Source organism: Trematomus bernacchii, unplaced genomic scaffold, assembly GCF_902827165.1.
Source record: "Trematomus bernacchii unplaced genomic scaffold, fTreBer1.1, whole genome shotgun sequence".
In the NCBI taxonomy this organism is placed as follows: domain Eukaryota; kingdom Metazoa; phylum Chordata; class Actinopteri; order Perciformes; family Nototheniidae; genus Trematomus; species Trematomus bernacchii.
Genome location: NW_022987720.1, coordinates 13,500,157 through 13,621,186, shown reverse-complemented (window position 1 = coordinate 13,621,186; position 121,030 = coordinate 13,500,157). Strand labels below are relative to the sequence as shown.

The following is a 121,030-nucleotide window of genomic DNA, read 5'->3' as shown; positions in this document are numbered from 1 at the left end:
CCAGGGTGATATCATGTACTATCCACCAGGCAAGTGCAGAGGATGGTGGTGGAGCAGAGGCCTAAATATATAAAAGGGCAAGTTGGCAATTTTTGTTACTTTCAAATAAATATATGCCTGTAATAACTACTTTTGTGACAGCTTTAATGGATAATAAAATGTGTGTTTTTCAAACAAAAATGGGGTTGGTTCAAACACTGCTACATCCCAGTTAATGAATGATACATGCGAAGAAATGAAGTATATTTCGGTAAATTCTTCTCGCATGTCCTCCATATTTCTCAGGCGTCAGGCACAATGCTCCTGTAATGACAGGCAATAAGAAGATGTTGATATTGTACGGCTAAGATACTGCTACTATGTGCCAAATAATTTGTTTAATATAATTCACATATCGATAATTGATTTGTTAAAAAAAAGGGCACTTTCCTAACAGGAGGGCAAAAGGGCAGGTGCTGATGTCTATCTGTGCACGTGCCTGGATCTGACCAATCACCAGAACCCAGTTTCAGGAGGAGCAGTGCAGTCTGCCCTGGTCGTGCAGCAGTGGAGGATTGGTAGGGCGTCAGTAGTGCTTCGGTAGGAGGGAGCTGAGTCTGAAAGCAAGGCTTTGATTTCCTAGTCAATCTATTTTTGAACTTTATCCATGATCTTGAGCTTTGCATAGGGACTGAACGAATAAGATTGTAAGCAGCTGTAACTATTCACCCTTTGAGATAAAGCCATGAGCTCAGATATCCAGAGGGAGCTCAAATAAGAACCGGTGCTCCTCTGGGTCATTAGGAGACAGGTCTCAGTGAGGTGAGTGAGCGTGTGCATTCTATTGAAAGATTTGTGGGCAGGACTGGTAGAAGAGCTCATGGTACACCCAGAACACGCTGAATGTATGGTATATCTTATCTGGATTAGGAACACATCAGGATCCCTCGGGAGGAGCTGGAACAGGTTGCGATGAAAGAACATGGAAGAGTATGTCAAGAAACAAAGCAACTTAGCCTCCATACATAAAATCAATATTTGGTGTTTCTCCCAGAGAATTCAGGCACAAATTACATTCAATTTGAGGCCATTGGTTCTAAATTGAAATATTGCAACTCATTGGACTTAGGGTTGAACCAAAATGCAATCCTGCTCCACCATCTGGTCCAAAACACAGCTGTTCGTATTTTAGAAATGGGACAGGTCACAAAATCCACCCCGTTTTAGCCTCTCTTTACTGGTTAGAATTATTTTTCTGATCAACCTTAAAGCCTTTCATGGTTCGGGCCTATGTTAAGTCTAAAGGTAAGTGTTTTTTGTGGGCCCCTCAGCTCTGGAACATCCTGCTTGAGGGCCAGAGGCTTGCAAAATCCGTGACATCTTTCAAATTCCTTCTCTTATCCTTTGGCTACAGCCTCTGATTATTTAAGCTGTTATATTTTCAACATTGCTAGTTATTTGCCTATGTTCTGAATAGTTTTAGAGCAATTTGTTATTAATGTGGCATTAAAGTCCAAGTTTACAGTCAATTTGAATTGTTTCATCCATGTAGTCACTAATGACTAGAGCTGCTTCATTATGGAAGAAATTCCAATTCCAATTATTTTGGTTTGAACAGAGATCACAAATTATTTTATATAATTACCCTTACTCATTGACGTTGGAAACTATACATTATGTACATTATAAAGTTAAATACATCGCTCTAGTGCACTTTAAGAGCAAAATTAAGAGGCTAAAGATCTATGAAGAACTTTGTGCTCTATGGAACAATTTAATTTGAAACACATTGTATACTGTAGATATGAATGGTGATGACACGGGAGAAATGTCACCCCCACAAAGCATGGAAAACAAGGCAGGGTCCGTGTTGCGCCTCAGACCACCATCTGCCCCACTAGACAGTTGTGCCGGGGGCAGGAGACCCAATCCATCCTAAACAGGGAGGGCAAAGTTAGTACCAAGTCCTCCAAGGCTCCCAGGAGGAGACATCAGGCGAGGAGTGGTGCACCTCAGCAGAGCGTTTCCGCAAAACAGATCATTTGAAGCCAAAGTTGTAATTGAAAATTAAATTCAAATAACCGAACAGTGCTAATAAAAATATATTTAGTTTATACTCTGAAAAGTCAAAAACAAAATATGAGTACAGACATAATAAGCTAATATGAATTTAGCTGTGTAAATAGTAGGTATTCCTTGAAAGAAAGTGGTGAGGGTCAAGGAAGTCAGAAGCCCAGAACAACAAACCCATTTTAACCAATAGTATTTAATGGTTTATGCAATTCTCTGCTAAGGCCCAATCTCCCCCAAAAGAATTATTAGGTAAACCAGTCCCTTGCATTTTATTGGCCAAAAATAAATTCAAACATACCTAAATAAATATGTGTGTTTATGATAGGGGGTCAGTCAAAAACAATAACAGTTCTAATTAAAAGGCAACTTGAAAAACACAACAGTTTTATCCATAAAACTGCTTAAATTGAAAAGTCCTTTTAAAAAAAATGCAAAAGGGGTCACTTTTGAACAGCTTCCACTTCATATCAAGTAACACAACTCTAAAACCATTCATTATAAAAACGGAGGTGGAACACTGCCACCAGCTGGAAGTTATAAGCTTTGGTCACAGGCGTTTGACGAGGAGAGGGGAGAGGGGACGGGGAATCGTAGCGTCTGCCCATCCTCGTCACAACATTTCTGGGTCTGGAATTTAAGCGGGGCAGGGGGTCCCAGAACAGCAGGTTGGGTGACATTGTGCCATAGATATTTAGGGTTCAATACAATAAACAGGCCAGGCTGGTTCTCTCAGTTCAGGGAGATGAGAACAAACCAAATGTTTGAGCGGGGGGGATGTAAGACTACCGCGGAGCAGCATGGCTCATGCATGGGTGTATGTGTGAGTGCCTCCCACAGTCCTTTCCATCTGGACAAGCTGAAGCAGTTCTATACTTCTTTTTACTTTCTTATTTTTTAAAGCAGAAAAGAAAATTCCCAAACACTGAACCCCATTTTTTACCAACACAGTGCCAAACCTCACCCCTTACTGCGCAAGTGGTCCAGGGCTTTGACCCCCAGAACAATGCCACCCTTTAATGAAAGGAGGACAGGCAGGCTGATGGGTGGGTGAGAGGGGTGAAGGGTGACGGAGGTCTGCCTTCCCAACCCTGAACATAACTTCTCACCCACCCCTCGCCTGGTCTGACCTGTTTCTCTTTCTCTTCATGGCAAGGTGGTTTGCTGTCCGGAAGGGGGACACAATATGGCGTCGCCCCTACCCTACCCCACTCTTTTAAATGGTTCAGTCAATCAGTTAAGGGGGGCGGTCTCAGTTTGAGGCGCTGCTGTTGGAGGAGCTGGATGTGGAGGCCACGGCCATGCCCGAGGTGCCCGAGGAGGCCACTGACTTGCGGATGTGGGGCATGAGGAAGGGGTCGCTGGACAGCTGGTGCACATCGATGCGGTCCTCCTTACGGTAGATTAGACATCGCCTTATAAAGGCCTGGAGGAAGAAAGAATGAGATTGGAATTCTTAAGTACATATATCAGACTTTGTGATATTTTGGTAAGGATAGGAAATTCTTAAATGTAAAGATCCAGATACATACGAAATAATATAAAGAGAGAAAGAGGGTAGGAGGATGTTTTGGGATTTGAAGATGCATAGATGTGAGGTAAACATTAGATAGTGAGGCGAGAGAGTGTAGTACCTTAGCTTCAGGTGTGACTACTGGTTTAGGGGGAAACTGCACATCTGTTGCCTTCAATATGGTATTCTCCTGTAGGATGTCCTGCTGGGACTGGTTGTGGCCAAAGGGCTTAAGAAAAAGAAGACATTTACATACGATTAAAATAAAATGAATGTAACCAAGGGAAATGAACCCCATTGCATTTTATTTAACCGACTTCATAGTTTAAACTCTTGAACTGTACTTTCTTCAGTGTGTGTCTCTTACCTTGCGGCCATACAAACACTGGTAGAAAATGACTCCCACAGACCAGACATCCACCTTGTTAGAGATTTTTGGTGGTTCCTTCCCAACTACAAAGCACTCTGGGGGCAGGTACCTAAAGAAGGGCAAGGGGAAGACATGTCAATGAAGCATTTTCAACAGATAAAAGCATCGCGTCTAGTTTCAAGATGCATTTTGAAGTCAGGACATAAAGACTTAATCTAAGTAATAATCTTTATTTTGAAATTAAATGAACTCTCTTCTATTCCCACTTCTGCAGTGAGATCCCTCATGTGGGAGACATGAAACTATTTAGCCTGGAGTGCTGCTTCAGGCAAACTAGTCAATCCTGTGTGCTGTCAGACCGAGTAACCATAAACTGCTCTGTGGGCCTAATGTAAAACCCACTGCTGCAGCAACATCCACAGAAAGGTAACTCCTCAACATGTGCTAACAGATATATCAGATATGGCCTATATAAGTGTGGCAGAGTTTAGCTAAGGTCCAAATCCTTCAATAAAGAAGGTGTTAAACCACTTATAAGAAGTTAGATCATTCAACATAATGCGTCTGATTTCTTCTTAAAACACTCATACTGTGCACTTCAGATTCTTTTATTTTATCCTTATATGAAATAAAATACCAACAAAGAGACAACTTTTTGCAGCAATTTCCTAGCATAAAATAAATATTTCAGCTCTTTTCCTCCGTACCCAAATCTCTAAAAACGGGGGTACAACAGAGCTGATCCAGATTTGCGTCCGATATGACGTAATATCGGAAATGTGGACCCACGGCCGTATCAGAAAGTTGCTATCAGAAACAATGCCCGACTGTTTTGGACGTAATATTGTCGGTGTTTACATTAGCATCGCTAACACTCAGAGCTAACCTGTACTGGAGAGCATGTGTGTGAAGAAGCTGGATATAAAAAGGAACTCACCTTGTGGTATAACCGGCAAGAGAGAAAGCCTTTGAGCTCCATACTGGTTCAGAAATAATCCTTGATAATCCATGATATGGCGTTTCATCACGGCAGTATTTAGATTAGACAGTAGCTGCCGGGTCCCGCATGAGCTCAGCCCCCTCCTTTTTTTTTTTAAAGCTTTATACCCAAAATCAGCACTTTTGAAACAGGAAGTGAAATAGAGGGATATGAGGCATGGCTAGAATGGGTGATCTGTTTGGTATTTTGAGCAAAACACTTAATAGACATGTTTTTTTATATATTTTTATATATCTGAGACCCATGCTATTGCCTAAAAATAGCATGATAGGTGACCTTTAAGCACAGATGGTGGCAACCCTGCGGCCGAGTGGCATATTCCGGAGTAACTCTTACCAGTATGTCCCCGCTCCCTGCGATGTCAACTCCATGCCGTCCACCGAGTTGTAGCTGTCATCATCCATGATCTTTGACAGGCCAAAGTCTGTGATCTTGATCTCCCCGCATGCAGTGCCGTTCACCAGAAGGATATTACCTGGGGAGGTTGAGAGAAGGATTAACTGGCATGAAATAAAGTGTCTTTATATTCACATTTTAAGTCAAAAATGACTAAAATCTCCCTATTATCCCTGCTGTAGCTGCTGAGGTTAACATTTAACTGATGGTTTCATTCTAAGCAAAACTGTGCCAAGTAAACTGAAACAAGATTATGCAATGTTTCAGAGTTGAGGAGCAGTGTGAAGACCCACCAGGTTTAAGGTCGTAGTGGATAATGGGCGGTCTGATCTCGTTGAGGTACTTCAGGGCGTTGACGATCTGCATGATGATAGAGCGGCCCTCTTTCTCCGACATGAGCTTGTGCTGCTTCAGGTAGAAGTCCAAGTCATTGCCTTCGCAGTATTCCAACACTGTGCAGAACCTGCTCCAAAGTAAGGGAAAAGTTTTGTATAAGCCTTTGGCACATAAAATCAAAACAACATATTGAAAACCATAAAGTACTCAAGTAAGTAAGTACATAAGTATATATTTATACATGTGTTTAAAAGGAAATTACTTACGAGTCAGTGTCGAGCGAAAAGTAGTCGTAGAGTTTGACTATTCGTGGGTGATCAAGCTCTTTATGGATTCTATATTCTCTGCACGCGTGTCTAAAACAAAGAACATGAAAAACATTTATTTTTAAATACGGATATCACACAAAGTGAATTTTGAACCCAACATAATTCAGAATTGTCGTAAATATAGTATTGCTTGAAAAATTGCACAGGACTTACTTGTGATAATTTTCCTTCTTCTCATCCCTCCAGTTCTTGTTTAACTGGTGGATTTTGACAGCAACATACCTTTGCTCTGTTAAGTCAAAGGCCTGAAAAATGAACGTCTCATATTAGTAAGGAATGCATGTGGCATATCTTCGTTTTAACCGCAGTGAGGCTCTTGCTTCAGACTAAATGGCTGTGGCTATTCATCATTTTTACAGCTAAAACAGCAGATTCTTGGAACAACTCTCACATTCTGGCACAATCATTTATTTTGAAATGTTGATGGTTTTAACTTGCTGTATGTAATGAAACACCCAAATATTTTTGAAATTATGCACAGCATAGCCACTCCAGCTAATTTAATGATCCCAGCATGTTCGTTTTTATCAGTGTGACTCCCAAATCCCTGACCTCATAAATGACCACAGACTTGAATCAACTCACAAAATTAGTCTCTTTTAAGCAGCAGAAAATATATCAAAATATTTCAATTGTGCATGTTTGTTGATCAACTGTAGTGACAGTACTATGCTGCCTTTTCTCTGTAAACTGGATGTTTTAGCAAAGGTCTTCACTATATTTATTTAAAAATATAAACTGGAATGTCTGTGAGAGCATAAACTATTATTAGGAGTCGTTCAGATCAAGTTTCTCTCACCTTGTAAACTTCACTAAAACCTCCGCGGCCGAGTAAATATAGCAGCAGGTATCGGTCATTTAGCGTAGGGTGATCTTTGAATCTGAACAGGGTGAGAACAAATTAAAGTTATTCAATTGTGTATCATCAATACAGATTAATTAGGAAACGGCCATATAGGAAGGAGTCGTACTGAGAATTATCCTCGTTGTGGATCCTTTTCAGCTCTCGGATATGCAGGTTCCGCACTCGCTCCAACCTCTCCAGCTCCGCCTGGATTTCTGCCTCCTCCTGCAAATGACAACAAAATGATATAAAAAAAACTGTCCAGACAAAACTAAACAAACCTTAAACATGTCAAACATAACAGACATTACCTTCTTAAGATGGCCCAGTCTTAGCTTAAAGATTTCCTCTTGCTCGTGATACTCTGCCTGTGATAACCTATAAAAAGACACAGGACAAACGTCAACGCAACTTTGGAAATGCCTGCAAGGGAAAAACAGCTTGTAGTAAAAAATTAAGAAAAGAAGTTAAAAACCACAAAAAAATCATCGTACGCTTCACTCTCTGTTCCATTGGTTTTGCTTTTGCGTTTGTTTTGCTCCAGGCTTGGAGGCGGAGTCTGGACCATGGAGGGCGGCTTGCGTTTGTTCAGCAGCTTCCTCTGTCGTTCAATGTCCTCTCGCTGGGAGTTTATTCGTTCTTGTTGTCTGGAAAACAGATGATACATTTGTTGAGATACTGCCTTTACCTCTTCTATGGGAATGAGCTTGAGGTAAATCATTGGCAAACCCAAGGGCACTCTGCATTGACACATATAATGCAAATTATACATGTTATATGTGTTGTCTTACATTTATGTAACACTTTACATGTATACAAGTGCTGCTAATATATGTGAATATGAATTTTTTGAGTTGCAAAAGTGCTTTCTTTGCAAAAAACATTTTCTACATCACTTGCATGAGACAAAACCAAGCCAGCTAGGCCATTCAACTTAAATTAATATCACAACTACAGGGGTGTGTTAGTGTGACGTTGCCTCTTTGATTAGCTGCAAACTAGTTAAAATGATAATGGGTAAGAAAAGTGAACGAAAGATCGTCAAAGTTAAAACATTAAAGTACTCACTTGATAAGGTTTTGAAAGGCGTATCCATCCGTCCACTGCTCAGTGAAAGACGCTCCATGTCTCACTGTGGTGAAGTGACCCAGTCGAAGTCGGTCCTGCATGCTTTTGTCCCGGCACGCCATCTTCTCCTGTTTGGACTGGAGGAGAGACAAACAGAAGTCAATCTGATTCTGTGGATTCCACATGGTTTAAATGAGGGCTTCTAAACAAGATCTTGTCAAAAACACACAATGACCCTCTCACTTTGGAAACTAATAGCTGGACATAAGGCACAGTGCTATGAGATCATCATACCTTTTCAATCAGCAGCTTCTTCGACATGGTCACACACTTATTTAAGCGTTCCTTGTATCGTTCTAGCATCCTCTGCTGTTCGTCAATCTGTCTCCTCAGATCACAGTTTGCCTGGAGCAGAACATAGAAACGCGCAGGAAAAAGGTCAGGTAAAAAGAATTAAGAAAATGTTAACTTGCTTAAACATGTCAAGACAGAAGGAATGTGTCCACTCTAACATGCCTTGAGTAAAACATTAAGACAGAGAATGTGATATTCTTAAAACAATAAAAAAAAATGGCAAGCAGAGTAGCAGGGATTAAATGAAATGTGATTAGTACCCGCAGCAAATCGTCTATCCGGCCCTCCTTCTTCTCCAGATCAGAGTTCTTGTTGTTCTCCATAGCTGTTAGTTTCTCTATAGTAAGGTCAGACTACAGGATACAGTGAGCACAAAAACAGTGTTCATGTTAACGGTGGATCATTCTGTTTCATAAAACAAATGTAGTACAAGTCCAAAAAAACTCTACAAGTTGCTCATTTATTTTCAGTAACAAATGTATTGGTTTGTAAATCAACTGCTTTTTAATTTAAAAAAAAAAGTTAAAATAATTGCCAGCCCTGATGGCATGTCAAGTACCTGTGTGGCTTTGTGGAGCATGTGAAGAGGAGCAAGCTTCAGTGAACACGTCGAGTGCTCCGTGTTGGCCGAGCCTATGGAGGAGGGGCTTCCCTGCTGCACCTGTGAGGGGAAAACATTCATTTAATAAAAAAAGTCTGTGATGCTTGAACTTTAATCCATTAAAGAATATATTGAGACCCACAGCTGGGAGTCATGATAAATAATGAGGCCAATATGGTGGAAGACATTTGCATTAAAATAATGACCGGGAGTTATCAAATGAACAATCAGGCATATATGAGACCAAAATGAAAACACTTAAGGGCTCACAAAACCCTTTTAAAGCTTTAGAGTGATTTGTTTACTTGAAACATGCAAGGCCTCCAGTTCACAAATAAATAATCAATGTGTGGAACACAGGTTTATCTAAACTTTTTTTGTGTGTCCATTTTCCAATATAGCAATTGGCAATATAGTATTTCTGCAATACGTTCTATTATTGCTTTCCTTGGTTGTAGCTTGTGTATGAACTTTGTACACAAGTGTGGTTGAATCTGTCTAATTATTGGCAACAGTGTTTACAGAGCACATCAGTTTCTTCCCATTTGTAAACAAAGCTGACCTATTGATGCTAAAACAAGCGCAAGAGAGAGCATGGCAGGAAAGAGAGTACAAATATATATTGTTTAAAAGCATAAGAGAGATCAAGGTGCAAACATGCTCACCGTGACAGGGGGGTTTGAGAGGGAGTGTTGTGGGGAAGAGCGGACCACGGGTGGGATTCCCCTGGCAGGGCTGGTACCAGGACCGCTACCGCCAGCAAACTGACAGAAGAGCAGAGAAAGAAAGCAGTTCAATGGAAGGATCAAGATGGCAAAAACAAATAAGGGTTTAGAGAGTGTGTATGAAAAGTTAATGCTGAAGAATTATTCAGGCCATGAGTTTTACGCCGTACAATAAAGAAAACAAAAAGCCACTCACCTCAAAATAATCACTAATTTTATGTCCTCTTGTACCTGCTTTGCCTAAAAGAGAAACACAGGAATTCAGAAAAAGAGGCTGATATTTGGGATTCGTGAAAGATTATTGCAGTGGAACAATCTTACCTTGGCTGCCGTCAAAATGGTCTGCTTTCCGTTTTCTGACTCTCTGGTCATTAGCTTTTTTCTCAGGAGTCTGTAAGGAAAGGTGTGTGAATCAACAGAATATATATATTAGGTCAACAAACAGAGATGGTTGGCATATAAATTACTGTTCATTTGTAACAGAGACTAACCTCTAACTCTTTGTCACTCAGCGAGCCTACACTGCATAGACTCTGATTGGATGACTCATTTTGGTTCTGACCCGAGCCCTGTTAAAATGAAGTAAAGAAAATTACATTATCAAAACAAAAAAATCACAAAGAGCAAATAAATACAAATATGCATAAAAAAATGAAAGAAATGTATTTGTAGAAGTTTGTGTTCAAACTGTGTGCACATTTGAGTATGCATGCACTTGTATGAGGAGTTGGAAAAGTGAGTAAAATGGGTGGGAAACTGAGAGGAAGGATGCGGGGGTTTGGCAATATACTGTCACCGTAACTTCCCACTGAATCTAGACCTGCAGCAGCCATAATGGCGGTTCCCTAGGTGATGCCTGTCAGTCAAATGAAGTCACATCAAAATTCTGCAGGCACTGTCCAATCAGGGAGAGATACTTAGTCATTCAGAGCACACGAGAGCTCTCTCACTGAACCCTCCTAAAATGGCTGAACATTAGGCATGCTGCTGGGGATGTATTCTTCCCTCTGTCTGTCACCTTTAGATAATGTCATCCATTTTTCTCGTATTCACCATGGATAAGTGTTTTTCTTCACCTCCCTCTGGAAAAAGCCAGCGAAATATGCTTTGCTTGATTTAAGGACGACAGCTTGTTTTTACCCCTCGTTTGGTCAGACTTTTTAAAATCCAAATGTACTTTCAACTACAATGTAGGCCTCCTCTGTTCCTTTAACCAGAATGTATCCTAGTTATTTGTCCTCTAAAGATAACACTATCCCTTTCCTTAAAACCAACTCAGTGATAACACAGGGAGCAGCAGAGCTTTTACAGGGCTTTTCAAGGTCAAGAAAATAAAAACTCTATGGTGCTCTGTGACATTAAAGGGCTTTTAGACCACCAACCAATATATATTCATAGCTATTTGTTGACACACTTTTCTCTCACTTCCCCCCTACACACATTGCATCTCTTGTCATCCAGGGTGGCGGTGGCATGATGCCTTAGCAAGAGTCGCCATTTTCTCTGCGGCAGCAGCCATGCCATGCTCTGGGCTCAGTTCTGCCTATGGCTGGCACAGGGCCCACTCCTGGCGCTGACTCTCGCTCCCTGACTGTTCCAAGATCACCTTCCACAAAGACGGCTCCATCCATGTAGCAAGCAAGAGGGTGGAAGGCTGAAAGCTGCCTCCCCTCACACCTGGTCAAGAACTATTTCTGCATTCCTGCTCTGTCTTTATTCCTCCTCCCCCTACCACCCTTGTCCTGTCTATGGCCTTTTTGGCAGGCATCACTACTTGCATATACAGCCTCGAAATCATGAGCCAGGGAGAGATGCCATATCACACCAGCCAAAAAACACAGACACAGCTCAACCTTCTCCAGAGACGGACAAAGAAAAGGAGTGGGGCCAAGCTCTTCCAGGCCAAACAGCAGAGTGATACTGAAGCGGAGTGGGACAAAGAAAGGGAGCATTTCACAAAAATGTGTAATCAAGAAAAATCAGTGGTTTTAAGCACTTTGACAAAAGAGGGTTCTCATGCTCCATCTCAGCGGCATCTGCTGTGATACAAACCTTAGCAACGCCGGTGAAGCGAGCCTCCAACAGTTCCTGCCGTCGGGGGTCCAGGCTATGCAGTTCTTCCATCATGGCTGCAGAGACAAGAAAACAGATTAAGGAAGGCATTGTGGATCCTGGTATATTCAACTAGGAGTGACTGATCACTGTTTCAAAAGGCATTAGTTGTGATGAGTCACAGCTGTTTTTAGCTATATGGATGTGGAAAATTCCTGTTCTGAGTCATCAATAAGCCTGACAATGTTTTCAACTATCATATGTGTTGGGCAAGAACCAGCCATGCAAGTTGACCACTTACATCACTAAAAAAGCACACATATAAAACAGCTAGAGGGATACTAAATATGAATCTTTGACCAGATGTGTAGAGTCATTGGCTGCAATAATATAGCATCATGTGATAACACCCTGGCATTATAGGCACAAGTTACATTGCGCTGGAGTTGTAAAAGGTCACTAATTGGGGGGATTGCCAAGTGAACTCACAGGAATGGAAAAGGCCACAATAGACAATAAATGTCCATTTTGTTAGCCTGTGCAAAGGTTAACGTTTAAGTTACACGCCCAACATAGGCTGACATGTCTGACTTATCTATAACATTAAATACAGAATGAAACCTACAACACTCTATCCCTTTAGAGCACATACTAGTACTTGTTCTCGTGTAACTTTGCTATAGTAAAAGGTTTACTGGCTCAGCTAACATAACGATTTGAAACATCAGTTATCAGCTAGGTAGCAGGCTAACATTGGATAAATGTGCTAACAAGCATACCAATGTTGGCCATAATTTAGCTAGCATTACAATATTAGAGCTTACGGTTAACGTTAGCTAGTAAAAGCAGATATGATTTTATTGACTAACGTACCCAAACAAAACAAATGGTAATGGACGTTGGTACAGTAACATTCGTCTGTTTAGATGATGACTCGGGAAATAAAACACCACAACTCCTGTCCGCAACGACTACACTGTTTTATAAGCACACGTTAGATAGCTAGCGTCAGGTAGCCTACTGGCTAGCGTTCACTCTGTCAAAAAGAAGCATCCTCTCGGTTCTGTGCTGTCAGGTGCTGGTGGCACGACGCCTGGACTCAGTCTAAAAAAGAGACCCACCCTTAGTCAATATGTTGTTCGACAAGCCGAGAGATACTTACTGCAATTCAATATTTTCACGGTCCTCCGGAGGGCCTGTTGTTAACCCTGCAATCGTCCCCGTTGTTTCCCCAGTGCTAGGCAGACCCTCCCAGGCTAGGCCGCATCCACAGCAGCGTCCCTCGCGTGCTGACTGTAAACGACCGAGACACCGGAGTGCGGGGTGTTGCTCAATCTAGACTACGGTGGATTCCCTCGGAGGCCTCGACAACTCCGGGTATCCCAAACCCGCCTAGCTGTGCTCCTTAAGCGGGGATCCCCATCACATCCCTCCCACCGAGGTCCATACCGTGTCTATGTTGGGTATATCTCGTTCCAACACAATGGCGATCCTCGAGATTCTATGTTATTCCACCAAGTATAAATGATGTCTTTAAACAAGCCCTAGTTACCCCTATCTTTTTCTCCCCCGGTGGTGAGATCAATTTCGGGTCCTGGCTTTCAGCTCGATCAAAACAAAGTTCGGCTCCAGTCGCCTTCCTCGCCGCAGGGAAGAAACCATCTGTTTCGGAAGTTGTGATGTTGCAGGCGTTTCAGCTGAATCCGGATCAATTCGGTTCGGATCTCATGTTTTTACAATGTAAACAATAATCAGTAAAATCTCATATTTTCTCGTGAGATTGTTGAAGTATTTTCACCTTCGTTCAGTCCACGCGAGCCCAAATCTCTTGCCTGGACCAATGGCAAATCCCTCTGTACACAATACAATTTAACAGCGCCCAAACAGTCGACCCCCAAAATGATTACTTACCAGAAAGTTGCCATTCCCATAATGTTCACACCCACACTTTGGATTTATATAATACCAGTACAATGCAAAATGATTGTTGCCCCCCCTCCAATTCAACAGAATAATGGAATATTGTACAAACCAAGTAAATTATTAATTTGTTAATCAAAACACGTTTGAAACCATCATTAAAAAAGAATAACAGATAGGAAGTTTAGATTTTCATTTATTTTGCATGTACAAAAATGTCATAAAGTCATTCTAAAAATCATGCCATGTATTCCAAAACATCAGCTCATTAAAAGCATCTGTTCAACAGGTGTAACCAGACTTTCTCAGATTACTGAACTCATCAGCACAAATGAGAAATCGGCTCTATTGAAGGTTGAATTGCAGCACCATCAGGAACACTTTCTACAGTATAAAACAAGTCCATCACCATTATGACAGCTGAGATAGTGTAATGGGTCTTTACAGCATGTAACTATCAAGTAGCCTCCTCTTTATCACTTCACAAAAGAGCTTCTCAATTCCAAACATCCTCAACAAGAGGCAAGCACCGCCTTGATTTGAGCCCTTCATTTCAGCTGTGGTTCAGGTGGAGGTCAACCCAGGCAGGGTCCCTCCTCTGTCTCAGCCCTGCGTCTCGAGTGGATCAGCGACAGCCTTGCGGTACTTGCACTGGATCCACACCCTGTACATGGTGATCTGTTTGCCTCTATTCACCTGGAGCCTTCTGTCCACAAGGTTCTGCACTTTATCAAGTCCTGCCTGAGTGAACATCTCATGGAGCTCATCTGCAATAGAAAGACAGGATTTTATATACATAATCAAAGAACAGTTCTGCAAAATAATACTGATAAATATTAGTTAATATGGCTCTTTTTACCTTGAGTAAAGAAATACACTCTTGTTCCATCACCTCTGACATAAAAGTTTTCTGACAGACACCGTCCTAAAATAGAAGAGAGACAACATTAGTCTTCAACAGATTGCAGACGTTTAATGAAAATGCATTTATTAATGCAGTGCCGGGTTTTTTTTGCAGTGTACAATTGGAAGTACTGCATTTGTACAGGTCTTGTGACTCACTATTACTATCAACATTTTGATATTTTTGTATAATATTATATTGTTCAACATTTTTAGGGGCAGCAAACTGTGACAGTCATTCAATATGGTGAAACACAAAAGATGACTTTGGTATGATCTTATGCCACAGTCAATTCTAAAAATGGTAAATCAGTGTAACACATTTTTAAGGGCATATACTAGTGATAAGCAATAAATAATAAAAAACCTTTCTGCATGTCAAAGTACTGTACAGTTTTTTAGACTGTAGCCTCGCTGGACTTTAGCCTGACTAACCTTTCTTGAAGCGAAGCTGTGCCATATCGTAGCGTCCGTAGTCTCTGAGCAGTATCACTCCTCCAGGTTTCAGCAGCCGCGCTAACCTACTGATGGATGCCTGCATCCTGAGACAGGGTGAAACTTTAACACAACCAGTGATATAGTCAATGGTGTAACTACCAAAGAGAAGAACAACAATAGAGAAAGAAGTTCATACTTGTCAGGATGCAACGCTGAAAACACAAAGATTAGCACTATAACATCAAGGGTTCCATCGGGGACGGGGTAATTGGCTTCCACGTCACTCAGGTCATGAACAAAGGCGAAGCAGCGCTCAGGGTCGTACTCTGGATTAGACTGAAGACAAGGAAAGCAATGTTAATTCATCAGTTAGCCCTGAACCCCAGAGATGAACACAACTATCAACCCACAATCCTTTCATTAATCCCATCTCACCTTGACTAGCTCCACAGCTGTGCTGGAGAAATCACAGCAGTACACAAAGAGTCCCGGGTCACTGCAAAGAGCAAAGCTGCAGTTATGCCTTTCAATGCACATCAAAAGACAAGAGCGGAAGACAGCACAACATTGCAATGCCTTGACTTACTTGTTGGTCTTCAGTATTGGAAAAACAGTGTTGCCTACACCACAGCCAACCTGTCCAATACAAATAGATAAATATAGCATTTATTTTGTTTACTTCAATTTACCTTCAATTTGACCACCAACACATATAGTGTCATTGTTTGTTTAAAGAGAGTGAATTCTGAAAAGAATATTAATAAAACTACTAGAAAATGCATTTTTCCACCAAGGTTGCACAAATCAATTTCAGCTAAATGTGTTTGTAAAAATATTTGTGATATTTAAGTAGACAAATATAAAAAAAGGCAGTAATCCATTTCATCCATTCCAAGAACTATGACAAATACAAGACAAATGAGAGGAAAATATGTTTGTCTTTCCATTCTTTATAAGTGTTATGAAAAATCCTGTATTGTTAAAATGATCTTTACGTTTTGCTCTTAAAACCGATGAAATCCTATATCAAGTGAGAACCTTCACTTTTCTTCTACAAATGCTTTATCTGCTATGTCAAATAAGTACCGTAGTTAATTTTTGTTTTGATTAATATTTGGCAACTGTTTATAAAATTCACCAAAATGTTAACTGTGACATTAAATGTGTACGGTTCAAGTTTAGCTGACATGCTTTCAAACGAATCTCTCACCTCCATAATGCGATATTTGGCAGAGGAGCCAGGGATGTCACCATCAGTGTGAGCAAAAGCTGCAACTTCACTTCTCTGTTCTTGATCCAGGCAACTCTGCTGACTGTAATCTGTGCCAGAGACCTCGAGACGGGACTCATGGTTAAGGCTAGTCTGTGGGGCCAACTCTGGGAACTCTGTGAAGAGCCAGTGACGGTCCTTGAAGAAACGATTTTCATGGATTGTGTAAAAATTATTCCAAAACTCATTTGCTCGGTTGTCGTATTCCTCTGAAAAAAAGGTAATGCAGTAACAAAGTTATGTCATTGCAATGTAAAAGGTTTACAGCCAATTATCAAAGTCAATTGCCAAAAATGAATTACAGCACCAATTATTTTTGCACACTATAAATAAAGCATTATTTGACAACGACAAGATAAATTGCTGTGTATTTTGACTCATTGATCACATGCATATACAACATTACATTACATGTCACTTGTTAGATGCTTTTATCCAAAGCGACTTTGCAATTTGGGGTGAAGTGTCTTGCCCAGGGACACAACAACATGCTGACTGCAGTGGGATTCAAACTTGCTACCCTCTGATTCGAAGATCAGCGCACTAATCCACTGAGCCACAGCCTCCCTTACCCATACAACATGTGTGTAAGGCAATATGTCAGAGCAACAATGCTACCTTGTTTCTCAAGAGGTAGTGGCTGATTGTTTTCTAAGACTTTCCTCTTAGCAGATGCCTCTTGTTCCTCCGTCCACTCCACATTGTCCCTGTAACCAACAACCCAATATTACAGTGTGGCCAAAGTGATGTAGTGAATAACAGCACAGAAAAATCTTGACAATCCTGAGATACTTCTTATTAAAGGTTTTAATGTGATAAACAGATTGGACTGGAAAATAGGGCAATATTGTAATATCACATCCTATACATTAACATCTGCAAACATGTAGGCCTACAAGCTAATTCATTGATGTTCATTACATAAACTGACTGAAAATATTACGTTTTTAAACAACTTGAGACCCATCAGTTGACATATGGAAACAGACATCAAGCCTTTGTTATTTATGGAGCCTCAAATTAAACTGTAGAATACAATACCTGATATATTGGGACTGTCAATATGCATAAATAATACTGGATATCATAATTTTGTTATGCTATATTTTTACATGATATTATCAACTAATAACAAGTTATCAGATTGGTAAAGACCCTATCAACGCAACGCAACACACATTCCGAAAGAATGTTCAGTTTAGATACAATCAATTCAGCAAAAATATCATAATGTAATACTTTTAAGTTATGATACAACATCAGCCAGGGGATACCGGCTCTGTCTCTGACAGAGAGATGCAGACCGAACATCTGTCTTCTTGAGGGTTTCTGTAAAGAATGACCCACCATGCGTTGTGCTGGAAGACCTGCCGCGGGTCTGTGAGGAAACGTGTTCCGAACTGAGGTCTCTTCTCATCCCCGGTGGTCGAATCTGACAGGATAGGTGCTGTTTCACTGCTGCCTCCCTCCACACCGACCACGCCATGGGGCGCCGCCATGTTTGAACTGACGCGACGGAAGAGGAGCAGTGCATTTAACCGTGGTGCGTTCAGGGACTATCGTTCATATTGCAATTAAGACCAATATCATTATTATTATTAAGTACAAAAGCATATTTGGACATTTCATTAGATGTATGCAATGCATGGAGGTTAAAGTGGTTCAATAATTGACTTGTTTTTTGGCTCTGAATATTTGTTATTGGCAAAACTACTAAAACACAACTCAAGGCTCACATTACCACACACCTTTCCAAACTGATTTGTATATCTAAATTACAATAAACTGCTCTTCTTTCAAATGGAGTACAAGAAAACTGTTGGTTATAACAACTGAAAGGCTAAGATATGCAACTCCACAGGTGAGCTACATGTATATGAACAGTGCACCGTGTATACACCAGAGGGAGACATGCGCCAAGATGAACTTGCTATGGGCCACTGTTGCCTGACACATGGATGAGGAGAATATCGGGACTGAAGGTGCACAGGTCAACAGTGAACTTATATGAGTAAGTGGACAGTATTCACCAGTCCTAACAAAGAAAAAACAAGCAAAAAGAAAACTACAATGTCCCATGTCCCGCCACATTTGTGTAGGGTATAAACTAAACAGTTGATTGAAACGAATTTTTGTGACAACCTTCATGTAACAGTTTTCTGTTTCAGGAACAGACAGGTTCTACCCTTGTATATTAGCCATTATTTTTATTTTTATCTTTGGCCTAGCTTTTGGCATTATTTGATTGAGAGAAAAGATGTGTTGACCTGGTTGTTGTGCGAAATTTCAAGTCAGGAGGTAGTCATCATCTTGGGTGAGTTATTACATGTCCTAAGCAGGACATCCTGGCAGGGCCGGCCCTGACCAATTTGCTGCCCTAGGCAAGATTTTAGATGGTGCCCCCCCCCCCCCCCCCTCCTCCCAAGATATGGACACAAGATGTGTGCAAATGTATTTAGTATCCTATCCATTTGAACATGATTTAAGTGGGGGATGAACCTCCTCTAGGGGGGTCGGGGGGCATGCTCCCCCGGGAAGATTTTTTTTTAAATATTGAAGTTGAAAGCATCAATCTGGTGCACTTTGAGAGCAACATGAAAAGCTCTATGGATACATCTCTCAACACCCATATGAAACAGTACTGTAAGCAGATTTTCTTTTTATTTATGGATATTTTACTAATCACTCCCCTTTCAAACTCTATTCTTGTTTATTAATAACAACTTTTTTTTACTGTCATATAGTATTTTATACTATAAGAGAATAGATGAAAATCTATTCTCTTATTTTTTTATAACTATAATGATTATATAAAGGTGTGCCTTTACCTCACTGAGCTGAGGTTATCAAAGCCTCTCAGTCTTTCAGGAGAGAGCTCTCTATAAAGCTCTCCCCCCTGCGGCTGCTTACACAGTAAATTCCAATGTTAATAAAAGCTGTATACGTTTTTTGAGAGTTTGATTTATATTAATTTAACACAAATACAAAATTAAAACCTATAATTGCCCACTAAAACCATTATTTCAAAAAAAGAACTATTTCACATAAACCTCTGGTTTTTACTGGGGCTGGGGCAGTTCAACTTGATTTTTGGGGGGGGGGGGGGGGGGGGGGTGCGACATAGTTTATGGGTGCTGTACCCAATATAGGCGTAGTTCTGTTAGTATAAGATAATAAGAAGTACTTTGTTGATCCAAAATCGGGAAATTGTGTTGTTATGAAATAAAAAAAATATATATCTTTTTAATTTCTAACTTTTTTCTTTTTTTTTTCGGCGCCCTCCATAGATTGATGCGCCCTTAGCATTCGCCTATACTGCCTATGCCAAGGGCCGGCCCTGCATCCTGGTATTAGATTGACAGAGACCACCTAGCACTGCAGCTATCACACTCATCATTTAGACTTCTAATGATGTACTGCAGACAGCAGAGATAATACATACAGTACCAATGAGCCAAAATGTTATACAGTGAAACCTTAGTTATCCGTAAGGCAACAGGTAATTTACTATAAACACTTTGATATTGCCTATGAGAATTAATACACATTTACTATACAACTGGCATGGAGCACAGTTAAACAGCCACGCAGATCCAACAACATGTCCTGTCCATTGATTGTACTAAAAGGTTAACGTCAGCTAATAGCTAAATGAAAAAAGACAATTGTGATGTACCGTTTTATTTCCAAGGACGACTGGATCACCAAAAAACTGTATAAAAACAACTTGATGGAGCACACATTAGCTGGACTCATCAGGCCAGTGTGATGAACAGGATGTGGTGACAGAGATATATGTTGATGGATGTGAGGGGAAGTGCTACATTTTGTGACAACAATATCAGATTGAATGTCTGACACTCACAAGAGCAGGAAGGGGAAATAACAGTCTAATCTTAATGATGTGTGCCATGTTACAGGAAATATTCTATGACTAGATTGGATGTTCACAGCTGTGACCACAGGACATTTTGCCTCTGCACTCTGACATTCATGTTATTAATATAACACCCACATTATAGTGAACCTACATCTAGTGAACCTGCATGAATTGAATATAAAAATGTAGCTAACCAATCCTTAATTGTTTCTTGTGTTATTCCTGTGTCAACTGGGAATCAAAAAGACATACTTTGAAAATGTATAAGTATATATCTCTTTCTAATTTATGTTACAATTTTAAATAGCTTTCTGTGTCTTCCTGAAGCTGTTTCTATCTGAAACATAAGTATGTTGTGTTTAAGGATGTTGTACTGTAAGTCAGAACTCAATAAAGGTAATAAGTAGCTTGGACATTTGTTTAAAGAAATCAAAATGTTAGGCATCATACAAAAGTTGTCAAGTTAATCTTTATACCTTCCATCAGTGTAACAAACTAGAGCAATACCCCAGACATTCTTAAAAAGTGCAACAAAAAACACAGACAACTATGCAGCAATCTTGCAGGTCATGTCCCAGGAGAGGATCAGAGCTGTACAACCTAAATACACATCACATTGTACAATCTTCTTCCATATGGAGGATATTGTTGCCATTATATTTTTTGTGTGCAATACAAGTATGCTTATATACACAAATAAACAACATGACATTGCAGTTTAAAATAGTGCTGGTCAGTGGAAAAATGTAAATAGTTTACAATTCAGCAATTAATGAAGAAATAAATGAAAAATAAAAAAGCCCAATATACACAAATAAGAGGATGATGCCGAAACCATTGCTGATACCCATTAAAAAAATATATATACATCACAAACATCACTGTAAACCAAGTCAGCCTAGAGGCCGGGGGAATTGTATCTCTTTTTGCAGTTAATGCAGACTCCAAAGAGTGCTTTACGCTTCTTAAAACCAGTTTGTATAATAAACGCAACGATAGAAAAGCTTTGTAAAAAGACCACAATGCTTAACGACTGCATGTACAGTTCTGCAGAAAACTGCATGACATATGGCAAAAACAGGAAACCTAAAATCAGGCCAGCATCTCTGACATTACCAGTTTTAAGTATTTTTACAATATGTACAATAACACACCATGTTGTTTACAGCATGAACTACTTTTCAGATACAGTATAGGATCTTCCCATTTCTCTGCTACTACATTCCATCTCTGTCGTTGACCCCTGAGTTTTCCTCATTGTATTGAATCGTTAATTGCCTCGGTACGCTACATTGGTGAAGGTGGATGTGGCTCCTTTATACAAGGGATTGTTAGCCTAGGAAATCAAAACAAAGGCATTGCTGTTTAAATCATTCATACACAGATGTCAGTTTAGGCTTTCCCCTTTAGAAGGCAGCCATATTCTGTTACTTTAAACAGTTTTTTCTCACCGTATCCCATTTGGCTTTGGATCTCTCTTCCTCAAACTTGGCATACTCTCCGCGGTCGTGAATGGTGACCAGCAGCTTCCAGATGAGCAGGCCCACGATGCCCAGTAGCAAAATAGCTCCGGCCACCGCCATGAGCACCACCAAGATGTCTGGACCCTGAGGACACTCTGAGAGACGGGAGACGGGAGACAGGAGGGGGAGGCAGAGGGTGAAACGGAGATAATTTCCTCCTGGTTCCCATGATGTTGGTTAAGAAGTGGAGCTCAATTGAGAAGTTAAGCAATCAACTCCAATGTGAAACACTCCATTGCAAAATATAGAGTATATTATTACTAAACGTGTGGATGTCTATGGTGTGGCAGGGTGTACCTGTGGTTAGCAGATCATTAAGTATGTTTTTGAAAAAACAAGATTACTGGTTACACACACTGTTTCCCATTTGCTGCTGCCAGTCAGACACAGGCTGAAATGACATTTACAAACACACTCTTCTACCCTAATAGTGTGTTTAAATGTTTATGCAAAGTTCTCTGACAGTTTAAATGTCTCTCATATGCAAACAACGTATAATTACCTGGCTCTTTTATCACAAACAGAATGGATTTGCCAGTTTCATCTTCGTAATACTGGAAGTGCACAACACAGTCGTCTTCATCTTTGTACGAGCAATTCACTGCTGCTGCATTGCTCTCATGGAAAGCTGCAGCAGAAAGGGGATAAGGAAGATATAAGGTATAACAAATATGTTAAGGCAAATCAAGTGATCTTTAAGAACATAAAATACCTATCAGTGCATTATCATTTTTGACCAAAATTGATGCCTTTTGCTACTTCCAGGGGAATTTTTCTCATGTGATGTGCAGCAGGTAAACAGCAGTGAGAATTAGCACGAGTGATTAATATCCCAGTATGAAGTTAAGAGTTTAGAGATGGAATAGAATAGAAAACTTACCCAGTTCTTCCACTACTTTAATTTCATCTTTGCAGATTCTACTGCAGCTGTTGTCTTCAGTGTACTGTCCTCTCTTGAAGTGCTGACACTCAACACACTTCCTGTAAGCAGAGTCCCATTTAGTAAATGTTGTACAGTACTCAGTGTGTATACTGTTTATGCTCTTTAGTAGCAGTGCGTGCTTCAGTTTGGTATGCAAGGGATGGACAAACTACCAGTAACATCTAAGAATACACTACATTTATATGATAACTAAAGTTACTAGTTTGAGTTTGAGGTCAATATAAGAGTACTTTCTCTAACACTGCATGAAACCACACTTGAATTTGTTAAAAATGTGTGTGGGAGTAGTTTGTTATCATCTTGGAATGTGGGAAAATCATGATGGATTGATGTTGCACTGCAGAGTAAATCCAGCCATGTTAGTCTCAACATTTGTTATGAAGGATCTTTTCTTTGCTAGTGGCAGTGGTTGAGGATAGCAAAGTCAGTAGTTTGCAATATACATTTCAACAGTTACTGGACATTTTTCCATGATAGTTTGTATACTTATTAGGAGTCTTCAGAGGAGGACTTCTAATAATTTAAGTAAAATATGACTAATTATCAACTATTTGTTCTGTCTTTATATACAGAGTTTTTTTAAATGTATACTAACAAGGAGGAACTCTGTGTAATTAAGAATTTGTTTTTCTCTGTTCATTTCTCCCTTCCCTAATGTGTCTTGTTTGTTAAAACATGAAGAAATATAATTACTTTTTTAAAGTACAGGAATCAGGACAGGTGGGGCACTTTTCACAGGTGTCTCCGTAGGCGCCTGGCTGAGTGCATTGACAAACCCCACACCTACAGTAACCCCGGCCACTGCACAGCATGCCAATGCTGGACATGCAGGTGTCTATTTGTGTGGAGCAGTTACAGTTATCTCCTTTCCATCCAGCGTCACACTGACAGATGCCACAGCCACACTTCCCATGATCTGGAAAAAGCAAAAAGATGATTTAGTTGAAGCTATAAGAGTCCTTCAAATATATTCTTTAATATACAATTTGTACAATTTGAACATCTCACATCAACATTGCGTATTAATCAAAAAATGTTTTCCAGGTATATTATCCACATGGGTGGGGACTCGCAAACAAAATACAAAACACACACACACACACACACACACACACACACACACACACACACACACACACACACACACACACACACACACACACACACACACACACACACACACACACACACACACACACACACACACACACACACACACACACACACACACACACACCACACACACACACACACACACACACACACACACACACACACACACACACACACACACACACACACACACACACACACACACACACACACACACACACACACACCACACACACACACACACACACACACACACACACACACACACACACACACACACACACACACACACACACACACACACACACACACCACACACACACACACACCACACACACACACACACACACACACACACACACACATTGTGTGACAGTGATGCAACGATTTGCCGACAGAAAATAGTTTTTCTCCCTGGATTACGGGGAGACAGAGAGATTAAGCTACCGGTACCGGGGGGAAGGCGTGAAACAGGTTAAGAAACGAAGGCAGAGCCCTGCAGACTACAGCGTTCTCTGCAGGAAACCAAACAGGATTTGGCACTGGGTGACTAAGAGCAAACTGAATGAGTCACACCCCAGCTGGATCAGAATGGGGGAGTAACTGGTCACAGAGGGTCCAAGGGTCGGTAATTCCAGAGTCCAAAACAAATCACCACCCTTAAAACTCTAGGAAACAATTCCCCAGTCTCCACCCTGTCAATAATGGCTTCTCTTTTACATTGTGTTTATAGCTGTGATGGCATAAGATGTGTTCACAGTTCATGTTTAACAGTCTTGCATATTGTTAGCAAAACAATCACCTTGTCATCTTTCTTTCTCTGTTAAGAAGATAACCTAAACCTGTTGAAAAACTGTGGAAACTATATTGTCAATGTTACAATTAATATTGTTTGCAGTGTAGAGCACTTAAACCTTACAAGACTGCGTTGTTGTCTTGTTCCTATTAGTTTGAAAGGTGATTCACACACAAAAAAGGGAGTTTTAGGGTTTACATCATACTCTGCCCATTAATCAACTGCCTTGGCTTAAGAGAAGGTAAACATCGGGGCCATGATAAAAGGAAAAAAACAGGAATGAAGACAGAACAGTAAAACAGATCACGATTGGAAGAAGAGAGGGAACATAACAAATGAAGTGGGGCTAGAGACATGCTGGAGAGAAAAGGGGTTGGGCCAATTGTCAGCGGTGGAATGCAAACCTTCCTGTCTTCTCTTCCTCATATTTATGGGCCCTGCGGCTGTGCTTGCTGACTCCTGCTCCTGCACCGGTCCCACAGCCCCTCAGCACAGGAGGAAATACACAGCCAACGGGAATATCCCAGAGCTGGAGCTTTTTCTGAGCCCTGGGTCGCAGTAGCTCCAATTGAGCTGGGGCTGAGGGAGGGACGCTCACTCTTTAAAGACAACACCATCATGAGTCTACTGAGACAGAACAATTTTACGGCCCCAATTGAGCTCTGTGGAGTGACTTACACAAGAAATGGATTTGTTTGTGTAGGTGTGGGAGGGCAAGTTGGGTGAGCGTCTGCGCCCAAACCATGGGCGTCATCATTAAGACTAAATATCTGTTTGTTTTTTTAAAACAACCTCCTTTGAGAAACCCCTTCTTGTTGATAATTATGTCATGCTAAGAAAAATTAAGACACTTCTCCTCAGGTCATGTTGAACCCACAAGGGACCCAGAGTATGTTTAGTTTAGTTGTGAATGTTGAAAGTTAAAATACTACGAGGCTGTGAAAAGTATATTCACACCGTTTGTGATGTTTATACCCATTTCCTTTTTTTTCTAATAGTTTACTAGAAACCGGAATCCATTACTGTAAAACGACTGTATGTAAAAAGCACACTCCATGGATTTAGTATTGCCATTTTCTACATTTGGTGCTGTGCAGAATCAATATAGCAGTGGTTGAGATATCCTGACTTCTAGCTAAAACATCATTGGTTCCTACTCTTCCCGTAATGGAGAGTTAGGGAGAAAATGCAGATTTTAAATAGACCCTCCTTGCTTAATAAATAAAAATTAGATTCCTATTTTGCTTTTCCTCAGCCTCCTCCTTACAATACCCACCCAAACCGCAGTTACATTAAAAAACCCAATTGATGTTTCATCACTGTGATTGAGTAACTGTGGGAGGGAGTGATAGCACATCATGGCGCACTGCTGCAAGTGGTAAGAACATAAATCAAACCAAGTTCACACAAGTTTACAGACCTGACCGAGTATTGTTCAATTTGTAAGCATTACTGTTTATGCTTGGCAGCTAAATTATGCAATTATTTACAAGTCCTTTACAAGCAAAACAGAGACTGTAGTAGTAATTAAACATTAGCACAGAAAAGGCTGTGTTTTTTTGATTTGTCAAACTAAGTATCAGAAAACTAACTAAGGTGTGTTTACAGACTAAAAACGACTTGAAACAACCAGAGTAGGATCCAGAAAGGCCAGATTGGGCCGTATAACAGGGAAAAGGGAAGGGGAAGGGCGATATTATCTTTCCTGGGAAGAGTATCATAATGAGTTTGCTTCCTTAGAAAAACAAAAAGGAAGAAGAAGAAAGAACTTATTTATTTCATGTCCCTTAAAAAATATCTAGCCATGTAGTTTATATTTCATCTGTCAATGTTTTGAGATTTCTGTCACTGCCTTATTTAATGGATATAAATGCTGTTTAGTCTGGGTGCTTACAGTTATGACGAATTCCACCTGAACATGAACAGAAAAACATGTTCAAAACATTAGAGGCTCTAGAACATATCCATTGTGTGAGATTTGCAAGTAAAAACGATTTGGGGTTGAGTTGTGTTATTTAATGAAACATTAAATAGGTGGTCATTATAGACACCTGGCCGCAATCTGAAATCTACTGAGTTCACTTTTCCAGTGTATCGAGTACTAAGTACAGATGTAATGAAGAAGTATGCGATTGTTTGAATCTCACTTGGCGTGCGGTCGGGATGTCATATCTGTCAGAATCAGAAGTGCTTCCTCTTATGATTATGTTTTTTAGCAAGATGTCATATTGGCAAAGATGCAAAAAGTACAAACAATGTTGATGACCTAAAGGAGTGCATCTACTCACCGGAGCACAGTGCCCCTTTGAAGCGCAGGCAGTTAAAGTCGTCACATTCGCAGAATTTGCCCCACACCTGGCCGAACTCATTGTCATGGCAAGAGCACTGTCCACACAAACAGTCGCCTCTCCCGCTGCAGATTGGGCTCCCAGGCTTTGGGTTGCAGTTGGCATCGTCAGACGGACTGTAGTCCTCCACTGAGCACTGGCAGGTTGGGCCCAGACGGCCCTTGTGACACTGACACACGCCACACTCGTAGGTCCCGTTGCCGTCGCTACAGAGGGGGCTGTCGGCTTGGGCCTCCGCCTCACAGTCGCAGCCACAGGAAAAGTCAACGGTTACCTCCAGGGAATCCTTAAAGCCTCGAGGTTTGATAGTAAAAGTGCGGCTCTTCTCCTTCGGGCAGCCACGTAACTGAGCCTCCACATTGAATGACACCTGAGGAGGAAATGTATCTGTGACTGTGTCTATAAATGTGCATGTCAGCATCTCAACAGATACGTACTGTGTCTCCAATGTTGAGGCCGGAGCAGGACTTGAGTCCAAGGATGACCTCTCCATTTAGACAAGTGGCATTGAAGGACAGATTCAACTCATCTGGAACTCCCACTAACTCCAGTTCCACTTTAGAGCGAATTCTCTGCTCAACACAAAGTTATGAGGTTAGACAGAGAAAATGTATACATTTTTTACGGATGAATTATAGTGCATGAGTTTTCAAGAAACACAATTTTGCGGAAATCCTTACCGCATAAGCATCTGAAATGAGCTGAATAACATTCCCAGAGTCATCCGACAGCAATCCCACGGTTGAGCCTGGAATAAGCTTACTGTACTCCTGGAACACAAAAAAAAACAGCAAGATGATGACCAACTATTGTGTTTTAATGCCAATAGCTTAAGGAAATGCGTGTGGCACAAGCAGTGCAGTTTGTTTACCTTGTAAAGTGGCACCACAAAGCTGGTCACGGCAAAAACTAAATTAATGTTGTTTTGAGACATTTTCTCTGTCATCTGTGCCAAGGAGGGATAGTCCTGAAAGACCCATGAAGAAAATAATAAAAGGGAAGTAGGTTCTGTCCAACAACTGTATAAACTATTAAAACCAAAGTGAAATGCTAATGTACTGAATAATCGCTCTTTACCAGCACAGCAGTTTTGTTGTAAACATTGTCCTGATCAAGGTGGCATAGGCCATCATTGGGCTGGACAATTCCTGCTATACGTCCATCCAGAGCGATGTGAGTAACGGCATCAGTGGTGAACACTAAAAGGTGCGAGGCATCTGGGCGCCAGCCAATCCTTTCCTAATGATAATGAACAGAGAAATGATATGACAAGTAAGAGAAAGACTAATATGCGTAATGCAGATTCTCTGTTTTGCACGTCAGCAAGCTTGTGTATGTAACTACATTTTCATACCTTGCACACCACAGCCTGCATGATGGCATCAAATCCACCCTCCGGAGCATCTCTATTTTTAGACACCTGCTGTTTCTCAACCTCCTCAGTGAAGCGAGCCACCTTCTCTGTCAGTGACAGCACATGCTTGAACCCGAATTGAGCCACACAAGTCTGATGATCTCTGTATATATTGAAAAGGTGAATGGGGAATAGGAAATCAGTGAAGGTGAACTGGGCAGACTTTCTCAGAATATTAAAAAATCTTCACCTCAGCTCCTTCTCCTCCTCCTCAAATGTCAAGCCAACAATAAACTGCGCACATACCCATGGCAAGGGTTTGCCAATGCCTCTGGAGGATGGGTGTACATGTAAGGGAAGATGGTCTTGTCCACAAAGGCTCCAAACCCCATGCGCAGGTTGCTGGTGGTGCGGCCCATGGTCACGGCAAGCTCATTGCCCAAGGTGCGAAGGCGAACCAAGTCATTCTTCATTGAATACGAAAGATCCATCAGATAGTAGAGGTCCACTGGGTAATCCTCTACCTGTTTCACTGACACTGTGAAATGCTGGGAGTCTCCTGAGAGGGGAAGAGCAGAGGGCCACAGAGATGGAGGAGGGAATGATAGACTGGATGAGATCAATTGTCTGTCCTTACACCATGTTTTGTTTTTCAAGTAAGAAATACAGTATAATTCGAGTCTCATATATACAGCCATACTCTTATTACATACTACATGGAGGAATGCAAGAACAACAACGTTTTCTAACAAATTCAAGGTAACACAGGATGAGTAATTCATTTACAGATGGACATTCGTAGGTTAACCAGTTCTGAAAATGCAGGCTAATATTGCATCCAGAACAATAGTAATGGTCGTTGGTGTCTACTAGTCACCAATGTGTATATCTGGTCATGAATGATTGTTAGCAACTGGTTGTAGGCAGACGTTGGGTGAAAGTACCTGGTCTTAGTGCAATATGGATTTTCTGAGGCCTTATCTGTGTGACATCATCAGCAGTGCCAGAGGCCTTGTCGCTGAGCGGTGAGTCCTTCTGAATATTCAGGGTGCTGGAGGGAAACTCCAGATCATCTGTACTGCAGCCCCCTTTCAGCAGATTGGCCTTCAGGTCGCAGCGGGACGCACCGGATCCTCCCTTGCCATACTCCTATATAAAGTATCATTGTGTTAAAGAGAATCCATTAAAGAAAAAGCTTTTTAGGTTTGCATTTAGGAGATAATACTGATGTATCCACCTAAAAGCAGGCACAGTTATATCCCGTTTAGAAAAGTCCATAGGATATACACCCATTTCCCTATCGCTACAATGTGTAAGCATGTTGAAGAACAAACATAAGAAAATTACAAAAAGAAGAATGCTGGTGGAAACCAAGTTTCCTGTACTAACTTGCTGCACAGAGCAATAGGAGGGAGGAGCAATTACACAGTTTGTGAAAGTGTGCGTCTGGTGTATTTACCTCCTGAGAGCACCAGGCACACGTAGGATGAACAGCCAAGCAATGTTGACATGTGGTGACTCCTTGTGAGGTGCAGATGTTGGAACCTGTAATAACCAGCACAATAGAAATGTAACACAAACTCAGTTTAATAAAAAGTAGGCTACTCACTGTTATATAAAGTACAAAAGAATAATCCTAACAATAAAATGTACACAATGTGAAAGTATTCATTATGCAGAATGGTATATTTCAGACAATTGTTTATTGGTTATTATTATTGATTCATTAAAGAGTACATTATTTTAACATTGCAGCTTGTGAAGAAACCTTATGTGTATTCATAATCATCATTTATTTGTTGTTTATATTTAAAGTTTGTATCTGCAATGTACCAAGTAAAATAAGGGGTGAAATAAATTCAGTTGAGTTAAAAGTATATACAAAGTGATATAAATGTATTCTTTGTAGTGTTTGGATGTAAGTGAGTACAATTCCTTAACCTAAGTGTCAACCATATGTCACATATGACACATGTCACTTTTCTTCCTCAGTACATGTATGTCATAGATAACACTGCTGACCACACTTAAATCGGCAGTGACAGGCAGCTCTTTTCAACCACAAAGACAGACACTAGATCCTTCAAATTAAGTCTTTCACAAGAAGTGATGGATGTTGAAATCTAATTTTTGAGAGTCATTTGACCATTTCAGCAAATTGCACAAACATTTAAGTCAACAAATATTGCCAAATGCTTTTATATCTGTTATCTAGCATGGCCTTTGGGTGCGGCTCACTGGAGAACAGAGAAGCTCAGTCCCCACTGTTAACCTTCTTTATCTGACAGAATATACTGTATAAGAACAATAAACTTTAATAGACACTTGAATAACTGCCTGAGTCTAGACATATCTATTTCAAATGAACAATGGCTCCTGTAGTTTAATAATTAACCCCAAACATAGGCCTAAGGTTTTTTTCAGATACAGTACTTCATGGTTATGCTATAGTCCTTATAGAACATCTGTCATTGTGTTTTATTTATTGAGGTAGCTTTTGAGTCAATTAAGGACAAGTAAAACCGCATTGGCATATATATATATATATATATATATATATATATATATATATATATATATATATATATATATATATATATATATATATATATATATATATATATATATATATATATATATATATATATATATATATATATATATATATATATAGGGAGACGTATGTGTATTCTCTATTGTTAATAATTAATTATAATAATGATTATTGCTGCGGAGACCAGGCAGCCTGTGGAGGAGCCCTGGTCCTCACATCCCGACTCTTTTCACTCCCTTATAAGGAAAGGTGGCGAAAGCTCCAGCAGAGCAGCGCAATTAAAACCAACAGCGGTGCTGCATTCAAGTCAATTTACAGTCAATTATTCTGTGTTCAGTCTGAGGACATGACATCGAAAACCATCAGCACATAAACAGTTTAAGGTCTAACTGTGGGTGGTACCTTCAAAAGGTGCCCCACTTGTCGGGCAGAAAAAAAACAGGTCGCCTTAGCAGGTGAAAGTTGTAAAAAGTAACTGAAATAATTGAAAACTTACCGAAAACGTTTGATGCCGATAACAAAGAGAGAAACAGTATCAGGAGACTGTCTGAAAAAGCTCCCATGGCTGGAGAGTAACGGAGTCGATTAGACTCGAGTCGTCTCTGTTCCCTGTGGGCTTGTTCACTTCGCAACATGAACGCCTTTCCTCATTCTTGACATGACTAAACTCATGTTGGTGGGTCATACAGTTTCGCCACATCAAACTCCATCCCGTAAATTTAACAGCGAGCAGCTTATTCATGGCCTGTTGAAACTCGTTTTCCAATGGTTTGATAACGTTTGATAAGAAAAACGAACCTAATAAAGCCTACTTTACTTTCCGTGGAGTAAGTTCACTCTGCTTTGTATTTTAATACCCAATATGGGTTTGTTGATGTTTGCAGCTCTTCTCAAGAAACAGATTTCTCTGCAACTATGGGGTGGAGGTTAGGCAAAACAAAAGAATAGACCCACAATTGTCTAATTATTTTTGAACAGATTATCACTTTTATCCTTAAAAAATGCTTGCAGTGTGTTTTACTGATAACACTTAGCCATCTATCATCATGCACACATTATGGTCAGTTTCATTGTGTTTTATGGACAGATAGTTGATGATGTAAGGAAATTGCATCAAGTGTTGCAAAATATTTAAGTCAAATTAATTAAAGGGATACATTGGATTGAAGTGGAGTTGTATGATCCAGTGTACAGTATAACCTACAGTAGATAGTGGCTGAAAGTTTAGAGGAGCAGACAGGAGTAATGTCACAGAAGCAAAACAATGAACTGCTGCTGATACTGTAGGGGCAACAGCAACACATAATTAAGCCACCTGAAACAAAAGCCCACCTAAAAGTTGATATCAGTTTATTCGTGCTATATATTTAAAAATACTTTCCCCACTTCATCTATGTTTTTTTCAAAGCCACCAGAGTCCTCTGGGAAAAACAGCAATTTAATTTACAGAACAAGGAAGTGAGTGTGACAGTAAATACATAAACTGTACAAATTGGTAAACTTTCATGAAACCGAATATCAAGAAACTCAAAATGAATAGCACAAAGTCTTGAAGCAGCAAAAAGGAAGTGTGTAGTTGTATTAGAAGGACCCCTAGTGGGACAATAAAATATACAACAATGGTCATTTAGGTAATTTTCTGATTTTTCAAGATCTAAAAAGGACTGACTTTGCCCCAAGCTATTGCGTAGAAAAAATGCATTACCTAAAAACAGTCTAACCAAGCTCTCCATCCTCACTTATCTGATAAGAGGCCGCCACAGAAAAAACACTTCCTGTTCCACTGAATGATGGAGCATGTGGACATTTAGCGGTTTCTAAAACATGAAGGAAAAATAAATCAAAAGAAAATGAGGCAGAAAATGGGATAAAAGCTCAAATTGCGAATTAACTTTTGGAAGTGTGCGACGTATGTGTGTGTTGGGGCTTGCAGAAGCAGACAATGCTTCTTATCTCTGCACTTGTCCATTTATTGAATCTTTATCCCTGTGCCCTGCTTCTATTCTTCGGCTTGTTGCTAAGTTACTGCCACCCGTGTCCAAGAACTGCCGCGAGAAGGAATGACAAAAATAGAGAAATAAGTAGAAAAGCTATAATAGTCTAATGTTCTGCTGGCATTAGGCTCTTAGTGTGGTTGGATAGTTCAAGTAATACACTGAAGGCAATCAAACCGCCTCTCCAGTATTGACTGCTTTAGATCTATTGGCTCCATATCTGTCTGTGGCGCTTCACCCCCACAGTTGAGTGGCATTTTGGGAAGAGCATAGCGTCAGTTGTCCTGAGTAAAAAGCCAGAGACTGGGTCAGATGGCAGCCAATTAAGACTGAACAAGAAGTGAGGATGGGGGCTGGAGAAGGAAAGGGGGATGGAAGGGTCCTGACCTGCGTTACAGATCTATTTGGAGCCCTTTAAGCCTTTCACTGAGTCTGAGAACACCGTCGCAGAGAGCCGATATTAAAAACGCAATTGCTCTCAGGAAAAATGTGGTGTTTGTTAGCCACAGCCGGCTTACCCTTTCCGGTTTCACTGGGTTTAACTTGCGGGTGGGAGGGTCAAGTGGAGGGATATGAGTTTTTCTCAGGTGAAGGGTTGGCAGGCTTATGAAATGTACCATGGAGTTGCTAGGGTGGGTGGATAATGTGTGTTTGTTATGTGAAGCTTTACCTCCTATTGCCTATCTGGATCTGCATTTTACATTTCCCACTCAGAGGATGTTAAGCTATAGAAAGTACAAACAAATAAATAACTGAGGAAACATGATTGAGAAATGTAAATAGTGCATTTATGCCATTGTGTGTTGTTTTACAGTAAGTGCATCAAGACTTCAGGACTGAGGAAGACAGCTGGAACTAAATAAGTAAAGAGGAAATAAAGGCTGGTTGTAAATATTGAACATGGTATAGCCTGTATTTCTGATGTAGGTCTAAGTGGAAATTAAGTTAATGGGAATGCCTTGAGTAGCTGCACTGCCGAGGCAGAGCAGGCATTTCATCAAATAAAATGAAATCTGTAATCTGTTCTCAAACAAACACATTTTACCAGCCATATAAACAACAGGACAAATGAACACCAAGTCTAATATCCCAATGCAAATCAAAGTAATGAAGTCATTATCTCCTTAAAATAACTATAATGACTGATGGTTGCTTAGTGTGGGGTTGATGTCGGGCAGCACTCGGCAGTGGCACTGTAACCTGCAATCTGTATCAGTGTGTAATTAATGACTGTATTTACTTCTGCGTGATTAAGAGTCCCAAAGGTGGATAAACGCCTTTGGATCAAAACATAACCTCTAACACTTTCCCTGCATCTCTCGATACTTAGTTTATCCATATTTAATATCCAAACCACACTTTGTTAATGCACTCTTTACTTGCCTTGGTGTTTGCATAGGCTTCCTCAAAGTCCTGTCTGTGCTTTGATCAGCTATTAAAAGGGGCATTTTAAAAGAAATGTGTCAATTAAGAAGAGGGAAGTAGTGAGGAAAGTCTTCTCAGGGTATGTCCATTTTGAGTCCTGAGCTATGTCAGCCCTGTGGCAGCACCACGAACAAAAAGGATGTGGGGGTAAGGAGCAACAGGGAGGTGGGTGTGGTCAAACACCACCTCCTTGTTGCTAAGGATGTTTTCACTTAGTGTATGTTGCTAGGCTGCCAATTCCCTGATGTTAAGTGGAAACAACCCCCCCCTTTTCCTCCGTCCAGGCACCTCATCGCTCCCTCCCTCTTCTTCTTCTCTAAACCAAAATAACTTCACCAACCATCTGTCACTGGGCTCACAGGTCTACTGTTGCTTAGGAACAAGTCAGACACTCACATTCATGTCTATATGCATCCACATATGAATAAATATCCGTATACAGTTGTACAGGATAACCGCCATTAAGATATATTTCTGCCAGTGAACGCTGCATCAATGAAATGTGCAGCGTTCACAGCGAATCTTCAACCTGATGCTCAAAAGAGTGTGAGGTAATGATTGAGCAACAGGTTTGTCAGTTTATAAAGCTTTTTTTAAGTGGCAAAACTTCTTGAAAGATATTAAATAATGATGTGATACATTTCTTGAAAGATATTAAATAATGATGTGACACATTTCCAATAGATTTTGGTTATTAGTTCAAAGGAGTGGCATGTTCAATAAAGTTTCCTCCTCCGCACTCGTCAACCAGTTGGTCCTCATTTATAAATTCTTAGTTTTTTAAAGCCTACGCCATTATTAGGTTTTACCTTTAGCAGAGCATTTACATATTGACAGAGAGATAGAGAATAAGTACAAGCTGCTTTCCATAATTACACTGCAATGAATACTAAAAGAGAATCAAATTGCACAGCTTTGATTTACACGCTGCCAATTAATTTGCAGCAACCAAATCCTAAAGCTAATGAGATTACTTAATGTTATGTACACAAAAAGTAGCCTACTACTTGTTGATATGCATACTACTTATTACCAGGCATTACTAAATGATCTCAGAGTAAACCACCTCCAGGCTTATGAAGGTTTTTGTGGATGTAGCTAATCATTGTTTGTACACACGCTTGTCACTTGGTGGCTGAAAGCTGCTTATACCCAGACATCAGGAGCATCCCAAATTGAATTTCATGGCCTTTGCTTTGGACAAACAGCAGATTAATTTGACAGGCTCTGCAGACAAGTCTTTGGGAGTCATTTTAAAATGTTTGAGGCACATTTTCTTTGTAACCTGTTGAGATGAATCAGTGCAACTGTTACATTTCAAGTCATTGTTATGATAAAATAGGAATATGCTGTTTTCTCTTCTGTGCTTTTCAAAGAACATTTGAGAGTGTTCATATAAAATATAGTTACATTATAAAAGCAGTTTGGGGTAGTTACAGCCGCTGTAATTTTTTGCCCATAAAATTAGATAATAAATATTAAATTGGTGCTAGGATAGTTTATAGTGACTTTAAATTCTCTTCCTCCCTACAGCAGTTCCATTTTCATTAAAACCTGCATAGATATTTGTATAAATTTGAAATGTCTTCAATTCACGACTAGCCGTAAATCATATGTCGGATTTTTTTCCTGCAGCACAAACTGACTTTTTCTTACTGGTCAAGAATCCACCCATCCAGTAACAACCTGTGTTGATGTTTCTGCTTATGGTCATCAGAAAAAAGGAAAATCTTGCTAACATGCACGATTTTTAAAACAAGTTTCATGTATGGAAGGCAATCTGATTAAATATTTTAAAGTATTCTAAAAATAAAATCACAGGAGTTATTTAAAATTACATCATGACTAATTAAGTGCTGCCCTTTTTTTTATTAGTTCCCAACTCATTTCACTCTAATAATTTATTAGTTGATAGGTAGAACAACTTTGAGCGATATGCAAAAGTAAATGACACTATATTTTAACATGTTTTTTTTCCACAAATGTAGCCTGTCTACACAAAACAGACCTCATAAATAAAACTCATATTAGTAGCTGACAGATAAAGGAGAAGACATTCTTTGTAAAGACAGATGCACACTTTATTATTGTAATAAGAATCAATGATGATTGAAAATACATTTTCACTTAATTCATATACACCTGCAGTGAGACAAGCTTACCCGGGGGTCATATTTCTTTACAGATCAGGTTACAGGGGGTTCTCCTCCTCTTCAATGAACTGGTGTCTCAGGAAGCTGCAATGGTTACACAAACACCTGAAAGACAAATGTGATATTTGAATAACACATCCAATAAAAACAGAGCTCTGTGCTGTTAAGGGGTTTCATTAGAGCTGCTGCCCGAGAGAAAACAGCAGGCGCAGTGAAAGCACAGGAGCCAATAATTGTAATAAATATTTGCCATGGTTCAATCATAGATTATTCATTACTGATTTAGAACTCACTGTGCCTATATTGGTCTCCATCTCAGGGCCTCCATGTCATGGTGACAGTTTCCTCAGCAACAGCAATAAACTCTATAAATACATCTGAAAGTAGCAGATTACAAATCTGCATCTGATTGTGATTCTCTTTGGACTAAATGCTTTCATGTTTTAAATTATGTTCAACACTCTCAAGAGAAGCCTGTAAAGTTGATGTAAATCTGAATCAATATTGGTGAGGATTTCAGGCAATATTGATGTGCATAAATGAGTGCTACGCATTTCAGAATATAGCATACACTGACTCTAAGCCTTACTCATTCTTTCAAAACGGATTCTCTTTAATTAAGAGAACAGGAAGTAACTGTTTTAAACACATCCACCTGATGGAGGATATCTCTTAGGAAATATATTGCTTCCAGTAGAAAACTACATATAAAATAATTCAAATATGCATATAATGCCATATTAAAATGTTGCATTAAAAATACATAACATTTCACTACAGTAGCATATATAAGAGAAATATGCAAAATAGAATAACTTTAGGGCGGAATGAGACTTCTCCTTTCTGTGCATCAGAAGAGCAGCGCATTATCTGAGGACATCTGACTAACTCCCCTGGTGAGGAGCGATGGTGTGGTCCACGGGGAACTCATCATCACTTTAAAACGCACCAGAGACTTGACACAAAAGAAGCGCTCGCAGGCGAACACCGACACGAGAAGGCTGTCTCTTATTACAACGGAAGAAGCACCGTCTGAGAACTGTCCAAGTCACTTACATTCAGAAAATCGTAGACTTGAGTTGAAGAAACTAACTTTTGGATGCACCTGATGTGACGCTGTTTGACTGCAGCAACGGCCCCGGTGATGTGGACGTGGTCATTACGCATTGAGGCTGTGGCAAAACTCGGAGTTTGCTTGTAGAGCTATACTTTAAAAAGCCTATTATCTTTGAGTTTCACATTTTTGCCTTAACATTTACATGACGCAAAGTTCCACTTGGAGTCCAAGTTTTGTGGTGAGACTTGTGGAGACGCGTGCTTATTTGCTGATTACACGCAAGGGAACATGAACGTCTCCTTTTTCGACGTGACCCAGAGCGCGCTGTTCAACGGGAGTCAGACCCTAGCCGGGACTCTGGCGACATACTCCGGGAACGGCACCGACAACGTGGTGACCGGCGATGGCGGAGGGTCTCTGGTGCTGGTGCAAGACGAGCGCAAACTCTTCGTCATGCGTGTGGTGCAAATCGCAGTGCTCTGCGTGTTGTCGCTCACCGTGGTGTTTGGTATTTTTTTCCTCGGATGCAACCTGATGATCAAATCGGAGAGCATGATTAACTTCCTGGTGAAGGACCGGAGACCCTCCAAAGACGTGGAGACGGTCATGATCGGGCTCAGCTAGAGCATGGAGAGCAAGGACTGTGTAGAACTGGAGCGGAGGCGATCCGGTATGAGGGTCTGGTGCGCGTCTCCTACCGCAGGTCAAAGTCTGCTCCTGTGTCTACTTCTCAAAGACGCTCTCTCTGTGTCTTACCGAGGGAAGATATGCAAAACCTCACGTTTCTGTCCGAAAAACGACTACAGTAAAGTAGTCTAGCGACTCATTTCCGTGCGTAAAGTGTATGCGTAAAACACGGGGAATTGTTTACAAGTGAGCCGATCTGTTGAATCTTTGAAGTAAATGTAATGTTGCCAACTTAACAAAGTGATGAAAATGTTTACAAGCTGTTACCTCATTTTTAGGTTTGGTAAGTTTTCTTTGGTACATTTGAAATGATTGTTACTGAATGTTTTTAAAACTATCAACAAGCACGAGTGGGGATTCTTATAGGTCCACATCTGCATCTGTACTACGTGGACGTTATGAACATGATGTGGGTATTCTCTAAACAAAGTATTTTCATTGGTCTCGTTTGGTAAAAACACTTCTTGCACGTTTTTCAAAAAATAACAGCTTTATGGGGTGGTTCTGGTCCTGTTTGGCATGCTGGCTTATAATCTGTAAAGTGATTTTTGGACCCGTTTTGCACTTTTGAAATCACTGATGCTGCATGAATTATTTTGTACCAAAAAACTTGAAATTGCAGCATGCCATTAAAAGATTAAACTAATCGTTGTCTTCTGATAATTAAATGATGCAATTTAAACGTCACAATTGAATTTGTTTGCAGATATTTTCTTCTTCCAATGTTGAGTTTGGCTTTCAATTTAGAACTCAATCAGTCACTTTCTTTAAATAAACTAGCTATTAATTCTCCCTTCACATGAAATCAGTGTACACAAATACAGGTATGAAAGCATTAAGTGAATACATTACCACACTATAGATGCACTTTAGAATTGAATAGGTAAGGTACGTTTATTTATAAAGCACATTTTCAGACACAGAGGCAATTCAAAGTGCTTTACATCATCATTAACACTTAATAAGACAACAGAGAGGAACACAATAAATAAACATAATGGAATAACAGATTCATAGAAACCATGCATAAAAGAGATGCAGAATAGTTTAAAAACAACATTGTAAAGTAGGTGCTAAAACAAGTTAAAAGGCTTCTGGGTAAACTGTAAAAAGTAGTGTTTTTAGCCTCGACTTAAAATAACTCAGCGTTGGTGAAGACCTCAGGTTTTCTGGAAGTTTATTCCATTTGTGGGGAGCATAAAAACTAAAAGCATCTTTGGCGTGTTTGGTTCTGAGAATAGGGTCATTTTAATGTTTAAGATGTTACACAGAACATCATATTTTAAACAGTTCAACACTTAAACTTAGCTACTCAGTACAATCATTGTCTTATTACAGCTCAATATAGAGAGGCGATTAAAGGCCAGGCTGAATTATCCATCTTGTAAACATCAGGCCGAGCTCATTAGCTTCACAGAATTTAATCTGATCCCTCTGAGAGGCCAGCTGCAATCAAGGATTATCGGGCTCACCCTTAACTTCCCGGCAGGCAACACCGACTGCACCTAAAGAGTTTAAGTATGGCATCCAGGGCTCATGTTCTTCTTTCCATTGTTCAGTCAGAAAGTGTGTCAAGGAGAGCATCAATGTACATAAGTGAGCATTGAGAGAACATATGCATGACAGGAAGTCTTATAAAGGATTTACCAGAAAAAGGGCATATAGGAAACTCCATAAACTTTGTTATGTCTTCAGTGTCGTACATTAGCCAACTTTGCATTTTGGTTCAATCTTACTTCTATTACTTCTGTATTTCTATATGCACACATTCCTTCTCTCTCATGCCCCTCTCAGAGAGCAACCAATGTTCTCATTAACTTTTCATCACTTGTTAGGAGAGCTGGGGTATGAATCCTTACAAACCCATGCATCCACACATGCGCCTATTCAACATGCACACATTGGACACTGGTGTGCAACAGACCAGCACATTCTGAACCTAAGCACAAGTATCTCAGAATGACAGCATGAATAAATAAAACTCATTAGATAATTCGATTTTAACAGGTGAGAACAATCTAACAATCCATTTCAGACAACACATTTAATTTACGCATATGAAAAATACTTAAACATGTGGACATGGTATCCACAGAGAGTAACTAATACGAAAGCATAAATGATGAGTCATGCATACAAAGGTCAACATTTAGATGAATATCATAACTCTTTTTTGAAGCAGGACACTATAGGCATCCTCCAAAAATTACTCAAACATTTGTATATATCAGATTTAATAAGTTAAGTAATCATCCATTGCCATGCATTTGTTGCAAATTTGTTGAAATGTATATTTGTTCTTTCAAGCCTCACCTTTGCTTCTACAGTCTGTAGTTCTCAGGAAAAATACATATAATTGTTATTGTTCCCAATAAATACTCAAAACAAGTCAGCATGCGTGCTATTTTTAGAAAGAAGACAGGGGGGGCTGGATGATTTGGAGGGGACACTGGGGCCCTGGAACATGCCAGAGCTATACGTGTATTGTTTTGCTGTTGTCAGGTAGCTCAAAGGTTTCCAGCAGCACCTCTGTGTGACATTAGCCTGGTTCCAGACCTCTGAGTCGGTAAACACATCTAGTTTTCTTTCACCTATTCAAATACATGTGGTGTTGTGCACATTCACGCCTGTTTACAATGGTGGAAAAACAACTGTCAATCAAATATTTGTATGCATGATGTCAAAATATCAGAACCTCATCATTCTATACCAGAAGAAGAAGATAATATAATGCTTGGAATGATGACAAGTGTAAATAAAAAGGTAATTGTGGGTTGAGTTGCATCATGTCTCTTATGACAATTGTTATAGCGACAGATACCACTGAGTGACCACTAAACAACTGCAACAAGATGGATGTCACTCAGCGACATTTCAGGAAGACTGCAACCATAGGTACATAGCAGCAAGCATTCAGCATGGCAGAACATTGGCTACATCAATGTAAACAAATCAGCTAAGATATATGTCTCCTTTAAAAAGCTGGTATAAGAGACCATTACACCCTTACTTTATAAAGCACAAAACCAATATCACTCAACTATTAGCACTGGCACTGGCGCAGCATTTAAACGCTGGTTATACAAATGCATTCAGGATACCACAGGACCTGAAAAACACACACAATGTAATATTATGATAAAATAAATGTTTACGTTTCTTTATGAGCTCATTTAAGAAAAAGAATGCATTGATTGGTTGGGAACACATTCTTTTCTGCAATTATTCTGTGTTAGTCTTGTCACCTTCATACACAAAAACTATTTTCGCTTAGCTTGGCTGAATATCAATAAAAATTGCCTATGATCCACTTTTTTCTCACTTTGGACGAGTCGCCCACTATCACTGAGCATATGCTAAAGAGTAAGCATGGAGTGCTCATTATGGTACTTTTCTTCAACAACTAATGATCTGCAATCATCTTAGTTTATCTTTCGGGAAATGTCAGGCAGTGTTTTTTGAACGAACCTTAGAATTCTTGAAAAGGTTGGGATGCAGCATAATATTGAAAAGGGAATATTAATGAAATAATGTACCAGTGACAATGCAGAAACAAAACGTTAAAGTGTTAGCACTTCACCTCAATCAACATGTGTTCAGCTGTGCAGGTTTGGTGTATTTCAAGCTGTTTCTCCATAGGATATTGTGCATTTGCTTGTCAGGAAGTGTCACCATTGACCTTTTACAACAGAGTCCTCACAGAAAATAATGAACTGGCCATGAAATCATGATAGAAGTTATGGTGATTAAACTAGCAGTGGCCTTCAGCGATACCAAATATATCATTGCATAGGTCTCTTGTTAATTCTCTTTTCGCCAGTAAAGTAAGGACATGATAAAAGATGTGTGAGCATAGCTAACACTGTGTAAAAGAGACAGTGTTTATTCCCCCAGTATTTTTGTTCAGAGGCTAAGATACACAAAAGATCTGTTTGCAATGCCGACGCAGGTCCCACAGAGATGATGTGGCCTTTCTCTGCCCCATTCAATGTTTCTAATGGGATAGGTTGTATTCAAAAGGAAGAAGCAATAACAAGGGATGAGGATGGATATATTGGTATCTCATATCTCACACAGGTGAATGGATGTAAACACCCTCTTATTCTCCTTTTGTCCAACACATGCACACAGACACAAAAGGAAGTGATATGACTGAGGCCCCCAGCTGGCTTCTTTAGTCGAATTATATTTTGCTTCCATTTTACTTGACTATAGGCCGTTACAAAAAGGTTCTTCACTTATGATGCCACTAAAACACAATGTTTGCTGGAATGCCTTTTTGTTCTTGAAGCAGCTCTATTAGTTTTTATAGTTGTTGTTAGACCCCTCACTGGCTTGAGTCCATTGAAACTGACGCACTAACACACAGGCGCTACACAAATGCACACGTATATAAAACTTTCCTCCAGGAACCAACAGTCCTTGCATTCAAACTCATGACATGTTTAAATGAACTATTGTTTGCAATGTGCAGGGAAATGAACAACAAACAACGATATTGCCTCATTCTTCCCCTTACCCACAACACTATGAAGTGGGCGATTACGAAAACACACACACACACACACACACACAACCACTTAACTCAATTAATGCATTTCAAACCATGCGCAAAAGGATACACCTACATCATTTCACACTCACAAATGTGTTTCTTTGCAGCACGTATTCTCAGCGTGAATGTGATTATCATTTGCCAATATGACTGTTGTTGATTTCATAAACAGACTCTGCTGTCAGCTCTTACCCCAAGGCATTCTTCGGATTTTGGGTGATGTGTTGTGTGCTTTTTTTACTTGCGGCCCTCAAATTGGCCTGGCAGTATGTCAGTGTTTTCTCACTCTGAAAGCCTCTGTCCCTTCCTCTCCGGTTGCATTATCTCTCTGCACTCACAAAAATGTCATCCTCAGACACTATAAAACTGCCTTGCTGTTGATTTCATACAAACAAATGTTATATTAATGTAAGTTAAGTAATAATGGATGAAATAAGTAGACCATTTGAGCAACAAGATGGGGTATTATCATCTTCATCTGGTTTTGAAATAAATAAGGTGAAATGTGACTTTGAAGCCCTACAGGTAAAATAAACAATATTAGCTTCTACTTCAAAACTTCTTAACACTTCTTAAGGACACATATTTGTGTTTGTTTTAAATAGCACATTATTAATTGTAATTATAATCTCAAAGCGATAGTGATTTACCTCACAGTCTGATTCTGCTGTGAAGCTTTTCGGCATTTAGAGAAAAAAAATCAGCTTCAGTGCCTGACTCACTGTTTTGTTTTCATTGACATAGTAATAAACTATTCTAATTAAATTATCTAATGAGTCTCCCACCCAAATGAAAGTTTTCGATAGAGCCTAATAACACACAGGCTCATTGTCTGTGTAGGCCCTCGGCACTGAGGTTAAATCTCATTCTTATTATGAATGGCGAGCCATACGTTGCACTGAACCGTCTTTCAACTCCGTTTCCGTACTTATCGAGGATCACGCCCAGGTCAATCCTGCATCTGGATACGCACACACATCCAGTCAGAGCGAGGAGACAGCTCGGCACAGGGGATGTCAGATCAAAACAGAAGAAGGCAGCTTGGCACAGGTTGCGTCTGATTAAGTCAGCATCTAGAGAGGAGCAGCGGAGAGAGGGATCTGAGATAAATGACACCAGCTTGGCGGCCTTAGATGGAGACGATCTCCAAGGGACTAATCAAGCACACAATAAACAAAAAGCAAACATCATACGGGATAGGAGCTCATTCTGTTTAAGACAAAAGGCATTAATATGTATTTCTCTAATGAGCGCCTCCTCTCAAGGGGATGGTGGGTGTTTCATCCCATTGATTTCCACTGAAAATCACTTGTATTGAACAAAAACCGGTGGACTGTTCTGCAGCGTCATTACAAACCCTGCCTACAATACGCCTCCCCAAACCATTTACAATTAAATAGCCCAACTCAAGATAATTGGGGTCTATGTCTAACTAGTTCATTATGTATTAATAAACTCACAGTGTGCGTAGAGACGTGTTAATTGGCTTAAGTTGGTGGTAGGCACTATACAGAACTTGCCCACTGCCAGGGGAGGAGGAGGTGGTGGTAGTGACTGTCAGTCCGCTCGACTCCTTAGGGAGAGCAGAATAAAGAGGAGAGGAGATATATTCAAAACCTTATCTCACATTGCTTCTCTGGCTTTTTTTATTCTTTCTCATCCCTACGTTCCAGACAGTGTATCGCCAAAGACAGAACAACCATCAATGCTCTCTGCTCTGTCCTGACTATGTCGGCCATTTTTGTTTCTTCCTTGTTGTCATTATTCCATTTACCATTAAAGAACATTGAGACGGCTTCAAACCTCTGATTCCCTGAAGGGGTCATAGGATCATTGAATGGCCTGAGAAGGCATAGAGCCTTACTGACTGTCCCTTTGTTACAATTACAAAAAAGAGATTTACAAATCTCCTGCTGTAGGTACTAATCAGAAAGAATCACAACACAGCAGTCAATGTATGACTAAACCATTACCATACACTGGACTGCCAAATGTGACATCTATTGTTGAATAGTGTCTTTCTTGAGGCTGAGAGCAGTGTACCGTTTATCAGTGACAGCAAAAATAATTGCACATTACAAAATAAAATACAATTAGTTGTACTCTTTGCTGACATTATCTAAACAAACTTAGTGCCATGCCCATGCATGCACACACATACGCACGCATGCACACACATACAAACACACACACAGCTACCAACACATAAGGGCTGCAGGGTGGTGTTGCCATAGGAACGGGGAAAGGTAATGGCCATGTTCTTGAGCTGATGCCGCAGGGGGTGAGGGGTAAAAGCGGTGTGTGTGTTCGTGAGAGAGGGGGGGTAAGTGAGTCAGACTTATGGACTAATGATAACAGCTTTAACTTCCAAATCCATCAATTCACCACCACTGCACTGAATGAAGGCGACAACCACTACAATCCCAGGGTAGTATAACATTTGGAGAGGTTCTAGGCAACACTGACACCATGCCATTTGCTGATAACATCCAGCTAAAGTGGTTAGTCCTGTTAGCTTTGATGAAGAGATAACTGCTGGGCATCTCCATGCAATGTCTACCCTCTCCACATCCCTGGGGTATGCATAAATGATCCCTAATGCAATGAGCTAACCTTTTAACCAACACTGATGACCATTGCTCTGAGAGTGTGTGTGCGTGTGCGTGTGCGTGTGCATGTGTGTGCGTGTGCGTGTGCGTGTGCGTGTGCGTGTGCGTGTGCGTGTGTGTGTGCGTGTGTGTGTGTGTGTGTGTGTGTGTGTGTGTGTGTGTCTGTGTGTGCACGTTTAAATATTACTGAGAAGTGCAAATAATATTATTCATACCTCAGCAGTCCATACCCTGTACAAGTGACAGAATGTGCTCCATGGTCTCATTCATATTTCACATTATGTCTTATATGGTTCTTGAAATGTTCTAATAATAATTTGTAGATATTCAGAGTGAACTTGTACTATGACTGCATGGTCTCATTTATAATTTATTTCAAGGCTGGTATAAATAAATACCATGATATCATCAATAATAATTAGTCTTATGTGTCACATGTAGTTGTATGTGACTAAGTACATTTACCCAAGTAAATGAGCACACTTTTGAAGTACATGTACTACCTTGATATTTATGTTTAACCTACTTTACACACAAAACCCAACACTAATTCAATAAATATGATGCACTGATTTGAACGATACTACCTTACAGCATATTGAGTAGCTAAAGTCGGCTTTATCATGACCAACTACAACCTACATTTTGCATAATTAGCGTTTGTAATGATAATTTGAGTACCTTTTGTTGCTTATACGTATGTACTTATCGAGAAAATGTTTGATTTTAGATGAATACACTTTGCTTGTAAAGCAGTATGTTTTGTCGTTTTATTATAAATGTTATCTGTGAGCAATTATTTGACATATGCAATATGGCTATGTTTTGGAAAATAACATAATCACATAAAATGTAATACAAATGGATTATACTTTTATACACTATAAGAAAAAAATCTTTCAAATGTGGGAAAGAATACTTTAAATAACCCTTCATCTTTAGCTTTAACAGCAATTTAAAGAATTGCCCCAACTAACAAGACAACATGATTATATTATCAAACAAACCAGTGAAAATAAATGTGATATATTCGAGCAGTATCCAGCTTAAGTCTCTCATTTTATGTTGTCTTAAATTTACCAAATGTGGATTGTATTTCTTAAGTGATATTTTTGAAGCACTCATTTTTCTTATTGTTCCTAAAAAAAAGAAAAACATGCTTTTTTTACAAAGGAGTATGTGAGGTGTGTGGGCTGCACTGGTAATCAGGATATCAATCTTTAGACAACTTTGCCAATTAAAAAGAGTTGGCTCATCCCTTGCAGAGTTGGTCATCACCTGATGCTGCGGTTATTCCCATCACCCCCCCTTCCCACTTTCCCACCTCCTCCTCCTTCAACGCTTGATTCTTCCCTTTGTGTCACTTTACCCACACAATGACAGGGGGCTTTTAAAAATAGAGACGAGCCACCCAGATTACAGCGTTTTAATTACAGAGCTGTAGATGCGATGGGGGTGTAGAGGCCCCCAGACTGACAGGGAGTGGGGAGGGAAGGAGAGTTGGAAGGCAGAGAGGTACAGTGTAAACCGTGTGCTAATTAGTATCGTCTGCCATACTGACGCTCTGCAACCCTCCATTATACATGGCTTGTTGGCTGCATTCTGAGCATCCATAAACACACACCAGTGACCACATCACTGTTATGTTCAATAATAATACCAGTAAAGCACCTGTGGGGAGACTGGGAACAATTCAAGGCAAGGCTGCTATACTGTAACTCTACAACCAGGGAAAAACCACTCTGCATGGGCTCAGAAGTGTTCTCTCATTTTGCTGTAACACCATCATATACAATGTTGTTGTTTGTTTGTAATCTGTGAGGCCCACTGAGACAAACTTGTTTTGTGATATTGGGCTATACAAATAAAGTTTGATTTGATTTGATGACCTGAGAAAAATACTTAAGTGAGTAACCCTTCATATTAGTCTGCAGCCGGACTGGTCTGCGACCTCCCCAAGTTCTCCCACACTACCCCACTCCTTAGCTGGCTGCCAGTGGAGGGAAGAATCCGCTTCAAGACACTGGTGCTGGCCTACCAAGCTGTGAAGGGAACAGCTCCTTCCTACTTCCAGGCCTTGGTTAAACCATACACCAGCATGTGCACTACGCTCGGCGTCAGCCAATCGGCTTACAACTCCATCAGTGGGACCCAGGTACCCCTCAAAAACACGCCCGTTTGCTATCCTGGCTCCTAAATGGTGGAATCAGCTCCCTCAGGACAGCAGAAACTCTGCATATCTACCGTCGCAAACTGAAAACGCATCTATTTTGATTGTACCTTGGCAATTAAGTTATTGCTGGAAAAAAACGAAACTAAAAAACGAAGTACTTGTTGAGTTAATTTAGGCCTTGTTACTAATTCACCAGCACTAACTATGATATGATCTTGAAGTGAATATATCTGCACTTTCCTTGTTGTTCGGAGCTTGATTCTTTATGGTTTTTGCACTTATTGTAAGTCGCTTTGGATAAAAGAGTCAGCTAAATGATATGTATGTAACGTAATGTAGTCTCCCTACCATACAGTAGTATAACAGTATTAGCAGTCAAATGCTATGAGACAAAACATTGTGGCTGTGGTGCTCAAGATCAATTCAGTGGCTTCACAGGGGTTGACATGTGTTATGAATATCTAAATATCTAAATATCATAATTTCCAAATAAAGTTTTAAAGTGTGTAAATCAAATAAAAACATGAGTATGGATATAGAGCATTACACATTAAACTACTGTAATACAACATTTTTAAAGCAAATATGTCAGAAAATGTTGTTCACCCTCACAAATCTGGAAATCTACATTCTTTCTCTGCTTTAAAAATCTCAAAGGACAAAATAGCTGGGATTGACATTTTCTCTTTTTGAGACATGTTATAGACCAAATAATTAATTAATTAATCTAGGAAATAATTTGCAGATGATCAATAATTAAATATTCATTATTTGGAGCCCTATATAAGTTTAGGTAATTTAATAAACACACTATACAGTAGTATGTTAGATTGTTTTTTAAAGCATTCATTAACTGTAATACTACACCAGTTAAGGGTGTATAGCAGTATAGGTTTAACAAATACAAACACATATACAGACCACAACATACACCTATCTCCTTACTAGTTTGTGCTGTACTGTTGTTATACTACGAATTAATGCATTTAAATAAGCATTCTGCATTTTTCTAATATAAACATATCTGTTTAATCATTAGGTTGATGAAGGATGTAGTCTGTGTTATCACCTCTAGCAATATTTGAGCCATTATGCCATAAAGCATCCTCTCTTTGCGTTCACATGGTCAGATAGAAAACGTGTCCTTTATTTGTTTATTATAAATATTGAATCTAATTGAAAAGCTATAAACATTTTCTCTATCATTTTAGAGACAGAATTGTGCTTCAAAAATAAATAATATATATTTATCCTAGAAAAGCCAGCATGCAGATTCAATCACTCACAAAATGTCAGTCACTTAAAGTCTAATCAGCTTTGTAATTACTTTCTATCTAGGTGGTTGTTAACTTATACATAAAGTCAAACGTTCTAGACTGAGCATCTAGAACCTAAGTCTTCATTTAAATCAAATTGCAGATCATTTTTAGTTTGACATTCAAGACGTTCGATTTGTCTTCTTTGATAAGTGTAATAAAAAAGTAATTGCTTCCACTGTGATTCATTGTAGAAAAAGAACATAAAAAGTCAAGAGTGGGTGGTTACTTTTATAGACCATGTATGCTAGTTTTAGTTATTTGAGTTCCCAGCTGCTCTGCTTTTGGCTTCCAAAGTGAGATTAACAGCCTGTACTGCATACTGTAGGTCAGTGCGCAGATAAAAGAAGGAGGAAGTGTGTGTGTGTGTGTGTTTGTGTTTGTGTGGGTGAGTGCGTGTGCACATATGTGTATGCAGACTGTTGTGTTTTGACACCTTGGCAACCTGCTACTTTGTGCCTCTGCATCTCAGCAAACAGGTTAGAATTACATACCGAGTATCTTGTATCTAATTAATATTACCTCAAGCTTTCAAATATGGCGTGGACAGAAGTTATTTATAAACACTTTGAGCCGTATGATCCTCAAGCTTTTGGATATTTCCAAAAGTGTGCTTTCTTTTTCCTCTTTTGTGGTTATCAGCTAAAGCCTCTTAGCAACAACTAACCTCCTGATATGTTTAGTTCAAACACAAACCAATCACTAAGTTGTTATATTACATAGACTACATGATGTGATGCTTTTCTTAATGTTTGCATATGTGAATATATTCTTTTGATTTGTTTTACCTTCCTGTGGAATAGAGCTTCACCTCCTGCATGTACAGTATTGATATAGTTTATTCTCAGCCACTGTGCCTCAAGGTAGACAGCCTCATTACAGTTCCATCTCTCCTCCCAGACTCCTCAGCAGCCTACCACTGTCCTGCAGCAGCTCCCAGCGACCATGATGCCTCTTGGCTTCGCTCCTTCCCTTAGGCCTGGTGGTCATGTCAAGGAGTGTATGGCAGACTGTCACCACACTAACTAAATCTGAGGATTTCTCCCTCACTGCTGTTCTTGCCTGTCTGTCACATTACAAGCTTGCTATAAGCAATCACATATATTATTTATGGTCTACTCCTGAGCTTGGACAATTACATAAAATGTGTGTATGAGTTTGCAAGTGAGTGTGTGTGTGTGTTTCAAATTCATATCCAAGTACTGGAGTGTGTTTAAGTTAAGGTTGACCAATTCTTAAGGGATAGCATAATAATTAAATATGAAGTTTTGTAAGACAGGGACATTTAACTTAGAGAACACACGCCAAAAAGTCTTTCAGCAGATTGTTTTTGTGAGGCAATGTATTCAAAAAATGTCAAATAATTGGATATTGATTAGGCGTTAACAGTTAGCTTTCTAAACCAAGCTACTGAGTCACTTTGAGTTTACTCCGGTTATAAAACAGTCCTATGCTCTAACTTATATATAAATCATTCAAAGCCAAACTTTTTGTTTGACACTTACTGTAAGCTGCATATCCAAACTATAAGTTATGATACAGATACTTGAAAAATGTCAGAACTCAAAAATCATATTTGAAGAGTTTTAGCTGATTGCATATAAAGTCAAGCTAGTAACTAGACAAGTGTAAAGCAAAAATCTTTGAAGGTCCATCAAAAGTTTCTTCTGATGGATCACACATACAAGTTCAGTTTTAACGTTTCAGTTTTTTAAATGGTCTTATCAATCACCATATGTCTCGTTTTAGGTCATTATTGATCAGCAACATATCAATTAATTCGATTGATTGATTGATTGTACATTTTCCTTGTCACATGGCTGAGAAAACCATGTCCATTTTACCTTTAACAATATTTGCCAAAGTTTCCAGTACATTAGTAGCCACAATAAAAGCAACTGCATTTGTTTATATGTCATGTGGAACATTCATTTCAAACATGTACTTAGTATCAAGCGCACAATCAGTTACATGTTTATGAATCTAGCAAAAGACAGAACACTGAATTCGAGAAAAAAGGTTATTTTCTAAGTGGACAACACTATAGAAGGTGACTGACAACACTGATAGAACAATTTCACAAGAGAGGATACAGCAGCTGGATGTTACAGGAAGTGTTGTATATGAGATAGAGACCAGGCTTATCAAGGCTAACCAAATGTTTTTAGCATGAAGAGTCCTCATACAGTTTTCATGTAATTACCCATTAAAAGGTATCACACAATGTGATACTGTACGTTGCATCATTGAGCTAACAAACTGCCCTTATATCATTCATAATGCCTGGAAAAGCATTTAATAATTTATCAGGGTGACAAATATTTCTTGAAAATAAGACTGGAATTATTTGAACAGACTTTCCTAAAACTTGGTCAGAAAGTGTATTCATATGGCTGGAAGGACTGAAATAATTTTGCGAGCTGGTTCAATGTCGAACAAAAATTGAGTGACAAGAAGGTGACGAGACTCACATTCACCATCTCGGTTTAACACAATGTGGATGAATCACCTATTCACCACCCAGGACAGAATGGCAGGATGATAAAAATAGATAAGACAATCAGAACACCATCAGATAGAGTTGATTGTGCTCTGTGTGCGTATGTTTGAGACTGTGTGTGTGTGTGTGTGTGTGTGTGTGTGTGTGTGTGTGTGTGTGTGTGTGTGTGTGTGTGTGTGTGTGTGTGTGTGTGTGTGTGTGTGTGTGTGTGTGTGTGTGTGTGTGTGTAATATTTTGAATATGCAGACCTTTTAGATCTGATGATGATCAAGACTGTCCAGATGCAGCAGGTCATCATGAATGACATGAACAGATCGTCTCTCAGCTCCTTCCGATCCTCCAGCCCTCCGTCGGCCCTGCAGTGGGAACCAAAAAAGGATCAGTCTCAGTTGATTTAATAAAATAAATAGAGTTTTATTCAAACAGGGAGGCGTGTGGCGCAGTCGATAAAGCCTTGGTGTTCGGATCAGGGGGTCACAGGTTCAAACCCCACTGCAGTCAGCATGTCGTTGTGTCCCTGGGAAAGACACTTCACCCCAAATCGCACCTGTGGGGATTGCCCACAGTATTGAGTATGTAAGTCGCTTTGGATAAAAGCGTCTAACAAGTGACATGTAATGTAACATGTAATGTAAAACAGGTTTTGTAGTGGAACCTAAAAAATAATAATAAACAAAGACTGAAGTTGCTCATACTGTAAATTGCATTTTTGAATTTAATTTTGAGTTTTGATATAATAATATGTAGAAAAGTGAATTGAGTTCAACCAAGCTACAACAAAACATATTATTATTCCACTGCAGATCATAAACAATATCCAGATGCATTATAGGTTCATTTAATACCAATTCACCAAGTTCCTGATATGAATTTTCTTGAGATAAGTTGTATTTTTAATCAAATTCATGGAACCTTGCGATCTCCTATAGCTCTACTCAAATAATATTTTATTTATTAATTATAAATTAAAAATGTGTCGAAGTTTCTGAATTCTAAGCCTTCCCAGTTGCTTGTGTTTCATTGGACTGGGTTGAAATCTGACCATCCAATAAACATTAAGGATCTTTTACAAATTGCAAGTGAATAATAAATATATATAAACAATAAATGCATTTTAAATGCAACGTTTAAGGACCTGAGGTGCACAGAAAGTTTGGGCTGTAAAGATAAAAGATTAATCTTTTTGTATAGAAAACTATGGGCCACAGGTAGAACAATTGCATCATTTTTTTATTTCAGCAGGTGATTATTTTAAATTGGAATTTACTGAATCTTCCTCGCTGTCATTATTCTATAATGCAAACAAGACAGTTTATTTTCCTTTTCTTACAGTATCAATCAGTGAACTCAAACTTAAGCAGCCCTGAGCCTTAAGCACAGGACTGTTGTTTCCTTCACTGTGTGTCAGGCTCCCAGAGACCCGGGTATAATCCAAGAGAATGAGGCTGACCCAGAGATACAGTATACCTCCACATTAGCAGCCTGCCCCTCAGCTGGCAGACATGCATGGCTCCTGTTTGGGCCACACTGGTCTACCAAGACCCCAACAAACACACTCCTTCTTCCCTACACTGAGTAACTGAGTCTTTGACATTTAATTTAACTAATTACTGGGGCATCCACTAGGCTACTTTGGAAAAATGCAAAACCAGAAAAGTACATAATGTGCTATTTCAGGCAATAAATCGCATAAGCAGTTCCCAGTTTTGTGAGCTGTCAATGTGGGTATGTTTGCTCAATTATACCTCGTTGTGCTACTTCTTTCCAGTTTGGTAATAGTCTCATAAAGATGTCTGAGATCCTTAAAGTTTCTTCTTGAACAGTTACCACTTCCGAAAAAAAATGCGAACAAAACTTCTCAGACTAGCTAACGTGAGCAGTTAATCATTTTTTCCCTGGAGAATCACTACGCGTTTGGTCTTCTTTTTTCTAATAAGAGGAGTTGACAACAATATCAGAATCAGAATACCTTTATATCCAGTGGCTGGTGGGCACCGAGGTGTTTAATCTCCAATTCATCTACAAAAGGCAGCATTTAAAAAGTCTTACTAATTTATGTCAACAACAACTAGCCAAAGTAGGCATATTCGGCAAACTGCCAATCAAATTGCACCTGCAATCAGCCCGGGTTTGAGCATGCGCAATGGCACACAATCGTGAGTTAGCCTCTTCTGGGGACAAGCACATTAAAACACCTTCTAAAAACTCAGCCAAGGACCTGAAATGTAGAATAATAATACATGAATAACTCACAACAGGGATTGGGGATTTCTTTTTGTTGCCATTCGCACCAAATGACATTTCGCCCCTACTGGTGGTGCAGACGATTATAAAACAGTCAACCGCTTCTCGTTTCTTTAAAACACTAGTTTCTTCCTGCTCCTTTCTGATTATGGAATGTGGAATGAGTTTTGATTCATTAATAATAATTTGTGCAATACCATGAGAAGAATAGTAGAAAACAAAATTACATGCACATTCATCTTTCTGAAAATGAAAGGAAAATCCTTAAAACTAATCAGACACTGTTCCTTTCAACCTAATTATTAGTTTGTATGAAATCAATCACCGAATTGCACTTGCAGGCTAAGACATTTCCTTTATAGCATGCACCCAAATCGAATATTCACAGAGCCAATCTCTGAGGTTTTGATTAAAAAGGGAAGCGGCATTTTCTCTCCAGAGGCTCCACCGTGTCAGGCAGATTCAACCTGTGTTCTTTTTTTCTTTTTTCATGAAACTCATCCCTTTAGCTGAAACCCATACATGCTCAAATACATTGGGTGTTAACACTGCAGATGTGGCCCTTACTTTAAGAACATAGGTGATATTTGATATGTACGTTTTGATACATTTAAAACTTTGCAAAGTTTAAGCAAAACATGCTGGAAATGTATATTAAGGACCGTCAGATGATCATTGAGGTTCATTAATTTGCCAATGCACTGGGACCAACATCACACTTGCAGAAAGTAAAACAAACACAGCACAGCATCACCCAGCAAATAGCCAATTAACACTGTCTGCTCCTGTAATGTCATAGGAGCCGTGAAAGCAAGGTGACAAGAGGAGCTGCATCAGCAGGCATCAGAGTGATTGTTTATTGATTGGGGATGTTGCAAGTGATTATGGTGCTGGTGATTGTGAATGGATGAAGAGATGAATTCATCAGAGGCTTTAGATGTGTGTTATGTTTTATTTCTTGTCTTTTCTTTTCATACCAAACAACAGTACTGATGAGGCAGAAGCAGAGAGTGATCATCTATCCACTTGCCAGATATCTTGTCTGTCAAATTACAAGTATGAAAAAAAATAAAAATCGAATCTTGCATTCATTGGTGTTCACTTAACGATCATTATTTCACACTGTTGTATGAAATGTACTAGCTTATTGCAATTCAATATTTGTTATGTTAATGAGCAATAGATGAAACAAGGACATCTATTTAAGTCCCATGTGAATGGATTTTTTGCCTTTTTTTATTCATCCTGCATTTCTCCAATCATCCAGTAGGGAGCAGCAACAGATGTTAAGTGGTATGCTTAAAAGACCACAAGAAAGATGAAGTCCTGTTTTGACCTATGGTTTTGACCCGGTGAACAGCTTTCAAAGTGACACTGCATGCTATTTGCTGATTTATGTCATAACATGTCACTGTATCACATAGCAGGATTGTCACTACACACAAGATCGATTGCTGTGTAGTGTATCACTGTCTGACCTTGTCTTTAAATACGCTGTGATGAGTAGTAGGCAAACTGATCAATCAAAAGCTAGGTTTAAATGAGAACAACAGTTGAGGTTTTAATTGTATTCTTCACTGATTCAAACTCAGGTGTTGAGTGTTGCATTAACTTGCTGGCAATGGTTGAATTTGCCAAATGGGATAATTCAGTAAGCAGTATAGCTGAAACAGCTGAGACAATTTACAAGATTTTCTCCGTGACAACACATGGCATATCAATTCCCACATTCCTTGGCATACGCTGAAAATAGTTTCAAGGTTTGGAGGCTCATTTTGAGTTTGAAAACTGTGACAGTGCAGGGTGCTGAGGACCACAGGATTCCATCAACATGTGGGAGGGTAATTTTAAAGATCGAGGCTGAAGGCAGCACACCTAAATCTCTGATAAAACATGAGGATTAAGAGCTCAAGTGGTTAGGACGTGCCAATACAGCTGTCTCTGCACTGTCTCCACGGTAATGCCAATGTTTACCCAGCTATTAATATCAAACCAGCACACGGTGCCTATCATAAAGACAAGTGAAAGTGAGGAGAGAGAGAGGAGAGAGAGATGAGACCATGACGAGAGAGTAGAGAGGAGAGAGAGAGAGAGAGTATAGAGAGAGAGGAGAGACTGAAGAGAGACGAGGAGAGAGTTCGAGGAAGAGAGAGAGAGAGAGAGAGGAGAGGAGAGAGAGAGGAGAGGAGAGAGAGATAGGGGGGACCAACGAAATTGGCAAATAAAATCAGAAGAGGAATGAGAATGGCGACGTATAATAAATAAATTAGATCAAGCTTATTATAGATTTAGGCAGCAAATGAAGAAGAGGTAGTGCAGTGCATTCAGTGAAGCTCTGCACACCAACAAGGGAACAGTACGCTCTGTGTTGGAAACTAACAAACACACGTGGGGGAACATGAAAGATAAAGAGGGATTTAAAGTGGTGAAGTGGGGCTTGCTTAGGGGTTGGTGGACACGGTCACAGTGTGTCTGTGTCCAAATGATAGGTGAGAGAAATCCAGCTATTTATTTCAGTCTTTCTAGCACCATGGTACCCCCTCAAATTAGTTTTCTCATTATCGATGTTTCCCTTTTATGTTTTTTTTCTTCTGTTTTACGGCTGATGTTATTCACATATTTTCTTTTCTCATTAATCAGTGTTTAGGTATAAACCCTGTTTGATGTAGTTCTATGTATCCCCAGTTCTCTCTGTTGTATCCAGCTTTCTTCTGTCTACAACTCAATATCCCCAGGGAACAATAGTCCAATCTAATCTATGACACAGTGTTACACAGTGATAAACCAAGCTAAAACTACAATAGTGTCGAGATAAACCTGGGTCCTTGGAGTTTAGCTAGAATCCTTGTAAACCAGGTTACAATGAGCTTAGATTACTTGTCCCCAAGTGTGCTATCATTACTTTTTCAGCAGTGTTTGAATGACCAAACTCTCACTATCCCCCAAAGCTTTTCCCATTCTCCATTGAATATAAAGATAAGAAGTTGCATACAAGAGAAAACACATGTAGTGAGTTTCAGAGACGCTTTTATTTGGAAAAATATAAATATCTAGGTAAAATATTCCAACATGATCACAAACATTTTAAATGAATTCACAACACCACCATTCTCAGCTAATACAGTAGTGACTTTTGTATAGGATATACATATCTGCCACTCCACTAACAAGAAACACAAACACATATTTACAGCTGCAGCCCAGAGCTATTCTGTACTTTACACAGAGATCAGAGACTGTCAAGAGCTTGTATACAAACCCTACTCCGACTCCCCCCCCCCATTCCCCCTCTGACTATTCATCTTCATCATGCACGTCATTTTCCATCGGTCACTTTCTGCGTCATTGCCTACCTTTATCACCTTCTATGATTCATGAATCTAATGACCTCAAGAACACTTTCATTATACCTTTTTCAATGCAAAAAAAAAAAAAAATAGTTGGGGTCGCAGTCATTTCACTGATCACACAGATATGAGGCCAGCTGGCAGCACAGGCTGAGATCAGCCCATGGCACAGCTGAGAACCACACACCCTGCCTCTCCACCACAATGCCCTCACAACCATCTGTAATACCACTGACCACCAAATTGCAGACGATGACTGGTTGCTGTGCTCGCCAAGAAACACAGATAGTGCTAAAGATCGACAGCTTTTTAATACGAGATTTCTGTATATATTTTTTTGTTCAAGCCAATTCCTAAACACATACTATATTGATTATTCTTCCAAATGGCACCCATCTCGTCTTCCCTAACATCCCCTCTTTTGGTTTTGTTTATCAGCCTCTCTGGGCCTCTATGGACAGGGAGCGACGTCAGGTCTCTGGGCCCTTTGAAGAAATCCATGGAGCCAGGCTTGACTGGAGGGAGGTCTTTTTGAGGATCTCGTTCACGCTCCTCTGCTGGGACAGGCTCCGTCTGGGCCGTTAAGGGCAGCAGGTCCTCTTCTGTGGTGGAGCGCCACGTCCGAGCCTGATGCCCAGCTCTGCAGGGGTGAATATGGGCAAGGGGGAGGGTTCTTCTCTTGGCAGCAGCTGGTGCTCCCTCACCCCACTTTCCACAGTGCCCACTCTGAAGACACCGGAGGGGCAGATCTGTGTCAGCGAGCGGGCCTGCCACTGCCGGGACAGAGTCTCCCTACGAGAGTCGTCATTCATGTTCATTGTCTGCCTGTGGGCATCAGAAAAGAAGTTGGAAACTGTTGGAGCATTCAATGTGATTAACATCTGCCTGATTTTGAACTGCCTTCGAATATGAGATCATCAACTATCGCCTGGTACATGAGCAAGAAGCAATCTAATTCTAATGGTAAAGTTTGGAATGATAGTAAGGATAGAAACTCTTCAACTCTCATTCAGTGAGAGATTCAGGGGACCTGCAGAAGGTTCTCTGATCAGTCTGTGAGCTCTCACCTGTCCTGAGGGTGAGTCTTGAGACTGACACTAGTCCAGTCAGCGCTGTTGTAGCTCTCCCTGTTAGCCTTGTTCTCCATCCGTACGCTGCAGGCCAGCTCCGGCTCCCACCATCACACCGTTTTGCTTCTCTAGGACGGTACAGAATGGCATCGTCTCTGCTGTAGGAAGATCTGTCTCAGATATTTAGTCTCAAACGGGTTTTGTTGATGGGTCTTCTGTGTCTGTGATGAGGGTCTTCTGTGCTCTGTGATGCTCCCGCTGGCTGAGTCTCCTGGCTCCTGTCCTCTCTTTTTGTGATCTGTCTGGCTGGCCTTACGTCTGTCTACGGCTTTTATAGATGTCCTGTTGCTATTCCTGATGCATGTTGTCACTCTACAATCAGTATGCACTGACATCCAACACCAAGTGCACCGTGTCTCATTCCCTGAGAGCTGGAAGCCCAAACTCTGAGGAGGGGTTACGGGTAAATGGGCTGTGAATCCCCCTGATTCTCAAAGTGTATGCCCAGCCTCCACTGTTATCGCTCACCCAAACACTTTCCACTTCAGCCGGGTTTGCAGTGTCTCAGAGGAGAGAGTATCATCATATCACTCTCTACCAAGATTATATTAACATGGAGACAGACAAACACAACAGGTTTAGTCTTCCGAGGAATCTTAATATACTTTGGCTTTGATGTACACAAAGTGACACTGTGTTAATGTGGAAAGATAACAATTAAGCAGCTGTTTTACTGTACACAAAGGACATTTCCGACATGTATGATCAGAAATAACCACATCTGCACTGGGGGATAAAAGGTGAAAAGCTCATTATATCCTGCTGACTTTAAAATCATTAATACAGCTCAGAAGGAGTTTTTTTAACAACACTGGGCCCCTCCAACAACATCAAACCCCCTCCCCCTCATTAAATGCCATTACAGTGCGCTTGCCTCACAGTAACAGTGAAAGCGCTTTCCCTAGTGATTCATCACTTCAGTGCAGAGCACCTCAAGAGCCACCACACACGCACACATACACACCCACATGCACACATACACACACACACGCACACACGCACCACACGCAAGCACACACACACGCGCACACGGCGCACACACTCACACACACACACACACACACACACACACACACCACACACACCACACACACACGCACACACACGCACACGCACGCCACACGCATCGCACACGCACACGACACACACACCACACACAGACAGTTGTCTGCTGGTATGATGTTACTACCGGTCCCTGGCTCTGACTCATTCATCCACATCAGGTACTGATATCATCAAAGACCAGAGATCAGGTATCACGCACGCACGCACGCACGCACGCGCACACACACACACAGAGACAGAGACACCACACACTTGCTACATGAAATATAATGATCCTAATGACAAGATAATTCACACTGACTTTAAATGTGTTTTTCATTAGTTTCAAATGCAATGACAAAAGTATGCCATCTGCTTAAATCTGTGCCTCATTATGACATCTAACTGTTTCACTGCATATTTTCAAGCGTAAATGACTGCCATTCCTTTCCACTGACTGTGCATGGCCTGTTTATCTAATGTAACAGTTATGTCCCTCTGCCTGTTAAGTGTAACAGTATTTCCTTTCATTTCTGTCACTTCTCAGCAGGGGGTGACATTTCATTGGTAAATTATTGCTCAATGTCAGAGTGGGGAAAAAGAGCCTGAGTCTTCAGTCATGTTGTGACACCATGGCAAACCATGAAATGTCATTTCAGAAACGTAGTAGTAAGTCACGTTGCACGGTCCTTCAGTGTTAAGATTTTCACAATATTAAGATTCTCTTCTAATAAATGTGTAGAAACACAATTACAAAAGAAATACATGAAAAACATAAAATAAACAAACTATTTTATAAGTCTTATTAATCTTTGATTGCTGGATTTCATTACATGTTTAGTCTTTTTTTGCAAATGACTCACAAACTTAGCTAGAATCCACAAGATACTGAGCAATATAGTAGATAGTGGTTTGTAATAATTTGGGTATACTGGCCTGCTGAAACTGCAAAAGGATATCACAGGCTGTCTCATCCCTGCTGTTTTTGTGTGAGTCATGCAATGCTAATGAAGCCAGGGGTGTGGAGGGTCTGTAAAGGTGAACAGTGACTAGGTGAGCCCTGTCACAGTGATCACCCTCCTCCCAATCCTCACCCCTCCACCTCTACCAGACCACGACAGGACAGGAACAGCTTTGTGTTGCATAACAGCACTGCACAGTTGCTGGGAAGTGACATTTAGATGAGCTGTCACTGAGAGAGAGACTGGAAGTGGGGGGTAGAGAAGGGCAATTTCAGGATAAATCCTGCCCTGTCAGGAAGTGATGAAGTTTGTAAGTCTGAGTAATGTTTTTGTGGCAAATAAATTGATTTGGGAGGACAGAATATCCACCTACACAAGTCAGATGTGACAGTGTGCTTATCTAGCAAAAAAGTATGAGTAGAAGTGAACTTGCTATTGATTCATGCTCACAGTCTCCAACTCCACTCAGAGTTATCAGCTATTTCAGTATCAGTGTGTGTATCTGAGACAACGCGCCAGGCCGCCAGCAGGCTGGTGTTCAAACATGTGCCCTCAGCAGTGTCTCTCTTACAAAAAAACAGCAACAACACCAAGCAGCTGACGACCCAAACACCATCTTCTTCGTCCATCTTGGAAACATGTTTGGTCAAAGTGGGATATTTAGAAAGTCAGGGAGCACCAGACTTGGATTGGAGGTATGTCTGTGGATCAGAGTGTAAGTCAGACATTGGTAAACAAACAATCTAATTAGTTAGGGCATAGGATCAGACCAAAGAGGACCATTGTTTCCACTGCAAAGGAATGTTTCAGTGAAACCAATGCTCACTTGATCTCCATACACATTGCCAATTTGTATGTATTTAATTGTTACATCCTCTTGCCATTTTGGATCAAAAGAGAAACTCATATTAATGGACATAAGACACACCCTGGAAGCAACATACCAACATACATGTGACACTGTACAGGCTTCAGGCTGGAACTTTATTTAATCATAAACTGGAGACGTGATCACATGCACAAACTTCCAAATGGCTTTCACATTTCAGTAAATTGCTGAAGGGGACAAAACACCCTTTTTGCATTACCCAAAAGTCACATAAGACACATACACAACCAATGCAAACATGTTCAACATAATGTACTTCCATCTGCTATCTTTCCAACATGTTAGACTTAAATGTTTTAAAGTTACACAAACATACATTCTTTGAAACTTTAAGAAAATCTGACAGCAGTTCAGTTGGCTATTTATTCAGTGTCGTAATCGATCATGTGATTGAATAAAATGTGGGTTGATAATCACAGGACAAAAATAAAGAGGCTCTTCTAAAAGGAACATCTCTACCCTGAAGGTTCACAACAGCTAAACAATGAGCAAGCTAGCAGTAACATTTACCAGAAAATCAGCAAAGCCACATAAGATTTCGACAAGAGAAAAACCCACTAAGACTCGAGCTGTATAATTGGTGAGAAACTAGAAATTGTTCAGCCTAAAACTGCCAAGAAGCAGCAAAAGACACTTGATGGTTGGATCTATGCATTTCTGTCATCCTGGTCTTCAAGGTTGATGGCTACTGCCCCCTGCCTTGTGTCTATTATTACTGCAGCCAGTAGATCTCAAGATCTGTCACTCAAGTTTCCATCTCCCCCGTTCTCGTCCTCAGTTTCTGCATTGCCTTTTCCGTTCCTGGCCTCCATCCTGGCCAGCAGCAGCGGCAGGTTTATAGCAAGGCCCGGCTCATCCTCTTCAGAATCATCCATTGGAGGATAGAAGCGCTTTGCCTTAGCCAGGAAATCGTCTGCTACATCTAGATAGAGGAGACGGTCCTATAAAGAGGTAAAGAAAAAGTGGTTGAGGCAGTGAACCTAAATGTGATTGTAATTTAATATGGCAACTGATGTTCTCCAGCGACTGTGATCTGAAGCTACTTTTGACCAATTAAAACAATGATGGACGTTAACTGTAGAAAGATAATCAGAAAATGAATAGTATATTGGTGCAAGAAAGAGATATTGTGAATGTGGGAAATGGTGTGAATTAATGTGACATTTTTCAATAAGATTCAACATGCTATTATTAATCCCTTGGGGGAGAATTAGTATCTAATAAGCACTGTCTTCATACTAAAATAAACCCTAACCTTCAATTATAAACTGGAGTACTTTCAGTTACGGTCCAATAAATAGAATTACAGTTAAACAGACATTGAACTGTTTGCTGTGGTCATTTGACTAGTTCAAAATCAATTGGCTATTGTTGTTTGTTGTTATGGTGACACAAAGAAGTAAGCCATACCTTAGTCACAGTGTTTTGGAGTCCTGTAGAATACCAACATTGCTACTAGACACCACAACCAGATTTTTTCCTAACCCTTATCGAAGTTACAGTGTGTCCGCAGATAGACTAAGTTCTTTGCAAAGGCAGGGGTAACTATAAAGATGGCCGCCGCTCTGACCTTCCCACTCTTTTGATATTGTTTGGAATGTCGATTTATCCGTCAGTTTTTTATGGTCACAGTACATCAAGTTTAAATGACTGTTTCCTTTGACAGCCTTACTCCTTCCAAAATGTAAGAGGATTCATTCATACCGCGTTCATGCGCCTGATCTCAGAAATACAGTAAAAGGCATTCAAATGATTTTATGGATAATGAAATTAGTGGCAGTTAGACATACTGGACAAGACTGCATCAAGAGGATAGGGACAGTACATATTCTTGTGGCAGGGAAAGAGTAAACAGGCCCCCATTTTGGGTCAGGTTATAGTTACTGACCAGCCCCAGCTCTCACCAGGATTAGTAGATATCTTTCTGGGGGTGTCTCTCTGCTGCTGAAGAGGGAAGTATCAGTGTGGAGTGTATGTAGCAGATCACGTGCTGCAGGGGCGTTACGCATACGGTCATGTGAGGCTCCAGCTGACACATTCAGCAGCGAGTCTGCCTCTGCCATGAAACCTAGAAAAAGAAGGCAAACCCTGTATGGTTACTTTGTCCTGTAGAAGTGACAGTCTCTCCCACATCTCCTCTGCCTGGCGTTACCTAAGTTCTCCAGGATTTGCCTCCATTTGTCTCTGACTTCCCGACGAGTATCTCTCATGGCCTCAATGTCAACACTCAGTCGCCGATAGCCCTAAACAAGACAAGGACAAAGCTTTGCAAAAGTATTTCTTTGTGCCAGGTGTCATTTCTCGAATAGAAAAGGCTCTTCTGGTATACTCTCTTATATTAAAAAACATCATTGTCATGCTGCCCCAAAGCTGATTTGAATAACTGAACACTCAAATGGGGATCTATTTGTACTACTGTTAATTGTCTTAATTGTAATCATTTTCAGGCAAACATGATTTAAATTAAGCCTCAAATCTGTATTGTGTGTGAAGAGAATACTCCATACCTTGGATCCCATGCTGGTCTTGGTCCTGGCCTGCAGCAGGCCGTACAGCACCCGGTCGTCTTGTCTCTCTGAGTGGCTGGGGTCTCCCGGTTCACTCCACAGGTTGGTCTCCTCATCACGACGCTTCTGGACTTCACGGTTAAAATACTCCAAGGGATCCTGCCTGTGTGGTCAGCAAACAAACAGAAGTTTCATACAGTGGTTGTACATGCATAATCAAACAGATTTACCACACATGAAACTTTGTGGATAGTAAAAATGAAATGGTATGTTCTGACAACCCTGTTTCTGGCCTTTTAAATATCTTCTTACGGTAATAAAGGCTGCTTTTCGTCATCCTCATCGTCGTCGTCAGCGGTGCTGCAGCAGCAGCAGCAGCAGTACTTCATGAAGGCAGAACCCATCTAGAGTCAATGGTTGAAATTCCAGACGCACAATGGCAGAACAACTTCTTTTGGTTCTGTAGGTGCTCTTAAGGGTTTCTTTATACCTTATTCACAAGCCTGTGTTTCAAAACAGATTTGTCAAAGTAAGAAAAGTTAGCTGTCACAAGTTCACTTGAATAAATCTTATTCATTTGGTTTAGCATTTGTATCAGAAGGATCAACAGGTCAGAAATAGTAACAAAGCGAAAAAGTCACCAACCCCAAACTCTACCTTATTTTCAGCTTCCCATTTTCAGGGCCCAGCCGCGGCTCCTATTCAGCAGAGGTCCGTCCTCCAGATTATAAACCAGAGCCCGTCCAGGAGGAAGGCAGCCCGCCGACTTGTGCTTCTCATCAGCCTGACATGAAGGACAATGAGAGCAGTGAGACGCTCGCTCTCTCATCGATGAAAAAACTAAAACATATTCACACACCCACAGCCTCAGAAGACAGTCACAACTTAATCATGTGAGCGGCTCCACCTCTTGTCCTTGGCATTGTGTTTTGCCCCAGGGACAACGCATATCGTCTTCAACAGTAGGTCTACTTACACACACTCTGTTTCCATGACTTAACCATGACTGTAATGATTTTAGGATCATTTCCTTTGATTTGATGGATTCATTTGAAAGATTTTTGATGTTCACTTCAAAGGAGAATTTAGTTTGCAAAACATGTGTTTTAATGAAAGAGCAAAGGTCTGGGAAGGAATTGTGAACATGGCCTTCTCTCTAACTATCATCCATGTGACATATGCTCAAGTCACAGGGTACAATTGTTCATGACAGAGTAATGGCCCCCAAGTATCCAAGTGGGATAAAGTGTGTGTAGAATCTAGTGTGATAAGTCGAGTCTCATTCACCTCTAATGCTGTCTTCATGTGTGAGGGGAAAATAAAATAGAAAATAAAAGAAAAAATCAGTATAATTGCAAAAAAGTTGTATGTACATATATGCAATGTACTCAGAAAGATAAACAAAGAGGTTTATATTATCCACTTTTTTTGTCTAAATGAGATTTGGAAGCTGTCATGAGTTCATAGATTTATTAAACACTAAAAGACACTGGTTAAGACTCAGTAACGGTTGCTCAGTACTGCTGTGATGGCTTTAAATGAACATGCCTGATGAATCATTGATAAACACATTCAATGTATTATACAAAAAAATATATCAAAGAGAAACAAGTCCTCGAAGCAGGCTCTATAACAGGGGTCTCAAACTCAAGGCCCGGGGGCCAAATCCGGCCTGCGACTTCATGTTATGTGGCCCCGCAAGAGCTTGCAAAGAATATAATACGTTTATTATACGGTTACATGCCACTTTACAGAAGCAGGTTGCCCATAAACTACATGTCCCACAATGCATCTCGTTTTGTGACATGCGCACTGAAGGGACTTGCAATTATTTGCCCTGGACTTCTGCTTTCAGACGTAGTTAATTACTAAATTATTATCCTATCCGATAATAATCCAATTCAGAGGCAATAATGTAATATAATATATTATTTTATATATATATATAGTTACAACCGGCCCTTTGAGTGCAACCTTTATGCGAATGTGGCCCCCGATGAAATTGAGTTTGACACCCCTGCTCTATAAGCATACATTGATTCAACTGTATAAAATAAATGCAAAGCAAAAGAAAGGGCTGACATGTAATGTGTCTTTGATAAAGGCACCAAATTGTTTAATCGATTTAAAAGTGACGCTCTTTGGTCTCTACAGCTATTTGAACCAATAATCAGTCCTGTTCTAGTTTTATAACTTCCTCTGAGGCGGTTCATTTTTCAGTTTGGTTTGCTTGTTTGTTTTTTAGAAAATAACTACAAGCCAGATGTTCACGACTCTTGATTCAGGCCAAAGGAGAACCAATTACATAATGGAGTCATGGATCTGATACAGACATCATTTAGAATAGAATGAGCCGCAGCAGAGGTCTGCGCTCGCTGACTGAGCTTCTAGTTACATATGCATTAAGAAATCACGATTTTCCGAGGTACAGAATTTGAAACAAAGCTTAACAAGCCAGGGGCAACATTCTCTAATTGATTAAAAGAAGAATGTTATGCATTATGAGAGAGTAAGACATGAAAGTAAAAACATCTCAGGTCTGAGGGAGGACAGAAATAGAATGATAATTCATATTAGTAGCGCAGAGATATACATTTGATGACAACAAGTGAGTCAGCTTTTTACATAAGGCCACAGGAGGTCCATTGGCACCAAAGACAGCTCTAGTAAGCACACTGCAGCCTAATGTAAGCTGATCTTTTGTCTTAATGAGCTCGATAATCCATTTGCAACACAGAACAGCCTCCTGATCTGACTCTCAGTTGAGGATGATTACACAGTAGCATTGGATATCATTTCAAAGTCAGAGGTTTTCAGAATGTAGATCAGTGGTGTCTCCCTCTAGTGGGGGCAGGACTGAAGGGTGACTTGTTTTCACATCTACCCCAGTGAAGTTGAGAAGAATATACTGTAGGGGGTTAGTGTTAGGGCAGGTGCAGAGAAACATATACAAGATGCTGGTCAGTGAAAACATGCACAAAAAATGCTCTTAACAAAGACAAAAAAAACAATGGCTAGCAGTGTGTGCAGTAAGATACGGCTCAGAGAGACAGCTGCTTCATGCACCACTTCTGTTTTCACAAGTGAGATACCTTCATCAATGTTTCCTTGTTTCAGTAATGTCCGTCCTGCAATGTCATTGTGAGGAAACACAGCTTTCAATATACACAAAGGGACACAGCCAAACATATACAGGTCCACATTAAAATACATGTGACCACCCTTAAAAAAAAAACTCTGGAGTTTGATATTTGAAATCTGAATAACTCCTCTTCTATTGAGACTGAAATGTGGTGAATGTGTGGTCACATGTCTCATCTCCTATGCTCAGAAGTCCAGTATTTTCAGTCAGGGTAGCACATCCCTTCAGCTCAGGGTACTTCTGGAGTCCACTAAACGCAAACCGTAGTGACACCTCTCCACCAGCTGGGATGTCCCTCCTGTTTTAGGTGAGGTGGACGGAGCGGAAGGAAGGCCGCAGCTCAGTGATGCGTTGGCGTAAATAGGACATGAATTCAAACATGGTGGCGGCCAGACTCTGGTGGATGAGGTAGCGGGGCAGTCGGCCCTGACAAGACACAAAAAGTGATTTTAAATATTGTTCTTCAATCACATTGTACACTTTTGAACTGTTATATATACATATGATTTAAACGTATGCATTTTGTTTATTTTCAAATGCATCTTGAATCATCAACAATTTCATGGCTCTATGGATGGCAGCTTGATGGCTCACCTCATTGTTCCATATTGAAATATCTCAACTATATTAATGGATGGCTCATAGATAAAGGACTTAAGGACTTATAAAGGTGCTTTCTTGTTTTCTAATCTCAGGCCTTCGTCAGGTCAAATATCAATTTGTTTAGTCACAGTCCCATCAGGGAACCGTTGTTTTGCCTCAGTAGGGCTATACAGAAATCTCTAAGCTTTATTCTTAACGTTGGAATTCTAACTAAATGCTCCACAATTTTTCTTAATTCTTATTTTGCTTGTCTATTTATTCTTTCTCAAGCCGGGATTTCTCCACGGTTACAGATAGATTAGGCTACATTAATAGTATTAGTGTCATACTTTTGGTAGAATTAGATTCCAGTGGTGGCTGTTTTCCACTTGATCAAAACATTTCCTATAACTCCAGTGTTGTAAAGTCTAAAAGGTAAAACATTATGGAAATAAATATCCAGCTTCACGCCATATTTGTGGGTTTTAAACTTCCAAAAATAAAATAAACTGTTGGCTCATGCTTTTTTGTTTTAGGATGAGGACATCATAAACTGTGATAGACGAAATTTGAAGCTTTACAAGAAAACCTTAATACAAACTTCAGCTAAAACAACAAGACATTGGGTACAGCCCTTTGTCTCAGTGTGTTCTGTATTTCAAATGTTTTTCAGTTGATTGCAGACTGTTATTCTCACCTTCAGGTCAGTGTTGAGGACCCAGATGAAGGTGCAGACGGACGGGTTGCTGCTGGATTTGAGGACCACAAATCCTCCAGGACCGTTCTCCCCCCTGATCCCGACAATCAAAAGAAAGAGTAGATAGGAAAGTTAGAGAAGAAAAATAAAAACCAACCGCACTTTTGTCAAATCGATAAGATGTTCGCGGTCTGACCTGACGTAGCGACCGACTGGAGGTTTGGCGTGGTGGTCGGTTGCCATGCCAGCAGACAGGTAGCAGTCTCGTTTGCGCTCCACCCGCCGCACGTTAACAAAGTCCCTGAAGCAAGAAAAATCCATCGGTCAATCAATTTACTTTATGTCAGACCTGCAGTTTGAAAATAAGATAAAAAAAGACAGAAAATAGGAAGAAGAGATGAGAGGAGAGAGGCCTGCTGTTGTACCTCGCAGACACCACCCCCCCTGCTGCTCCTGAGGAGACATCGTATGATACCAGAGTGTTGTCGTCCACCCTCTGAAGGATCTGAGGAGAGGCAGAGACCACTGTTACAGTTTGGAAACACACAATGACAAAATGTCCGGATCCAGATTGACTTTATTGTCCCACACAGGGAGAAGAAACACTAGAATATTTTATAAACAATATGACTAAAACTTTAATCATAAATAGGAGCCGCAACCAACCCTTTTTTAATTGTCGATCAACTTGACAATTATTTTTTAGATTTATTGTTTGGTCTATAAACGTGTTTAAATGTCTTGTTTTGTCAGTCCAAAGCCCGCAATACTTAATTTGAAATGATAAAGCAGAGAAAACCCATACATTTGTCATACTTGAGAGACCGCAAAAAACACATTACTTCATTAATTTTCAAATAGTTTGTGATTAGTTCATCAACTAATCGTTGCAGCTCTAATCGTATAACAATAATTGTTCAGATGGATGGATAAAAGGTGTCACCTGGCAGGAAGAAACAGTTTTGTTCCACTGGACCATCTTCTCTGGTTGCAGGATCACCTCCTGATACACAAGCTCCGCAGTGCACTGCATGAGGCCCTGAACACAACAAAAATACACATCAACTTTTCAAAATGAAGTTTTCCAACACAGTTTTTTTGTAAACCGTGTCACTTTCCCTCACAGAGGAGTGACAGGCACTAGACCGAGAGCTGGCTACATTAACCAAAGAGGAACTGAACTCACATGCTTTTATTTAACAGAATGGCTTGTTTTTTTTATGTAGTTTTGTGTTTGGGTCATGGATACATCTTATTTTCTTGTTTGTGAACCACTAACCAAAGATCATTTTCTCTCATTATGCGATATATAAAAAGAATGCTTTTTGAATCTTGAAGAGAAAGCTTCTTCTTGGTGTCTATCTCTAAAGATTTTCTTTAGAGCCAACACACTGCAGGACAGGACTCGACACACACAGGTCATCCAGGCCCAGCAGAAGGGTTGCTATGTGACTCCAGTTGATCTGACGCCAGTGGAACAGCAGCAGGAAGTCTCTTTAATTTCTGATCTAATGTTATACCACATCAGTAACAAGTTATTCCACCACCATGTCCTAGGGTCAGCTGCAATGTGTACTTACTTTAGTAATGGCAGAGCAGAACATAAATAGTGAATTCTGATATACAGCATGGCTTCACACTGCAGTACAGAATCTACACATGAATTCCAATGAGGCTCAAAATGGCTTAGAAATGATTATAATTAGTGTTGTGTAAACATCGCACTTGCAAAAGCCTATGTTCCATTTGGATGCAAAATTAATATTTGTTTCTTGCCATTTAAAGACTCTTAAGCATTTTAGATGTTGATGATTCTTGGAATATTGTTGTAAATATGTTGACCAGGATAATCAAGATATGAAAAATGTTCTATTATCTCATGTCCATTAGTCATATTTGACACATTTGTAAATATTCATGTTAAATAACCAACACCTAAATGACTGCATGACATGGGCGAACAATCACATTATTATGGTCTAAATATAATTTACTTTGGATAACTACTGGGGGTTGCCTCAATAAGACAGTTTTATAATGAACGGACACGGTGCTGCTTTACCTTGAGAATAAAAGTCTTTCCATGGAAGGGAATCTCCAGAGTGTAGACAGAGTCTCCCATGTCCTGACAGAACAAAGTACTGTTAGACACACTGAAATGAAAGGGGAAGCAGTATGGTATCGATCCAAACGAAAGTAAAATACTTTTTACTTTTCGGTTGGTAGAATACAAATCAGATCATGCCAGCGCCTGTGATTCATTTTAGCACTGCAGTTTGGAAGACACTTCTCTATTGGATATATTAAAACATGTAAAAGCCTAATTGTATACTCACATTGTTTTTTTCAAACTTCCAGTTCTCTTCCTGGGCTAGGATCTGTTCCAACACGGACATGGCCTCACGACCCTGTCTCACATACTCCTTCTCCTGGAAGAAAAGGAAACGAACCCATGAGTCCTGATCACAGGAGGAGTACACAGACCCTCAGACTGACTCAGGTACCTGTGCAGTGACAGCTCTGCGGCCAAGACCCTCCTCGTCCAGATCCTCCTCAGAGCCTGTTCAAAGCAAAACGCAGATTATAAATGGATAACCACATTGGAAAACAAACACCCTCAAACAGACAAACAAAGACTGTACTTGTATGTATTTAAAAGGGCTCCCAAACCTTCTTAAAAATATATTCAATAACTTTTTAAGTGATTTTATTAGGTCAAATTTCATCAAATTCATGTACCAAGAGAACTCTCTGCTCCATAACTTCTCTTGGATAACTGGACTTAAACTCACAATGTACATTTTACATTTAATTTAAATAATATTTCAACTTTTTTTAATGCTGTTTTATTTCAATTTTGAGATGTTTACATTTTAGAATTGTTTAATTCTACTAAACTTTCTACTTATGTGCAATGCCTTGTCTTTTATGCTGCTGCAACGCAAACAAATCCCAAATTGGGTTCAATAAAGTCCATCTTATCTTATCTTATCTCACAGCATAGTTTAAGACACAGATCAAGGTCATGGCGTGAACTATTATTGATGTGCTGCAGGGTCTGCATCAGGCCATACTGCATGGATGTCCCGCAGATCTTTAACAAAGCAGTCTTTGTACGTCCTTGGTAAGACGAGAGTCCTGGAATTTACATTTTCCAGGCATAGCTGAAGGCTTGCTTAGCGTTAGCATTCTAGCTGGCAGCTCTTTAACCTGCATCATTTGATTTCAATCCCTGATGCACACACGTTAGGGCACGTTCTCGAGGCAGGTGGTGCATAAACCACTGAGGCAACTCTGGGAGAAACATGCAGGAAGATGACTGTTGACGATTACCATTCAAAATAAATGTAATTTCTATTCTTGTTCAAAAGAAAATTAAAGTTTACAAACTTTTATGGCCTTGATCTTTTCTCCTCAAACTCACAAACTTTAAAGCTCACCTATTATGCTATATTTGAACAATATATTATAGGGCCATACCTATACAAAACATGTCTGAAATGTTTTGCTGAAAATACCAAACAGATCACCCATTGTAGCCATGCTTCATACCCCTCTATTTCAAGCCCCCAGGAAGTGCACCGGACTCTGTGCCCAACATTCGTTGTGTCCAAACGGCCGTACTGCAACTTCCGTATCAGTCTGTGACGTCACCCGGCCCAAAACAACTTTTTCCCATTGACTAACATGGCGAAAGAGACGTCTGTAAATCAGCGGATAATTTTTTTAAAACTAAATAAACTACCCAGTATGAACTATTTTATAGCCCTTATTATAATCATTAAGTCCTTAAAGTTGTAAAATGCACTAAAAGCCGAATCTAGATGTATTTTCTCTCCCCATTCATTCTAGTGACCGAGAGTGGGAGCTCGGGGGGCGGGGCTTAAGGGGCAACTCAACTGTGCATGCTCTAGCCAGGCATGACGGGTAATCTGTGACGTTTCGCTCTCTCAAAAGTTGGGCCATTTTGCCTTCATGCGTCAATGAGCAGCTCTCATAGGAAAGAACGAGACCCCGCCTCCCACGCTGTATCCAGTTCTTATTATACATCCATGCTCTATTTCAGAGTACCTTCTTATATCCTGCTTTTTTACACATACTCTAGCGTTAGCTCTGAGTGTTAGCGATGCTTGCTAATTGTAAACACAGACCATATTACTTTTTTTTTTTTAAAGTTGCGCATTGTTTCTGATACAGCGACGTTTCTAGACCTTTAAAAGACTAGTGGAAACCATTGTTGTAACAATAACCGGTCTACATAGCAGCGCAGACATCACCTGCGATGGATTCAGGAGGGGAGTAGAACTGCCCGTCTGAAACAGCGCGGGGGTAGATCATGGGTGCTCGCTCACACGCTGCATGGACCGCTGCCAGGTAGGCTGGTGTCAAAGGAGGAAAGAAAAGTTAAAAAAGGAGAAAAACATTTTTGTGGAGTCATGTTCAAACTTGTCAGGAATCTTTCCCTCACCTCTCTCATCCTCAGCCTCCTGAGTGAGCACCTTGAAGTCGAGGAACCAGGTCTCCAGCCAGGCCACCACAAAGGAAGTGATGGGTATCACGTAGCCAAAGGCATTTACGGAGAGGAGCTGTGTAGAGATAGAAACCAATACCGTCCTCAAGCTTCAGGGTATTAAGAGTCAATACATATGGCATATGTTTTGCTAAGGGTACTCCCTTTTACTCATACCATCAGTCTTTAATAATCAATTTAAGTGTTTATTTTAGTGGCATTTTGTAACCAAACTGACAATTAAAGGGTTAAAATTCAGAAAATGAATGAATATTGGAGTTGGAATAGACCATGAAAACTAATTCCACCTAGCATTTAGTATACCCAAAATAATAGATGCATTTTCCCTCTACTAAAAAAACTAAAATTATAAATAGAATGACCAAAACCAAAAACCTAAACAAATGTTCTGGACTGATGTCGGTAAGAAATGTGCTGTGTAAGTTGTTAGGAAGAAGGTGAAAAAGATTCTCTGTGCTGCATTAAACAACAAGTCCCATTAGCTCATTTTCTGGTCAGCAGGCAGATTAGAGCCGTAGAAGCAGAAGTGAAAAGGTTTCTGTGGTTTCAGCTGATTGCTGGCATGACACCAGATACACACGTGTGAAGAAGGAGGGGACACTCACACTGGACACGATGACCTTAACAACTAGGAAGACGCTGGTCACTAAGGTGGTAACCTGTGGAGGAAGGAGGAATACATTTCGTGTTATAATCAATATCCAGATCTGCTAATGACAGAGATAATACACGGTCTCATCAGTGTGTGTTTCACTGTGGCTCTCTTACCGCTATAACCCACCAATGCCTCAACCGAAAAGCAGCGTAGCCCACTAGTAGACACAGGAAGCGAAACACAGCGAGGAGCTGAGACAAGGAGGAAGGAACAAAAATAGAAAATGTGTTAACAACGAAGAAGCTTTGGTTTTACTCTAGATCAAGATCAAGTTGAAAGTACACAGACTTGGATTGACCACTTACAAAGATATCAAAGAAGGAATCCCTGTAGTTATAAAGGACGACCTCACTTTTTAACCTCTCCCAGATTGAACTGGATATCTGCTAAAAAACAGAATCCAAATTAGAGTTTTACCCAAGTCTCTAAAGCTTCTGTCTTTGGAGAAAACATTGACACCCACATTCAGCTCTATAATCCACAGAAGGGAGATGAAGAGCAGATCGAATGTCACGAAGAGACAGAAGGTGCGGCGGACATCAGAGATGGCCTTGCGCTCTGCGGGCGTTACCAACAGGTACGGGGACGGGAGGGACAGCGACGTAGAGTAGGAGGCATTCAGGGAGGCGATGGCAGGGAGGCTGCCCCCCAGCTCCCCATAGTCTCCACCCGGCATTCCTGCGCTGACACAGGATACTCCCCCTGCAACAAGGGAGATAAGGGCCAACCAAAAAATGAGGAGAAGGTGAATAAAAAAGGGCTATAGAAATCTGAATGTTCACCCAATGAGGATGTAAAATCCCCTTTTCAAAGCTGAGTATTAAAGTATAGAAACTGCTTCATTTCCAATGTGTGCTACAGCAGCGTCCAAATAATAGGAAATGTTTTTGTAAAGGAGTTCTGATAACATTTATAAACTTGATTTATCTTGTTTTCATCAGGGCAACATCTTATTGAAAATGTGTGGTGAATAAACTATGATGCAATAGAGAATTGTTTTTGCAACATGTTTTAATTTGTATAGAAATGCTTATACTAGTGTGCCAATTGTGTGTGCGTTTGCAAAAGGATTGATAACAACAGGGAAGCAGCAGAGTATGAATGTCTACTTCCTTCAATGTTTTCGCTGCCATGCGTGCAGTCTCATGACTTTCCTCACCTCAGGCCATTTTATCAGGAATAGGATACAAAAACACACATGATCCATGATATTTTTTGATGCTGATTCAAATACATATTTTGATGATGAAAACCTTTTTTCCATGTTGATTGATTCATTGTCTAGCTAGATGAGATTAAGACACACAGCCAAAGATGTTAGCTTATCACCTCTCGACATGAAGACCTGTAATTTGTTTTTGCCCTCAACAGTCCTCAACCAATGTTACATTTAAGAAAATATTTCTTTATATGGCAAAAAACAACAACTACATGACACCGAGAAGACAACCTGGAATACACAGAATATGTTATATCATCTTTTTAGTAACTTTGTGTGCTGCTAGATGTTTGAAAGGTTGTCCATGATACAGGATACAATATTCTGTAAAGCAAACAATGCTCCTTTAAAAAAGCAAACTGTCAGTATGTTATAGTAGCCTATTGGAGCATTTATTTGAGGCTGTTACTAGCACTGACTGCTTGATTTGTGGCACAATGGTTGTAAAAGGGAAGTAGTCTGTTTGAACACAGTAAACCCAGTGAATAACGATCAGTAACCGAGCAAGTTTCAATTGTCTCTTTGGCTTTTTCTAGACAATAAACTTGATGTTTACAAGCATCATGTGACATCCCCAGTTTATATCTATTTACCTAAAATAGAAATACACTGCTACGTTAATCATCAGCAGTGGTCATGACGTTTTCAAATCTTTAAAACACTAATAAAATGTTGTTTTCACTTTCAGCTAAAAAACAAACAACTGTCTCAAGGTGCTTCAGTATCTGTCAGGTGAGCTAACAAGCTAACCTAAACCTACCCATGTCAACAAGCGGTGCCAATAACACAAGACATAGAAAGATAATAACCAGGTTCTCAGATACACACTTATGGTTAACCATTTGAAATAAAAGGTTATACATCGATTGAAGTTTAGCTAGCTAACTTACAGCTGAGCTAAGCTATCACGGTTAGCTAACACCGGCTAACTTACCTTCTAAGCAAGTTACTCTTATTTGCTAACTGTTACCCCATGAAGAATCATGTCACACACACATCATGTATTTAGTTAACAGCTACAGGAAGCAACGCTATGAATCAAGGAAATGACGTGGATATTATTGAGCATTTAATTATTTCATAAAACAAAACATTTAACGTATTAAACTTACTTGATTTACAGCACCATCACCATCGCCTAACGTTCCCAGTTCTTCCGGGCTGATTTATCAAAGACTAATCTCGCCGCAAGAGGAATCACTTCCTCGCTGCTCCGAACATAGACGCTCCAAAGCGCTGATAATCACACGACGAAACTAACTCTGTCTGCTTTAAATGATTTTTGGGAGGAAGACACATTTCAACAATAAAACAAAAGTCACCATTTACTTGTTCAAAACTGACATTGCCTAAGAGAGAAGCAATATGTCACAGCCTGTCACATACCGAGAGGACTCCATGCAGAACAACACATGACACATTCCTACAGAAGCACTTTGTGTTACCACAGTATATTACGAAGTGTAGTATTGCAGCAATAACGTTTGTTATACAATGCATTCGTGGCAAAATGTACACGAGCCCAAAACAACTGCTATTAAATCATCATACATCAATATCTTTTTCTACTTTTTTTTTCATGAATCACATATACAACTTCTCACGTACTCCAAACTACCAAACATTCAATCATTGGCAGGATTTTTAACCATTAAATGCCTGTTTAATTATTTTTAATATTTCATTTCTCTAAAAAATGCCTCATTGACTTCCATTCAGACCACATTTTGTTGATCTCACTGCATTGCAGTTATAAAACCATGCATTTTGTAATGTCAGCATTTCATTTAGAAGAAAAGTAGTGATATTTGATATTTCTACTCTATCTATTCCAACAGATTACACAAGTTTCCGTGTAGGCCGATGCATTACATTCTTACATTTTTGCCAGTTATATTATGGAGCCGTGTGACTACCAGGGGGGCCCCGAGAGTGGTGTGTGTGTGTATGTATGTATATGGATGTTTGGTGTGTGCGTGTGCGTGTGTGTGTGTGTATATGTATGTGCGTGTGTGTGTGTGTATATGTGCGTGTGTGTGTGTGTGTGTATGTGTGTGTCATTTCCAGCAGCAGACTAGCAGGTCCTGCAGCATGTGACCTGGTGCTCTCAGGTGATAGAACAACAATTTTTTAGGCCTGTGCACAACCAGCACACACCTCTCCTCCTCTCTCCGTGTGTGTGTGTGTGTGTGAGAATCGTAAGCATGCACAGATCATTTCATGGGGAAAAAAGGCCATCTTTTGAGGGATGTGTTTGATGTGTCTTTGAAGAGCTGCTTGATTACTCAAAACAAAAAACAACTGTTAGTGTGTTTATGCACCTGGCTGCCAAAGATAAAAATGCAGTTTGACCAAGGGCTTATTTCATGAGTGAGCAGAGAAGGAGAAAGACCTGGAGCAAAGAGAAGAACTCAAATGAAGAGCTTTTCAGTGCAGAAGAGACTTCAGAAATAATCTTGCAGCCTTCTTCTGCCAGCGAGCTGCAGGACCTCATCTGAAGAAGACACAGGTTTCGAGCTGGGGGTCTGACACTGAATGCTCTCTGGAGTCCAGCATTTCTTTGAGTTCCTCTGACCCTTCATCTGAAAGTGGAGAGGACACTGAGGGTCCGGCCCACCATCCACCACCACGGGGGGCTTTCTTCTCACAATCTGTGAGGACACCCTGGTTTTCCCCAGCTCCTGGGAGAACGACCTCCGTTCTTCTCTGTCCCCTCACTGTGGGTCGGACCGTTATAAGTTGTTTAAGTGATTCATGAAAAAAAAAGTAGAAAGAAATGTTGATGTATGATGATTTAGTAGCAGTTATTATGGGCGTGTACATTTTTGCCACGAAGGGGTCGAAAGGTTGAAAATTCGAGGAGGGCACAAGGGTTAAACTGTTGTGTTAGCTTTTTTTGACGGTAAAAATGTTTATAATCAATAGTACACACTGCCCTCTGGTGGACAGAGTGTATAATTACATAACGCCGACTGGACTTTTATTTTGAATGGTTAACCGGAAGTACGAACATTTATTTTTACCTCTAGCTCAGGGGTGTGCAAACTTTTTAGGGCCACATACAGACCCCTGGTCGTTTCACCATGGAGGAAAGCAGCAGAAAGTCAACTGGAGTTAAAGAGAGCGGGGCATAGCAGTTATCCTTCTGCGCTGCGTTGCGTGCATGGCTTCCTTCTGCAGGGGGAGACGAGCTCTGCCGGCGGTCTCGTTCAGGATCCGAAAATACAATTTAAATATTTTTGCACACTTATTCCTAGTGTGCCACTGGTTACGGAACCGCATTCCGGAGCTAAGAGGCGGCGCCGCTGCGGTGTGAACAGGAAAAACCGGTACTTTTCAGGCTCCAGCTCCGAGCCGGAGCTGAAAACGCGTTGGTGTGAAAGGGGCATTAGTGCCAAGTTGTCTCAGACAATCTGCATTTCCTAATGTGGGACAGTTCTGTGCAAAATGTGGGACACTGAAAAGTCTATGTTAAAAAGCCTCAGTCACCTTAATTCATGTAATGAAAACATCTCAGGTCAGTAACACTCAAAGCTAAATGTACAATACCATGTTCAGCTATTTTACTATTTATAATGTTATTGTTGTTACAACAGAAGATTTGTTTCTTTAAATTGAAGTTAAATGCATCAATCTGGTGCACTTTGACGGCAAAATTAAGAGATTTATGGATACAGCTCTCAACACTCATATGAAACAGAACTGTATATATTTCAATAATCAAAAAACCATTAGAATATGCTCACAAGCAATAACACATATTTGATAAACTCCTCTCTCCTATCTTTATCTTACCTAGTCTGCATTCTTTCTTTTTATTTATGCATATTTGACTAATCACTCTCCTTTTAAACTGTGTTTTTTATTTATTAAAATAAAAATATAGAGTATATTTACACCATATTATAATATTTTCTGATGAACAAACATATCATAAACACATCCTGATAAAAACTTGCAAGATTGTTTTATTTATACGAAATTTAAAACCTTAACATTAAGTTTGTCAAAACACTACCTTTGGGTGGTCTTCGCACAGGGTACTTCCTGTTTGAAGGTTGCTCTACCCTCATCTGTGATTGGACATTTGAGAAGTCATGCGGTTTTGATCGCATGACATCACAGCTTGTGTTAACCCATCATTTAATTGACTCTCATTTGTTTGCGGAAGACCTACACCCATTTTAGTTTAGGTGTCCCACATTATGGAGTGTCCCACATTAGGGCAACTCACCCTATTACCAATAGAAATACATTGCTTTTAAAATCGTTCTGTGTGACACGAAAAAAAGGCAAAAATCGTGTTGGTGAACACGAATCAATAGATTAAATTAATTTCGTGACTATAACACGAAATGCCGTGAGACTGGGCTGAATATTCTCCACCGCCAAAAAAAAGGCTGTTTTGAACGGCTCTTTCGAACGGCTCTCGGAAAGGAACGGAGCCATAAGATCCGGCTCACTTAAAAGAGCCGTAATTCCCATCACTACTTTATACAGCTATATGTTGTTTCTAAATATAATATAGTGCTGGGCCGTTTAAGTTTTCTGCCTACACAAAGCGTAGGTTTTATCTTTGGCTAGAAAGAATGAAACTATTCACATATAAACAATACTTTACAATCATGTAGGATGGTTGGCAGTGCTTTTGAGCCAAGATAAAGTTGTTTTATTTTTTTAAGGTTAACCAACAAATGCGTTTTAGTATTTTTTGATAATGTGAAGTCAGTAAAAAATTCTAATAATAAAAATGTGACTTTGATACCATTCATTTGTACAACAAAGGCAGTCACATTTTAAATAAAGCTTCTTTAGTTGACAGTGCTTTAGTTGCACACCATGACCACTCAACGGCAGTATAGTTGTGAGTTATTAACACTAATGCAGAATACAGAGTAGTGTGTTGAGGCCTTAAAGATCAAATTAACTGTTATAATGCCACTTGATGCAACACATTCCTATATTTTCTGGTAATGTTGATTACATTTTAAATAAAATCTTTTGTTTTGAACTATAAAGCTAGCTACTCTATGTCTTGATAAACCACACCACACCTGGGTTTAATGGAGGATAATGACTGAAAACTGATAATGACTGATAATTTGCGTGAAAAAATAATAATAATGAAAATTCATATTTCCTTGGATGAATTTAGACTCCACACATACATCTGTTTGAAGGAGAAAAAGGATAAGTTGTTTATTTTAAAAACAAAAGCATCACATTGAGAAAGCAAGAGAATGGAAAAATAAAATAAAGACAGAATAAACATAATAGTTCATACAAGTCTTTCCAGAGTTCTTCTGACCCGGTGGAGAGGGGAGGGGGACAGAGAGTCAGCTGCAGAGCCTCATCCATTCATCCCATCATTTGGGCAGGACAGAGGTCCAAGTTTCACGGACTTTTTATTTACAAACCGCAGCTCAGAGGAAACAAACATTTAATTATTGTGGCACAACTGGAATCCTTTGCACTAAAATAACAAATCCTTTATATTCAGCTAAACTGGAAATCAGATCAGATGCTGATTTAAAAAACCTTAGAAAAGAGAGACAGTCAATATGTTGTTAAAAAGAGAGCATTGCTAGAATGTCAGTTATACAGTAACCACAGTGCCTGGTTTTCGGCTTGCAAGTTGGATATAGAGAGTGGAAACAGGACAGAGCTGAGCTACTCATACACCGGACGTTAGATTAGAAAAATAGCTTTAACAACAGATCCTAACATACATTTAAAAAGATGACAATAGAAAAGCGATGACATACAAAAGGGAATTTTTTAGCCTGAAATTAGTGAACAGTATTATAATTTAAAATATTTGTTCTTCTTTACATGGTGTCAGTTCACAATGAATCCAGTTTAATAAATGTGTGATGCATGAAAGCAACTGTTTGGTATTTCCATCTAATTAGAGGTAGCTTTGCCCTTTTAGGATTCATTTAGTAAAGTATACTCAAATGTAAAAAATATGGTATGAAATATTCAAACACACTCAATGGCTCTTGGATTTAACACAGTTATAGACAAAACATTTTGGAGCTTATTATTAAGTCTTACGTAAAGTGATACTCCAAGTGTTTTCAGTATCTATATTTTATTAAATATGTACTGATACTAGATTGCCTTTTAATAAATGTAATGTATTTAAGATCGATATTAGCTGGAGTATCACTTTGAAACTGTCAATCCCATTTCAACCACAAGATGGCAGCACAAGCACGTTTTATGCAAATCATAACAATGATGTTTCAAAATAAATTTGCATCATACCATACGTATGTATAGGCTTTTTTTTGCATGGGTCTTCTAAGAGACAGATTCTGTGACAAATATATGTGAGTGTGTTTATTGTGGTAATAATTATCATCTTTAGAGAAACATGTATCTTTGTGTAGAAGCATTAAGGTATGAGGGAGGACTGGTCTTGTTGGTCAGGGTATTTGGTCATGTTGACCTTGTTGTCCCTCCACTCTCATTATAAACAAAGGGACATTACTGCTCAGTCAGCAGATAATTCCTCACCTGCTCATGAGGGCTGACTTCTCTCTGTCCTCTCTTTAATCCACCTTTCCCTTTCAATCTTTAGAGGTGAACAGAGATCTTTGCTCACTCTCATGTTTGATTTCATTCAGCTCTCATCCTCACATCCACCAAACAGCACACACCCGTTTCCTGATCTCATCTGAGGTCTTTAGCTTTGAACCATTTCATAAAACACCTTCACTCCCCCCCAGTTCTTCCCCCTCTCTCTCTCTCTCAGTTAATTCCCCGCCTGCTCTCCTCTGTCGTTTCCTTCTCTTCACCCTCGTCCTCTTCCTCCCTCTCTTCCTCTTGTGCTGCCTGGATCTCTTTGGCTGTCTCTCTCACGCTGGAGAACTTGTCTGACTGCTCGGTTGTCGTCTCTGTGTGATCTAAGGGGACAAAGACAGATGTCAAAAGAAGAAGTCAAATCCCCAACTAAGTTCTGCTTCTGGTTAACACATTTCTTCATAGATGAAATGTACAATTTATTCTGGTGAAGGAGATGACTGGTGGGCACGAAGACATTCATATTTAAAGTAGAGCTGGAATCATTAGTGTATTATTTCAACTAATTTGACAACTTATTAATTGGTTGAGCCGATTTTTAAAGAGCAAATGTTGCAAACTGAATATCTTCTAAAAACTGCACAGCTCTTTCATTTTGATTCAGATATATTGACATGTTTTTTTATAGTACTTTTTCTAATTTCTATTATAAATGTATTTTTATGTCTTATTTCCTTTTTTCTTTCTAAGTTTATGTAATTAACCATTAAGTCAGGGAACATTCCTTATATGTAACTTGGCAATACACCGGACACTGATTTTGCACTGCTGGTTGGACACTGACAATATTTTCAGACATTTTAAAGACCAGACGATTCATTGATTATAATTACTAAACATCATGTGTTACTCTGTGTTTCAGCAGACTTCAACACAGAGGATTTATTGAGAGGCTGTCATCTGCGCTGACAGAGCAATCATTCTGAATAAAATACCACTGTTCTCATTTGACATAATGGAAATGAAGAAACGATCATTTTGATACATTTGACAAAATAATAAGGGAGTATGCTAAAAAGTTAACTTCAACATAAGATTTGTGGACTATTTTTTCTTTCCATGTAGACGGAGTTCAAATTTCCACAGCTGTTCTGTTGCAGCACATAACTCAAACTGAGTTATGAGTTGTATTAGCTTTATAATAATATGTTGGAGGGGTTGAAACAGAATACAGAGGATCAGAACAGACAGTGTTCTCTGTGAGCGTGTTACTGTCTGGCCTCTGCCTGGTAAAGGTGTGTGTGTGTGTGTGTGTGTGTGTGTGTGTGTGTGTGTGTGTGTGTGTGTGTGTGTGTGTGTGTGTGTGTGTGTGTGTGTGTGTGTGTGTGTGTGTGTGTGTGTGTGTGTGTGTGTGTGTGTGTGTGTGTGTGTGTGTGTGTGTGTGTGTGTGTGTGTGTGTGTGTGTGTGTCCACCTGTAGTCAGCTGCAGGTCTCTGACAGATTCTGGGCGCGACACAGAGAGCTAATATGACACTACTGAGCTTCATCTGTGCTGCTGGTCCTGAGGAAATTAAGTTACCCTGAAAACCACGGCAGCCTTTAAGAAACGCATCTCTGTTCTACTGTTAACAAAAACAGTTGTATAGTTATTTCAGAGCAGGGGAAAAGTGGTGGTATTTATTGCCCTTTTAAGTCTTTTACTTTTGTTTTTCAGTCTGCAATCTTCATTCTCATTCCAATATGCTTTATAATACAAATACATTGATGTGTCCAAACTTGAAACTGAGTGCTGTCTCACATACTGTCAGAAGAATACTAAAATATTACGTTTGTAATATTTCTAGTCTGGTCCATGTTTTCTCAGGTGATGAGATTATCATACACCACATTAGTCAGCATTCTGAACTCCAATAACTCAAAGTAAATCCTGTTTGCACCATCAAAATCTGATTAAAACTATTTAGAAATATTTTTCTATCCTATTCAATTAGATTGCAACCATGCTGGAAGTGTCAAGAGACATTTGTTGAATAATTCATTTTCCACCCAAGCAGGCTTATAAACGCTAGTGCCTTTAAAGGCCACAGGATTTATTTTCTCTTTTGTCCTTGCTGCTGCTGTTGTGTTTTCCCAGGCTGCGTCAGAGAGCCTCCCTCTCACCAGCAGCTTGGGTGGGAGATGTGTCCTCTCCCTGCCAGCCGTCCTCCTCCTCCTCCCCTTCACAAGGGTCTTCCAAGGGGGGGTAGATACCTAGGTGCTGCATATGTGCTTCGGCCATCTTCTGCACAGCTACACACAGGTAATCACAACACACATACACACACACAGGGAGACGGACACAAAAACACATGGACACAGGGATAGAGGGATATGTTGTTTTGGTTTTACCACGCTTCAATATTGTCAGTTTGTATCAAGCCTCACCGGGGATTTTGAATACATGCCAGGCAGGCAGGAAGCCAATTAAACACATGCACTGACAGACAGAAAGACAGGCGACTGCAAAACGTTATCCCACACTGGTTTTTTTTAGCCTCCGCTGCTGTTTTCTATCCCATCTCTCACCCTGTTCTTCCATCTGTTCGTTTGTACCCTCGTCTTTCCTCGCCTGCCCGCCATCTTCAGCGCTTTTCCTTTGGCAGTGCTGACTCACCCTCTTCTCCATCCCCCCACTATACACTCTCCTCTCTTTTTTGATATTACCTTAACTCCCCTTCTCACTTCCTCTGGGTCACCTTGACTCTTTCTCTCTCTCTCTCACACCCTCAGTGTGGCACTGAGCAGGTCACTCATCCTAGGATAAGGTAGGTTGTGTAATCAGAAATGACTCTGAGGTAGCTCTCTCTTCCCCTCTGTGCGTAGGAGCAGATGAAAAACAGATTTCTGATGCAGGGATGAGGTTTCCTGGCTCATTATATCATCACTTGATATGCCACACGTAACCATACATCCCCATTAAAGGAAGCTCTGCTGACAAGCTCTGAGAGAATGTGTGCCCCTTTATTGACCACATGCAACAAGCAGAAAGCCACATGCATAAAGACTCACATGAAACAACATGAGTTATATATCTTGCCTATATGTGTGTGTTGTGCGTGTCTGTGTGTGTGCGTGTAACAGCTGTATACACAACTGACTATAATCCTGGATGATCTAGACGTTCCTAGACTCACACTCACTGTCTCACAGCTGTCACACACTAATCTCTCTTTCTCCCTCTCTGTCTCTCCGTCACACACTGTTGTGGAGTGTAGAGTAAGAGCAGGAACACATGGAAACAGGCCTGTGCATTTCACACATGCGCAGAAAGAAAATAAATAGAGGCTTTTAATACATATCTACCCATCTGTCACATGTCAGCTATCAGTGAGCATGAAAAAGCCAGGAGGAAATTGACTGCGGCGAAGCACGGTAAAACAAAAAGGACTTAAACACAAGGATGAATCACAACACACAAGCACCACCTGTAGTAGCAACACTGCTCACACCTACCTCTGAGTGATGGAGGCTGATACACATTTGGGTTGACACGTTTTGGTTTGAGTACTCCGTTCTCTCCTACGACCCACTGCAAACAGAGAGGCATCAACATCACCATTGAGTTATTAATGATATGGCTTTTCCACAAATGAGATCAGTTACATTATTTGTTGGTGTATTTGACCCTTCTCCTCAAACGAAAAAATGACAGAATGTGTAAATATGCAAATCATTTTCATTTCAAAAGTTCTACTGCTTCACATAATGTCTCCTTTTTTGGTATGTGCACTGGAAACACTTCAAATTTGCATTCTGGATGAGTGGTTCCAAAAAACCATCACTCCCTATCAGAGTGAGTTGAAACTGTAAATAGCAGACTTCTGCACACACATTTTTCTGCACAGTGAAGATCAAATGTCCCAGTGAAGTACTAAATAGGAGAGAAATAAGCATTTTTGGCTCTTTATTTCTACACATTTGATCCAAAACCTCGCATAACAGGGCAAGGTATAGTGATGATTCAGGTAATGATGGCGATATTAACAGACGTGTTCAAACCCAGGATGCAGTGTTTTTCATTGCTGCAACTTTACATAAAAATAGACCTTCTTTATTACTTAGACTCCCTTTTTTGGTATTGCAAGGTCACTACATGTCAGTCATGTGATGCAATATTTACCATATGACATTGAGAAATGCCATGAGTGCTACTGCACACGTGCAAGGACACTTTTTTTCTCACTTAGGTCATAACTGCAATTCAAATGTGATAAAACACTGAACATTTAATCTCAGGGGATTTAAAATGTATGACAATTTGAATTACACTTTTCTTGGGGATTAAAAAATGGTTGACCACACAGCATGAGTTTGTGATGAACACAAGCAAGGATGAAAGAGTTTTAACAAAATCTATACTTTGGGAGGTGGTATTAATAAGGCGGACAGCAGATTCTGGAAAAAAACACAGAATAATGTTGTTAAACAATGAAATGGAAACTCCAAAACGAGGTTGTGTGCATTGTTTTGAGTTCATGGGATAGGCTTGAAGGAAATGGTGGTGGATTGAGGAGAATGCACAGACACTTCGAAAAGTGTTGTCACTTCACCTTTACCTGATGGGTGGACTGATCATCCTCGGGAGATGATTGGTCGGCTACTCTGAACAGCGTGGCAGGTGTTGGCCTCCTGCGCCGGATCTATAAACAAACACACACACAAACATAAAGGGCAGCCATAAATAAATAAGTAATCTAACTGGCCAACATTTCATATCATTATAATAATGCAGCCCTATAAATCAAATTGAGATTGTTGAGAGTTGATGCTGGTGAAAGGAATGCTGCGGCTGACATCATCAGTGCTGCTGCCCAGTTGGCTGATTGGCCGACAAGTTTCAGTGCACACGGGTCAGGTCCGATGCCAAAGTGAGTAGAGGAAGACTCATTATGTAGCTTGTAACAGATACAGTGAAAGGTATGCTTTGAAAAACAGCAGAGAAACTCATGCTATTTGCTCAAGTCAGAAATGATCCTGCAATTAAGACAAGCTTAGACCACTCTCACAAACAGAGGGACCATGGAAGGTGGGATTTTAGACTTAATGAGCCCCAGCAATCAGACACTGCCCTCCACTGTAAAGTCCCAATAATCAACACACACTGATCCCTGCAGGCTAAAGCCAGGCCGCTGCTAATCTGAGAGCAGACAGACAGACAGGCGGACTGCAGGTCTGCACTTTGTATATGGAAAAAGTCACTACAGTAAACTCTCTACCCTCACAGGAACAAATGCCCTGCTGTGCCCTGCAGCTCGCCAATCCCATGCCCTGCCTGTGGTGGTGTGGGTCTTTTTTTGTTGTTGAGAAAAGCGGCCTTTCAGGATAAGTATTGTGAAATCCCATATATTTTGCCTTACTGAAAAAAGACGTAGATATATTAAGGCAAGTTTATTTATATAGCACCTTTCAACACAAGGCAATTCAAAGTGCTTTACAAAAATAAAAGACATTAAGAGCCTTAAGAAATAGTGCAGCGGAAACACGTTATAAAATGACATTTAGGCTGTATTATAGCAAAAAATACAAGTATCAAGAAAATGATTCAAGAACTATTTGGATAATTCATTCATCATTTAAGTCATCAATGAACAACAGTTATTAGTAGCAACCATTTGCAGCTTTGAAGCAGATTATACTTAAGGAGTGGTTTGAGAGGTTTTTCTGGATTTTTTTGCCCCCTTTCTGCACCATTAAAAACTGAAAAGTCAAGTTTGAAACGCCTTCTGTCAATCATGAGCAACTAACCTTTTAAGAAATCAGGAGGGGACTGTGTGCTACACAAAAGAGAAGAATGTCATTAATAAAATATACTGATAAAACCCCTGAGAAGAATGTGTGAGGCTCAGAAAAGAAAGCGTGCAGATATAAAAACGTTCCCACAAAAAGGATATATAGCTGACATGTATAAAACTACCTTTTGAAAACATGTTGTTTAAAAAGTGTGCTGAGAATGAAAGCAGCTAGCTAAGTGGTCTTGGCAAGTCGAACAAACAAGGTATTGAAAAGTGTCCTCTGTGGAAAAAGCCACCTTGTCCATGGCATGAACCCTGGCACATTCTTTAATGCACCACATGGAGGAGAGTTAATCCTGGCTCTATTTTGTGTTAAACTGCTCCATACTCAGAGATTTGTTTGTGGTTGGTTCCCCTTCTTTTCGTTTAGGGAGGTGTGCGTCATCGCAGTGAGGCGCATGTTGCCAAAGCAGAGGCTTACTTGGCCGCATGTTGGAAAGCTGCTGCTGTGAAACAAGACAACACAGGGTAATAGAGCGTGGATTTTACCCTTATTTATGACACCCGACACACATTTTAATCCCGTCACGCAACTTCCAGCTGTCCCGTCTCCCCTGGATCTCACACACTATCTGTCTTTATCTCGTTCACCTCTCGTTTCCATCTCACTTGATCCTCTGCTTCCTCTATCCCGTTTACTTCCATATCCATCCTTCATTCCTTGACATTTAACTCACTTCTCCCCCCCTCTCCTCTCCATCACCACAATGCGTCATAACTGAAATCATGATATCATCCCTTGGTTTGCTAACTTATCTGTATCATAGAAATGTATCAAGTCTAATTTAATTATATATAATGTCACTGTAACTTTATTTGCTTACAGTTTAAATTCAAGCCTAGCTACTAAATGTTCTCAGACAGAAGGGTGTCGCTTTGTCCATTGTCAGGCAATTATCATAGATCTTAGGTTTGTAATTAGTATGCAAGTTTCGCCCGTCTAGCTAACATTTCAATGGCCTGTAATGTAAATTCCCTATCTGAGACCTCCCCCCCTTTTGTCTTTTTCCTGTATAAAGTGCTTTTCTGTTGTAACAGAGTCAGATTATTGTACGTCGGTGGTGCAGGGTTATCTGTCCTTCCAGCTGGAAATAGATTGATTCTGTTAAATGCTATAACTCTTAACACAACTTTGGTTAAAACTTATTTGTTCATTCCTTACCAGAAGGTCATTAAGTGTGGAATTTCCACCACAGTCTGTCTTTTACCTTTCCTCAAGTGACCTCTCTATTTCTCTCTTTACTGGCAGGGAACATCCACAGGGCCCACCTCTCCCTGGGCGAGGTGGGGGGGGCCCGGGGCTCCATGCGGCCTCTGCCTGCCTGACACCTGCTCCCAGCCTTGCAGGGCAGCCTGAGGTGTCTCACACAGAGACCCACACGAGGGAGCAGACACCAGATGTTGCCATGACCGAGCCTATGCCCAAGTCCTGTGGCATTAAAGCCATTAAACTGGGAAATCCTCTGGTTTGTCCCCTTAATATCCCAGTGTAGACATTGTGTATGTAAGGTCACATTAAGGTTGTTCTGCTTAAAGGTCACTTATTATGCAAAATCCACTTGTCATGTCTTTTATACATAAACATGTGTCGCCTCTGTGTAAAGAGATTCTGAAAGTTTCAGAAAAAAAGATTTGCTGACTTTTTGTCCTGATCCATTTATATAAAAACCTGTCTGAAAATGAGCTGATCACATTTTAGAGAAAAAACAGTATAACAAGGGACCTTTAAGTGAAGAGAATGAGATGGACATTTTTAGTTTGTTGGCCTATTTCTTAAACTCCCAATATTTGATAACTTCGGCTATTGATAAGGAAAATAATTGTTATCTGCATTCGTAATCAACAGTTGCTCATACAAATGTTCGCATCATAGCTTACAACAAGGTGACCTTCCCATTTTAGTGTTTTACAAATGTGTAGCATAAGCCTAAGCCTAGCTATAAAATAGCTGCCCTTTTTTTATTCTACTGTTTTTGTTATGTTACATTATTTTGGGGGAAAAAATCTGAATAGAACTCCAGCACTGGATAAATCCACTGGACCAATATTCAAAGAAAAACATTTCTCAGCTGCACATCAAACATCAATTCCCCCGCCCCCCCCCAAGGACTTTTGCCTATTTCTATTTCCTGGAAGCAAACAGAAGAAAGAAATTTGCATTCTTCATAAATTCTGAAGTCCATTTTCTGACTCCGCCAATGACACTTGAATGAAAGAGATGGTTGCGGAATGAAAGCATGAAAACGTAATAACAACAGGGTCCTGCCCTTTTATTCGGATGGACATAGGAAGAGATGCGAGATAAAAGGAAGGTAAAGTGATTGTGTAAGATAATTAAGGTCACTGAGAAGCGTAATCTGTAAATCTGCTGATCTATTCACCTGAATAATGCTCACATGTAGCGTGTGTGATGGCTGTCCTCTTAATGTCATCATTTAATCATCATGGCGATCTTGTGAAAATGTCAGGACATGACCTCCTTAACCATATAAAAGACAACACTCCACCTAAATTGCAAAAGCAAAGTAGATGAAAAAACCGGTCATCATGCAAACATGCATTTTTAGCTATAACAAACTGTGTTTTCCTGTCATGCACTGCACACAGTGATGGTGGCGGTGACGTGCTACTGTGTGACATTGGCATGCCAGATGACATAAACACACATAGTGACTCTAGTAATTTTCCAGCCTTCAAACCGCTCTCTCCAAGTTACATAATATGTGAGCATGTGAGATTACCCCCGCTATGCTTTATCCCTACAGACCCTCCCTCCTCCCTTCACCATCCTCCACCTCTCTAAACCCCCTGTCCCCTGCCCAAGCCTCCTAACCCCTCTCCTCTGTTGGCAGCCATTGTTTTTATACCAAGATCAGTAGAGCTTTCCGTGGCCTTCCAGCGGGCTCCACAGGTCTGCAGGCTTCCCTGAGAGGCAGCAGCACCTCACTTCAGTTTCATTGAAACAATTGGCTGATAGATCATAGCGTAGAGAATAGATGCACCAGCGTATATCTAAAGCTGAGGATTGAACTTGAGTATCCTGCTGACTCTGCAATGTGTCACAGGTGAGAGGCAGAGAGAAACCTCTAGATTCCTTTCTTATTTGAATGTGTTTGCACGATAGACAGAGCTGAAGAAACACAGCATCTAAAGTGAAGAAGCATGGTGTGCAGGTGACATTTAAAGAACCCCTAGAGGCCTAAAGAAGGAATCTCACCTCAATAAGCGAGCAAAGTCATGCAATCAACAAAAGTAAACAATGAGACAGACATGGAATCAAAAAGCAAATATAAAGCGACAGATCAATTGTGGCATGGCTGATAGATTGACTAAACTTCATTTGATAAATTATAGACTAGCTTTACTTGGTGTGTTTTTATGTATTCCTCTTTTATTACATTCAATTATCATACTTTTATTTACTTAGTTTCATTGATGTATCATTGATTTCTTTAAACCTCCACAAAGCCATTTGGACATTTGTTTTGAAACATGCCACATTATTTAAAATGCTGTAATCTTATGGTTGAATCTTTAGAAGTCTGTCAAGTTTATTTGGGGACAAGGCCGCAATCCAGGAAGAACTCCGTTACCTAACCCTGTGCTCTGTGGGGTGCAGGAGTCATTGGGAAATGTTGACTTTGCACATGTGTGTATGCTGTGCACAGGTATGTGTGTGTTGGCTCAACACACTCTTGCATGGCACCCCGGGTGCAGTTTGGCTCATGTGGGTCTGCTCTCTAAAGACCGTCATCCTCTAAGCTGGTGCTCTCGGGCCGCGCCTATAAAAAGCAGCAGTAGTAGGACAGCATAAACTAGATCGGAGGGGGTCCCTGGGGGCTCGGTGGGATGAGGCAGAACGATTCTGAAACTCTGGCCTGCACCAGCTGACAGTGGAGCATCTCAAAGGGAGTCAGTTGTGAAGTCCTGGCCTTAAATCAAATACAACAACACAGAGAGAAACACACCTCAGATCTCCTTCCCTGTCAGATAACATCCCTTGTGTCCAATAGCCCTACATTACATCAGGATATCCTCTTAAGCAGTTTCAACTCTCTCCCTCGTGGCCCAGCTGTAACCCAGCTCTGGATGGACACGTATGGATTTGTTCAAGATTGATCTGGAGGTATAGCATCTGCCCACAGGGCTGTGCAGTGGTATCGGAAATAAGTACTTGTGTATGTGCATGGCATTCAGGACACCAATGGGAACATAGTCAAATGTTCAGCCAAAGAATGAGGGGAGACATATGGAGTACATTTGTACTGTAAAAGCAATGTAGGTCTTGTGTCAAATGCTGGTACCAGTCGGATAGAGTTTCTGAAGGTGAAGCTCTGTTCTTCCTACTGAAGTTGAATACAATTTTTTTTTTATGATGCTGAAATGTTGGTATTTATTTAACTGTAGAAAATGTACTCAGGCAACACATACACCATTCACCCTGATCATTTCTGCCACCTTCATTTTTTTGTATTTCGTTCAGCATCTGGAACCTCAGGTGCTGAACACAGAGTCCCGTCTCAGCTGTCGTAATCTTTGGCTTGTTTAGTCTCTGAAGAGCAACTCAATTAAGCACTCATGATGTCCGCCTTTTTCTCTGGGCCATGCCCCCCCCAGTGAGCCTTTTAAAAATAAGTGGCAGAGCCCCATGTGGTTCTCTAAGTGCAATCTTGCATTGAGTTCAATAACACAATGAGCATGAAAAATGATCCCTGTCAGTATGAGCTGAATGATTTGTTTTTCTTTGCACATTTCTAGTTCAAATGTATTTCTGAGAGATAAGACACACGTTTTATGTTTATGTTTTTGGATATTACAAATGGTGGAACAAAACTGCATCAACCTTGTAAGTTTAACAATGAAAAAAATGACAAACTTTTAAATATGAATGCATATTTGCTATTAATACAAGAGTGCAATGGGTGATAGTTAATTAGAAATTCAAACAGGTTTAGCAAATTCAAAGTACAAATGTGTTGTTGTTGAACGAGACATGCCAAGCTGTTTTTGAGCTCCTACATATCAGCATACTTTACTTTATCATCTTTGCCAGATGTTTTGCTTTTTTTTGTGCATATCCACAATGGAATAAGAAGAATTTGATTATTTTCCGACTTTGTGTTTTGCTAAAAGATTTGGACACACAGTTGCCATGATTATCCCAAAATACCAGCCACCCTGCACATTCCTGACAAAGCTGGCAGACAAAATGTTTCCACATAAGCATGACAAATACATAACCAAAGGTCAGCGATCAGATATATCATGTGACAAACAGCTCTGTCCGACACATTTAGGCTATACTTAGGTGTCACTAAAAGAAAAATGCTGCCAGGTAGTCTCAACAAGGCTTCACTGAGTAACACCAGCTTTTCGAAGTTTCCAGCTGTTTCAAACAAGGTCAAAGACAAGGCTACGCAATTTACAACCCCAGCTGCAGCTCAGTGAAGTCCGTGGTCTGTTAGATATGCATGTTTAGCTCATTCCTATTCAAATGAACAGCATCGTTGAATTCCCATAAGTCAGAGAGGCTGCAGTATGTTGCTTCTCAACATTCACGCGACACTCCTGCAGCGACCTTTAGCCCCAAGACCAGCTAACTGAATACACAGATGGGCAAGCGATAGCTGCTGGAAGGGCTCTCTGTTGACCCCAAAATAATGATGGCAGAATGATATCACCATCAGAGACCATCCCCCTCTTCCTCCGTCTCTTCGGTCTCACAGTTCCCCTTCAGCATTAACGTAATTAGGTACAGGGAGCCGTTGTTCCAGAGACTCTTGATAGAAAGTGTTGCCATTACATCACTAATGAGTTAATGTACCAGACTCTGGTGAGTGACAGGAAGCCTCCTGCCAGGTCACAGCGCACGATGCAGCGAGGTAACAACAGGGGAGATGCCAATCAAAGCCTTCCCAGAGACGATGGCCCCTCTTACAGCCTGCATACAAAGAATCATTCTGCTATTCTTGTTCATGCACTCAAATAGAGAGATGTTATATTGTGTAGCGGACAAAGACCAGCTCCAGAGGTCAACAGCAGGTACAAATAAAGGACAGAGTAGCCATAGTTACTGATTTGCAACGTCATATGTACTGTACCCACAGGTACGAAAGAAGATTATACTGTTGATGGTTGCTATGAATTTCACACATCATTGCTTGGATGCAAATGGCATGCAGTTCCCCTAAGTGTACATTTTAACATCACTTCATATTTAACTCTAGGGTTGTGTTTTCCTGTTGGCACCACAATGTTTCTATCATTGTTAACACCTTTTTCTTTTAGAATTAGCATTCATTTGAAATCTAAAAACACCTAATCTATCATCAGTTTACACATTGCACATATAACTTTATGTTTCAGCACGACAACCATGTGTTACTTTGATATTTGTGCATAACCTTGTTTGTGAATTGGGACATGCTCCCAAAGCCCATTGAAGATGACCTGGTGTGCCCCTGTGTAAGCTCATTAAATTGCAGGCGGATAAACATGAAAAAAAATGGTCTCAACTGCTGTAACAAAAATCAGAGATTACAACGGCCACGGCAGCAATAACATAATGCCATGGCTTCTCAGTGTTGATGAAACAGCGATCAAGACCAATCCCATTTGTTTTGAGTCACGCCTCAGTGCTCATCTCAATATGCCTACATCAGTCTGACCATCCTGTGGCTCTTTGAACAGAGCTAAAGGGACTCAAGCCCCTCACAATGGGAAAAGGGAAATCAGGAGGGAAGAAGGCAGTTACTATAATATGATGTCTGACGAAATTTGGTGACAAGGCAGCTTCTGATTTTATCCAGCCCAATTTCTCTTCCTGCTGAGTAATACTCGCTCGATTCACTTTCATTCATCAACACAGTCCCAGATAGAGAATACAAGGATATGTTTGGTCAGTTAGAGATGGGTTCATGCACATATGGGGCTGTATGTGCTCACTACAGCTTGACTTGGTTAGATTAACAATGACCCCTGAAGGGACAAGTGAGTGACTGAGTGGGATAGTGACACCACCTGACAACAGAGGATGTGTTGACCATAATGTGGAAGGCTAAGGGGGCTGTGTGTGTTACATCATTGCTGGCCTCCACCAGCTTCTGTGACCGACGCCGGTGCCTGAGGTGCAGCGGGCATTGTGGTGCATTTTCAACTCACTGTTTACAGTGTCATCAAAGCTCTATCCAAGCTCAATATTTATGTTTCATAAAGTGTTTACACATTACACACAGCCATGACTAGATGTTTAGTTAATACACTCATCAGGACAAAATCATTTTGAGACAAAAATATGAGTAGAATGAACTGGCTTTCATGCACATGCATTTCTTAAACAAAGTGGGAACGTACCATGAAAGGAACCTTTGTGCTAAACTGCTGACATGAAAATCGTTCTGCAGTCATTTACTAATCAAATGCCTGGACTGTCAAAAACAAGGAGGAACAAACACATAGCAGCCTTCAGAGGACAGAGGTCCATTGATTGTGTATAAATTGTAATAACAATCTGTGGTTTTCAGCAAAATCCGTTCCCTATTAGTTTTGCCACTACAAACATCAACAAACTGCTTTGGGCATGCAACTTTGAAAATAAACACAAGTGTTCATAAATTGGACATACATGTCATCGGGCTGGGTCACACCACTACAGAGACATTCTATCCGTGCAGGGAAAGATCACTGCACCCTCTTGCTTTGTGCCAACCAAAATATGTTCTTTCTGGAAGTGCATGTTGATAGTCCCCCAGACCGCTAATGTTTACCCACAAACACACACTGCATCAAAGGTCGTTGTTTGACTTTTAACCCAGAGACTGGACCGGGGAGGGCTGAAGGGGGGTGGGATCAGATATAGTGTGAGGAGAGTAGGTGGGGCAGAGGAACCTAAATCATACATAACTCCCTTAATAAAGATGATTGTGTGAAGTGATTGATGCCCTTTCCTGCCCTTTAATATTGCCTTTCACATTATTATTTCCTTTCAATTGAGAGGATCAACACAAGATGACAAGATCAAATTGAGTTTAAAGAGGAGAGACATAGAGAGATGTCTGATTTTTAAGTCCAAAGGGAGGCAGACTTGGAGGGAATCACGGATGCAGCGCCTGGACCATGACCCTAATCTCTGTCCGTGGTGCACATTACCCTACATCACTTGCTAAGCACGTAGGATTGGTGTGTATTCGTGTGTTGTGGGGGAGGGATGGTAAACACAAACCATGTGCTTCTCCGTGTTGTTGCAAAAAACACAACTTTACTTATGTCTGTTTCATAATGAGTAATTTATGTCAGATACTAAGAGAGCAGAACAAAACTGCAGATCTACTCCGAGCTGGCAGTGATGGCGTTGGAAAACCAAATATGTAAATGTGATCAAAACATTCTGATCAGGGCACTTGAAAGTGAGAAAAAGGTGTTAAAAGTCTTTCAGTTAAGTGAGAAAACTTCACTTGCATGAAAATGTTATGTTGGCAAGTCAAGATTATCCTAAAAATTGTTAATTAAAGGTAGGGTAGGTACGTTTGAGAAACCGGCTCGAGATACACTTTTTGTTATATTCCATGGAATGCTCTTAACATCCCGATAGCAATGAATATCTTAAGTGCTTTGACAAAAAATCCATAACAAAATGTCATCTGTGGAAGCTGTAGTACTGTAAAAAGCACGACCAATCATTTTAGCCGGCCCGGCTAAAATAACTGGATGGCCTACCTGCCTGTCAGCCTTCCATCTGTGCACAAACTTATCTCGTGCCCTCATTGGTCATGTGCGCGTTCGTGTGTGTTGGAGGAGGGGCTCTGTAAGGAAGTGGCAGATTTGTTCCGGCTGTGTATTTTCAAATTCTAGCGATCTCGAGCTGGTTTCTCCAAAATTACCTACCCTACCTTTAAGATAATTTTGTACATAAGAAAAAGTACATTTTCTAAGCTTTCAGCACAATAAACAAAATCTAATTCACCTAAAATGGAAAGTAAAAACGTGTTGGGGTGTTTATGGTAGATGTGTGCAGATATTAAAAGTAGAATGGATTCCTTCAAAATAAACATTTAACAACAACAGGAGATACATGTCCAGGAATAATATCTTACACCTATGGAGGAATGTACAAATGGCTGCTGTTTTTCTCCCACAATGTGCAATACTTTCACTGAGTGGGAGGTATGGAAATGTATTTACATAAACACACAACCCAACAAAGAGCATTCACACATACAGAATATATCCACATGTAAGCACCAATGCATACCACCTATGAGACACACAGTGCTGTCCATTAAAGTTGACCTTTAAGATGCAAACCGCGGGGGAGCTTTTGGCAACATAGTTGTGCAACCTGTCCCCATAGCAACAAGGCCCCAGCATTACAGTCGATAGCGGTTTTGGGGTTTGAATGCCATTGGAAAGAACAGTAAGGAAGAGTTATGGGTTGTGTAAGAAGTTCGGAAGAATGGTACAGTCAGTGCGGCTCATTAACAAAGACGGACTTGTGGGCGACAGTAATTGCTAGGGAGGGGAATGAATTGAGTGTCATTAAACGTTACTCCTGCCCACCCACACGTCCCCAGAGACTCCCCTCAGCCACCGGCTAGATGCTATCTGCTTTTAAGCATGTATAAACACATTCTCCCCTGAACATGTATCCGCCTGCCAACACAATCACATACACACATCAAGATGGATCAACAACAACTTGAGGCTTCTGAATGACAAAGGTGTCTCGTAAAGCAGCAACAATGGCACAGAAGCTTAAGCACACTCACAACCTATCTGAAGGTAAAAGGCCAATGCCGGCCTGCTGGAGGAGAGCCAGCCAACAAGCCTAAATATAGCTGATCACTGTTTGACCATCAGGTGATTGCGAAAGAAGGTCCCCCCCCAAAACCAAAGGAAGTGAGAGAATATGAAGCGCACATATGGTAGATTAATATCCTGTCATTTCTTAGAAGAGATGATAGGGATCAGAGCGTCATAACAGGGCATGAGAGATGGAGAAAAAACGAGGGGGAGGAGGAGAGCAAGTGCTTATGTGTAAATGTGAGTGTTAGTCATGTGAAGTGTTGCAAAACATTTCCATTTTAGCAAGTCCTTTAGTCTATAATGCAGCACTAGCATCTCAAATGTGTTTACAACAATATTAAGGTTAAAAGCTGGTAAGGCAAGAAAGTTATACTTGATTCAAGAAAGCCTGGAATAGAAAATGGGCCTTGAAAAAGTGAAATTATAAACTACTTCTCACAAACAAACAAGGTATGAGTGTTTATGATGATGATCAGGGGGATTATGGAGCATGGTTTCAGGCTCTTTGAATGCAAGCTGTGAAACAGGGACAGCTACTGAGGGAACTGTCCCCAGACAGGTGGACCTAGATATTGGGTTGTGTATCTTTCTGTCTCTGCTTTCCTTCATATAGAACATATCTATCTCTTGCTTTCGCGCCCAATCTCTCCTCAAGCTCTCATGAGGGATGAGCCATTGGCCTCGATCTACCTCAGCTCCAAACGATTCTTACTTTGTCCCACTTTCTCTGCTCTAAAATAGGAGCCACCAGCATTAGAGCCAAAAAAAACCTTCAGATTTGTCCTGGGCAAAAAACATTTCACAGAATTTGACAGGCAGGCATTTACATATCTCTGTGGGCGAAGCAATGCTGATGAATTGTACTAAGAAAACCTCCGAAAACCAAGGTCACGCACAAGCAAAACAAGTTGCCAAAGATGAAAAAAAAGTCATTATAAACAGTGTGAGCAACAAAATGTCAAGGGCTTGTTGTCGCTGCTCTGTTACAAAAGGCTTTCATACGCAAGATAATGACTTTCGTACACACTGTTAGACAGATCAAGATGAGACAGCAAGGCAGTAATCTCATGAGGAAACAGCAAAAAGGAAATGTCATCATGATTTCTCAATCGTGTGGCAGATTGGCACCCAGCAAACTGACTTGCAGAAGGTGGTGAAGAGTTATGATGCTCTAGAGTGGAGACGCTTGGTCAGTTATGCTACAGCACTTCATAGCTACATTAAATAAGGAAGCACCCTGTCTTCATGACTGGAAGGAAAGTATTGACACATTTGGACAATAAGAAATCAATGTGTGAAAAACTTCAAATGAAAATCAAACAGCTCTAACAGAATACTCTCTGGCTCAAACACCAATCTGTCCTCACCATCTCCACTTGCCGAGGGTCCAGGTTGGAGGGCACAGAGGCCGGCATATCAAAATGGATCTTCCTCTCCTTGGGCTCGTCTTCGTCCTCAGATGACATATCAAATTGGATCTTCTTCCTTTCCTTGGGCTTCTCCTCCACCTCAGTTGTCACAGCAAATTGGATCTTCTTCCTCTCCTTGGGCTTTTCCTCGACCTGGGTAGACACAGAGGGCTCCATGACTTTGGATCCTGGGGGTCTGACTCCCAGCAGAAAGTAGGGGTCTCTGCCGAAGATCACTAAAAACCTCCTTGGAGGTTGAAGGAAACTTCCTGAGTGGTCCCGCTCCTGAAGACTTGTCTTATCTCTTCTTCACCTTACCCTCGCACCCTGACTCAAAGCAACACACTGAACAGAAACCCTCTCTTGTTCACCTCCTGTCTTCTTCCCCCTCTCCAGCAGCTGCTAATATTCTCTTGTACCTCTTCTGTTCTCCCCCTTTCTCTCTTTTTTCACTGGCTATAGAACCTGTGCAGCTGGAGTGAATGAAGCAGGTCCTCAGATGTGGCTGTAAGGGAGAGAAGTGGCTGGGGAGGGGCCAGGGTCCACAAGAGGGTGGAGATATCAGGCAGGAGGGGAGGAGCCATAGCAAATAGGGGAGGAGAGGAGAGAGGATGTAACAAACAGAGTGGTGGGGGCAGCTGTGTTTTTATAGCTATCTAAGCTGAGTTTGATTTGTAATCAGAAAAATAATAATCTCATCACATCAGTTGAGCCTCTGTTGGCCTCTATTTGTGAATGAGAGATTTATGGTGAGAGAGGGAGGGAGCATGGAGTGCAAGGAGGGATAAACAAGAAGAGAGATGTGTGGAGTATACAAGGGGCAATGTGCATGTGATCCAGCAGCTAAACCCATTCTACTGACAACACTGGATTTATTTGGCTGAATGGTGTTATACGTGGTGCTATGACCAATCATTTTGAATTAATGCCTTATCAGAGTTGCAGTGACATGCTTAGGCTTAGGTCTTCCATCCTGTTGATATTCATCAATAACTGAGGCAAATCAGATTAAATGTTCATCCTACAAATAGCATGCATCTAATGACAAAACAGGAAATGGAACATCTTTAAATAACGATAATAATAATAAGATAATAAGATCTTTTTTTAAGTGGAAAAACACAGACACACAATGGTAGGAAGGACAGATTGGCAGTTCTAGCGCCATGATGAGGGCCTTGCTGTTATTTCACTCATATGGCAGAGGGATTTGGACAGTGAAAGCGGTGGATTTGGCCTCGGGGCAGAGTTGAGCTTTGGCATGGGCTGGAATGGAGAATATATCTGGAGCGATGTTGGACGAGGAAGAGAAGGAGGAGGAAGAGAGGTGGCTGGAGGGGCTTAGTGGGCAGAACAGAGAGGAAGGTCAAGGTGTGTATGGTGCTCTCGGAGTGCATGTGCCACATTGAACAGGCAACTGAGTGTTTATCCCGCCGGTCAGAGCAACCGGAACATGCCAGCATGGTATTAATTCACTGCAGCGTGGAAGGGTGAGGGCGGGGGGGGGGGGGGGGGGGGGGTTGTGGGGTGTTGATTTTGAAAGGGTTCGTCTGGTTGTTTTGCTCTGCAACAAGGCCATTCCTTTTTTTTTAAGCAAAGCATCCTCCTCCACATGCCCGCAGGGGGAAACTCATCATTGCATCTATGAAGACTGAGAGGATGGTGTTAACGACAAGCTAAACAAAATACAGACTGTCCATGTAGTTGCTGAATGTTTTGGATGAAATGAAACCTTTTTCAGTCTCAAGCTGCCATTTGTGTGGTTGCACTATTTTGGCATGAATTGCGCAACACATCATGAAAAGTGTGTAATAAATCTATTCTATCTAAATAAAGCTTACTACAAGAAAAGTTAAATGAAACCAGTGACTGTGCTATTGACGAATAATAAATAATATGCTTTTTTTTTTTTATCAGAGAAGCCAATTAGAGTCTTAATAGTGCTGTGTAAAAGCAGGATATGATAAACACATGCATCCCAGCGGCATCTAAACAACCAAGATAAAGATTTAGACTGAATCTGACCTGTGCAAATATGCTGAACACTTGTTTGGTTTAAGGGCAGTACAAATGAGCTGTGGAACAACATGGGAAAGAGCTGATTAGCTGGTTTCAGGTCAGCACTGTGGTCATTAATGGAAGCAAGACACAAAGGGCTGAATATCAAAAGATCCCCCTCCTCTCAATCCACCGTGTAGTCATAGCCATTTACAGCTATTGCTATAGAAAATAAGGATTGGCATCAATTGAAAAGGAAATAAATCCATTAACTGGGCCACTTATGAAACACAAACTAATGAGTGTGCTCCAAAGTGTGCTCTGTTGCCTCTTTAACCACACCTAACAGAAAAGTAACAGTGTCCTGGAGTACACTTGTATGTCACTGAGGTTAGAAAGCTCAGATTTGAAGTGACTAATCCTTTGTGCCATCTGCCATGTTCTTGCAGAAATCCTTTTGCTTTTGCTATTCTATTCCACTTTGTTTGTAGCACAACCAGAATGAGCAAACCTGGAAGGCCAAGATAAAAAGAACATGAAAACAGTCAAACAAAGACTAAACAAGTGCAAAGCTGACACAGTTATCATGAATAGGAAGACCAGCTGTGAGAATAAGTCTTTCAGGTTCGCAGTGAGGAAAAGTAACTGTGAATAAATATAAAGATGTTTGTTTCGAACAAAGGTTAATCAAGTGAGAAAACTACGCTTGTCATCTACAGCTCCAAGGAGCAGTTGTGTCAGGTTAGAGTGAAATGTGAAGCTGTTAGGTATTGTGTTATATGGAGAAAGTAAATACTTCAACTCTCATCCCTATGTGGAAGCAACATAAGCAGCCTCATCTGTGTATTACTGAAGAGACACTTTTTCAGTTAAGCTCTCAAATGTATAAACACAGAAGTGTCAGAGCATCGAGGCATTGCAATTTCTCTGGCCGTCATGTAACCGATATTACTCAACATGTCTGACACACTTACAAGGAGAACAAATTGCTGTAATTGGAAACCAGATGGATATTTCTTAGTTAATGAACTCATGTGTGCCTAAATGCATAAACAAAGGTATTACCTCAAAGAAAATCTTTCTTTGTTCCGGTTTTAGCTCAGCTGACCCTGATATTTCCAATGCTGTGCCACCTTAACTCATTTGTTAATGTTTGATCTGGTATTGGTATAATGTTATGTAACCAGTGCAAGCCTCTTTACTTTGTTTGCGGGTTTGAATATCGCTTTGGGGAACCTCTAATTAAGACTGATGTGTCATTTGATCACATTTCTGTGCTATTATTTGTATTTCTGACACACCAACATCAATTGTATTGCATTGCATTTCACTATGTTTATATATTGATATATATATATATATGTACATTTTGATGTGTAAGATATGTTACAAAGTTAATAGTTTGGATATTTTTCAAATAGGCATATCCAAGAAAAAACAACCTTAAAAAAGACGCTACATTTGAAATGAATACCATTTAACCTTGCCGTCAGACAGCCCTTTCCAACAAGAACATGAAGTTGTTACCGATGCGCTTACGAAAGTCACCAAACTCCATTGACAAAAACCCTAATGTGACCTTACAGAAGAAGGGATTTGTGAGTATAAGTTTAATTACTATTTTTGCCAAGGTGGTTCGGTTCCTTTCGGCCGAGCATACATGGATCCAACAACTCTATTGTGAAAAGAGCTCTCAAAGCAAAGCAGTACAAAACATAGTTTTTTTAAGTGTACACTTCAACTGATTTAGATTTTTTTAGGCAGGCTAAAAAACATGTTACTATTGCCCCCCTCCACCAGTAAGACATTGCTTCTGCTTGTCAAAACTGGGGTCACCCGGCCACCTTCTTTAAAGCACTAAAGCAAAGCCAGCTATAAAAAAAAGATGGATCACGCTTCCAGCCTGAAAACCCAAAATGTTGCAATAACTCCAGCAGCAAGCAGGGACATGCTGTACGAAATGTGTGACATGTGCACTCTACACACACTCACACTGGAGACACTCCAAGCTAGCTCAGGGACAGATTGGGAAAAAGTATGTAATTGTATCTACTCCTTAACCGGGCAGCATGGTAGTCAATGGAGCAAGAGCGGACAACAACCTCCCTGTTCTGAAAGTGATTCAGAGGCCCCTCTACAGATGATACCCAACCTGGTGTAAAGACCAAATGCATTCTGGGTCGTTTTCAGATTAAATTATAGCAGTAATAAGCTGATACCTTCACAGGGGATTTCAGGGACAAACATCACTGTAAAAGGTGAAATATTCCATTAATCAGGATCACAGAGAGGCTTTGTACTGCCATAGCAGGTGTCCTGGTAATTCTGTTGAGGGACACAGAGAAGCATTGCCCGTCATTCAACACTCCCCACTCATCCCCCTCCATCTGGTTATACAACATGCCATCACACAATAAACAGGTACGGCATGAATAGCCAAAGCCACACACACAGGGAAAAGATGCTCTATAGGCAGTTTCATTTCTGGTTGTGTAGAAATGTGTTGTTCATGAGGGAAGCACATGCACCATCTGCTGTCCTGTTGGGGTTATTACAATTTAGAATGGCAGGTCAACATTCATGAAATTCTATTGAATATTTTTGTTATCTTTGCCAGAGGTCAGTTTATCTGAGTTCATTAAACTCATCATACTTTTCTCTAAGGCAATGTATTGATCTTCCCGTTGCTTTGATATGTTCTTTTTATTTAACACTCTTCTTTGACTTATGTAGAAGTCAATACTCTTGTTTGATTGACTCTTCTTTGTGTAACATGTGGACAATGAAGAACTTTCTTAGAAAGTGCGATAATGTTTTTCTTTGTTCGTCTTCTGCAGAAGCCCAAGAGGTGCACTAAGCACTCTTCATGAAACTATGGCAGAAAAACAAAGGGATAGACAGCGGATTACCTCCTCAGCTTGTTGTCATTGTATTGTTTGATGCCAGGGAACCAAAGTCCATCAGGAATGTGTTGGGACAACAGAGCACATGATGGGATGAATGCTGAGAATCAAGAGAGGGATCACCAGTATAAGGAGAACATAGGAGAAAAGACAAAAAACATGGACTGAAGATAAGACGACCAGAGGGCATCAGAAGAAAGAAAGTGCACTATTTGAGCAAATATGTGGACTGTTGTTGAACTGTGTACAGTGTGAACAGTGTCTGTTAGGTTGCACTCTGCACAGGATTTGGTGCCCTTTCAGATGGACAAATCATGCGGGACTTTAATATATCCCTAAGGAAAACAACACGTCTATAGAATTTGTGTTGTTTCACATAAAAAAAGTCTGGTTGGAAAAACTGATAACTTCTCTTGCGTAAAAATTACTTAATCGGTCCTTATTATGGGCAATACGGTTTATGTAAGTTCTCTGGAAGGGGAACATTGTATAAAATGATGGAGTTGTATGCTGTTATTTTTTAGGGCACGATAAAAGTAAAGGCATTGCTTTCCAGAAACTATTAGATTTTCGTGTTGGTCAGTTTTATGGACAGAGGTCTTACAACTAAAAAGTGTAAATACAGATTATACAATTATCTCAGAATGGTTGTAAAACATGTAAAAGCTGATCATTACAAATAACATCCAGTAGATGGCAGCCTTTTGTTAACTTTGGCTCCCGTGTTGAATGGATGGAGCTTTCTTAACGGGGGTTGAAATTGAAACTGAGGTGCTGATTTAGGATTGAAGCAGATTTAAACATGTCATCACAGAGGAACATTACATGGATGGACCAATCACTATTAATATCATCTGGCAGCTTGCAAACTGATATACTATGGAGATATAAAGAGATACATTCTTCATGAATGATACCCAAGAAGGTGAAGGAAACATTGAAAAGGCGTGCAATACCTGGAAAGGTGAGATGAGTGGAAGATATTTGTAAACTCTGATTTGAAGGTTTGAGCGAGGTAGAGCTGGGCGAAAAATAAATATCATGCAGAAAAACAGCGTGAGAAAAAACAACAGATGCATGAGCATGTTTGTCTGAGTGACAATATGTATGGGTGGGTGTGAGCAGTGAAGTAGGGTGGGGTGTTGAGATGTAGCAGGTGGAAGACATGGTGGAGGCAGAGACAGAGGAGGACGTGGCAGTAGGGCAGTGATTTAATTAGCACCCTCTACCCCCTCCAGCCCTTCACTCATAGCATCAATAATGCATGGCCCCTTGTTTCCACTGCCATAATTAATCCTCTCTTACTATAATTAAAAGCCAAAAATCCCACAAGATGGTTCAGCCTGGCCAGGCACGGGTTGGGTTGGCACGGGAACTGATGGAAAACTCCAGAGCTTCATACGCACCCTGCGGACGGATGGACAGAGAGACAGACAGAGGGACAGACAGAGACAGACAGGCAGGCAGACAGATCAATGATCAAAAGTCAACCAAACTCCAACACAAGCAGAGTGAATGAGGTATGAAGGTAAATAAAAACCCACAGAAAATGTGACATGCACGCAGATAAGATGAATGAATTTGATGGGCGTGAAACGCTTTCTTGAAAATGTGCTTTTGTGTGCCATGTTTGTGAATGAGTGAGAACGTGACAGGAAGAGCGAGCCAAGCACAAATCAACCAACACCAGTTCCCCTCCCTAGAAAGAAGGACGGATGTCGGAGGACGTGCACACACACACACACACACATACTTACAAAGGCATCCTGCTCCCAGATGAGGTTTGTCTCCACAGCAGCCAAGACGAGACGAGAAGAGAGGTGGAGCTTTCTGATGCTGCAATTAGGACCACACTGTCTGGGCGAGCAAACAAGAATGAATATTTCAGTCCGGAGATCTTCACGGGTACCTATGGTGGGGGCCTGGCACACCTACAGGCACGCACACACACACACACACACAGCACACACACACACACACACACACACACACACACACACACACACACACACACACACACACACACACACACACACACACACAACACACACACACACACACACACACACACACACACACACACACACACACACACACACACACACACCACACACACACACACACACACACACACACACACACACACACACACACACACACACACACACACACTTTACCACGGCTGCCAGAATTATTCACCTCACAGTCACAGATGCACAATTATCACATCAGTATCACTGCGTAAATGATGCCAACTGTTATGCTCATTGAACTATTGTACAATATCAGTATAAACATGCATCAGTAGGAGCAGTCATAATATGTAGATGGTGGTTTCTCCTTTGTGAAAATAGGTACAACGAGCCTCCGAGCTTGGCCACATGCCAGGAAACAACACAGTTGGTAGAGCAGAGGTCATATCTCTCATATGCAACCTACATGTCTTATCCTCTCTCTTCATCTTTCTCACTTCCTCTTTGGACAGAGAGTACGCATCTCACTCAGTCACCTTTTCGGGCACTTCAGCAATTTTTAAATGGTGCTTCACTTCAGAAGATCCAGTGTGCACACACCCTCTTCACAGCCCACTCCCACACAGGGCTGGTACAATAGGAGCCCTCCCTCTGGTGTGGGTTCATTGTGGATGCTCCGCACAGCCCTCCTCCCGCCCCGCCGTCCTCGGCCCCATCTCCACTTGATTTATCGCTCTAAAATACCACTGCACTAATTAGTCAAGTAATTAATTAATAGGCATTTGCATTTGTGCATATGCAATTAGGGGGCTGGAGAGAGGAGAGTGCAGATGGGGTCCGGGAGTCTGGTGGGGGGTGGGGGGGCTGTCCATTTGCGTGCGTGTGTGTGTGTGTGTGTGTGTGTGTGTGTGTGTGTGTGTGTGTGTGTGTGTGTGTGTGTGTGTGTGTGTGTGTGTGTGTGTGTGTGTGTGTGTGTGTGTGTGTGTGTGTGTGTGTGTGTGTGTGTATTATATTTGTGCCAGCAGAAGTTTGCGCTTCTTCTAGAAAGACAAGTGAAGTGCAGGTCGTCACCTCGCATGTCTGACAGTGAGAAGAGGAGAAAGGGGGGGGGGGGGAGATGACAAAGGTACGGAGGTGTGGCTTGGTGACTTTGAAAGGCAATTGGGTGTCATTTGACCATAGAGGGAAAAAAGAGAGTGATGGAGAATTTGATATGTTAAAGGGGAAGGGCTGCAATTTTGCATTTTGATGACATGCATTTAGCCTATGAAAAAGCAGAGCAGGTGGCCCTTACTTAAGATTAATCTGCATACAAACAGGATGCAAAGTCCTCCTAAAATATCATAATTAAAAACAAGCTCTCCTCCAGCGTTTCACTATCAGATCAAAGCCTCCCTGATTGGAGTCGCCACTAGCCCGGCGCTGGCTAAAGCCACACTGTTGACATTTAGCATTTATTTTGGCAAGGTGACCTGAAGGTTGTTTGGGACTTGTTGAGAAGCATCATCCCCTCCCTGGCAGCAGCATCTCCCCCCCCTCCTTGGTGCAGCTGAGGTAGGATAGGGCACGGATTTGGCTGGCAGTGAAGCTGGATGCCCCTTTACTCCCCCCTCAACACACAAACACACAGACACTGACACAATCATCCCACCATATTTGGGGTAGTGCCAGGCTACCATCCCCTCATCCCATAATGGATAAGACACATTAGTGAATGTGCAGTATCCTGGCTCCCCAACCACAGCTGCCAAACCACTGGTGACCCCACAGATGACCCTGCAACCCCCCAAACGCTCCCTAAGTTGTGGCTGCCGAGGAGATGTAGGGGTGATCCTGGCCCAAGGACATGATAAGCTTCTATCAGCTATTTCTCAGCCACCATGTCCCTGTTCCCCAAGTCCAGTGGGTGTCTTTGTGCCAAGTTGGACTTGGTGGTCATTGAGCTCATTTCTCCCACATCAACTCCACTAATGTCTGCTAAATAGAGAACTCGAAGCTGGGACGGACACAATGCAGCGAAGCAGACAGGGACTAAGATGTTGGTGGTGAGGAATTCATGCAGCCACCACTGTATGCCAACATGCCTCCTCCTAAATCTTGGGCACCTCTGCCAGCTCCTGCCAGCTCCAATCCCCTGTCATCTATAGCGAAACCCCCCTTCCTCCTCATTTTTCATACATCCCTAGTGGGCCTGCACACCTGGGTCTCACTCTCACTGTGTCTCTCCGTGTGGCCCCTGCAGGCGCCCCTCTCTCAGCTCTGCACGCTTGAAACACCAGCAGCAGCTCTGGCAAACCTCGCACATTCGGACACAGCTACCAGTGAACATTTGATCTTCACACTTAACCTCATGAGCACCAATCCACACACATGCAGCAGAGGCCTGTGTTATAATATTCCTTTCAGTCGGACTAATTCGCAGCTTGGGCAAGTGGGTCATCTGCGGCCCTGTTGTGCCCACAAGAGTCAGAACAAATCATAATTGGTTTGTTGTTACTCTGAATACATTGAAGCATAATTTGATCCAATTAGGTAAATAAATAAACAATATGCCTTCTGTTCCCTGGCCTTAATGCACTTATAATGCATCCCCATCCCCCAACCTGCTTCTGAACCAGAGATGTGATGGAGGGTACACCCTGAAACTAAACCCAGTTTACCCACCTTTTATCAGCTGAAGATTGGATTTTATTACATTACATGTAGCAATTCTAAAACTTGTGTATGAGAAAATAAATATTTGACAGGAGTTAATAGCTTGATATGATTTATAGCAGAACATTATGACTTGGGGCTTATTATTTTTACTTAATGAAAAGATGCCTTATAGACCCTGAGGACTAATCACTCTAAAATCCCTATTAAATAAATGTGGCCTTATCTTACGTGTTTAACACCTATAATATCACTATTATCGTTCTCATTGGGACTGAGGGATATCTGGGAAGCTTAATTGGATTAAACATTGACGGGTGGGTTTGGCAGGTGAACGAGAAAATTCACAGGTTTGATTACAAATAAAATAAATAGTCTACATCCCTTGAAGCAGCAGCACAGGTCAACAATGATGAGTTTTGTTGTTCCACCATTTTATTTTCTCCCTCTCTTCTGTTTTTTACTCCTTTTTTTTTGTGTGAGCTCTAGCGCGGTGACAGATGGCGGAGCCCTCCTCCTCCTCCTCCTCCACCTCCTCCTCCTTCTCTCTCTCTCTCTCTTTTTCTCTCTCCCTCTCTCTTTCTATGTCTCTCTTCCCCCGCGGGCAAATCTCTGCGAATGCGGGCGCATGTCAATCACCGGGCTCTCATGTGATGGCTCTTGCCGGTGACGTGCCAGCCATATGGGCGCTGGCATCGCAGTCTTAGCTGGTATGTAACCCCGTCCCCGGTAGCTCACGGTTGCCACACGCGCACTCACACACACATGCAGACACACGCTCACTTACTCTCTCACTCATATACACACAGACACGCCAAGACGCACGTTCAGTTCACGAGCTCCGGTTATTGGAGTGTGCGCGCTGGGAGAGAAGCACCCCTAAACAACCCATCCGCGCGCTGCCTTGCACCCACACACTCACAGGGAGCGTTGGTTCGCTCGTGCGGTCCCTGAAGATGGTCTGAAACTCAAGCGCGTTTTTTCTTCCCACCCCCTGTGAAGAGCTCGAGCCGAGGTAAGTTGAATCACAATCAACAATAACAGCTTAAAATAAATAAATGAATAAATACAAAAAACTAAATAAAACCTGGATGCTTGAGTCCAAAATGGAGAACATTTATCTAATAAACAAATGCAGGCTATTATTGCAAAGTTGTCATCTATGTTTAACACAGTTCTGAGGTATTTGCAGTCGTTTTGAGGAATTAAAACCTTTTTATCTTTTACAGTTTTAAGGTAAAACGCCACTGGCAATAATCCATTTGGAAATGTAACGTTTAGATGGTATTGATCAACGTTTATTTATTTAAATCTGGTGATGGCACACTTTGAAATACATTCAAATAAAACAAAATGCAATCAATGGATATACAAGGCATTTCCATGTTTGTCTTTTATTAGCTGTCCGTGTGAGAGCGATCGCTTTATATCTCCTCGCACCCCGATCTCCCTCTGCGTGCCCTTCAACTTTTGACATCCAAATCTACTTGGATTATAAAAGCTTATTATGAAATACATCGCTTGAGTCAAAAGGCAAGCGTCTCCTGGTCCCGGTTGTTGTTCCTCCAGGATTATTTACAAGGAGAAGTCCTGAGGATGGAGTAGCCCCGTACAGCATCACACAGGCTGTACATAGATCATACCGGACACTAATTTGATTTAGAGATTCCTGCGTCTGGAAGCTGAATCAGAGCAACAAAAGACATATGCAAGATTAAAACAATTCGTGGTAGATTTTGACATCAGCACAATTGCCTCAGCTAAGGACGTCCTCGAGCTTAATGGGATATTTATTGATGATTTTGTCGATGATTTGCACGTTCAATCTTGGAGCAAATGAAAGGGTGGGACAACGCCATTGACTGTGACAAGCAGTGTGCAGCATGATTTATCTCTGTTTGTCTAGTTTTATCTTCAACAATCTATCTCGACATAACATTGTCTGAACCACAGACGTTCCGTTGAAGGGGGGCTATTGCAGTCTTTTTTGCGAGATTGAATAATTGTGTTATGTTTTTATATTTAACGAGGGCTAAAAGGATACATGGGATTTCCATCTGTGAATGGTTATCGCTGCCTAAAAAGTGCTTTGAAATCACGCACTCGTGCATACTGAATTATGTGTGAAATCTATTTCGTGTAGCTGCATGGTCTGTTAATTAAACGTTGTTGTGTTTTTTTCTTCTAATTGAGCAAACCTCCTGAGCCTGAGATGTAAAAACTAGATTTTGCCCCTGGCACACCCCCCAAGATAATTAGCCAACCATCACAGCCTACCTTACTCTGTGCTGCAAGTCTGTCTCCTGCTGCACTATAATAATAGATGGGAAGTGAAACATGTTAGAGGGGAAGCCAATGGAGGCTTATTGAAGCTGTCAAAGATCACCTCGTCTCTCAGTAGCCATTTTTTCTGGATTGGACCGCATTTACTAATCAAGTGGTAGGCTAATCTCTACTTTTTGGGTGAATTTTAGATTGATGATTTAACACTTTTTCTTAGTATTCAATTGTGGATGGTTAATATACATTTCGTTATGTTTCGTTTTAATGGAGCCTTGAATTATTTTTAGTGCAATTTTGGAAATAGCTTAGAATAACTATTGCGTTTAAAAACATTGTTGTTCTTATTTTGATTATTATTCAAATTCAATTTTGACTTTTTTTCCAAGTTGTAAATCATAATTGTAGGCTTGTTCTTGCTTATAGCCATGCATTTAAAAGCCTTTTTACAGTTTGTCTGTAAGCCTTAATTTAATAATCAGCGTGACTTTAAACGGAGCTACAGCCTATCAATTAAATAAAATCCCCTTTGCCTCCTCTGAGGAGAGGTGTATGGTGTGGATGAATAGTGCTGGAATGCAGCCAGGAGTATATATGGGCGTCAGGAGGAGTGAAAGTGGGGGCCCCCATGGGACCTGTAATGTGGCCCCTGCCGTGGGGACCCGCTGCGAGAGGACGCGACAGGGCACACGGATGACAGCAGGGAATTAAATGGGGATCCGTCTGGCTGTAACTCAGCGCAAAGCTTTCAGAGCTGAAGTCGATCTCTTTTTTATTTCCCCCAAATTAACACTTTGTCCTTTAGGCAAAAAACACGTCTCTGATATATTTTATGACAAAAGTCACTTTGTTCATGATGAGCTTTAGTGACGTTACAATTTGAAATATATGTGGAACTTCGATAATACCAATATGTGGATGTTTACACGTGCGCAATAGTGAATTTAACCTCATACGACTGCGTTTTTTCTGCAACAGTCATGATATAGATATCTTCGTTTTTTTATTGTATATTACCATACGACATTGAGCTGTTCTGCCTGTGTTCCTGAGGCCTGATTTTCCTTTCTCTCCTCTCTAGAGCCATAATGTTGACGAGGCTTTTCAGTGACCCATCGCTGCTCCCCGATGTGCAGAAATACTCGGGCTGGGCGGAGGACAGCGATGAGGAGGATTCGAAAAGGAAAGATGATGATCAGGACATCCAGGACGACGAGGGATCAGAGCTGAGAGGAAGCAGCCGGACTCACTCCGAGCATGCCGGGGAAGACGATGAGGACGACGACGACGACGAGGTAGAGGAAGAGGAAGACGAAGAAGGGATAGAGGGGGACATGCCCAAGAAAAGAGGGCCCAAAAAACGAAAAATGACCCCGGCCCGTGTCGAGCGCACCAAGGTGAGGCGGACAAAGGCCAACGCACGGGAGAGGACCCGAATGCACGACCTGAACTCTGCACTTGACAATCTGCGTAAAGTGGTTCCCTGCTACTCCAAAACGCAAAAACTTTCAAAAATTGAGACACTGCGTTTGGCCAAAAACTATATCTGGGCTTTATCGGAGATATTGCGTTCTGGAAAAAGGCCCGACGTTGTGGCCTACGTCCAGACGCTGTGCAAGGGACTCTCCCAGCCCACGACCAACCTGGTAGCGGGGTGCTTGCAGCTAAACTCCCGTAACTTCCTAACCGAGCAGCAGTGTCCGGACGGGAGCCGGTACGCTTCCGGCTCCTTCTCCATGCACTCCTACCCCTACCAGTGTGCGCGTCTCTCCAGCCCCCACTGCCAGCCGGGCTCGGGCTCGGCCTCGAACTCGAACTCGCATCCACTGAGGACGCACGGCTACTCGACTTACGACTCGGTGTACGGTGGGAGCGGATCCCCGGAGTACAACAGCCCTGAGTATGAGGCGCCCCTCAGCCCGCCTCTGTGCGTTAATAATGGCAACTTTTCCCTGAAGCAACAAGGCTCTGCGTCGCCCGAGAACGAGAAGGGGTACCACTACTCTATGCATTACTCCGGCCTGCCTGGCTCCAGACCCCCCGGGCCCCACAACCTAGTGTTTGGCTCTTCTGGAGCCCGGAGCGGCATTCACTCTGAAAACGTCGTGCCTTACCACGACATGCACTTAAATCACGAACGTGCTCCGGTGTATGACGAACTGAACGCGTTTTTTCACAATTAAAATGAGAAGCCCACCGTGCAGCCCTGCAATCAACAATCTAACCACGGCACACTTTTCTAACAAGCTTACCCGCCAGGATTCAGGCATTCTGGAGAGATGTTTCACTTGTTGTCATTAGTATTTTCCTTTTATTTCTCCCGTCTTTACTATTTCTTAAGCTATAGTCAGAGATGTAGTGGAAGATCATCCACCTAAACCACAATCTGATTCTGTACAACAGCTTAAATCAAGCTGAAATAAATCTCTAAAAGGAAATTTGCTGAGCAAATCATATTAAGACAAAAATGTTAATGTTTCTTAAAGTGTAACTTGTGTGTGTATCGGTGGTTGTTTGCATTTTGATGACTGAAAGTGTACCCACTTATTTATTTACCACTACATCACTGGCTACAGCTACACCTTGACATTGGCGGTGACTTTCTATTATAAAATCAAAAAGAAGTCAATGAACAACAAAATGCAAATCGTCTGTACGTGCGAGATTTGGTTTTTGGAAATAGTGAAATATATAGAAATGCACAGTTTAATGCTGAACTGATTTAAAAAAGTGCTGTTTGTTTTGTGTAAGAAAAGCCTGCAGCAAATCACTCATTTCGCATCTATGCAAAAGCCAACGAGACCACAGAGCAAGGCAACAAGGCCCAAAAAGATACTGTATACACACACACACACACACACACACACACACACACACACACACACACACACACACACACACACACACACACACACACACACACACACACACACACACACACACACACACACACACACACACACACACACACACACACACACACACACACACACACACACACACACACACACACACACACACACACACACACACACACACACACACACACACACACCAATTTTGACAATGGCTGGGCTGGTCATAATCGTTCGGTTTCCAAAAAAATAAAAAATCTAAATCAAACATGTATTTTATAATTGTATTCACTCTAATTTATTCATATTAGCCGTATTCTTCTTCTTGAGCCATTGCACCGTATTTTGGTTTCAAATCAACATTTTGGTTAAACCTTTTCGTTTTGATTTGCAGTGCTATGTTGAAATATGATTACTATTATTATCATTATTATTATTGCACGTATTTATTGTGTTGTTTCTTTGTAATTAAAGGTAATAGTCAATGGAACTGAAGGGATCCTATGTGTTGCTAAGCATTTTTTCATAAAATTCAAGTCAACTTTGTATTCAACCAACTGTGTGGTAAAATAAAACAAGAATAAATGAGACTGTGCAACTTGATTCTTTGTCACCTATCGAAAAGCCTTGGTATTCTATCAATCATTCAACATTAACCAACTTTATTATAAGCATTTACTTTTCAATTAATTCATTCGTTTTCTTCCATTGAATTTAAATAGGACATTTGTAATATGAGGATAAAGAAAAACATGAACTTGCAGCAGGCTTTTTGTTATTGGAGAAAATGGGGCTGAACATGCCTGCTGCCACAACCTGCAGGAGTCCCTCACAGAGCCTCAGGGCCTTTATGTTGTAAACTGGGACAGGAGGAAGAGGGTTAATGCTGTCGTTCTTCAAGATGAAGCAAATTGGTGCCAATGCGTAATTTACCCTTGGCACACAGCTTTAATTTACAATGCTGTCTTTGAAAATACATAGAATGATTTAAATTGCAGGAGGAAAACAGATTTGGTTGGTTAATATACGCTTATTAAAATCTGGACAATAATTCAAATAGTGCATGTTAAATGTTTGCAAACACTGCATTGTATTTCATCAGGAAAATAACTGAAGTCAGCTTCATATGATCTTGACCGTTAAGACAAGAAGTCACATGTGTTTCAGCACAGCGGAGAGCTCCTGCAGCCCCCGCTGATTCAGACGGTTTGAGCTTCAAATTGATACAAATCCAAACAATCTATATTGTAGGCAGTATGTGTTTGGCTAACAATACTAATAATAGGATTATCATTATCATATTGCTTTAGTGAACACACTACCCAACATCTCCAGAACACACATGGTTCTGCAGGTGTTTCGTCAATGCACAAGAAATGACAGGAAAGGAAAGCCAATGTCACATCAAGACAAATTAAGATAGGCTACAAATAATTAAAGAAAAACATAATCCTAAATCAGGAGATGTGTGTTAATTTAAGAGTAGATACTTGTTGAAAGAAAATCGTTACTTTTCATCCTTTCGAATCTGTGAACACAAAAATGAACTTTACGGCTTTGACGCCAACTGACAAAATGTAAATATTCATTTTTTTATCTTAGATTTCCATCTCTCGATAATGCATTAAACATCACATATGAATTATGAAGACGACCCCCCTTCGCTACACCTCTTGTTACTTTTAACACACATCTCATATTTATGTCATACATTTAAACATCGATTTGGAAGGCATTATAAATATATGGAATTATTTATCCGAGGTTGTTTAAATCAATTAAATAACTATGTTTGTTGAAACACTCTCACAAGCATTTACGTACCATAGGATAGGTACGTTTTTAACTGTTCGTTCATAAACGAAACTGAAATATCAGTTTTTAAAATGTGGCGACCACACATACACAAAAACACAGCACACACACAAACGCACACACACAGTGCAAAGGGCAGCCGTTGCCACCCCGGCTGAGTTTGGAGCGCTGCCCCGGGACCCATATGTTACCCAAAATGTCCTGGGTGCTCTCTACTGTAGGGACACACGCTTTGGATGGCGAGTGCTGACCAATGTAAATACGAATATTAATATCAGAAGCTCCAATATTTTAACTCAGATTATTTTGCATTGTATTCCAAATAAATCTGCGTGGGCATCATCAGCTGTGGGTTTTGGCCCAGAAAGCTTCAATACTAATCGTGTAATGTTGATAATCAATTATATAAACATGTATAAATAGCCTTTAATTTCAAAGAGGAGCATCTTTTCTGGATCAACTGATTTAGCGATTTTTCTAGCAATGTTTTTCTTGTCTATAAGAAATGAATCTCTTTATATGCAGGTTTAAAAGTTTCGATGGTAAAGAAGTAAATCACTGCTTGTGCATAAGACAAAGAAAACATTTATACATTTCTAAATAGTTTAAGCTAAGTAATTCTACAGAATGTAGGATAAATATGATCATTTCAACAATTGTGGGCAGTCTTTGGAATATTTGATATTGTGGTATCTGCTTATTTCTATAAGGCATGGAAATTACCCTTATAATAACTTTTTAACAATTACAAGTATATAAACTATGAAATATATCCGAAGGTTTTATAGGTCAAGTTTACACATAACACTTGTGGGTTCATGCTACTGTGAATTTCGTTCTTTGCACTTCATAAAAGAGCAGACATATTATAATTATTAAATCTCATCGTCATGGCAAGACGATTGATAGTATAGCCTATAGTCCGTGAAATACTTGTATACTTTTTAATCAGGGAATACATTCAGATATACATTTCGTTTTTATTTTATTTATTTAAAACAACTCTGTTTTTAGGTTAATTTCAAACCACTTTCTTAAATTACTTTGGCCTCAGCAATTGGCAGGCGCCTACCTGTTCATTAATTCATTACAAACTCCAGGTTGGGAATCAAACCCGCAGCTCTGCAGTACAGGCCATTTTTTAACCCAACAACCAAATGCTTGTGTTACACTTTTTAGTTGTAGGCCTCTAACTCTTCCTTTTTTTGCCCTAATCAGCAAATTAAAAAAAGTTGCTTGCAGTTCTGGAGTAGCAAGCCCAAAAGAGAGGCCAGCGAGCTTGCATTAGGAGAGGGCATCTATCAAAATACTCCCCGACCCCCTCACACCACCTCCTCTTCCTCCACAGTCCGGAGAGAGTGGGAGAGAGAGGCTGGCAGGCTGGCGAAGGGGAGCCGTGCCAAGTCCCTTAATGTTCCCCAGCAGCAGCACCAGGAGCTCCGGAGAGGACAACCCAGTGTGTGCGCCAGTGTGCCAGTTCACCGGGCCAAAGTGGCACTGCTGGGAGGAGTCGATGTTTCTTTCCTAATTTTTGCAGCATCTGTTCATTATCCAGGACGTTTAAAAACGAGAGCGCTCATCCTGAGTAACCCCTTCTCACGCACACACTCACACACAGATAGATACATAACACTGAGGCCTTTTGGTAAAGAGTTGGCCTATGAATATGCATTTGTACCTCTTATGTTATGTTGTTCATGAGGTCATGCATCGAGAGAAGGCTGGGTTGCATCTTTAGAATTCACTGGTTGTTGTTACCAGTCCTGCAACAAATAAGAATCGACACACAATGAAGCCACATTTGACAGAAGGAAAATGCCCAAATGTTGGTTAAGTTTGATTAAAATCGTGTTGGAATTAAAGGAGTTTGCAGTATGATTTTTAGCTTTGAAGGAATTATTTTTTTACTTTAACAAAAAAAGCGAATCCGTTCACTGGACATCGTTTTATTTGTCAAATTATCAATGTTAAGTGTTCATACAGTGATACCATATACTAAATAATCAAGACTAGGCTTCAAGCTTCTGCAGGACATATGTGTGTGTGTGTTATTTCATTAAAACAACTTTTTACAAAGTTTCCTAAAAAAAATTGATAATATTTGACATTGAAAATATAAAATATGAATGATTTAAAAAGTGTTTTTTAAATGACACAAGTGATATTTAGATAAATTAAACAGATGTCCACAAGCTTAAAAAATATATATTTAACACTTTTGCAAATTAATACTTCAATTCTTTTCTGACCAGTAACTTGCAATTGCAGTCAGTCTTGAGAAGAAAAAAACAACTTTCAATGACACTCTATGCTCCACTCAAGATGAAAAGTGAGTGAATGAATCTCGCTGTTTAAATTATCATGTTCATGCCCACTCTTTTTCTCACTCAACTTGGTAAGGGAAAAAAATCAAAAGTGTTTGTCCGACATAACAGTCAATAGTGCGATTATCAAAATGTCACAAGTATTATGGTGTGAATTCCAATTAACGTGTAGCTAAAATAATAACCGAGTGTTTTTGCAAAATGCAGATATCACATCATAATATGGATGTAAAATATGTGGGGAATAGAGGCATTTGGGAGGAAGAGCAGATTGGGGAAGGGGTAATCTGATCATCTGATTGTGAACATTTGTAATCTGTCAGTGATTTAAAAAAAAAAGCATGAGAAAATGAAGTTGAGATCTGATATTCAAAAATACACACACGCACCGATTTTCAACTCTCTGGCCCCTGCGCACACTCCTGCAACACCCAAATTGTTACACATGTGTACGGAGGAAACAATAGTGCAGATTTAGGCCAACATCTTTGCCAAACTGAGAACAGGCAGTCCCCCCCCCCCTCACAGTGCCAGACAAGGGAGAGCAGGCCTGTCACTGGCAGTCCATTCAGAGGAAATTCCACAACATCTGTTTGTTATCACACAATGGTGCACGGTGCAGCACGGGCACTGGGGCAGAAGACGAGGCAGAAGCTAAACTGAGGGTGTGCTACTGCTGGGGGTCCCGCCAGGGGAGAAACAAGGTCTGCGGGAGGGGGGAGGAGGTTGGGGGGTAAAGGGGGCAGGAAACAACCGGGTGGGGGGGTGAACAGACAGAGGTGGAGATCCGGGTGAGCGCCAGGTATGTTTCAGGCCTTTGGCGGGTGGCCAGATGTTGACGGGGGGTGTAGTGTTTGTTCAGAGAGTTTTACTGCAGAGTGTGAGACAATCTTTCTGACCTGACCGACAGTTCTCCGTCATTCTCACGCACGCCCAGCCTCGGTATGTTGTGGAGGGTCCGGCGGTATTGCGGGGCGTGGCTGGCCCCTGTTTAGGAGGTTAAGTAGGAGCGTGCACGGGGACGCAACTGGACCAGAGAGGAGGGGGGTGGGTGGGGTCGTTGCTGGTCTGCACAGATGGCATCTGTGCGTGCGTGTGCGTGCGCGTTTGTTATGATAGGGTTGGATGATGCCCTGGTCACATGGGCAGCAGTAATTGGCCTCCATATTGACCAGTTTGCAGCGCTGGGGGGCGGGCAGTCTCCCAGCTGGACCTGTCAGATGGCATCGCATTCACCTCACTGATCACCCCCCGGACGACCTCCGTAACTCTCCCCTCTTCCTTTCATCTCTCCGTTCTCCTTCATCCCTCTCGTCACCTTTAATCTTCCGTTGCCCGCCTCTCTGCCATGACCTGCCTGTCCATCACCAACGCTGTCTACTTTCCACAGCTCCTCCAAACTTTTAGGACTTTTTAGAAACGTTCTATTCCCAAGACATATATTCCTATGTTTGGGTAATCAGTGTCGGTTGATTAAGATATAGGACCACTGTAATTCCCATGTTTCTATAAAGGAACACATTGAACCTTGACCTTGAACCCAACCAGATTAAGCACATTTGAGCTAGTTTGTCTGTTTTTGTTTGTCTTCATACAAGTATTTCTTCTGATTTTACCCCTGTGCTGGGGATTCATTGATTGACACTAATTTTGGGTGACAGGTTAAATATGCATGTGATCTTCTGTCCTCCAAGTGCTAAACTGAAATCAATCAAACAAATCTGATAGATTTGGGATAGTGAACAGTTTTTGGAATTGCTAAATTGTTAAAAAGCAGACAATTATGATTCTTACAAAGCCTCTTAAAATAAGGGCAGATCATTCCATCAACAAAATGTCATTTAATACCAGGATAATTCAATACAAAGGATTCAATTTGAATTAGCTGACTCAAATGTTAGGTCTTAAGTTTTGCAGTGTTGGTGAAAAACAGACCTTTGTGTGTATCCGACTGACTTTTAGCATGGTGTCGCCCTCCCATCCGGAGCAGTAATGGTGTGTGTTTTGCTGTGAGATGCCCGACTGTGAGGAGTTAGCGCTATAGAAAGGATTTCATCCCAGACTTGGCAGGGGAGGGTCTCTGGGTACGTGGAGAACAATCGTCTCTCCTTCGGTCCTGACAGCCAGCAAACACAGAGAGCTGGCACACGCTCAGTGGGAAAAGATCGGGAGTGACAAGGGGATGCACACACACACAATCACACACTCAGACACACTTCTGCCCATCCCTTCCTCACAGTACCAAAATGGGTTCTGATGATGCCGCTGGGGATTGTGGGTTGACAGGCGGGTTCTACAAAGTGGATGGGAGGACCTCATGAAAAAAGACTGTTAAAATGACCAGAGTGTTAGCCTGTCAGACTAACAGACACAGAGAGGGCGGGAGGAGGAGGAGGAGGAAAATAGAGGAAGATCAAGAGAGGAAGAGCAACACAATGCCCGCCATTCATGCTCCTCTGGGAAAGCTCACATGGGATTACATATATAGGATTTTCAGTGTTCAATATACACTCAGATGGACACGTGTCTTGACCCTGCAGCTCTTTTGCTATCTGTGTTTCTGAAAACATGTTGATGCATGAGTGTAACTCCATGCTGTGTGAGCATGCATGCATGTGCGCCTTTACGCGTGAGCAAAAATGATGAGGAGGCGGAGGATGAGAGGTGGGAGAGGAGGGCGAAGTGTGTTTGTGTGTGTGGAGGAGGAGGAGGGGGGTGGGTATGCACGTTTAAATTCTGTGACATCTGTTCATTACAACTAGAGTGTGTTTATTTTTATACAGCCAGCCACAAGCAGAGAGCTCGGCTGGCACCGCTGGTTAATGTACCAGCCTGCTACGACAGAAAGCAAATGAAATATTAACCGGCAGACAGAAAGAATGAGGAGAGGGGCGAGGACAAAGGGAGAGAAAGAGGAAAAATGATAAGATAATATGTGACAAAAATGCGCACATACAGCGTCTCCACTCACGCACACAAAGTCCTCTTTCTGATCTGATTACGAGAGAGATACCATCAGCAGCTCACATGGAAAGGCCTAGAAAACTGCACTCTTTGTCACTGCAAGACAGAAAAGGAACATGAAATGTGTCCAAAATGTGATGCTTTATGGGAACAGGTTGCTGTACGTGAAGAGGTTTCTGTGCTACTCTTTACTCCAAATAATCGACATTTATTGACAGTTGAAAGCAGTGACATACTGTATCTGTTCAAGCTAGAAGAGGACACTGCAAAGAAACCGATACATCACAAAGAGCAACATGAAAAGAGTCCAGAATGAATTCAAACTATAGGTTAATATGAAGGCCATTTCCTGTTTGGGTTCAAAGTTGTAAAAGTGTTGGTTGACTGGCTTGTGATGCACAGATAGTCCTCAACATGTTAGGAAGGCCTCACAGCTTATGCATAGCTTGTGATATTTGTTGTGTGATTTTGTATTTATTCGTATTTTGGTGGTTCAGATTCAAGTGAAATGCTCTTATGCTTTTATTAGTGGATACAAATTAAGTGATATTGTTTGACCCTTTATCTGTGGATAACCTTGACTGAGTTTTGTGATTCTACTGTTTTAGTAGAATGATGTATGTGATATATTGTGGTCTGTGTGCATTTTCTTTTTTATTATTATCATTTTTTTAGGGTGATACATTTGTGCGTTTTGGGATATTTATAAAGGTATCTATCAGTTCATTGGGACAAAATCTGGATGAGATTCTCAATGTGAAAACTGCTGATGCGTTTAGCTCAGTTCAGGTCACTGTGTCCTGCTTTAAAGCCACAACTCATGAACAAGGGACCAAGGGAGGCGACCCTAACACCCCTCCAATCATCCTTAGCAACCAGACCTTTGCATCAACAAGACCCCTCCCCCCCCCCCAACCGCCCCCAGTCCCACCACCGCCCGGCCCCACTCCCATGCTCCCCTGGGACGCCCTGCTCTGGAATGCTGCTCATGGGGAAGAATCTCGCTGCAGGCGCTCAACATGTCACATGTGTCTCAGAGAGAGAGAGAGAGAGAGAGAGAGAGAGAGAGAGAGAGAGAGAGAGAGAGAGAGAGAGAGAGAGGGGCGGCGAGAGAGAGGTGTGGCAGGTATGGTGCTGTACTCCTGCAAGGCGGTGACAGGTTGGCTGTGTCTATGTTTGTATGCGTGTGTGTGGTTGTGTGTGACAGATTCCCTAGATTAAAGGTTTAAAGGGTTCAGATTAACAGGCTCAGGACACAGTGCCCTGCTCTGAGCAAAAGGGAATTGGGATGGCATTAGCGTCTCCTCTGCACCAGCACATTAGCCATTCATTACCGTGTGTTTGCACAATCAGTACCAGGCGGCCCCTCACTCCCCTCTGTGTTATTGCATTCATGACAATGTTAACATGTCGCGATGCTTTGTTATTCATAGACCATTAGCAGGACTATAATTCAACTATTACTTATCATCAGGCAATTGTCACTATAGAAAATAATGCAAAGTCATTGTTATCACTATGTGTGATTCTTTTTTATTTACACCCTGCAGTGCCATTTCTGATTTCTGCTACACAACAGTATCTATTTTTAAAGTGC

The 121,030-nt window shown here is 40.8% G+C and overlaps 9 protein-coding genes across 17 annotated transcripts; 2 read left to right on the top strand and 7 right to left on the bottom strand.

The window, feature by feature from the left end:
- Window positions 1-1,729: 1,729 nt before the first annotated feature.
- tlk2 (tousled-like kinase 2) lies at window positions 1,730-13,560 on the bottom strand. Of its 3 annotated transcripts, none has more exons than XR_004556903.1 (21): window positions 11,638-11,712; window positions 10,077-10,154; window positions 9,907-9,976; window positions 9,782-9,825; window positions 9,526-9,624; window positions 8,819-8,920; window positions 8,520-8,612; window positions 8,200-8,310; window positions 7,906-8,042; window positions 7,332-7,484; window positions 7,149-7,215; window positions 6,965-7,062; window positions 6,793-6,874; window positions 6,147-6,238; window positions 5,931-6,020; window positions 5,622-5,791; window positions 5,269-5,407; window positions 3,930-4,041; window positions 3,684-3,791; window positions 3,014-3,475; window positions 1,730-1,914 (listed from the first exon to the last, which is right to left on the bottom strand). XR_004556903.1 is itself a non-coding variant. In XM_034143336.1 (21 exons), exons 2-21 carry the CDS (start codon window positions 11,710-11,712, stop codon window positions 3,302-3,304), a joined length of 2,094 nt encoding a protein of 697 aa, XP_033999227.1. In that variant the 5' UTR covers window positions 11,713-11,714; window positions 13,549-13,560; the 3' UTR covers window positions 1,731-3,301. The 3 variants fall into 3 exon arrangements, 2 of the variants coding, with proteins under 2 accessions (XP_033999227.1, XP_033999226.1); XM_034143336.1 differs by adding an exon at window positions 13,549-13,560 and having other exon boundaries at window positions 1,731-3,475; window positions 11,638-11,714; XM_034143335.1 differs by adding an exon at window positions 12,800-13,480 and having other exon boundaries at window positions 1,731-3,475; window positions 11,638-11,714.
- Window positions 13,561-13,735: 175 nt separating this feature from the next.
- On the bottom strand, window positions 13,736-17,667 carry mettl2a (methyltransferase like 2A). The gene is made up of 9 exons (XM_034144318.1): window positions 17,516-17,667; window positions 16,787-16,875; window positions 16,109-16,377; window positions 15,485-15,534; window positions 15,334-15,394; window positions 15,095-15,234; window positions 14,896-15,002; window positions 14,417-14,482; window positions 13,736-14,324 (listed from the first exon to the last, which is right to left on the bottom strand). The coding sequence occupies exons 1-9, from the start codon at window positions 17,665-17,667 to the stop codon at window positions 14,161-14,163; spliced, it is 1,098 nt and encodes a 365-aa protein (XP_034000209.1). The 3' UTR covers window positions 13,736-14,160.
- Window positions 17,668-19,833: 2,166 nt separating this feature from the next.
- itgb3a (integrin beta 3a) lies at window positions 19,834-31,416 on the bottom strand. The gene is made up of 15 exons (XM_034143093.1): window positions 31,176-31,416; window positions 29,585-29,670; window positions 29,070-29,274; window positions 28,432-28,684; window positions 28,126-28,288; window positions 27,849-28,010; window positions 27,643-27,738; window positions 27,452-27,541; window positions 27,209-27,343; window positions 26,712-27,141; window positions 23,208-23,430; window positions 22,452-22,552; window positions 22,074-22,199; window positions 21,500-21,666; window positions 19,834-21,384 (listed from the first exon to the last, which is right to left on the bottom strand). The coding sequence occupies exons 1-15, from the start codon at window positions 31,312-31,314 to the stop codon at window positions 21,319-21,321; spliced, it is 2,442 nt and encodes an 813-aa protein (XP_033998984.1). The 5' UTR covers window positions 31,315-31,416; the 3' UTR covers window positions 19,834-21,318.
- Window positions 31,417-37,238: 5,822 nt separating this feature from the next.
- rprml (reprimo-like) lies at window positions 37,239-38,641 on the top strand. The gene has a single exon (XM_034143648.1). It carries the CDS (start codon window positions 37,597-37,599, stop codon window positions 37,930-37,932), a length of 336 nt encoding a protein of 111 aa, XP_033999539.1. The 5' UTR covers window positions 37,239-37,596; the 3' UTR covers window positions 37,933-38,641.
- Window positions 38,642-56,402: 17,761 nt separating this feature from the next.
- tcap (titin-cap (telethonin)) lies at window positions 56,403-58,108 on the bottom strand. The gene is given in 5 exon segments (XM_034142297.1): window positions 56,403-57,209; window positions 57,211-57,347; window positions 57,350-57,564; window positions 57,807-57,907; window positions 57,909-58,108. Coding segments are annotated over 5 exon segments (540 nt in total). The 5' UTR covers window positions 57,960-58,108; the 3' UTR covers window positions 56,403-57,173.
- Window positions 58,109-60,857: 2,749 nt separating this feature from the next.
- On the bottom strand, window positions 60,858-64,054 carry mreg (melanoregulin). Its single transcript, XM_034143692.1, has 6 exons — window positions 63,929-64,054; window positions 63,584-63,774; window positions 63,272-63,434; window positions 62,917-63,007; window positions 62,669-62,832; window positions 60,858-61,705 (listed from the first exon to the last, which is right to left on the bottom strand). The coding sequence occupies exons 2-6, from the start codon at window positions 63,673-63,675 to the stop codon at window positions 61,496-61,498; spliced, it is 720 nt and encodes a 239-aa protein (XP_033999583.1). The 5' UTR covers window positions 63,676-63,774; window positions 63,929-64,054; the 3' UTR covers window positions 60,858-61,495.
- A 1,295-nt stretch (window positions 64,055-65,349) lies between these two features.
- On the bottom strand, window positions 65,350-75,480 carry stard3 (StAR-related lipid transfer (START) domain containing 3). 5 transcript variants are annotated; one of them, XM_034143115.1, is made up of 15 exons: window positions 75,210-75,480; window positions 73,342-73,605; window positions 73,184-73,264; window positions 72,992-73,069; window positions 72,829-72,882; window positions 72,161-72,278; window positions 71,970-72,071; window positions 70,197-70,252; window positions 70,029-70,121; window positions 69,755-69,817; window positions 68,636-68,731; window positions 68,118-68,197; window positions 67,889-67,993; window positions 67,693-67,786; window positions 65,350-66,839 (listed from the first exon to the last, which is right to left on the bottom strand). In XM_034143115.1, exons 2-15 carry the CDS (start codon window positions 73,552-73,554, stop codon window positions 66,717-66,719), a joined length of 1,356 nt encoding a protein of 451 aa, XP_033999006.1. In that variant the 5' UTR covers window positions 73,555-73,605; window positions 75,210-75,480; the 3' UTR covers window positions 65,350-66,716. The 5 variants fall into 5 exon arrangements, with proteins under 5 accessions (XP_033999006.1, XP_033999007.1, XP_033999005.1 ...); XM_034143116.1 differs by having other exon boundaries at window positions 73,342-73,602; XM_034143114.1 differs by having other exon boundaries at window positions 73,342-73,583.
- A 3,786-nt stretch (window positions 75,481-79,266) lies between these two features.
- Window positions 79,267-98,185, bottom strand: ppp1r1b (protein phosphatase 1, regulatory (inhibitor) subunit 1B). 2 transcript variants are annotated; one of them, XM_034142994.1, is made up of 5 exons: window positions 97,625-98,185; window positions 85,221-85,304; window positions 84,118-84,193; window positions 82,786-82,914; window positions 79,267-81,008 (listed from the first exon to the last, which is right to left on the bottom strand). In XM_034142994.1, the coding sequence occupies exons 1-5, from the start codon at window positions 97,841-97,843 to the stop codon at window positions 80,854-80,856; spliced, it is 663 nt and encodes a 220-aa protein (XP_033998885.1). In that variant the 5' UTR covers window positions 97,844-98,185; the 3' UTR covers window positions 79,267-80,853. The 2 variants fall into 2 exon arrangements, with proteins under 2 accessions (XP_033998885.1, XP_033998886.1); XM_034142995.1 differs by lacking the exon at window positions 82,786-82,914.
- A 9,736-nt stretch (window positions 98,186-107,921) lies between these two features.
- On the top strand, window positions 107,922-112,307 carry LOC117492293 (neurogenic differentiation factor 2-like). Of its 2 annotated transcripts, none has more exons than XM_034142457.1 (2): window positions 107,922-108,210; window positions 110,557-112,307. In XM_034142457.1, the coding sequence occupies exon 2, from the start codon at window positions 110,564-110,566 to the stop codon at window positions 111,656-111,658; it is 1,095 nt and encodes a 364-aa protein (XP_033998348.1). In that variant the 5' UTR covers window positions 107,922-108,210; window positions 110,557-110,563; the 3' UTR covers window positions 111,659-112,307. The 2 variants fall into 2 exon arrangements, with proteins under 2 accessions (XP_033998348.1, XP_033998349.1); XM_034142458.1 differs by lacking the exon at window positions 107,922-108,210 and adding an exon at window positions 109,556-109,635.
- The last annotated feature ends 8,723 nt before the right edge of the window (window positions 112,308-121,030 follow it).

Excerpts from the sequence above, each read along its gene's own strand:
- tlk2 (XM_034143336.1), bottom strand. The coding sequence starts at position 11,712 with ATGATGGAAGAACTGCATAGCCTGGACCCCCGACGGCAGGAACTGTTG. Across the intron at positions 8,311-8,519 it reads GGATAGACGATTTGCTGCGG|GCAAACTGTGATCTGAGGAG; the intron begins GTACTAATCACA and ends GTTCTGCTCCAG. Across the intron at positions 7,216-7,331 it reads AATGGAACAGAGAGTGAAGC|GTTATCACAGGCAGAGTATC; the intron begins GTACGATGATTT and ends GTCTTTTTATAG.
- mettl2a (XM_034144318.1), bottom strand. The coding sequence starts at position 17,667 with ATGGCGGCGCCCCATGGCGTGGTCGGTGTGGAGGGAGGCAGCAGTGAA. Across the intron at positions 15,395-15,484 it reads CCAATACTGAAGACCAACAA|TGACCCGGGACTCTTTGTGT; the intron begins GTAAGTCAAGGC and ends TGCTCTTTGCAG. Across the intron at positions 14,483-14,895 it reads ACAGCTTCGCTTCAAGAAAG|GACGGTGTCTGTCAGAAAAC; the intron begins GTTAGTCAGGCT and ends CTTCTATTTTAG.
- itgb3a (XM_034143093.1), bottom strand. The coding sequence starts at position 31,314 with ATGTTGCGAAGTGAACAAGCCCACAGGGAACAGAGACGACTCGAGTCT. Across the intron at positions 22,553-23,207 it reads GATTCCTGTACTTTAAAAAA|GAAGTGTGTTGAGTGTCAGC; the intron begins GTAATTATATTT and ends CTCTGCTTACAG. Across the intron at positions 21,385-21,499 it reads CCAAAGCCAAATGGGATACG|GCTAACAATCCCTTGTATAA; the intron begins GTGAGAAAAAAC and ends TTGATTTCCTAG.
- rprml (XM_034143648.1), top strand. The coding sequence starts at position 37,597 with ATGAACGTCTCCTTTTTCGACGTGACCCAGAGCGCGCTGTTCAACGGG.
- mreg (XM_034143692.1), bottom strand. The coding sequence starts at position 63,675 with ATGGGTTCTGCCTTCATGAAGTACTGCTGCTGCTGCTGCTGCAGCACC. Across the intron at positions 63,435-63,583 it reads GAAAAGCAGCCTTTATTACC|GCAGGATCCCTTGGAGTATT; the intron begins GTAAGAAGATAT and ends CTGACCACACAG. Across the intron at positions 61,706-62,668 it reads AAAGATATCTACTAATCCTG|GACCGTCTCCTCTATCTAGA; the intron begins GTGAGAGCTGGG and ends ACCTCTTTATAG.
- stard3 (XM_034143115.1), bottom strand. The coding sequence starts at position 73,554 with ATGCCGGGTGGAGACTATGGGGAGCTGGGGGGCAGCCTCCCTGCCATC. Across the intron at positions 73,070-73,183 it reads ATTCCTTCTTTGATATCTTT|CTCCTCGCTGTGTTTCGCTT; the intron begins GTAAGTGGTCAA and ends TCCTTGTCTCAG. Across the intron at positions 72,072-72,160 it reads GGAGGCTGAGGATGAGAGAG|CCTACCTGGCAGCGGTCCAT; the intron begins GTGAGGGAAAGA and ends CTTTGACACCAG.
- ppp1r1b (XM_034142994.1), bottom strand. The coding sequence starts at position 97,843 with ATGGAGCCCTCTGTGTCTACCCAGGTCGAGGAAAAGCCCAAGGAGAGG. Across the intron at positions 85,305-97,624 it reads ACCCTCGGCAAGTGGAGATG|ATCCGGCGCAGGAGGCCAAC; the intron begins GTGAGGACAGAT and ends GTTTGTTTATAG. Across the intron at positions 81,009-82,785 it reads ATCTCCCACCCAAGCTGCTG|ATCACACAGAGACGACAACC; the intron begins GTGAGAGGGAGG and ends TTGTCCCCTTAG.
- LOC117492293 (XM_034142457.1), top strand. The coding sequence starts at position 110,564 with ATGTTGACGAGGCTTTTCAGTGACCCATCGCTGCTCCCCGATGTGCAG.